The sequence below is a fragment of the Etheostoma spectabile genome, chromosome 5 (genome assembly GCF_008692095.1).
Source record: "Etheostoma spectabile isolate EspeVRDwgs_2016 chromosome 5, UIUC_Espe_1.0, whole genome shotgun sequence".
In the NCBI taxonomy this organism is placed as follows: Eukaryota; Metazoa; Chordata; class Actinopteri; order Perciformes; family Percidae; genus Etheostoma; species Etheostoma spectabile.
In genome coordinates, this window is record NC_045737.1 from 32,961,324 (window position 1) to 33,083,219 (window position 121,896).

A 121,896-nucleotide genomic window follows, 5' to 3' on the forward strand; every position below is an offset into this window, starting at 1 on the left:
TTTATACATGCAGCCCAGTGAGAGCGAGGCTCGCAGCTTGCTAGGGAGGGAACAGTTTGTTACAGGGGGAAAATTGTGCGTAACTCCTGTCACTGGTTCTGCATATAGAAAGGCCTGGGACTGGCCCGGGGCTATCTGTGTTTGCAGATGGGGGAAGGGAGGAAGGAAGTGGGTAGATTTGCATCCCTTTGACTTTATATCTCCAAGCACCAGAGGAAGAGGAAGAGGAGAGGAGAGGAGAGGAGAGGAGAGGAGAGGAGAGGAGAGGAAAGGAGAGAGAGGAGAGGAGAGGAGAGGAGAGCAGAGGAGAGGAGAGGAGAGGGTGTGTGAAAACACCAAATATTGTACTTAAAATTCTTGGTTTCTAGCTGTTGCTGATTGGTGCCGTCGAGCTCTACTCATGCAAGCGTTTAATTCAATCTGATTTACATATTGTAGTGAGCGCCACAGTTGCACTTGACATAAAGTGTTTTTCACTAATACAAGCCCAGCCACACTCATGAGAGGGAGAGAGAAGATGTAGAGCCGAGGCTGCACTGTTCACACAACCATGCACAGGCTCAGAGATTGGCCATTACATTGACTTGAATAGATTTCTTGTGTGCATGAATAGCCTAGTGAGAAGAAAAAAAAGACTATGTTTCCATGGGTTCATATTGATATTCATAGTGTCTCTCCACACCGAGAGCACAAATGTCACTGAAAATGGCCTTGATATATGCTCTCATTCTCTCCTCTTCCTGTCGCTCCATCCCTCTTTCTCTCTTTCTCTCTTCCCCCTTCTTTGTTCCCCTGTACGCCGGACGCTCGTTGCCTGCTGCTGCCGGAAAAGAAAAGAAAAAAAGCAGACTGGATGATGGAGTGAGTGGGGAACATCACGCTGTTACTCATTTAGGCTTTTAATCAACCAGCGATGGAATGTTGAAGCTGTCTCTACCTGTGAAGCCTGCTAACCTTGACTATGGTGTTGTTTATTCCTGTAGGGCAGCCCCAGAACCTCAGTCCATGCTGCACTCACTACTGAATGTCACCTTACCTGGAATCTGAAGCTCTGTTTTGGCTCTGAGGGCTATTTTGTCCACATAAAAAGCATGTGGATGCTGGCATGAAGTCATTTTTTAGCTATAAATTCCATCTCTATGGTGTCCTTAACAAAGTCTGTAACCTTTGTGCCATTGCCATACTACAGAAAATCCAAATGCAATGTAGGCATGATGTCATGTTACTTGTGTTTTTTTGGTCTATGAAACATATTAGGAAAGGAGGAGTCAAGTGGGGTTTTCCTCCATTTCTCAGCATTCATTGTAACATTTTAAACACTGGCTGACAGATTTACAGCCTTTGGACAGGCATCCGACAGAGTGTTGGCAATAACAATGAGAGACGAAGTAAAAGTATTTTTTTGGGTGGGAGCACTCGTGTCGTAGGTGCATAAATCTCACTGTGTATTTGTTAATTGTCCTTGGAAATTATTGGATGACAGCACTTTTGGCTCAGGTTTGTTGCTCAGACAGAGAAGTAGGCACAGTGTGGGTATGAATGCAGAAAAAGTTAGGTTTTTCATAACATTTGTGAGAAAACTGAAGAAAAACCTAACTTACCTATCAAGACATTCAACACCAGTGAACCTTGAAAAAAAGCTGAACACAAACCACTAATACTGAGCTTCTGTGAGGTACGGTGCATTTAAAAAAGAGGGAAAATCTTGTTTTGCAAGAGTCACGGGTGCAATTTAGCAAAAATGATATGCATAAACCAAACACCAGATAAGGCTCTGCAGAGTAGCAGCATATTTCAGGACACAGCTCCCTTGATCTGGTTGGTAGTTCAGATGACATTTGGCTGACTTGTAGCTCAATATCTTCCAATAGCTTATAATGATTACCGTTATTGGAACCAATAAAACATTTGTGGGCCAGAAATTGTGAAAGAATAAAATTAAATGATGTGTGTAACTTTGTTCTAACATTTTATGCCCCTCCAAGGCTCTGCCTGAAAATGGTGAGAATGTCAAAAGAGGTAAAAAAAAAAAAGATGGCACCACGGTGTGTGCTCAGGGTGTAAGTTATGGCCGTAACTTTCTCACTCTGTCAGGCGCTTTAACCGTCTGTCCTGGAGGACACATTAACTTGGTATCCTTAAATAAAGTCCTTTAAATAAAGCTGGGGGAGTTAAATAATGAGATAGCTGCTCCCACTGTCCTTTCTGCTTTTAAATGAACTTCTGCCTTTCTTATTAATGTCCCCTTATCGCTCATCACGGCCACTGACCCGCTGCTGTAACCCTTTTCCACTCAACCACATGAGAAGCTCCGGCAAGTGGTCGCCGCAGAAGTAATTGAGGGCAATTTTCAAATTAAAATTTAAACCCCTCGTCCATCTTCATGTGTTGGGAGGGAGTGGAGGATAGGTTTTGGGGCTGATGACTTGATCAGGTTTTGCGAGCTGGGCAGGTACTCAGGCTGGGCGAGGTGGGATGATGAACGAGGGGCATTAATCTCTGTGACAGAGAGAGAGGAGTTACCAGCGGTGATAGCAGCGCTAACGGCTTTAATTAGCATTTAATCAGACGCCTCGGGGCCGATGGAGGGGGAGAGAGGAGATCAAACTCCGACGGCCTTCTGTAAGAAGAAGAGGAGAGGAAGACAGTCCCCATGGCAGCCGGGCTGATGCTGCAGGCTGTGTTGAAGAACAAATGCCTATGATCATTTTTTGGGCTCCTGTAATGATAGCAAGCACAATGCACCACAAAGGCCCTGGACCTTTTGCAGAAAGAGCCAGTGTTTAAAGAACATATAGACTGCATTCTCACATTTGTTCGACTCTACCAAGTACTGAAAAGATCATCGTGAGGCCTATAATTTTCAGAGAGGGGCAATTCGGTGACATAGGGAACAATTATGGGGCCCAAAGCATATTCATAGTCCCCAGATATGGCACTGATTATAGAGTTGTGATGTGGGAGGAGTTGTTTTTAGGAGCTAAGGTCCTGGAAGTTTTGGTGAATTTTGGCATAGGGGTTGGATAGGACTCTCCCAGTTAAATCTTGATAAAAATATCAAAACATTTATGCGTGACATAAATGTTGTCATCTGCACAGTTTGAGTCTATCTGTGACACGTGCTGAAACCGAGGGGGTAAGCCAACCTCCTATGGCGCCATTTTTTATACAAAAAGCACTCACCCGCCGTTAGCATCCCATTGACTGCCATTCATTTTGGCGCCACTTTGACAGAGAATAACTTTACATCTGAAGTGTTTAAAAACTTTATTCGTCCATTGTATATTTCTATAGAAACACAACAATGTATAAAAGGCTCCGTTACCTTGTACCTCACGTTATGAGATATCAGAAGGCGTTTTTGTAATAATAGGCCAACGATTGTGTCATAACTACGCGACTTACTGCACAATCGAGAAATTACCGTATTGTCAGGAGAAGCTCGCAGACAGTTTGGAGCTGTTTAGGTTTAATTACTAATGTTAACTAGCATGTTAGTTAGCAATAATTAGCCTGTGTCTATGTTATCTCCTAACATATACCTACGCCCTTCGTCTCTGCTGATTGGGAATGACTGAGATTTCTCTTGGCACAGCTACCAGAAGACTTACAACTTTCAGACACGTGGTTCACGTCACATCTACGTCTTCAAGCTCAGTTGGAGGCCGCGCAGTAACGCTCAGCCATCAGCGGAAAAAAGATACTAATAAAGAGCTGTTGGTCGATTTCTTTCACTGTCTATGGCTAATGCAAGTTTGCTGTCTATTGCTAATGCAAGTTTGCTTAATAATAAAGATATTTGATTATGACGGTCGCAGGTTGTCAACAGGATGTAAAAGTTACTTGTAATGTGTGTTATTGCAAAGAAAAGGAGGAAGGGAGTTAGGGCACTTGTGGTGGTTGCAGGAGGAAAGAGTGTGTGCACATCCAGTGGCTAGAATAAGTTTACACACCCATGTTAAAGTTGATTAAAAAGAAGAATAAAAAAACCCTTTTAAGGACACCAAATTTCTTTGTGAATGAATAATGTATTGTAAATTAATTAATATTCTTTCTTAAATTACAGGGGGCATTCCAATGGAGGCAGGTACATTTTTATTTTTAAAGGCCAGTTACTTCATGGATCAGGATACTATGCGTTCTGATAAAGTTCCCTTGGCCTTTGGAATTAAAATATCCCCCCCCCCCCCCCCCACGCACACACACACATCATCACATACCCTTCACCATACCTATAGATAGATAGTGTTATTTCAGTTAGCTTAATAGCTGGTTTGATTTGCATTGAGAGATGATCTTATGGAAAGTTCCCCATGCCTATCTCTAGGTATGGTGAAAGGTATGTGATGATGTGTGTGTGGGGGGGGGGGGGGGGAGAGAGAGATGCATAGTATCCGGGCTCCATGACATAACTGGCCTTTAAAAAAAAAAATGTGCCTGCCTCTATGGGAATTTAACACAGGGGTGTCTGTAATTACGCCCCCTGTATTTCAAGGAAGAACATTTATTTATTTACAATACATTATTCATTCACAAATAAAGTGGAAGCTAAAACTTGTGCCTTATAGTAACCTAAGAAAACATTAAACCATTTAAATGGTGTCACTTTCAGATTCTGGGTGCATTTTGGAGGAATTCTGCAACTACAAAGCAGTGACATGCAGAAATGAAGTGTTTGAAAGTTACTACAGCTCTGATTCACAACTCTTACTGGTTTCTTTTTAAAAGCAATGCCAGCTCGGGCATATGGGTATTGCAGTATTTAGAGCTTTCTACAATACCAACAGGGTTCTCCTGACCGTAGGCTATGCCCGGAAAGTAAAATGTTAATGGTAAATCCAATATTATCACAAATATTTCAGCAAAGAAGAACAGGAAAACAAAGCAACCCAGTCTGTTGAAATTCCCAAAAATAAAAATAGACATTTGTGAGATTACGAAACTGCCTTTAAAGATGCAACATGCTGCTGGAGAACAGGTAAAAGAAAAATCGTTTTCAACAATTTGCATGGGGAGTACTCTGTGAACTAATTACAGAGTAAACTTTGGAGTGCTGATGTCATAATGGGGATAAAAAACACGATTTCTCGGAAACAAAGGTGTAAGACCCAAATATGTTCTTAGGGGGGTCTAGCAGGGAACTAAAATGTAAGATACATTACATTTTTTTCAACATTTGCCTGCCACTATAACCAATGTCTTATACAGCGAACTTAAAATTTAGACCAAACATTTAGCTTTTGGTTTTGGTTTGACATGAAGCATTCTCTTGGTGAAACTATAAAGAATAATAGATCTACAGTTCTACAGGAAAATGTCAAGGTTGATGTGTCCAAAAGAGAGGGATTGAAGGCTCTAGATAGGAGTTTTGATAGTTGTGGTGAGGAAGAGGGCTTTTGGCATGAAAGGGGCCAGTGTGTGATCACGATGTGATTAGAAGTATACAGTGAGACAGACCGGAGGAGGCTGCGGTACCGCGCTACACCCAAGGGACGTCATTACCAACTGGAACTGAGCAGGGACCTGAGCACAGGTCAGACACAGAGGAAGTGGTCGCGTGCGCACGCACACACACACACACACACACACTGACTTGCATTGATACACACATACATGTGTGCTTTTATGCCTCGACACACACACTATTTCTCACTGCCAGGCATCCATCACATGACAAATGGACATTTCTGTCTGGCCTCTGACAGCAGACGGGTGCTTTTGTTGCTAAACCTGACGAATTCCTCAATATCTAAGCTGACACCTCTATGGACAAATGTGCCTCATTAATGAGCGCACACAGATGGACAAGGCGCGCACACACACACACAGAGCTCGTGCTGTGCTAAGTTGCAGTGTGTATACCGGTGTAGCCGTCTGCGCTTCATTACTGTTCACACACAGACAGTTGCAGTGTTTTTGTGTCAATGTTTAATGAGGGGCTTGGAGTCTGGGGACCTTACTGCTGTCAGGAGCTCCTGTAGTCTGGAGTTACCACCTGTTCCCATTCACTCCCTAAAGGCCTTAACACACGCACACACACACACACACTCGCAAGAAGACAGACATACACACAGGCGTGCAAACAAGAAGGATCACGCACAAAAACATGTCTATACAAACACACACACACCTGACAAAGGCCATTACACACATACAGTGATTTAGTCATCCTGTGGCACCACTGTCAGTGTTAGACGCATGTAAACAGGTTATTGTGTTTCGTTGAGCCTGGCTGCCTGACAGAAGCTACAAAGACCATGGGAATATCAATTGATACATTTCATATTCCTCGTCAGCTCGCCTGAGATGACAGCGTGAAAGCTGCTGCCAGGGAGAGTGATCCCGCGTCTGGCTTTTTTCTGACACCGCCGTTTGATGGAGATCTGAAAAGTCCGGACTGATTCGCGCTCCCTGATACGCCGACCCACTCGGGCCTTCAAGCTCACAGGCCGTAACAATCCATGATGCGCTTTCGAAAGACCAAAGGGCAGCTGCACAAAAAAACCATTGTGCAAAACATAAAGCAGAGGTGACGGGAATATACATTTCAGAAAAACTAACTTTTATTAAAACAAAAAAGCAAAAAAAAAAAAAAAAAAAAAGAAAAGAAATCAATTATTGACTCATTAACAAGATTATAAAACAGTGATTTAGTTACATAAATAAATTGATATTGGTGTATCAAATCTTAATTTCATAAGCATGTATACATGGGTCCTTGTAATAAATAAAATGGGAGAGCAGAAGATTCCTACACAAACAAACAAGAAAAAAAAAAAAAAAAAAAAAAGCTAGAAAGACTCAGAGGAAATTGTTTCTGAAGAGAACAAGAGACACTGGACAATGTATTTTTTTCACCAAACACACGTGAGGAATTGCTTTGTTAAAGCATGAGTTACACAGCCATTCACTTACTAATTAAGGACACTAAAGCTGGGACCAAGGTGGGTTGTCTCTCACCTCTTAGAACGCGTTTGGTTGTTAGATAGATCTCCTGTTTGGTTACTTTAAAGCGTTAAGACAAGGCAAGAGAAAAGGCTGCTTTTATCTTTAATCAACACAAGATATAAAAAGATGCACAGAAAAAAGAAAAATCGAGACATATAAAGAAGGTAAAAAGGCAAGTAATGATAGGACAGCTGAACATTGCAGAGGAGACACTGGAAATTCTGCGGTGAATGAAAAGGGAGAACTGAGGAGACTTGTGTTTTTTTTTATTAATCTTAGCTAGATTGAACCTGTGCATAATTATCAATGTGAGTCTTGTTGAGTTGCACAACTCTTAACTTACTCTGACAAGGGTTATAGTAATGCAACATGAGGCTGACTTCAGCCAAGAGACGCCCTAAATGCATGTAAGGCTGGACACATACACGATTTTAACCAGATTCATCTCCAATTAGCTCCTGTATAAAGCACATTAAAGTTTTTTTCCCATAGGATCCTATGGAAAACTAGGCTAGTGCAACAGTTTGCATGCATAATTAAGTCCTGTATTGGGTTATCAAACATTTATCGACCAATGGCCTGAAGTAGTCTACCTCCACCCCCTTTTCAATGCTTTAGTCAGCAGGAATGAACAACGTTTTTCTCCGCACATCACCAATTTGACTCAACCTGCATTTCTGACAGGATCCAGCGTCTCAAGTATGAACACATGAGGCCTTGAGAGTCCAAAAAGCCATCAACAAGGTTAGTCTAGTCCTTCTGATATGTTCCGTTTTCAACAAAAGAGCAAAAAGAGAAGACAAAAGAGAGAAGGAGAGCAAGAGAAAGAGCGCAAACTACAGCGGCTTCAAGTATTTCACATTACATAGAATACTCTGTATAAATTAGTTAACATATACTTTCAGATCCTCCATATTCAGACATATACTATGGCATATATACAGAGTACAATAAATGCTCGCTCACGTTGTGTCATGTTTTTGTCTTTTTCCTGTAGTCAGTCGTTCATTTGTTCCGCCTTTTTTTCCTGTGTAGAGAAATCCCTGAGAACGTTCTGGTTGACAATTACTGAAGGTTCCACACAATGAACTTTAACAGTAGAAAGTCTAATTTCTATGATTCACATGCAGAGAGGGAAATGACACTGGCCTAGTCTGAAAATACCGTACAATGGTGGCTTTTGGAGATGAGATGGGACTGACATACTGACACTTCTGAGAGGCGCGTTCAAGCCAATTCGTTTCGGGGTGTAAGTACCGATGCCGGGGCAGTGACGTACAGCAGAGCCGGGCGCAGAAACCCTCAGCAGTAATCTGACTCCACATCTCCTCGCAACCTTGGTCTCACCAAGGACTAATCAGCTATCATAGATGATACGTATCACGATAGCAACAAAAATAAATGGGAGCAGGTTTAATACCGTATCGTGAGGTAGTCGTCTCCCTCTGGGTATCTACTTTGACCAACAAAAACAAAAAAAAATCCAACTAAAACGGTTATTTAGTCAAACTTGGGCGGTTGAAAATCACACTTCCATTCCATTAATGTAACAATAATACTCATTATCTTTATGTAATGTGCCATCACTGTAGCACCTGCATACTGTCCTCGGTCTAAAACAGGTACGACTCATTATGGAGGCGAGGAGGATTACAACAATAACAACAACACAAGTTAGCTAAGAGCATTGTTGTGTGTAATGAAGCTAATGCCTGGGACCCAGAGAAAACTAATATCTGCTCAAGTGCTGCTGCTGCTACTGCTGTCTAAAGAACTGCTGATGGCGGCTTTCTGTCAGTGCTAACCCAAGCTGTGCCGAGCGAGCCGAGCCGAGCTAAGGTGTGCAGTGCTGCCCAGCACCCACTGGTGAGGGCCTGGACAGAGGGAGGTGCTCTGTGTAATTTAAAGCCTTAGTTTCTCTTTGAGGATGCCGAGACGTAGTTTTTTCTTCTTCTTCTTCTTGTTTTTTTTTTTTATGTTTTTACACGAGCGATATTGAAGAAGGCTCTTCAGCCAATTGACAACATATAACTCAATGGTACACTGAAAAAGGGGGAAAGAAGGATGCTTTAAATCATACAAATACAAAGAACAAAAATTAAAAAAAAAAAAAAAAGCCATTTCACTTTCATTTTCCTCTCGCACACATGTAGAGAAATACACACAACATTCACAACGTGACAAATTTCCTCTCTTCTGAAAAATAAAAACACTTCTGTACACATAGTAGTAATAATATTATTAATAATAATAATAGTAATAATGTTTATAACAATAACAACAGCAAGAACAATAATACCGCGTGTGGCTCTGTTGATTTTTTTGTCATCTTTTCCTTTCTCTTTTTGCTTCATTCTACAAGTCACATCCCTCTTTTTACTTCTCCGTTTTATTAAGTCCAAAAGAAGTTCAAAAGGCAGACTCAAGTTAATAGAAAAGTACTAGAGTGTGGGGGGGGAGTATTTGGCGACCCCCAGCCTCACCCTCAGCCAAACCTCTCCCTCACCAGCATCATTAGTTTCTTTTTGCCCTTGTAGATCTGTTTCAGGTTGTCTATGAACTGGGTGAACTGAATGTGTCCGTCATGGGCCATCATAAAAGTCTCCCGGGCCTTGCCCAGGAACTCGATGAACTCGCTGTAGTGGCGCGGGCTGATGTGTGTGAGCCGCGAGTGCGTGGTGTTGATGTAGGCCCCGATGGTTGCGTCCAGCAGCTGCCTTAGCGGCGCCTTGTCCAGGGACATCAGCTTCCCAGAGTTCCTGCGGCTGTGCAGCGCCGACACCATGCCCGGCGTGGTCAGCGTGCACCTCCGCAAAATGTCCGAGAGAACGGTGGCGCACTTCACGCTCTTGACCACCAGGGGGATGACGGCGGCAAGCTCGTTCTTCCCCAGCGAGTGGCTGAGCGCGCAGGCCCAGAGCACGTCGTTGATGGCTGGGTGCGTGTCCTGGTTGTAACTGAGGTTCAGATGAGCCATGGCTAACGTCGCCAGCTTGTACGCCCTCATCGGGTAACCCCGGTGTTCCATGTAGCGTGCTATTGTGAACAGCTGTGTGTAGCTCATCCCTGTCGCCGCCGCGTCCAGTACAATCTGGTAGGCTGTCTCGAAGGCAATGTGGTCCTTTTCACAGAGTGTAAGAGCAGAGAGGGCACAGTTCTGGGGTCCTTCATGGCACACTGCAGGGCGAGGGTGCGGGCGGATGAGGCCAGGTTCTCCTGCTGGTGGCAGTCCAGGTGGAGGCGGACGATGGTGCTGTTGGACATGACGGTGGTGGCCACGATACTGGTGGCTTCTGTGGGGGTGAAGAGGGTGAACCAGCTCTGCATGATGCTGTCCAGTGCGTACACACCTGGCAGACACATATGGGACGGAATAAAGGGAAAGTTGGAAGATTAAGTAATTAGATCAGGTACATCTGGAAAACAATCAAACGGAAACATGGAAGTGGCACTTACCCACTTCAGTGGCACACGTGACTAACCAGCGCACCATCTCTCTCCTCCTCCAGTTTAATGTGGACAGAGTTATTCTCATCACCTGAGGAACATGGAAAAGAAAGAGGGGATGGCTGGCGAGTTGTAGAGAAACTACTTTAAAACAACAATAAACTTGGAACAAGCTGCACAGGAAAACTAAAATATCTCTACCGTTCTTATAAAGCTGAACAGAGTGTACTGAACTAAAAAAATCCCATTCAGGATTTTTTTTGTCTTAACCATCCCAGATAGAATTACAACGAGCTACAAGAACAATGGTTAATGAAGTCGCAAGTCTGTATGAAATCAACCTTTTTTTAAGAAAAGAAATATATATACAGTACATACTGTACATATATATATATATATATATATATATATATATATATATATATATATACACATATATATATATATATATATATATATATATATACATATATATACACTACGGTCAAAAGTTTGGGGTCACTTAGAAATTTCCATTGCACTCCATTATAGACAGAATACCAGCTGAGATCAGTTGCATTGATTTTTTCAACCAGGGCAGCAGTTTTCAGATTACATTGTGTGTGTGCTATATATATATATATATATATATATATATATGATTTGTGATGTCATAGAAAAGTACAACACTGCCCACAATACTGATGTCTCTGATTGCTGTAGCTCGCTGTTACAGTAGAAATGTTTACCACTTTTGTCAAATAACTATTAAACAATGCCTTCCACCCCTTTTTTCTTTCTTACAATTTCTGTGTAAAATCTAATTACACAATCAGTCTAGCGCACAATCAAAAAAACAATGACTGCAAGGAAAAATGTACTGTATGTTCAAATATTTGTGTCCAACATCAACTCTCCAAGTGTGCCTAAAGTGCACAAATCAAGACGCCAGGAAATATGAATGTTGTCATCTGCAACCCTTGTCCCCACATCCAGACATGTTAGCATTCTCAGAAAGCTAAAGGATACACATAGTTGGAGCTGTAATGGTATGGTAGTCACCTCATGGGAGTCATGAGGCTTGGTGATCACGCTGCATGGTCGTATAATGGCCATGGAACATAGAGCTATTTAACAGGAATGAGTGTGTAGAGCAAATACTATTCCCTCACGATGTTTTCCAATTTTCCAAGACAACATTTTATAAGTTTCACGAACACAAAAATAAAGTCCTTCCATGGACGCAACAAATCTCAATATAAGTGAACGATTGCTGCATGAACAGCAGAGTTCATCCTCAATATCTGTAAGATTTTACTGTACAAAAATGATCAAATGGCAATAATACAAGTTTTCAGTTTTACAGCTGTTTCAAGAGAAAAAGGGACCCTAGAGAAACTAGATAAGGTTAAAATATCATTATCACACCTACATAACAAAGGGATGTATGTTATGTTATTTGTCTTGTTTTGGATATCATTCAACCTTAAAACTGGCCAAACCTGATGTGCACCCACATGAAACTTTACAACCTGACAACCTCCTTAAAAAAAAAAAAAGGTCTCAGTAAATATACAGCAGTACCCATTTTTTTCATACCTGCAGTCCCAGCTCCAGAGAGACTTTGAGAAGTGTGATGTCAGGCAGGCTGTCCATTAGAGTGGCGATCTTGAACGCATCTTGAGCCAGTTTGAAGATGTGAGACGAGGAGTGAATGTTTTTCTGGATGGATTCCAGGACCGTCTCCAGCCTGCGACTGTCACCTAGAGAGGACGTGAACACAGGAATGCTTTAGACTAGGAGTGTGTGGTTGCAGGATCTGTGTGTTAATGCTAATACTATCCGAGAGTCCTCACTCACACTGAGCAGCATAGACCGTTTTCTGTGTAAAATGTGTCTTTGTGTCTGTTCCTGTGTGTGTTTGCAAGCATATCTACGCACCTTTGGCAGCAGTAAGCATGGTGGAGGCCAGCTCACACTGCTGAGACTCTATGTGGCTCAGGGTGAACCAGCGCGGGTAACGGTTGGGCACCACGGACACGATGTGGTGGGGTCGTGACAGGTCACCGGACGAGGCCGTCGACTCCAACACCGGCAACCTGACGGAGAAACGGACAGAAAATGAGATCCGAGTAATGCTATTCTGTAGAAAACAATTTACTGTAATTAAATACATGATATAAAAAAAGTTCTTCAAGTGATTATATTAACCCTCCTGTTGTCTTCGGGTCCAATCTGACCCCTATCCAAAAAGTTCTATATCCGAAATTTTGTGTTTTTTTTCAGACAAATCGTCCAAAAACGTAATGTGGATGGTTCCCAACAACGCTCCTCTCTAGTTAAATAAATAATCAGTTCACTGTTTTAATTCAGTTTGAGTGTTTTAGTTTATATTTTATAGCATTTGGAGAGAGAAAACAATTGGTAAAAGAACTTTTAAAAAAAAGTGTCAATAAATGTGACTAAAATGTGAAAAGATGTCGAAAAAATTAAGAAAAATGTAAAAAATAACTAAATTAATAAATAAAAGTTTTAACCCTCCTGTTGTCCTCAGGTCAAATTAGACCCCTTTAAAAAATGTCTATATGTAAAATATGGGTTTCTTTTTAACCAAATTACCACAAAAAAATAGACTGGATTCCTTACAAGGCTCTTCACAAATACAACTGATCACTTTCATTCCTCTGATCTTAACTATTAGTCAAAATATTCATAATTTCTGGGTTTTTTTAAACTCAAATATTAGTTATAATTCTATATAAATGAGGGTTATTTACCATGTATAGGGTACTGTAAAACTAGTGGTAGTAAGGTGGTGTTAGTGAAAACTTAAAAAAGTCTGAAAAAGGGACAAAAATGTCAAATTGTTGTCCATTTTGACCCGGGAGGACAACACCAGCGTTACATTTTGGGGGAAAAAAAACACGAAAATTTCAAAAGGCTCAGAAAAAGTCGACAAACGTTGGAAAAAATGACAAACTCGTCGGAGGAAAGACACAAAAGGGTGAAAAAAAAGACGACCGTAACGTTGCTAAAACGTTTTTTTTTTACATTTTCAACTTCGACTCAGAAAAACTACAATTTCAGTCGGCGGGGAGACAACGCGAGGTGTTAAATGAGCATTGACCCGAGAACGAAAAAGAATAAGGTCGGGATAAATAAGACAAAGTGCCGGAGAAATGGAGTGAATAAAAATTTAGAGGATGAGATACATAAAAGGTCCACGAATCCTCAAAATCCCAGTGAAATCAGACAGACAGAAATACTGTCCGGACAGAAAAAGTCTTCATTAGGATGTTCTGACAGTGACTTCAAAATGAAAATGTTTTTAGTGATCACAGGGGGATTACAGTTAGCCTATCCCTGTAATTTACTTCCAACCTAGTATTTAATCACCTAGAAACCAAGGTATAATTAGTATTTCCTTCACTCTAATTGGTCATAATGAAGTCGGAACGGTGCAACACCTGCTAGAGGATGAAGGGGCTTCACTAGTCTCTCTCTCATTAGAATGACACTGACAGAACCAAGACTTCACCAGAACCATGAGCACCACCACCATTACCACCGTGGCCGGCTCATCTCCTATTCTGCTTCACTTCTCTTCCCTCCGCTCCCACCTCAGTTTCAAAGGTCTTCTTTCCTTCAGAAGACAGCGCAACCTGGCCTTCTCTCAGCCAATCACAAAGCTAATTGACTCCGTGGGGAAATTAAGGAATTCACCTTTCAGCCCCGTAAGACTGGACACACATCAAACAAATCCCGACACACATGAATGAAAAGGAGCCTGCACCCACAAGCATGGATGCACACACACGGTCACACACGCTCACACACACACCTGCCCTTTTGAAAACACATCAAAGCAGTCCAGTAAAAGCAATGTGATGCTAAATGCCAGTTTCAATTTCAGAGCAAAGTGCATGTGATTCTGTTGCCACCCGAGTGAAGGTATGTACAAAAAACAAACTCTTCCTCTTCACTCAGTTTTTGCCCAAAGGGCACAAGCGTGGCTCGTCCCTGGCAGAGACAGAAAAAAAAGGCGACAAAAAAAACCCCAGTCGAGATGCGTGCGAGTGTGAGCGTCGACACTTGGTGTAAAATGGAGATGTTGGAAGCCTTATTGCAACAGCCGGGTTCATTCCACACACACATCTAAAGAGCTGCTAAAAGCTTCCACCACATTGGGGCCTTATGGAAGATTCCTGGGGTGTAGCAAAGCAAAAAAAAAAAAAAAAAAAAAGAGTTCCCTGGGTAAAGATGGAGGCCTCATCAACATTCCTGTCTTTGTTTGGTTTTCACCAGAGAGCCAGAGGCCTCCATTGGATAGGAGCTTGAGAGGCCTGGGTTGCTGAAAAATAACCTCTTTAAAGTGTTGAGAGGAAACCCATACGGGGCGATTGTTCAATAAGAAACAAGCAACAACAACAACAAAAAATAATGATGAAAAAAATCCTAATGGACTGCTCTGAAACATTCAATCTCAGCACAAGTACGGTATATGCGTTCCCAATCAAGCGCCTGCAGCGCACAACGGTTATCAAAATGATAATAATCCCTGTGCAATAACACTATACAAACTCTCAACTCAATGCCAAGTGTGCTTAAAAAAATCAAATTAAACTCATATTTCTTTACAGCACTGCCATAGCTGGGTATAACTGTGAACTATCAATGTTGTATAACTCAACAGTGAGCTGGGAGAGGCAATTAATTCCTCTGTGTCTGGGCTCCAGTGTCAAACGGATCCTGTGGCACCGTAGCACCGTAGCACCCTGTCACATCTGAAAGCGACACAGCAATACTTATCATAGCAGAAATATGCAAGGGTGACAATGTGGAGGGAGTCTGCAAGGGACCATGGGAGACAGAATCCGTGGACCCAGTTGGGTAATAAGCTGTTTAGGAACAACATTGTTGTTTAATTAGATTTGGATTGTGTGAGTGCTACAAGCCGACTCACTAGCCTAGGACTTCAAAAGTTCTTTTGTACTCAGTAACTTAATAAAAGTCTTGAATCCAAAGTTCTTCGTCTGATCGTTTAAAAAATATCAAAACATAAAATACAAAAACTTAGGATCTTGACCTTTCTTATAAATTAACTGTAATTGCGTGTAGGTCAAAAGACTGTGTTGCTCCAAGGTCCAGTGGCTTCTGGCTGTTTCCCAGGGTACTATTTCTTTTATACTACATCTAGCAGCCAATCAAATTACATTATTCCAGGTCACTGGTAAACTCCAATTTCTACGTTCTATTTTAAACACAGGTTTTGTCAGATATTACAAAAATAAACTCAATAGATTATTTCCATAGAAATGGCTTCAACAGATTGTACGTAGAATAGTAAGTAGAACATAGACACTGAATTGCATCTTAACAGATAAAATTCCAATACACACAAATCAAGTGAAACAAAGAATAACGAACGAGACGTTGATAAAAAGCAGTCTATTCAGGTTTTACCTAAATCCCGAGGCCCTGTGGGAGTTCTGGTCAGCATCACCATGACAACTGACCTCTCTACCTCATGTTCCTTTCCCCCCGCCGACTGTAAACACCCTTTACTTTCATAATCTATCAAGCACACATCTATCCGTTAAGTGTCACATCCGCTGCACGACCTGCACTCTATACACAAACTCCAAGTTGGAAACCCAAATAATGCTTGACAGGAGGGATCAAGTCACACAAGACCCGGAATGTAACCCCTAATTTTAGTCCACTCCTCTCTAAGTGCCTCGGATGCTTGAAATGACATCGGCGTTGGGCGAAGCACGGCAAGTACCTCATCAGAAAGTCCTCGCTGTCTGGTGAAATCTCAAAAATAACAATTTATCGGTAATCTAGCAAAATCAAAATGGCCTCTTTTTTTTCAGTTTGGACCACTTCTTTTGTTTTCCAAGAGGTGTCGAACAAGTTCCATGAGCACCGAGGATTGTAGGATTTCCACTTAATGCTTCTCTTTCGCTATAACTCCACTAAATTTCAGAGGTAGATAATGTGTTTTTCAATCCGCTATATTTATTTGATAGTTACTAGAAACATTTCAGATCTGGGTTCCATATACAAAGCATAGTGGCTATTATGCGTACTTTCACTTTTTACTTTAAGTGCATTTTATGTTGTGCTTTTACTTTTTAGACTCGTGTCTCATAGAGAAATAACAGGCGGCAGGGATTTGTCCCCTAGGCTTCCAAAGGGTTGCGATAAGTACAGTTCCTGGAAAGGCAGCAGGCTTCTTCTTCTGTAGCTGCAGTCAAATTCTGGGCAGCCCATGAGCCAGTAGGCAGCTCATCTGTTTTTGTGTTGGCCGCTCACACCAAGCCATTTCACGGCATATGCTGCTCTCGCACGCTTTAATGAATGTCATACGCAGCACATAAACACACACACACACACACACACACACACACACACACACACACTTTAAAATACTGGACAGGCACTTGTGTACGAAGGCAGACTTCCTTGCATAAAAGGAGAAAAGTTGGTTGAGAGAGCAACTGTGAAGGGAGAAGAGAAATAGAGAAAGAAGGGGAATGTGAATAAGGTGTGTGTGTGTGTGTGTGTGTGTGTGTGTGTGTGTGTGTGTGTGTGTGTGAATGAGCAAGAAAGCTAGACTTTCTCTCTCTCTCCCTGTATCAATGATAGGGTTATAATGGGTCCATTAAAATAGCCTTGGTTCCTTTACCTCCTCCTCTATATTTAACTGTCCGCCGTCCCATGGGAGCAGGGAGGTATATGCTATCATATTACACTACGCTACATTACACACATTCATTATGTGCTGAGTAGACACACCTGGCTCCCAGGAGCACCCATAAGTGGCCATATTATTCTAAATCGCTGGTTTCACACCACAGGAGTGAGGTTGGAGGATGTGAAGGGAGGAAATGGGGAAGGTGAAGGGAAGTAGCGAGGGGAAAGGCTGACTCAGGGAAAACAGGTTTGGGACTTTGGTTTACAAAGAGGGGACACACAGCGGTTGGATGCGCAACCTTGAAACCACACAGCCCCTCAATGAGAAAGCCAACCATGTTGTTTTTGGTGTTGAAAGCACATTATTTCAATTCCTGACACCTCCTAAATGGTTAACGGGAGGCAAGCGTGAATGAAGTGTTGTCCTTTTGTTCTCCGTTTGTCCGACTGTGACACACGATGGTACAAGCCGGGTCAAAAAAAACGCACTTCTCATTCATTCTCTAATCATTTGCCAGTTTCTCAGTGATTGACTCTGAGAAGCTTTGTAGAAACACAACAAACATCTTTCCCACACTGCCCTCTCCCTGTTGGCCCTGCGCATGTGTGTGTGTGTGTGTGTGTGTGTGTGTGCGCTTCCTCCTCATTACAGCCACACTAATTACACTCTCATTAATGTAATTAATATTCACTGATCCAGCTCCCACTAGTCACAACATCAAAACACAGCAGCGCAGACTGATTAACACACATACACATGTACACATTGTCCACAGATGAATACACACAGGAGCTTAATATAGCGAGATCACGTGGACAAACACGCAGTCAGACCCACGGACAAGACAAGACCCCCAAACTACACACAAAGACACATGCTCACATAAAAAAACACGGACAAAATGCTCTATATTTTTACTGTCCTTGCATCCCTTAAATCCTCTGATAATAACCATAATTCAGAGTATGCACTAAAGAGAGAGTATGCACTAATCTGCACAAATAAGGAGAGATACACACATCTTGTAATGTTGAAGTTACTTAAGTTGGCGTCACAATATCAGACATTTGAGTTCCAAAATCTGGACAAATCTGAATGTGTAAGGTGGATAAAAACTAAAAATCTGAGTGAAATCTACAGAAATTACTAAAGAAGCAATGTAGAGTCTGGTTACAGTCAGATGATTATGATTTTGTGAGCAACCAGCCAATGTTGGAGAGTTTAAAAAAATTTTTTTTAAAGGCTCCATTAGCCCAAACTTGGGCGGATTTTCTTAATTAAAAAATAAACAATAAAATGTGATTTACAAGGATTTGACATATAATCGAATAGAAAGTGCAGTACCTGTGCAACGAGATTGAAGTAACCCCTTTACTGTGGTGACACGAAATAATATAAAAAAAAATATATAAAAATATATAAAGTATAGGTAGTGCACAGAAAAATGATTACAGCAACACACCACACACACACACACACACACACACACACACACACACACACACACACACACACACCACACACACACACACACACACACACACACACACACACACACACAACACACACACACACACACACACACACCACACACACACACCACTTGAGACCTACCGCATCGCTCTCAGTGCAATTTTGTACGCCAGTTCAGCGTCGTGAGGTAGGAGAGAGGTAAAGAGATAGCGGGCGAAGGTGTGCATGGGAACACTCTCTCTGTGGACGATCTCTCCAAGACCAGAGTACGGACCAGCTGCTCGAAAGAGAAAGAAAACACACACACTAAAAAAAGGGGAGCCGTTTTAAATGACAGAACAAAGAGGTGGAAGATATTCACCAATAAAACAATTATCTGTCTCATCAGGTCAATCCATGTAAGTATGTAAGTATGATATATACAGTATAAAAAGACAACATATTGTTGTATATTGAGTTGTGCTTGTTGTATAGCACACTGAGGAGTGACTTATCCCCCTCCAGGAAGAGGCAAAGCCATGCGGCATTAAAACAAGCTGTGACGTCAGAAACCATATGGTTGTGTGTGTGTATGTCTTTTCCTCGCACTCTCTCCATTCCCTCCCCCCCTCTCTTCCTGCACTTCCCCTCGTCTCTGGTGGGTTATTTTAAACCCCAACAGGCTCCTAAGCCACAGACCACATCACACAGTGGCGCGACTGCAGCCTCCAGGGGCCCGCAGAGGCCTCGGAGCATGGTGATCTATTAGTAACGGAGCCAGAGGTGGGTGGTCGCGCCGGGGCCGGGGCAGGGGCAGGGGCGGGGCTGGGGTTTTGGGTGGGGACTGGAGTGGAGTTTGACTAGGCTGGGCCCTTCAGAATGTGCCACCTCCCCCGTCCCTCTCCCCCTCCTGCCCACCTCCTCCTCCTCCTCCTCCTCCTCTTTCCCATAGCCAAACCTCATTCTGCTCCAGCCCCAGTCCTGTAAATGTACACACTGCTTTGAGTGCACGCATGTGTGTGCTGACACAATACCCCTGGTGTTACTGTGTAAAGAGCTCATTTCGGTCTGGCCCAGGGCAGCTCAGCCTCTATTTGCACCACAGAATGAAAGGATAATAAATAGTGAGAGTGAGCGCAATGTGTTTTTTCCTGTTTTAGCAAGAATGTGTCGGGCGAGAGAGAAGAAAGAGGGGATGTGTGTCTATATATGTCCATATGTGTGGTGACTGCTGGGAGATGCAGTGAAATAACGGGACCATAAGGGTGGAATATGATCTGTTATGTCCCTCACCCTCTAGCAGAAAGACAGCCTGTTTACGGAAGATTTTGACCAGGGAGTCGTCCAGTTCCACTTCCTGCAGCTTGGCCAATAGCTGCTCTTCGTTGCGACACACCTTCTCTTGAGCGTACAGCCCGTCAGGCATCACCCGCTGCTGGCCTAAGCCAATCAGAGCCGTCTCCACGGCCAGCGCCACATACGATTCGCCGTCTCCTAGCAATCGCTGCACGGGCATTCGCTGGAGCTCCGCTCGGCTTACAACACTGGAGCAGTCTGTGAAGAAGAGAGAGAAAACTTAGATGAGGAGAAAGGGAGCTGAGACAAAGGAACTGGCATGAAGTGGTAGTCAATGTCTGTGTTATTCTCTGAGGTTTCAGACCCTAAATGAGCATGTGTCCTATGGAAAACCACTGTCAGTCACACAGCTGAGGTCTGAACCCAACGACCATCCAAAATAAAGACCAAACGCCTCAGGAGCATTCCCCTGCTCCCTTCTCTACCTCAGAGGAACGGGCTATTTCTGTGAGCAGAGGAGGCAACGAAGGACAGAGGGATCACGGAGCGTAGGAGAGAAGAATTGAAAACACGAGGAGGGCACGATAAGATACAGAAAGACGAGCAACTGAAGGTGAATCGGCACTTTAAGTATGTAACACTTGTGTGCTAATGGTCAATAAATATGAAAGACATCAAAAATATGTCTTATAATGACAAGAAACAAGACAGGGATGTCAATGTAAATAATGTATTGTGTCATCCCATATTAAAAAGCAATCCCTGTGAATTCTATACAACATGATGGAAAAAAAAAAATGTTAAAAACCTCTGTGTATAAGTATATGTTGCGTACATAGTCTTTGATAAGTATAGTAGTCATAGTAGTAATAATATTGTATTGTATGTGGTAGTTACGTTAGAGCTGCTTGATAATAGCTGCTTGATAATAAAAAAAAAGAAAAATCACAATGACAATTATTTTGGTCAATACTGAAATCATAATTATTTAACACAATTGCTGATGGACTTTTGGATTTGGATTTATTGAACTCAAAAAACAGTGAAACAGTTGAACAAAACAATCAAAACCTTGACTTGTGAAATGTCCCTTAATACTTTTCCCTGTGAACCCTTTGAATTCCAAGACAAAATAAGAGTTTACTTGCAAAATGGAATGTGCAATATAATTGTATTTCTTGTTTCTGTGATCGGTAGGAGCCAAAATCAAAATCACAATCAAAAAGCAGTTACCCATGTATACAGTATGTTATTATACAGCATATGCCATATAAATCAAACCATATAGACTTAGACTTAGATGTAGACTTCTCTTTATTGATCCTTTTGGGATGACTCCCACAAGGAAATTGAAAATTCCAGCAGCAGTTTTAGCAAGAGAAAAAGAAATTAAAAAATAGATAAAAAAGACAGTATAAAGACAACAAAATAACAATAATAAGAACATTTGTCAAATAAACAAAGAAAAGACCATAAATTATTATTAAAGTGTCAGTGTTGAGTCCAGTATTGAAGTGATAAAGTGATAAAGTGACTAGGTGTGAATTTAAGTCCAGCTGTGCGTGTATGTATGTCTGTATTTGTACTGTGTGTATGTATGTATGTATGTATGTATGTATGTGTACTATGTGTATGTATGTGTACTGTGTGTATGTATGTACGTGTACTGTGTGTATGTATGTATGTATGTATGTATGTATGTATGTATGTATGTATGTATGTATGTATGTATGTATTGTCCTCTCTGCCCTATTTCCTCCTCCCCCCTAGTGAGGAGTTGTATAGTAGTAGTACAAGTATGTGGTTCAAGAAAGCATAGAAAAAACATACAGTATCATCTTTTTGGATTTGTGTTGGCTCAGAATGTATTTTTTCATATGCCGCCATAAAACCAGAGCTATATAGAGTTTTATGTGTTTTATTCAGGCTGCCAGTTACTGTAAGTCAGGAGTACCTGAGAGGTCTAAGCAGGTGTTGGAGCCCTCCTCTCCTCCTCGTCCCGACTCTGTCAGGGTGCTGAACAGGGTACCGATGGGATCCAGGGGGTGTCCCACCCAGCCCTCCATGTTGGTTATGGAGGTATGGCCTTTATGGAGCAACTCTGAGACAAGACAGAGCAGATAAAGGGACAGTTAGCACAGAGTGCTAATGGCCTTCACCAAATAGAACAGCTGAAAACATACACTATTAAATAGGAAAATGAACAATTAAATATAGTACATATGAACTGAATAGGTCAATGAATAAAACATTTAATAAAGAATTGACAGAATTGAAAGAAAGCAGTTATTTCAACAACTACACAACATTTATTTATACTATTTATGTATAAATAATGTGTTATATGGACCTGAGTCTGCAATAAAAGTCTTATTAATAACTCCAGCTTATATTATGGAGTTTTTACTGTGTGTTTGGGATAGGTGAAGGATTGTAGGGTTTGTATGTATAATAAGTATTTGTTTTGGTCATATTTTATATTCTGACAATAAAGAGCTTGTTTATAAAAAAAGAAAAGCTTCACCTTTTTTGTGTCGGCGGAAGTGCTCCAGTTGCCTCTGCTGTTGCCGTCGTAACGTGTTCACCACGGCGATGGCCAGTCGGAGGGCTTCTCTTGGGTAACCGTGCGAACGCAGGGCGTCCACCCTGGCACAGGCCGTGGGGACATGTTCTGAGGAAAAGACAGAGTTTGGACTCCAACGCATTCTTCGGTATCCTTCCATTGGCTAATCTCAGTCCCAGATGCGTCACATCCACAGTGACACATGCGCTCACATTACACCTACATACACATGGACTCACCATGCCACAAGGGCCAGCCGCGCGTGTCGAAGAGGGAGCCCTCCTGGTTGTCATGGTAACAGTAGTTGGCATAGAGGTCGCTGGCGATAATGTGCTGGAGGTGTCGGTCCTGCCAGTGCAGGTCACAGGCCTCAATGGCCCGTGTGAACACAGTCCTGTGGGGGCGCATCTCTGCAGAAGAAGAAGAAGCAGAAGAAGAAGAGTTGAAGGAGATGTGAGAGGACTTAATGCTTGACTTGAAAAAAGGCAGGCAAGGACTACATGCATGGTCATTTGTCGCTTTATTTTCTTAAATGCATGAGCATTTTAACATCTATTAATAACATTTTTTTGTTTGTACATTTGCATAATTACTATGAACAAACATAACCATCACCTAAAAGATCACCCGCCTGTATCGGCTTCTACAGTTTTTTTCCCCAGATAACTGTATGAAAGCTTTGAAAGTGAGTGAGCTACATGGAAAAATAACTTCCATCCCAATCCCTGTTTACACGTGCATGGTTATTTTATATAACGGAGGTTTCCCTTCGTTTACACGCCAACGGAGAACTGGCCTCTGAAAACGAGTCTTTCTAAAAACAACTCCGGCCAGAGTGGACATTTTGGGAATCTTCCTTTGCACGTTTGCATGTAAAATGAGACAAATGGAGGTTTAGGCAGCCGAGGAAGTGATTCGTTGCTGTTGTTGCTATTTTCGTGATTCTGATTGGCTAGCATCGTTACACTGCCACCTACAGGTTTGGCATGCTCTTGACAGCGTATCGTTTAAATGAACAGCTATGTGCACAATGTTATTTTTGAAAACGGAGATGAACGGAAATGTCCGTTTATGAAAATAGCCGTGCTACGTGGGAAAGTAGCCTTAGAGAAGCAAAATAAAAAGTAAGACATGCAGAATTATGCTTAGAGGCTTCACTCCTGATGTTTACAAATGCTCCATGCGCTGTAGCGCCTCTCACCTTGAGATACATTACTACAAATGAAATATGTCATTGACAGACATATACAACTTGTCAATCTCTGACCTTGGTTGCCATGGGCACCCTGAGGCAGTGAGTGGGTGAGGTTGGGCAGCTCGTTGCCGTGGTTACCGTCCTCCCAGGGGCAGACGTCCACGCTGTTCCATCTGCGCAGCTGGCGCAACCATGAGGACTTCTGCTCTGCTTTGCAGTGGGGGTTCAGTACGATGCACATCCATAGGGCACCTGGACACCAACGCAAACAGAAAACACACACACACACACACACAACACACACACACACACACACACACTTCATTCAGCTTACTTCCCAGCCTTTGATAATGATGTCTGCAACAAGTCATACCATGCATGTGTCTTTTGAGGTTTAAAAAAAAAATCCTAAATACAGTTAGCATGCAAGACTGAAAGCTGGAGGCAGTTTTCAAAGATGTGCAGCATTCATAATATTGTTTCTCTTTCTTTTAGTGCACATTTTGTATTCTGCCGCCATCTTGAACTGGAATACAAAAGTCTGTGAAAACAGAGAACTTAACTAGTCCCGAGGCAACGCCGACTGCACACACATCATTTTGGAGTAAATTGGAACAAACAGAATATGAAAAGTGGCTGTGTCTCTGGGGATGGCGGCCCATTCGGGGATTTTACTCTCAAGACTGCTGGCGATATGTACACTCTACAGTGTGTAAATGCATGTGTGTAAAGGCACAGAGAGTTTGGGAGGAAGGACGCAGACAAGGACAGAGATCGAGAAAAAGGAATATGAAAGGTGCAGAACAGGAGGAGAACAAAAAAAGGGGAAATATAAAATGAAATGGGAGCGGGGATGATTTGGACAAGGAGACATGGGTGAGGACAAATGAATGAGGCTTGTCTTTGTGTCTGGAGGAGAGCACTAGCTGCAGCTCAAAAGAGAGAAAGACAAAAGAGAGGGAGAGAGAGAGAAAGAGAGAGAGAGAGCGGCGCCGAGAGGCAGCATTCACCACACATCAGGGGGAGTGATAAGGACTTGGGAAGAAGGGTTTGAAGTGTGGACTTCAAAGAGACCGTACACACACTTCCAAAAATACGTGGGATTGAAACAGATGAGATCACTGAGCTGTCCTCACAAAGTGCAGAACAAGACCAAAGGGAGAAAACGAACATCATCATCATCAACTACAGCAGCGGCAGCAGGAGCAGCAGAAGCAGAAGAAGCAGCAACATCGACCGAGACATTAGAGGAAAACAACAAAGACAGGAGACAACACGACTGCCGTCCTGGTGATGGGCTTGTTGGTTTTGTAGTTTGTGGTGAAGTGTGTGTTTTGCTGTAGGTGCGGTACATCTGTCAAAAGAACTGCACACCGTATCAAACCAAATGACTGCGTGGCAAGCATCCCTCTGTCACATCAACTAAATATATAATGTGAAGTGTTTCAAAAGATTACAGAGGTCATAATATTTGGGGTTTTAATGAGGCACGGTGTGCTGCATTAAAACGGATTGTAAGTCACAAAAGACACTCTGCCAAACCTGCATTCATAGTGAAAGCTAGGGACTGGGCTGTCAGTGATGAGGGAGAGAGTGTGTGTGTGTGTGTGTGTGTGTGTGTGTGTGTGTGTGTGTGTGTGTGGTGTGTGTGTGGTGTGTGTGTGTGTGTGTGTGTGTGTGTCTGTCTATGTGAGCTGTCTTGGACACAAAAGACAAATAAACAAACAGAGGGAAGAAATGGTGTATTTGTTGTGTGTGTGTGTGTGTGTGTGTGTGCGTGTGTGTGTGTCTGTCTGTCTGTCTGTCTGTCTATGTGAGCTGTCTTGGACACATAAGACAAATAAACAAACAGAGGGAAGAAATGTTCGTATTTGTGTGTGTGTGTGTGTGTGTATGCGTGCGTGTCTTTGTCTCAACGTCTGGGTTTCGATCGCCCCCCTTGCTAAATCTGTCCGTGCCTGTGCATACTGGGGGGAAAAGGTGTGTTTTTTTGTGTGTCTTTGTGCACATTTGCGCGCATCTATGTGTGTGTGTTGTGTTTTTCCCCCTCACCTAGCTCGTCCCACAGCTGTCTGTACTTGTCGGTCATGGTGGTGCCCTGCTGTCTCCACAGAGCCAGCCGAGGGTCGGCCATGAACTGTTCTGTGATCAGTGTTAACATTCTCGCTCCATTGGAGTCACGCATCTTCAGCATCTCCCTCACCTGCAGGGGGAGGGGGAGGGGGAGGGGGGAGGAGGAGGGGACAGGGAGGATGGTCAGCACACCCGCAGACACACACACACACACACACACACACACACACACATCATTTACACAAACAGAGAGCTATAAACACACGGACACACACAGTAATACCAAGGCACAATCATAACTCGGGGACAAGACAGAACTATATTGAACTGAATAAATGACAGAAGCACATTCAAAATGCACATATGGAAATTTATTAATGACCATAATCCAGTGAGCTGCAATCAACTCAAGTTTCAAGTGCTTTTATGCTTTGGTTGGCCTCATTACCTTTTATATCATTTGAAATTGTTTTTAGATATGTAGTTATTTATTAATGTATATATTACCATTCCACATTATTACATTTCTTTAGATTACTGTATGCTTATCTTTTCCTATTTTCCTAGAAGTATGATTTGTGCGGCGAGCTGTGGTTGTTGCTCTTTCAGAAATCAATAAAGTTATATTGAATGAAATTGAAAAAGGTCCATATACACATCAGATGGCACATTCTAACAATTTTTGACTAACATGCATTAAAAAGGACCCATTTCCACTGGCTTGGGTTATATATCTATTTTGCAGTTACTTCAAAGTATGTAGATAAATCTCAGTGTCAGTAGTGGCCTGTTTAACTTTATTCTTTTTGAAACACAAATCCAGAAATGTAAAAATAGGGAAACTCAGATTTCAAAAATAAAATAAAAAAATATGTGTGAAAAATTGATTTAGAAAAAGACTTCCTAGTGAATAAGCAGCATTTGATTTTTTTTCGTTTTCTCTTCACTTTCTCTTACTAATAGATTTTCTGAGCAACAGGGACTGAAAACAACCTTTGGTGCATGGGGATATAAAATATAGGAAAATATGTTTTGGTGAAAAGTTGTAAAAAAAAAAAAAAAAAAAAAAAAAAAAAACTAATTCCTAACTGTTCTTAAATTGATGTGTGCACAAAAAAGCTTTTTTTGTCTCTATGGTAAGAGGAGTAAGTGACAACAAGTTTAATTATTTATTAATGTCTTATTGTAGATAGGTTACTTATAGCTATGTTCTATACACTTATTGATATATTCTTCTCTTACGCTTATTTGACCTTGAATGTGACTGTGAGCAACTGCAACTAAATAATTATTCTGATTCTGATGTTTTCACAAACACACACCGAGAGAAAGCCAAAGACACAGGAGTGCATACATACACAAATGCACATACATTGTGGGTTTATCACTTGAGGGCAGCTCGGTGTACACATGAATGTGTACTCTCAACGTGGGTGTGTGAGTGGACCAGATGTATATATGGCTGTCAGTGGGAGTGTGTGCTGAATAGGATATAACGGGCATCAAAAAGCATGAAGCCGAGAAGCATTCTAAAAGCCGGGCAGGATAGATGATAATGTTCTTAGCTCTTTACATAGCGCACAACATTAATGTTGGCCTAGCTCTGCCAGGCAACAGAGAGAACCTCTCATGTAATCGAGGGCACAGAACAGCACGTAGAGTAAGCTTTTACTCTTTCTATTCCTCATTCTCTCTCTTCATGTTGCACTTCCTTTCTGCAATTAGCTCTATCTTAGAGACAGTCTGCCTTTTAATGTATATGCCAATATATGTAAGTTGTTTGGTCTGGGATTACTTTGAACAGAGAAGGCCTCTTTTCATAAGGGAATAGAAGCGACGTGCACTAAAGAGAAAAGATTTATAAACAGGATGCAGAGGGGAGGATTAGGGTGAGACTGCATTTTTGTGTTCTTGTATAGAGACGAGAACACCTAAAGGCAGGGAGGCACACGGGCAGGATGAACTGCGTGCCTGTGCCTGTGGCGGTCAGGGTTGGTATGTGTGTTGTGATGTTGTGTGTGTGTGTGGATGAATGAATGTTGCTGGTTCCCGACCTTGCTAAAGAGCAGGTTGAGTTGCTTGCCCGAGCCGTGGTATCCTCCCTGCGACAGGAAGAGCTTGACTTGCTCCTGAACCTGCTCCTCGTCCAGATGCCAGCAGTTCTCGTCGTCTACACTGGCTCCTGCCGTGGGGTCCGGGGCCCCTACACACCCACACACAGACACACAAATATGTTATATGTGCGAAGGCCACAGTGTTCCTGGTATAGAATGATTTAGCAACAGTATATGCTCATATGCAGTATATAATACAGATGCATAAATAATGCTCAGATTCACTACACTTAAATAGTAGAGTTTTATTAAGTCCAGCTTCATTTCTTCTTTGTATGTATGCATGCAGATACATTATATATTTATATATGCATAACCTTTTCTTTATCGGTCTAATTTGACCTCATTTCAGGTTTTTTTCCATTGCTTTTAAGCATATTTTGTAAGCCCAAAGCTAAACAAATTTCATAGAAAGTAATATTGCCCATCCCGCACACACACATCGATTTTGTAATCCCAAATTACAAGGACAGCACAACATGCTTTCATAGCATGCAAAAAAGTGAAGAAATTAAATAAGGACTGCATTTCTAAAAAGCATAAACGTAAATAATTCAGCACCTAAAGATGCTCACATAGGTTAGTTTGATAGGAGTAATTCAGTCAGATGCTTTAATCTAAGTGATTTTAGTTTTACAGGATTATTGACGGGCAACAAATCAATAGTCTGTCAAATAATAAATAAGAAAACACTTCACAGCCCTTTTTGTGATGAAGATCTGACGCCCAGTCCCAGAGGTTTCTTGGGATTGTTTTCCTTTTTTTATTAAATTGTGACAGTGGATAGACGGGAAAGGTGGGAGAGAGATGGGGGATGACACGCGGCAAAGGGCCGCAGGTCGGACTCGAACCCGGACCGCTGCAAAGGACTCAGCCTACATCGGGGCCCACGCTCTTACTGGGTGAGCTAGAGGTCGCCCCCCCATTCCCAGAAGTTTCTAGTTTCGCCCCTCTGTCTTTAAATTCCTCACTCTAATTTATTTTCCTGTATTATTTGTTATTTATTCATCATTCTCATTTCCTATTTCAGAACTGTCCATAATGTTCATTCTGTTCATAATGTAATATAATAACATAATACTATTTATCCCAGTATCCTTGCACTATGCTCCATATTTAAATAAGTTTCATTGAACTCTTTGTTCACTCATGCCTCTATATTGTTCTGTTTAGAGTATGTATATATTGTGTATATATTAGTGTGTATATTTTTGTTTTGGTTGTTTTGTATGTGTGTAAGCACAGTGTGAGCAACAATGCTCCAAAGAAAAATTCCTCGTGTGTGTCCTCATACCTGGCAAATAAAGCTGATTCTGATTCTGATTCTGTATGCCTGTATTTTGTACTTCTTTTCCAGTTTCATCCTTCTTCTTCTATCACTACTTCCGACCAGTTTGACAATAACAAATGTGTGCTTTTTCACATCTTCATCAGTTGCCTGTTTTCACTGGTTTCTTTGTCTTGGTGTCGTTTGACATTCAGTTTCTCCCTCTTTTGTTAAAGAAATCGTACAGTATCAATAACAAGAGATATGCACCTTTCTTTATCTCACTGCTAACCTCTTCGTCTCTGTTTCTGTATTGTTCTCTCGCTCTAAGAAGGTAAATAACTGGTCTATAATGTTGATTGGAAGCACACAGCCTCTCCTCTACTGTCTGGATCTCACTAATGAGTAACATTGATCCTGCCACACTTTACCTTCATCGCACAGTCAATACATGCATGGATATAGAGGCAGGAGCACACAAATGCACACACACACACACACACACACACACAACTGCATGATCCTAAACTTGCCCGCAACCCTTCCACACTCACTTACATACACACTTTCCCTCACCATGGACCTGGTTGATCTCGGAGTTCTGCGACAGAATCTCATCAGCCAGTTTCTGCGCGGTAGGCAACACTTCGGTGTGGTGGACTGAAATCAGATACTGGACGAACTTCTGCAGCTGGTCTCTGCTCATCTGGAACAGGGTTTCTGAGATGGGCAGGTGCAGTTTGACCTGCTCGGGCTTCCGTACTCTGTAAAGTGACAGTGCCACTACGTGGGCGCAGTAGAAGATGTCTTTGTTGCCACAGGTGCATGTTACCGCCGTGATCTTGCAGCGGTCGAAGCTGACGCTGACGCTGCAAACGAGCTCTGGGGTCGAGGGCGTGGCCGGGTCCGTCACTGTGCCGCTGAGATGGAAACCTGAAAAAGAGAGAAAAGAGAATTCATTTTCAAGAAGGAGCTCTTTAATTAGAAATCTTTGATTAATCACTGAAATATTTTCTCAAGCAAAAATGCCAAAAATGTACTGCTTTCAGCAAATTTTTCTTAAATGTGCTTTGTCTTAAATGATCGTTAACTGAATATCTGGGCTCTGTGGACTTGTAATGGGCTCACGGGACATATTATACAACAAAGGATTAATTGATATTTGGAGAAAATAATCCTCATACTAATCAATACTGAGAATAATTGTTGGTTGAAGCCCTATACTACTTAATTGCATTGTTGAACATATGTTGCATTGCCAGACTTATCTCCACAGCACAGTGTTGGTGCTGGAGTTTGGTCTGGGTACACCGCTTATCTATTCTGGGATAGGGGAAATTCAACAAATAACAACTATCTTGGGCGGCACCATCCGGATACAGAGAGTTGCCCTTAGGTAGAAGCAATGTACATCCATTGAACCAGACTACTCATTTAGTAATAAACTAATACAGCCATCTTAGTCGTTAACTTTCAAGCCGAGCAACTTTGATCAGAAGTTAAACCAACGGTCATTAAACATGACCGCGATATCAGGCATCTATCGTTCCCATGCAGAGCCAACGACTGGATGTTTGGCCTAAACATCTGTAAAAATGAGAATTGGTTGACTTGATCAACTCATTGAATGTGCCCTTTAGTAAATGACATTAGTGAATGGATCTCTTTGAAACAGACTCAGTGAGACACAGTCACCTGGCGAAGGCCCCCTGTTCTCTTATCATGAGAGCGTGATCAGGACCAGCTGCAGACCACTGTTCCTCAGAGACTCCGAGAGAGAGAGAGAGAGAGAGAGAGAGAGAGTCAATGAGCTTGACAGATATCTAGACGCAGGAAGCCAGTTTGGGGATCCACTGCGAGAGGAACTGAGACAGAGACGAGGAAGTGAGCAGTGTGCACGGCTGTTGCAGTATGAATTATACAGCCCCTTGTTTGAATATAATGTTTGATCTCGTGCTGAGTGGGCTATCCGGAGGCGCGGCTAGTTATTATGCGAGGATGAATATGAATGAGCAGGGCGGGGTCCCCGGCAGTGGCCTAAAACACACACTGATGAGCATATGAAAGAGACACACACATGTACGCACACACTGAGCCGCTGCGTGAGATCATGCATTTATTAATAATGGGAGTGGTTAGGAGAGATGAAGAGTGGCTTATGAATGCATTGATGTACACAGGAGAGCTCTCTGAAATGCATGTGGACCAGGCAAAGACATACATCTCTTAAATACGTTTATCAAAGGGGTGAGCACACGCAACGCTGCGATATCAAGCATGCATTATCGCAGATATCAAAGCAGTTTCTGGAAGGGACAGGGGAGGAATGGTGGGATCATGGGATATAGATGGAAATGGGGTGAGGGGTGCACAAGCGAGATGAATGGAGGTCAAGTCAAAGTAGCTCTACTTCCTCTTTGATGGTTCAGGAGTGCACTGTGAATGCAGGTGAAACGGGGTCACAATCCTTTATGTCTATGGTGTTGATAATGTCCTCGGGATGGGTAGAAAAGTAACCAAACCCACAAGCTCTCAATGGTCTCTGCAGTCTCCCAAAAGCAGTTAAAAAAAAAAAAAAAAAAAAGACAGTTTCCAGTCCGGAAACCCATTTAAACAGCCTTTACACGAGTTGACTGAGGCCTGGTACGATTTTATCAATCCAAAATTAAAAAGCTCCATTAGCACCGAAACACTTCATAACATTTGAAAGAGCATCTAAACTGAAATAGCAATGTTCTTGTATCACTTTGTAAAACTAAGAGGCTGCAAATATCCAACAGTGCAGAACTGCAGAACATTGCCATGGAGATATGCTTTTCCATTCGGAAAGCCAGCTGGCAGAGGAAGCACATGTTTCGTTAACAATATCCACAGAACAGGGGTGTGGATCGACTATGGCAGCCGCTTGTATCTGCAGTATTCAAAGCCTATACGTCTACAGCTGTGAGAGGGAGAGAGAGAGAGAGAGAGAGAGAGAGAGAGAGAGAGAGAGAGAGAGAGAAAGAGAGTGAGCGATAAAGAGAGTGAGAGAAAGATATACTGAGTCACTCTTAAATGAGACAAAAAGGTTAACATGGTGTAGCTGGTTGTAGAATAGAGAGCTAACTTATTTTGCTGTGTAACAACATACAAATGAGCAAAGGCTTTTAAATATGTGTGTTGTGTGTGTGTGTGTGTGTGTGTGTGTGTGTGTGTGTGGTGTGTGTGTGTGTGGTGTGTGTGTGTGTGTGTGTGTGTGTGTGTGTGTGGTGTGTGAGTGTGTGAGAGAGACATAAGCTTGTGTTTCAAGAGTGGCCCCTGGTCCAGAGAGGGGAGAGAGAAGAGACATCAAAAACATGTGAGGCTGACAGAGCTCAAGGAAAAAAAAATCAACCTCTGAGACACACACACACACACACACACACACACACACACACACACACACACACACACACAGTCGTAAAAGCAGCTGCAGTAATTAATTAAGTAATTCATTTGCAAATGTCTTTCTTTTTCCCATAGGGAAAATTAACATGTATATTTTCTTTCAATTCAAAACGCATGGAGTATGAAAAAACTACATAGTCTTAAAAGACTTATCCTCGTTGGAAAAGTATGCAGTGCTGTGCTTTCCCTTTGCTTTAATGGACACTCTCACTCTCTCCCCTTCCAAGTCCCTTTCGTGCGTCCCTCCCTCCCTCCCTCCCTCCCTCCATCCATCCACATTCCCACAGCGCTTTCTCTCTCACTCTCTGACAGATGGGTAAGTAATGAGTTTCGCCTTTCCCCGTCCAATCGTCTGGGCACCGAAAAACTGCCCCCCACGCCAAAAATGCCCTTTTAATTTAGCCAAGCGCAGAATACAGGGCTATTACTGTTCAGGTACACACACACATGCACGCGCACACACCTCCCATGACTCCTGGTTTGGGTGGGTATGAAACCGTCAATGTCTCATGTGCTAGTTATTAAAGAGCCTGGTTTCCCCCTCACCCAGTCCACCCAACTCCCCTCCCCGAGTGGTGCTCAGGGTTCTTTTCTGTGCATGTTCAAGAGGCCAGGGTTGGCTTTCAAAGTAACCATGGCGGCCATTTTTAGAACAAGGCCTCTGTGAGGTTGCCCTAGAAACTCCTTGTGACCGCCCTGGTGAAATCACACTTGGCCCGAGGAGCTGTGTAAGGCATCAAGAACAGTGTGTGAAAGAGTGAGAATTAGCGAATGTATACATATGTTCAAATACCACAAAAGCCTGCAGACCACCCACATTTTTTGGGGGGGGACCCACATCAAAGCATCCCCCCCAAATAGTACTTTGTTCAATCTTTCTGCCTGGTTATGAACTTGTATAAGTGCAGATAAGCCAGCGTGCGTTCTCTTGACCAGCTAGGACCACTTCTGTCTATTCAACAACAAAGGGCTCCAGAATTACCGGACTCCTGCTCTTATTTTAGAGAGGAAAATGCCCAGCCTAAGACCTGCAACTCCTTCTACATACATCTCCAGCGATGGAAGAATGCCGCCTTTATATGCTCCCTATAAAACAGGATTTAGCTTCCCACATGAAGGCAGGCGGCGGGTATCGGGCCAGCCCTGAAAGGTTTGCTTGCCTAAGCACAAAAGTGCTCAGTGTTCCAAAATCACTGGAGTAAATTAGATTGAGCAACATACATATATTTCTGCAATGAAATTAAGATTCCAAGTCAATGGAGAAAATTCAGGCCCAGCAGTGGGGAGGTCATTAAGTTTATTGGCTGAATTGGTCCATGAGTGACTGTCACCTAAATCTAATATGGCATCATGCAGTTCAGACAGCAGTCATCCGTTGTCCTTGTGTGTGTGTGTGTGTGTGTGTGTGTGAGGGTGAGGGTGAGGGTGAGAGAGAGAGAGAGAGAGAGAGAGAGAGAGAGAGAGAGATTCTGAATACATGATTGATTCAAATGTGATAAATAAGATGGAACAAATGGGCGGGTGTGAAAGCATGTCAACAAAAGTAAAGAAACAGGGAAAGCAAATAGATATTTGAGGCCCATTCGCCTGCGCACATTCATTTTAGCCTTGCGCATTAATCAAATTACCTCATGCGCTGCAGACAAACGGAGAGCAACACCTAAATCCAACTCTGCCCTGCTAGAGCTTCTCTGATCCACAAGGGACCCACTCTAGTATTTGGAGCTTTAACGTGGGATCCTACTCTGTGTTGACCAAAGATCGCTAAAAACTTCGCTGAGAAAGTGGAATCCAATCCATTTGGTTGGACTCAACTAGGGGCCCTACTGAAAGTGGATCTGAAGCACAACTGAAGACAAGCAAAGCTCCGCAGCAGGTCGAGGTAGGGTCAAGAAATTGTTGAGCAACCCCCACCTATTACACCACCTCCTTCCCACCCACAGCTAAAAGGACGATTTCCTTCATTGTGGCTCCTTGAACTTCCCAATTAATACGCCTATAAAGACAGAAACAAGGCCTTTCAACATCTTACAGGGTAGTTCTGCATGAGTAACAATGAGTCCATGTGTGTGTGGTCCTATAAGGAAGCACCCATACAGAGACTATAAACAGAGATCAATGCTATCCTGCAGGAGACTTTGCTCCAGGCGTGTGTGTGCATGTGTGTGTGCCCTAGGTGTGGGACGGGCTGGAATAACACAGCTGAGCTCCAGGGGCAGCCATATTTATGCCTTAAACCCTCTGGAAGAGCAAAAAGCCTTTTTCTCCCTGGGTGTGTTTCCATTACCAGCATATCTACACCAGGCACCACCTAAAACACGTACTACCTCACAGTCTGAATGCTTACCCCGACAGACACAAACCAGCATGAATTAATGTTTTGAGATATTCTATGAATTTCAATGCTTTTACTTTTACTTGAGATTCTGACAGCAAAATATGCACACTAATCATAGAGATGGCAGGGAAATAATTTGTGTGTGTGTGTGTGTGTGTGTGTGTGTGTGTGTGTGTGTGTGTGTGTGTGTGTGTGTGTAAGGGCTGTGTGGGTGATTGGAGTTGTCATCAGCTGGCGGTTGAAATGACAGTCGATTACTGGGCTGCTGCCACTTAGTTGCCACGCGGTACATCAGGAATGACTTGCAATTTTACTACGGTACATCAGGAATGACTTGCAACTATCACTTTCAAAAGTGGATTCTAATTTTGCTGGATCGGGCCTGTCGGGCAGAGCTGGTGCCGCCGCTCTGCTGACTGATCCCCAGAGGGTTGGCGTTCAGAGGGCTGACCCGCACAGAAAGACAGGGACGCCTCTGTTCAGGGACGTGATAGACACAAGACAAAAAGAATAAAGTGATGAGAAAATGAGTGCTGTTTGCAACAGATGAAAGACTGAGTCTTGGAAAATAGTTTGACATGGCAAATGCACTTTCTTGTTGAGAGCTGGATGAGAAAATCTAGCTCCGGGATTGCTCAGGTGTCACAGGAATTTCCGCCTGAGGCATGTATTTTTCCATTTCCTTCCGCTTTCTTTGTGTTGGAATTTTAAATTTGGTGGACTAATGAGGACTACCAGTATGTTAACCTGGTCCTCAGATTTCTGCAGGGTAAATTGAGACAGATAGCTAGACTATCTGTCCACTCTGAGTTTTCTCTTGCGTGGATATTTTGCGTCGGCTCTGTGTGAAGCTTGGCGCTGCCCGTGATGATTGTGATTGGTTAAAAGAAATGCCAATAAACCAGAACATGTTTTACCCCCATCCCCGAATGCTACGTGGTGTAGCCACGGTTTGGAGGGTATGGCAAAGCAAGACTATAGTTAGCCTGAATACATCCAATGGTAACAAAATCCTCCTACCATCACCTCTAACACAAACTGTCTCTTTTGTGTAAAGTGCACACAAACGAAAACAGGCGGATTTTGTTTTACAGGACAATATGTCCTATTTCTTGTCCAGGACCAGCGACGTGCTGGTCTCCCTGCTAGAAGGTAAGTTTTCTTTCCTTTGAACGAAGCCAGGCTAGCCGTTTCCCTCTGAATACAGTATTAATGCTAAGCTAAGCTAACTGGCAGTAGCTTAATATTTACTGTGAGTGCGTATAAACCTTCTTATCCAACTATCTGCGAGAAAGCAAATACGCATATTTTCTAAAACGTTAACTATTCTTTTAAATGCAGACAACATCTTTTAACATAGCTATACAGCATTATGTCAATCAAAGCTATGAATAACATTAAAAAGATAACAGTTTCGTCCAATACAGCTAATGCAAGCTGATGGTATCAAATTATATTTCTAACAGAGCAGGCTATGTAGTTAAGTATTTACCACTTTAATTACTATTAGGTGTAATTTCATTGTATTGTGTAATTGTGGTATCGGGTGAACTGTCCCTTTAGCCATTATCCAACAAATCTCTGTCACTGGAGGAGCCAGTAACCTGCTAATTCCGTCTCCTGGCTGTGCATTAACTATACATTATCCCAATCCATGTGCAAGGTTCATTAGTGTGAATGAAATTACAGCTGGCTGGGAATGAATGTGTGTAATTAGCAGAGGTCTGTCCCAGTAGAGCCACGCAAGCTATAGACGGAGGTAATGGGATCCATTGGAAAGCCATTGTCTGCCACTTCAGGGCTTCAGTATCTTTCTAACGACAAACTGATGCAGTCAAGACATTATAGCGCTAGAATCCTTCATGAAGGAGGGGAGTCTGGGTTGAGATGAGCCGGTCTGCGTCGGTGGAGAAGAATACACAAAGAAAAAAGTCGCCAAGAATACTGCAATAAAAACAGCTTCATAGGTTTTGGAACGTGTGTTTGCGAGACGGAAGCTTTGTTTGTTAGATCGTGCGCATAATTTGCACGCAGTAATGACATTCGCTGTGCCTGTCAGGATTGATTACAGATGTGCTCCTCTTGCTTAATTTGAACTTTGCCCTATAAATCCTTTTGAGATTATTCTGTTTGAGAAAACAGCTTTCAAAAAATTAGTCCTGACATCAAAGCTTAAAACACAAAAAGGGTAAGAAGAGGCAGAAGAAAATGTAGCAAAAGGGTTGTGTAAAGCTAGTACAGCACACTGACAAAAATATACTACTGTAAGGGCTAACATGGCTGAATGTGAACTGAATTAATTTGCATATGAAAATAGATGAACACTAATAGCACTGGACTGAAAACTACCACATGACTGTGTGTGCTCATGTGCGAGTATGTGTGTTTTTAGGTTAACTTGTCCACGCCAGGAAATACCCTTACACTCTTTACCCTTCCCATTTCGTTTGGAAAGTCACTCGACACACTTCACCACACACACCAATGTATACAAACGCGCACAAAAACACACACAACCCCACCCTTTGACACACACTCATGATGCCTTCATGCATGCACGCATACTGGCTTGAGTGACTCCCTGCAGTCAACCTCCTTCTGCTCACAAACAGCCCCTCCTCTTTCTTTTTTCTCTTTCCAATAACTGACTCCTCCCCTGTTCCCCCTCCCATCACACACACACACACACACACACCACACACACACACACACACCACGCACGCGCACACACACACACGGAACATTGCCTAGCCCTAGGCTGACCCGTGTGTGTACTGACGTCACACACTAGACAAGGGGAGGCATCATTCCAGACAGACACACACACACACTCACACACGTGCACCCCCCCCCCCCCCCCCCCCCCCCCCCCCCACACACACACACACACACACACACACATATATACAGGCCCCAGCCGAGGGGAAGCTGCATTCCAGCACAGGCACACAGGCACACATCACCACGCCTGGCGGTGGGAAGCATGGGGAGCGCTCAGCTGTAGCGGAGAGGTGGGGAGGAGGGCCAGGGGAGGCGAAAGGGGGGAGTTAGAAGAGGGAGGAGGGAGTGATGGCTCTGAGCCAGTGTTCCTCTGAGCTCAGCACTTCCCCTTTCAGCTCCAGCCAGCCGCCAGTTTGCGTAACGCAGCCCATGCAGCCCTGCCGGCTCGTGCTTAACCCCTTCCTTCCTGGAGTCACTGAGGTCACACCCGCTGTTCTATGTTCGGTGGCGCATGCCACATCCTGGCGTAAACCTGCCCCTGCTCAACATTCCCCAACATCCCCCAGCTCAGGCTGTCCCATTATAGCACCGAGCACACTGGCCCACGACTCATACTTCCACATTATTACCTGACACAGATGGAAGCAGATACACACACGTGTGCAAACACCACAGAGAAATGATACATTCACCAGGAAATAGGCTAACCCTTTCCATGCCATTTTTTTTATTGTTGAGGCTGAGCAAATCTTTGGCTTTGTTCTAAAATACAATGAAAATAAGATTTTTTGATTATCTACTGTAAATATGTAGGTAGCCTTGCTGAGAGTGACCTGGATTTACAGTACCATCTCTCTTTTATAGACAAAGACAACACAAAAGCACTGCAACTACTAAAATCCACCCATTCATGAGCAATTACCAAGCAATTATGATTACAACGGATGAATATGTAGCTTACACACTAACCAGTTTAACACATATTTGCCTGGATTATGAAAATACAAAGAGCAAAGCATGGGAATAGTATGTGAGCACTATATCTATACAGCTGTATATCCATTGACCTTCCAAGAGCTTTTGTAGGCCAAAGTGTCCAGTCTACCCACAGAGATGTGAGGCTCCTATATGGCGCCGTACCCCCTAAAAACCCCACTGAAAAGTGTCATAGCTCACACACTAACCACAGCAGACACAGTCCATGGTGGAGGGATGGGCAGAGCAGAGAGGGGAGCGAATGAGGGAGGAGCGGAGGTTCTCTCACATTTAATATTACTTGACACGCGTCATCCAGCATCTCTCAAACAGCCGCTGAGCCTGCGTCAAAGCCACGGCGCTGTCGAAGATACTGCGCATGCGCATTCCAGGGCCTTGCATGCACACACACAAATACAAAACAAAGACCCAAAGACAAACATGATGATCGGCGGGCTGCTCCAGAGAGTGGAATTACTGGGATGAAGACAAAGAGGAGGTGGGGGGGGGAGCAAGAAAAAAAGGTTGTCTCTGCTGAATCGTGGTGGTCGATTCTCTTGCCTGCGGGCTATTCCTGTAAATATTGACGTTGATGTTAGGACCACTCTCTTAAGGATAAGCTATAAAGCAAGGGGGTTAGATTTACTCTGTGCAAACTGTAAGCATCTGAAATCACACGCTACACTTGGCCTCCTCCAAGAGCGTTGGAGGGGGGGGGGAAACGGTGTGATACTTTCAGGGTGAAAAGCTGCAACCACATACGGGAACTGAGCTCCCTCAGTAGGGTTAAAGCTCGCTCCTCTCCCTCGTTCTCCCTCTCTAGATGGTTTAGGTTTCCACTTTCCAGCTAAAAGCAGGCAGCTGACATCAAAACCTTCAGAGAGACCCCTATTTCCAAGAAACAGCTCTTGTTTCATTTCATGTAAACAGCTGCCTTTCATGGCTTCATTGAGATAAAATGCACTCTGCTGGACAAGAGGGAGACAATGTTCACTCTGGAGCCTCTTATGTTTACATGTGTGTTGCCTTACACACGTCTTGATGCGTGTGTACATGCGTGTTTGCATTCATTTGCGGAGGCACACACCATGCAAACATGTGGGCAAACGGACAAGTACACAGGAAAGCGGGCAGGTCCACACACATAGAAGGAAAAATACAAATACCTTTCATTCCTTCTTTATACACACATAAGCACGACTGCACAAAAGCTTGCAAAGAATAACACATGAGCGTGACCAAAACACTGAATCAGGTTGGACTTGCTTCCAACTACCATGTCCTCGTGGGAGGCTGCAGGCAGAGAAGTTCATTGCTAATCATCTTCACATTAAAAAGGGCAAAACTAATCCAACTATGACAAAGCCTTTTCCAAAACCCTCAAAAGGACCTTATGTGCCCAGTCAACTGGGAATTAATCTGCTAGAGGAACACAATGATGCATGAATGCGTTTTAATACAAGTAAGTTAAAGTGGCCAATCCTCCTAAGGGATCACCATTGCTCCATTGACAGTGGTCTCTATCCATCTAACCATGTAAAGGAATTACTGTGATTGTCTGTACACGCAAAACATCTCCACATTGTTTAATCAAATTTGCTCAAGTTGCCATCTTCATAGATGACAGAAGAGTAATCATATCTGTATGCAATCACGCTGATTATGCCTCTTCAGAGACTCGGGAAGTGAAGGACTATGTCACCGCTGAGACCACATGAAACAAAGGCCAACTGCTTTGTTTATATTTCACCACGTGTCTGTACTTTGAGATCCTCATTACTTTCATTTGCGTGCCAAAGGAGGCTATTGCAGTGGGTTTAATGGGGGGGGGGGGGGGTTAGGAGGGTTGTAGGGCACAACTGAAGGGGGTACATGCCCAGCACCATAGGAACTGTAAATGAGGTTAAGGGTCTGCATATTAATCGCAAGGATTTAACAAAATATGTGTGTGTGTGTGGTGGTGTGTTGTGTGTTGGGTGTGTGTGTGTGTGTGTGTGTGTGTGTGTGTGTGTGTGTTGTGTGTGTGTGTGTGTGTGTGTGAGAGAGAAATCCCCTCCCGTGGGCAGTCAGCATTCACGCATGAAGTAGGTCAGTGAAATTTGCCCAAATTAGGTCAGTGGCAGTCAATGGGTGCCATCCTGACGAGAGAAGGAATAAAATGGAGAAGAGAGACAGAGAGAGAGAGGAGAGAGAGAGAGAGAGAGAGAGAAGAGAGAGAGAGAGAGAGAGAGAGAGAGAGAGAGAGTCTTTAAGGTTAGGAGAGCAGAACCAAGCGGCTTATTTCATCGTAGCTTTTTCACTTAGTTAATTACTGTTATACTGGTCCGTACAAAACAACACACACACACACACACACACTAAAAAAAGGTACCAAAGCTCCCCCCAAAGCAGAGAGAGTTCTTTGCAACTTCAAGCCGTCACTTTTTCTATACTCAAACAGCCCTGGTATCAAAATCAGTGTGCATCAAAAGCCTGTTTTGATTGAAAACGCTTTTGAAAAGCAGTCGGATTTGGTTACATTGCTTAGGTCTGATTATTTAGCGCCCCTCCTCCTCCCTCGTCCCCCTCTAGCTGTTTGGATGGTAGCTTCTTTGTCATCTGCCTCGTGTTTCGTCTAGCTTTTTCCCTCCCTATTTTGAAGAATCCACATCGGGAGAGAGGTTGCTGTGCATTGTCGCCAATAAACGGAGGAACACAGGAACCTTTGAAGTCTGTGGCGCGTTGCGATTTGCTTTCATCGTCCCGTATCTGTCAGTCAACAAGAAAAAAACGTGACTCCAAAGGAAACTTTTGCTGCTTTGCCCAATTTCCCAATTTCCTCTTCACACATACACACAAACAACAACAAAATGACAACAAAGACAGCAAGAATGACAAAGGCTGTATTGGGCATTAGACAGACAGGGAGTGGGATGAATAATAATAATAATAATAATAATCTGCAAGAGTTGCGAGGTGTTCCATGATGTTGCTTCAACTGGCGCAGACCGACTCTGCTTCTTCTTGCCTGGGCTTCCTTGGCCCACTTCCACACAAAGGGAGTGTGTGTGTGTGTGTGTGTGTGTTGGTTTGCATCCCACTTTAGCTGTGGGGTGCTCTCTAAACTTTATTCTGTCAGCCCTGTGTTGCTCTGACAGGTGTCTTCTGTGGGCAACGTCTGTTCAGAAGAGTGATGGCGAAACCTGGGCCTGCACCTAATCACACAAGCCTGCAGTCTTGCTCTGACAGCCACAGAGGTTGAGAAGGGGGGGGGGGGGGGCGACAACACACAAAGGCCCCCTTCCCTGGGCAGCGATCAAACTCGAGCCCCCGGCTCGCCTGGCGATGTGACAAGGCCCACTTCCTCCTTCCGCTGCTTTTCCCCATCCTCCCCCTGCTGCCAATCATGTGTCATATGCTTCACACTCTCGCACGACGCACACTTTGTGTGTTGGGGCTGAGCCTGTCCACACAAGTTAAAGAGACGTACAGAAGCGAGATTCGAGGAGACAAAGATACACACAAGGACATAAACAGATTTGCAGGAAGTGCCAGAAACGACCAAATGTACAAGCTGAACGTGGCTTGGAGTAAAGCGAGCCACAATGAGTTACAGTGACTAACGTTACTAGCCAGAGAGAGAAAGATGCCTGGCTAGAGAGACTGGCTGTAGGAGCCAGAGAACTGAACTGCAGCCAACCTGGATGAGGCCTCAGTCCAGATACATTGGAACAGTACCAGGGGCCCAGCTACAGCCCGTCAGAGCAGGGAGGAGGGGATCAAGTGAATTAGCAAGAAAATACAGAGTGAAAAAAAACGAAAGAGAGGGCAGGCTTACGGGCAAAACAGGCAGAGAGAAAGAAAGAGAGGGTTGAGGCTTTTCAGCTCCGGAGGAGTATGGTTGCAGGGAACCGCTGAGAGTCAGGCAGAGCTGGAGCCTAGGCTTAGAGGCAGGGCCAGGGCTGAGCTGGGGCTGCTGAGAGAGGAGCCAGGGCTAGAGGCCAGAGGAGGGAGGGGAGGTGAGAATGGGAGGAGGCTGTGGAAGAGATGAGGCCGGGCCGAGGCCAGAGCCAGGGGCCCCAGCTTTAGATTTAGTCAGCTGTTCCCCTGGCAGGCAGCTGGAAGGACGTAGGGAGGGGAGGTAGCAGGGGAGGATAGTGCAGAGACTTCGGGAGGGAACTTTTAACAGAGAGAGAGAGCGAGAGAGAGAGAGAGAGAGAGAGAGAGAGAGAGGTGGTGGTGGTGGTGGAGGTTTGGAAAGAGGACAGTGGAAAAGCCATTAGATTCCTATGAGAGAGAAAACAGCGCTGAGAGCAGACAGACTGACAGAAGGTGGTTAAGGCTCACTGGCTTTGCAACCACTCTTCCCTTCCTCCCACACTGGTCCTCCTGGTCCCTCATTCCTCTCTTCCCTCCATCCTCCTCCTCTCCTCCTCCTCTCCTCCCGTCACTGGTGTGCTATTCTCTGGCTACCTCCTTCTCAACCAGTTGTGCTTCAGCCACAGCCCTGCTATTCATTACGCACAACCTGCAGGCATGACCCTAAACACACACCAAGATCCAAACAGGTGCCGCGCACACACACACACACACACACACACACTAACACACACACGCAGCAGCAGCAGCAGCAGCAGAGGGATCACACATGACTGAAAGGGGGAGGTTTACAGGGAGTGTAGACATAAGGGCTGAAGCGAGAAGGGGGAGCTCTCTGTGGCTGCCTGAGAAGCACTGCGGGAGGAACAATAAGAAAAGAGGGATGGAAAGAAGAGAAAAAAAATGAAAAAAGGAGGAAAAAACAATGTAATTAAAGCAGAGCACGTACATGCTTTGTTTCCATAAAAGTGGTGAAATAAGATTTGGAGTAGGGGAGCAAGGGGGCGAGGGTTTGCCATGGGGCAAGCAGCCACTGCTAGCAAAGCACTTTATGGCCTATTATATTCCATTCAGATGGACCAGGCGTCTTCGATAAAAGCATTTAGTCGGTGCGTTAGTGAGTGACTCAGCACTTGGAGCCTTCACAGGTGGACCCCTTCATAACACAATGCATATCAATGAAGTGGCCTGCTCTATGCATATGGATCACTCACACCTCTGCCTCTTCTTTTCTCCTCCTCCTTTCCTTCTCAACCTACCTATCTGTGGTTTATTCTGTTATTAAGATGGATTTGACTAATCCCCAACTCTTCTAAAAGACTTAATTAGGGCAGTGTCCAATAAGACACAATTAGGAGGAGGTGGAAGAGAATGAATGGGAGCAGTGTGCTCCAAAAACTAACAAAAAGCCAGACAAATGCATCCCTTTGGACACTTCTTTTTTCTTTAACATGTCCTCAAAATCTCCCCCTCCCACCTCTTATTTTGAGGGAGTACCCCCCTCTCTCTATTCTTTCCCCCCCCACTCTTTACTCTACACTCTCCCACCCCCCAGCGCCCCTTTTGTATTCTTCTCCTCGCCCTTCTATCCCCTTCTCTCCTCCCCTCGGTGGTGGTTAATCACGGGGTCCCGTGGTATAGTCTGGGAAAGGATGGGCCCTGCTCCGGGCCCTTTCCCCAGGTCCCAGACCAAAAATTTCTAAAAATAGCGACAGGGAAAAGAGGAGAGAGAGGGGGACCAGCGCGCTGCCGGGGCACTTGGCCCCAAAACAACGCAAAAATGTTTTCAACCCTCTTCGCTCTCGGGAGAAGGACAGGCACATGCAATAAACACACAGAAGATGCAAAAATGCACACAACACATTGGGGTACTGCTGTGCAGGCGTAAGCACATGCTATCAGAGGCACCCTGGGAGAAGAAGTCCACTAATCACATTCTGTCCTCCCCCTCTCCCTGCCAAGGCGGATAGTGAGGGGGAAAAAAGGAATACATCTTTATTAGGCGATGTGTCCCTGCTTTATCGATCGCTTCGCTCCTTCCCTCCCCACCTCCTCTCTTTCTCTCCCCTCCTTTTGTTATTTTAGGCGTGTGTCTGCCATCCAGTCCAATTGAGTCGGGCTGTACATCAGAGAGGACCATTACCCGTGTCTCCCTGGGCTGGGCTGGGCTGTCACTGGCTGTGAGGGGGGTGGGAGGTGAGGTGATGTAGCCACCCAGGAGGGACAGCTAGCTGGCTAAAAGCTAGCAAGACAGACAGCCAGTCAGACAGACAGACAGACAAAAGGTTTTGGGCAAGAATGTAGACAGACCGGGAATTAACACACAGTGGCAGACATCCTCAACAATGGCAAGTAGCAACAATGGTAGATCTGTGGGCCTAATTCAGACACAATCTGATTTATGGTGCTAATTCCACTAATGATAGAAAGGAGTCATAGCTAGATAGAAAGGAGTCACAGCTTCTTCTTTTTTCCAGCAAAGGCTTGCGGCAAGGGATGTACCCCAAAATACTCTGATTACAAGGCAGCCGTACAATAAGGCGACCAGATTTCTCAGACAAAATCCGGGGACATTTTCAGCTCAGAAGCAAATATACCTCCAAAACACGTCACGTTTTTATTTTTGTAAACGGGGACACTACACCTAGAGCTGTTTCCCCCAACAGACAACATTATGGAAAGGATCTCTAAGGAGGTCGACCTTTCTGTTAAAGATTAAGATCCTTTTTTAAAACATAAAAGTCCGCAAAATTGATTTCGCTAAACCCACCAGACTCCATATAAATAATCAGTGATTTTAGCATCGTAAAATACGGCTTTCTAAAACCTCTCTGAGCTTGTCTTGAGCGTCTATAGGCTCCGTTTGTTCAGTGTTTTCTTTCTTTCATTCCAACTACGGGTCTGTCAGTCACACTGAAAACCGGGGACATTTCCGGGGACAGATCCAGCCGGGGACAGGTCACCAAAACCGGGGACGTCTGGTCACCATACCGTACAAGGAGATTTAGATTTAAATCAGTAACTATCTGATCAAAGAATAAGTAATTAAGATTAAAATTGGACTAGACATTCAACGCTAGCTTTCCGTGATTGACAATTTTCAATAATCTGTGCTACAAACACATTTCGGTCCCCAACAACAACAAAAAGTATTGAGGTTCAATACCCATGTCACTACCTGATGAGTAAGTAGGTCGAGTACGGGTGTAAGTCACGCATGCTCAGATTTTAACAGTTTACAGCATAACTGTCATACTAAAATTTGTGAAATCCATGAAGTAATAAACTATTCTCATTACAAACAATAACAGAAGATGGAAATCATTTCAAAAACGTTTTAGCTATCTATGATTTATGATATGTTTGATTGCTAACGTTAGCTCAAAACGTCATTCAACTGACAGCCTTTGTTGTGTTTGATGCTAATTTGTAGACAGCAGTGAACAAACCTCATTATGTAGGTCCATTTTTACTGTATTGAGATTAAGATTAAGATTAATGTATCCTTTATTAATCCCACAAGGGGAAGTTACAATTTACACTCTGTTGTTGTTGCGCACAAGCCTGAATTACACACACATGCTCAGTACATACATGCACTAAATGGAGAGAGATGTCTGGAGGCACATGGAAAGGCGCCCCGAGCAGTTGGGGGTTCGGTGCCTTGCCCAAGAGCACCTTGGCAGTGCCCCGGAGGTGAACTGCCCAACTCACATCTGCACTTGACTCACATCAGGTAGTGACAACCCCGCCAGAATAAGAATTTTGATTCTGTGACTTCACCAAAAGTGCAAAAAGTAACGATAACAGACTCATTTCTAAAGGGCAGAGCATGCCAAACCCAAGGTTCCAGGATGGTCCCCTATACTTGGGAAACATCAGGAGGATCATTTAAAAACTTCCGAGAAATACCCCACAGCATACAGGCCAAGTCCTGTTCCTCTGCTAATTGTAGACAGTGGTAAACAGAGAGCTTCTAAATGTAGAAACAGTGATAGCCCCTGAGGTCTGGACACAGACTGCTAGCACTTAGCACAGCACAGAGAGTAGGAACTAGCTAGCCGGCTAGCCTTCCTTTGGGAGCTGTATCTAGATAGGGGAAGTGTAAATAAGATAAGAGTTTCTATTGCCTGGCTTGGGAAATTAAACTGGAAAATTGAGAAGGGAAAAAAAAAGAGATCATGAGAGCTTATAATAAACACAAGGAAGGAATGCCTGAAAGAGAAGAAAGACAGGCACAGGTATGGAGTGGTTAGGAGTAGAAGAGCATAATAAGAAGAAGACAGGAAGACGAAGGGCAGGAATGAGGTAAGAAAAAAAAGCAAGGAATTGAGCAAGAATGAAAAAGAATGAACTCCTTCAAGATAAAACTCTTTAGAAGGGCGAACTTTAGATTGCATTGTCTGTTAAAGGACCCTCCTTGCTTTTGAATCTCTCCGATTCTCTTTGTCTGTCTCTCATGCCTGGACTGGAGAGCCTTTCTAGGTCTACTCAGCCCCACTCTGCCCCAGAGCAGTAAATGCATGTCTCACATGCCACACAGCCACGACATCGTTGGACCAGGCACAGCCAGAGGCACCCTCAGCCTCTCAGGACCTCCTCCTCTGCATAGCTCACATGGCACTTGAGCCTGCCGGGCATGAAGAGAGAAGAGGGTAAACTCCCCCCTCTCTCAAATTCCCGATTGTTCCACAAAAGGACAAAAAAAGAATGCAGGGCATGTACTTTGTCCCCCTCTGACTGATCTCTCAGGTGAGGAATTGCTTATTGGGACATGTACACATCCACACATTCAATCAAGCAATCTTTTCCTTTGGTCAGGTGATGTTTATTGGAAAACAATAATGTGAGCATGGTCCCGTCTTTCAAGCAGAGCAAATAGCCACTGGCAGGATAGTCTGATCAGATTGACCTTTGTATTTAGTAAATCCCTGGGGGTCAAGTAAAGAGGTCAACATTGGGCCAGTTCGATGCTGGGGGAAATGACCGGTCGATGAGTGAACACCTCTGTCTGTGTGTGTCTGTGTGTGTGTGTGTGTGTGTGTGTGTGTGTGTGATAGGGGTCAGAGGCAGGTAAACCCTCATCCTCTGCTGTTGCTTACTCTATGGCGCCTAGTCACCTCCACCACAGCACAATGGAGGCAAGTGTGTGTCTTAAAACACGTGTGCAAGCGTGTGTGTGTGTGTGTGTCTGTGTGTGTGTGTGTGTGTGTGTGTGTGGCGAAGGGGATAGTGGGGGAATGTCATCCACCCTCTTATCATTAACATGCCTCACCTTTATGCAGCCTGACCCACACAGCCATAAACACGCTCACTGAGCCATTAACACACAAAGTCATGTACTGTATGCACATGGCCGTATTCACACACAGATTAAAAAACGGGCCGACAAAATCTAGCTTTACTTAAAGTCCTGTGTAAGTATCTGGTGGGGAATAGTTTAGTCCAGGAAGCAGCTTGAATCCACACTTCATTCTCAATCCAACAATCATTTACAATGTAACAGCAGGAGTCAAAGTTAGTTTGTCACGGCAAAAAAAAAAGACATGCTTGTTGTGGCCTTGGTGGCCTCTTTTTGGTGGTCTACAGTAAACGTACGGAAAAAATGTTTAATGTAGACCAAGAACAACATTGTCAAGATATTCTATGCTATGCACTTCATATTTGTCTGGGATAGATCAACAACTTTGCCCTTAATCTGGGACAGCAGCAGGTAACTTTCAGCAAAGTATACAGTGATTACACACACACACACACACACACACACACACACACACCACACACACACACACACACACACACACACACACCCACACACACACACACACACCACACACACACACACACCACACACACACACACACACACACACACACACACACACACACACACACACACACACACACACACACACACACACACAACACACACACACACACACACACACACACACCACACACACACAAAATGTATATAATGTAGCCTTTGGACTGAACTAAGGCTGTTTGGCTTTTGGGAGACACAGCTGTTGACCGAACTGGACAGAGAGCCTCTGTTCTGAACACACACACACACAGGTTCAATGTATGTCTACCGACATACATTGAACCTTCCACTGCAGTAAGTCTTGCCCTGCTTTGTGCTTATTTCAGCAGCCCATTGGTGCAAAGAAGAATTCATTAAATAGAAAAAAAAAAGGGGAGCATCAGATAGGAGAACGCTGAGTGCTGCATTCCCCTGTTGTTATTATTGCCAAATCGAAGAGAGAAGGGCGGCTGGTAATAGAAGTCATTAAATGAAATAGAAAAAACAGCTTTTAATAGGGCCTTGTCATTGTGGATTTAGTAGCCTTTCTATCGCTTGCTCCCTCTGCTCGGTTTCCTGTGCTCACAGTGAAGAGAGGGGCAGGAGCTCTGTGGAAGGAGCACTGGATTCCTAGACAGAGTCAGCCAGCCGAGGAGCTGTGCTGACGCACACCCAGCAGCCACAGTCTGGGACAGGAGACAAGTCGAGCTGGAACGGGGACTGGGGCAGACGTGAGAGAGCTCATGCTGGAACTTTATTACTTTAGCTGGTTTATTTTAACAGGGGCGATGCACGCTGATCTTTTACATTGAGCGTCTCTGAAAATGAGCCAGTATCAGCGCACAGGGTAATTTTTAAGCGTGGGCTTTGGGCAACTTTGGTAATAGGCCCTGGGAGTGACACAAGGTGGCTAGAGCTGGAACTGGGAATGGTGATTTAAGAGGGGTGGGGAGGAAACGGCTATGTCTGAGAGTAGGAATGGGACTGGGAGGGAGGCCGGTGGGAGGACTGGAAATAAGGCAGACAGAACTGGCTTGAGATGTCAGAAGGACTGTCTAATGGCACATCTTGGTTATAATATTTGGAAACGTGAAGAGCAGGAGACTGTTATGGCTGAGTGTAGAAGATGGAACACGGCTGGCTCGAGGAAGTTATGGTCTGTGGTGGGAATAATCTATCTAGAGGCACATCTGGGTCTGGGAATGGGGTTGGTTAGAGTTTGGATATGGGGCTGTGACAAAATATTGGGACCTTCTGGAAACTTAGAGCAAGCAGAGGAATCAGTGGCCATCTATCTTTCAATAGTTCAACAGGGAACTGAGCTTGTGCTGAAACTCTAATACTGATTAGAATAAAAAGTAATAACACCCATTTCAGATTTATAGTGATGCTTACTCTAACTTCAGTTTCGGAAGATATTCCACACAACTGGCAGTAAACAAGAGACAAGTTATCCGGAGGATTTGTAAATCGAGATATTATGCAACACCAAGCAATGTTACATAGCAAATGATAGGGTCATTAAACTGAAAACAGGGAAACAAAATGTCCAATATTTTGTCTATAGAAACGTGTGAACACACAAACACACTAAGTGAGTAAGAGACGAAGCTAACGAGTTTCCAATAAGCGACAGCTGAAATGTATCCTATCTTTTTTTCCATTCAGCCAACATAACGGGACAAAGGTCTGGAATCTGCTACCCTCAGTCTCTCAGATACACAAAGTCGGTCAGAAAGAGCACTTTCCCTAAAGACTCAATGCCTCTTCACATGGATACAGTTGCCCTCTCTCTCCCTCTCTCTCTCCCTCTCTCTGCCATTTGTTTACACTAGCTCTAGGCTCAGCCATGTTTCCATGACGATACAAGCCAAGCAATAGTCACATGGCTGGGGGGTAGACCCGAGGCACCGGATTCAGGGTCGCTGCTTCTCCAACACTCACCTAGAGCTCGGTCCACACAAGAGATCGGATTAACTGAGACCTCATCCACACTAAAAACCGGCTTCATTTTAAAAGAAAATAATAGTTTGCCTCCAGCCATGTGGCAAAATTTACACCCGCTAGTATAGGCAACAAGGTCAGAAACCACTGTAATTCATAATCCATGTTGACTTAACAACTGGTAGTCAAGACTGCTGTGGTTTGTTTGGTTACGTGATGGGGGCGTGATGAATCAGGGAAGGACACGTCCTGACTGATTAGACCCAATCAGGAAGGGAGCGTGGGTGTCTGCGTCATCATTTTTAAAAGTCTCTGTTTCTGCCCATCCAGACCACAACACAACCCCGGAGTAAAACAGGATCAGCAGCAGTTTCAAAGTCTATTTTACAGGTTTTAAAAGTGGTATGGAAGCCAAGCGTAAATGCAGCAAAGGTTACGTGAAACATGTTAGTGTGGATGTAGGCTGTCAGGGTTTACACACACACACACACACACACAATTCTCTAAAAAAAAAGTGTCCTTAGTTTGTATTTTAGAATAACTTCAAATGTTTTTTGGGGGGGGAATCATTTTCAATAGGCCGAAGTCATGTTGTGTCAGCGTCTATTTAAAGTCCTGAGTCACAAGTTGAGCCTCTTTGCGACATGTTGGTTTAAAACACACACATTCGGAAGCGTCCTGTCTCTCACTCCGTCTCTGGTGGCAGCCATGTGGGCTCATTCTCGACCAGCGTTGTAAAAAGATAAAGGAACTCTCTAACCTAACAGGAAAATAAAAACCAGATCCACCCACATGAAGAGAAACAGCCCACACATAAACAAGGAGAATGAGCCTTTACCCACCGAACATCCAGCTCAGTCTGATAGCGTCTCCCAGTCAACATGCTCATGCAAGATTTACGTTCGGCATCTTAAATTCTGCACCTTCGTGGACAAAATGCTTGAAATGTCGATGTGGGTCCTCAAGAAGCCCTTTGAAAAAGCCTTGTGGATTCTTAGTTCAACAAAAAGTCCAGAGTAGAGCGTGTGTGTGTGCATGCAAGAGTGTGTTCTTCCACAATCATGCTCAGTGTTACTCCACCTTTGTAAGTGGTACGGATGTCTCTTTGGCATTTGGCTTACCACTTTATCAGACAAACAATAAGCTACTAGTGTGTGCAAATATTCTTTGTTGTTTTACCAGGCCCTTTGTTTTGTGGGTGTTGTCGGTGCCCACGTGCTTTATTGTTTTTAAGTATGTCCGATATTGCCACGGTTCTGCCAGAATGCTAGACCCACGTGTGATTTCAAGCCAAGAGGAACTCACACGTGGCCCTACAGCCCCTCTATTCACACACTTGCGTTTTTACGAGTCAAACGTAAGGTTAAGGAGAGTCTGTGTTATGATTTTTCACAATCTGTGTTACAAAAAAAAAAAAAGGAATAGGGTTAAAAACAGGGAACCACCAGCCTGGTTGTTATTTCACCGTTTCATTGACATCATGATAAAAAGAGGGTGAGCGAGAGAGTAGGTGACGCACAAACCTAATTAAGAATCTCCAGAGCGTGAACAAATTAACCTGAGTTATGAGCATGCAGAAGCAGAAGACACACACACACACACCCCACACACACACACACAACACATCTCTGAAATAGGTGGAGCAGAGGAGGATGACATTCACACTCAAACAGGCATGACTGGCAGGAACATTCATTGATATTTTAAGCAAGGGAAAGATAAATAATTTTGGGCTATCTAGTCCAACAACACAACCATGCAAAATACACCAAAATAGGCTACAGGATATGCATATCTGCTTTAATTCTAGTTGAATTGAAAACTGCCTCGAACCCCCTCATCAGTCAGATTTGGGGCAGCAGCATGATAAAATGACATGTAGCTTCATGTGAAAAAAAATTAACAAGGAGAGCTGGATAAATAGGCTCTAGCATGTAGCCTACGCTAATGACATTGCAGAACGCGACATATGCCAGGCATCAGAATGTCACTCCATAGGGACACAAGGCTTACGGTAAGAGGATAGTAAGAGTGAGGTGGTGGTGGTGGTGGTGGTGGTTGTGTGTGTGTGTGTGGTTGTGGGGGTTATGGTTTATTTACCTCCTGGCACAAAGCCCTGAAGGCAGACAGAAGGGGTGGGGGTTAGAAATACAGGGACGAGGGGTAAAAGGGGGGGGGGGGGGGGGGGGGGGGAGGAGCAGGATAGAACATGTCATATATGAATGAGAGACGGGAGGATGAACTTGACCCAGACTGGAGGACTAAAACAGGAAGGAGGGTAATGAAGTGCAAACATGCTTTGTCATGCCATGTTAGAGCCATAGGATTAGAATTCTATAATTAGAGGATGGGGCACCATAATACTAGCCTTCCTTTCAGCATGATGAGCTGCTGAGTCTAAATTACACAAGGGGGCCAGAGAACAGATGCTGTGATCAGAACAGGCAGCTCTGGAGGTTCTCTATACCAGTAAATGATGCACGGTCTGATTGACATGCTAAGGGACAGTTTTAACTTGGCACAGGATTTACTGATATTTCTGTGATCAGCTCATGACAATGTCATTTTCATGACAGGGAACAGTTGTTATGGTACTGTTCTCCGAAGAAACATGCATACTGTATTATATTTATCTGCGGTTTTTAATGTGTTATTACACACACACGACCTTTTCATACAGGTTGGGGTTTAGGTAGGTTGTTACAAAGCGGCTATGTCAGGAGAAGCAGTCAGTGGACTGCTAGATAAGACTTGCATTCATATATGAATATTCATCTCCAAGGCTGGCATTGGACCCGATGAGCTCGCACGAGAGAAAGAACAACCCATCCATCTCACTCTCTTCCATTCTCTGAGCTTCATTCTTTACGTTCAGACATCCCCTTCTTTTGAAATCACCATTTCAATGCCTCGTTCCTCTTTTGCATTTTCCACCCACTTTTTCCCTCTAGGCTTTCCCTCTTTTCCTTGATATCACCCGATCTATTGCTCTTCCCTGTAAACGCCATCCCCCTACCATTCCCTCTGCAGCACTGATATGTATATGGAAAGAGATGGTGGAGAAAAAAAAAGGGAAAAAAACATGTGATTAATGTCTTTGAGAAAAAGATAAATAATCACAGGAGACTGGGGGCTGGTAGTTGGCCTTAGGGGAGTAAATATGGAGAGTTTTATAGCTGCTCACTTGGGAGAGAGAAAGAGAGAGGGGGTGGAGGAGAGGAGAGGGGGAGGAAAGGAATACAGCGACAGCAGATCCATTCAAGTGTATTAGCTTTCCCCCCCCACCCCATACACAATAACCTCCACATCTATTCTATTGCTCTACTGTCTTTCATCAATACTGAATCCCATCCTACTGACAGCACACACACACGCACACACACACTAGAAGACACACAAAGCCATGCACCCTCACAACCACCCTGAACTATTTTTTCCAGGCCAGGCCCACTGTGTTTGATGGGCCAATACATGTGGTGTGTGATGTGGTTGACAGCCCCCTCCCATGCTGCCCTGCTTTTAAGCTCTCATCCTCCAGTGGCTGCCTGTCCCCTGGAGTAGATTGCATCTTTTATTTATCATTTTCTCTTCCTTGGCTTTATTTTCCCCAGCCCCAAAAAAAAAAAAAAGAAAAAAAGAAATTCTGGGGCGAAAATTGCAATCAGCATAACATGCCCTCATCCTGCTGTGTACTCGCCTGTCATCCTCCACTCTCTGTGAGCATGCAGGATGAGACTGACAGCCCGTGCAGACGAAGACACACACATGCACACACAGACGCATGCACAATCGCCCTCTGTGTTTATCAAACCCCCACACATGATCTTCTCTCTCTGTGTGTGTCTCTCTCTCTCTCTCTCTCTCTCTCTCTCTCTCTCACATATACACAAAAACACATGCATGGCCAAAGAAAATGACCCCATTCCCCTCTTTGTCACTATTTTCCAAAGCATACACACACACACAAATCTCCTCACTGACGCCTTACGCTATTTTATTTTACCCTGAGCTGGGTGTTCAGCTTTCTAAAGCCCCAAAAGAGTGAGCACATAAATGAGCCTAATGCTGGGGAATCTGGTCAACAGGCCAGAGAGGGAGGGAGAGCTGCCCGCCCGCCTGCTCCATGGCTACTATTGTGCACTGCACATTCTCTGAGCCCACAAGAGCTGAAGCCATCTCCACACAGATTCTTTGGAGGGATAGTAAGCCAAGAAGTGAAAGGGAGAGCGAGCAAGGGAGAGAGATAGAGAGGGAGAGGGAGGGAGGAAGAAGAAGATCATGCATAAAATCTTGTTTGCAGAATGTATTAAGATTCAGATGAACTGGGGAGGGTAATGGGATTAGAATCCTGAACCGATTCCAAGGGTGGGGAGTCGGATTGACAGCTGAGTCTATTGCACTGACGATTGCAGTAAAATATTGTGGCTCTGGCAAAGGCAGCCAGCCAGCCAGGCAGCCAGTCAAGCAGGCAGGCAGGCAGGCAGGGGGTTACTGAGCCTACAGCATCTCTGTTTACTCTGAGCTTTACCACAAATAATACAGCAGACAAAAAAAAAAAAAATCATCTTTGCCTCTACCAGCTGCGTATAGCCTGGGCTTTAACTGGATATTGGAAAGACAGCAGAAAAGCTTCAGTCTGTCTCACAAAAGGTGTTTGGCAAACAAAATAGAAGCACTGTGGCTTTAAATCACCGTCCCTCCCACCCTTTCTAAATATCGTCTATTTAGCCAGCGGTGAAAAGATATAGGGGGCTTTTGTCTGTGTACCCATTGGTGGGGGCACGGAGAGCTGGAAAGACATAAAAATAGGAACAAAGTGCTAAGCTTCCAATTGGGATGGCTCTGGGCAATTCAACGCGCGCAGCTCAGTGGGCAAAAACATGGAGAAGTGGGCTACTATTACGGGCTTATCTGAAAATAGGCTATTCTCACACAGCTATAGGGTAGACTGGTATGGAAATACCCTGCATTGTTTATAATACACAAGGCTATGGAAGGCAAACCCTTTAAAAAAAAGTCTGGCATGGTTCCATAGAAAAAGGCAAACAGTGCGAGTTAGAGGTTTTGTTTACTGTAGGCTGTTTTCCTGCATTTTTGTAACGTTATAGTCCACTCACCGACTTGCAATACGTTGTCCACCCAGCCACCCTCTAGCAGAGTGACACCCCGTAGGAAAGGCAGCTGGGTCTCGTCATTATTGTCCCCGTTAGTTCCACTTTCCTCTCCTCCGGCGTTGAAAGAGGAATACATACAGATCTCCTTCTCGCTTCTCGGGAATGACCAGTATACGATCCTCCGCTGGACGGGTTCAGGGATCCTCTCGAACCGCTCCTCCACCCTCTGGAACGGCCACTTCTCCGCGACTCTGCGCGCCGCGATGTCGAGCAACGACTCGGGGTTGTGCGTTTTTCCGTTCCCCGACCCTCCCGGAGCGGACCCCGCGCCGCCACACAGGACTCCTCCAGCCCGCTGCCCCTGCCTGCACGCCGGGTTATAGCCGGGCCTGCAGCAGAGCCGCTTGGCTGGGGGCTGCTGGACTCGCTCGGCCATGATCGCACCGCTTCCAACCTGAAGCGCAGTTCCTCTCCGATCATATAAACTGGATAAGGAAGAGAACAGGGCAATCTCGCACCGATTGTTTTCCGTACATGGAGAGACTGCCCTTATTTGGAAAAGGAGGCGGCGCCTGTGAGTTCCGTGAAGTCCTTTGTGTTGTCAAAGTAACCGGGATGGGCGGGATCCTGGAGCGCTGCCAGCGCACGAGTGGCGCTATAAAAGGAACTGGAGGCGGAATTCCCGAACGTCGGCAAATCCTTTGTGAAGCCGTTCAGGAGCGCGAGGGCGGAGCCCCGGTGGCCGACGGCCTTTGAAGTTTCCTTCTTATTTGAGTTTAAAGGCGGGGACTTAATCCAGGGGCGGTCTCGCAGTTTCCCACAGGGGCAAAAGGGGGCAAGAAAACTGACTTTTTTTTTCTTTTTCTTTCTTCCTTTGGAGCCTGCGCTACCACTCCAGGCTCTAGCTTCTTCAATAACAACGAGAAGGTTGTTAGTCCAAAGGACTCTCAGCTGTCAGAGACAGTAAGGGCGTGGGAGGAGGGACAGACAGATATGGAGCTGGACATGCTTGGACTCTGTAACCACTAATCAGTCATTTTGGTCAGCTGTTTGACATTGGTTTAGGCCTACTGTGCTGCATGCAGCTATACTTGAAGATCAGTAGGTTAGCCTATTAATATAGGCCTAAATAAACCTGGCGATGCCATCAGGATCTTCAATAGATAGGCTAGATAGATAGATAGATAGATAGATAGATAGATACTGTATTCATCTCAAAGGAAATTTAACACAACAAACACATATAGGCTATATCACACATAGGCCTACCTAAGAATTAAAATTAAAATTAAAAATCACTTACAGAAATGCAATGGCCATGATAAGGTGAGAAACTATTGTAGACTGTGTGTAATGGGAACATTTCAATTTTAAACAGAAAAGTCAGTCTTTCTACTCACTCCCGTATTGGGTCTATCTAACTTGCAAAAAAAAGTTAAAATCATAGATGTTGAAAGTTTCTCAACTTTTGGCTTGATACTGGGGTTACTTGGAATGACACACACCACTAGTAGTGGGGATGGTTAACTATAAATTGTGGCGTACTCGTATATGGTCCTCCATCCTGTCTGTTGATTACACCAGTTCCATAGCTGCGTCATGAAAAGGGGGCCCACTTCTGTAGAAGTGTAGTCATCAGGGGTTTAGGGTGCGGCTGCATTGCCCACCCCCTGGGCTCCCCCTGCCTGGTGAGACATGTAACAGAAGCTAATAATTATAAGCCTATAAAAAAACCACTAGATTGGGGATGTGTTTTTAAATAAAAAAAACTTGGCCATAAGTATGCTGGCAAACCAGAAAGTGTGTTTGCAATGTGTTAGTCATCTGCAGATGACTGTCTTCATGCTGCCCCTCTCCTTCCTCTGTGAGTGGGTCTAAAAGGCTGGCCTTTGAACTCCTCTGAAAGTGATCCATGCCGTATGGACGAAGCAGATGTGGTCTAACCTGATTTGGTTTCAATACTTCCCCACAGGAACTTCACAAAGCCAGCAGGTCCATCTTTGTTATGTTAGTCATCTTTCCCAGAGGGCCAGTGGAGCCTTTAGCTTCTTCTTTTTTTGACACAGCTTATTGTTTGCTTTATTAGTCTATTCAGACAGAGCAGTTCCACACGACCAGAAGTTTTCAGTCTTCTGATTATAAATCCAGTAACTTGTTGACCACATTGAGGTTTGTATAGTTAATCTATATGCAATATTGTATAATCATTTGTCCAGCAGAGGATTGTTTTACAGCTCATGGCGCACAGCCTATTCATTCTTTCTGTAGGGAACTCTGACGGACAAGAGAATGTCCCAGGTCTGCTCTCTTATTATTAAAACTATAATATATCAAACATCCTCTTACAAAGTCACATTTGATTTAATTTCACTGACAATTGCATTTTTAATTCTGCACCCAAAATTAAAAAAAACAACATAAGCTCACCATTTCATTTCAAAGTTCCTTTAATGTTCCGAAGCCCAAAACTGTACAACTTACACCATTTAGGCAATCTCATACTCAGAGCTCTGCATTTACAACGGGTTTAGTTAGTTCAGTTTTTACACTAAAGGACTACATTTCCCATGTTTTAGGGACCACGTCATATCCAATCACGAGTGAGCAGGGGACCACACTTCCCGTCCATAGACAGTAAAAGAAAGTTCCCATCCCGGGCCAAATTTCTTTCCTAGGATAGCGAAGGCATAAGCCGTCCTACTCTTCCTCTGATTGGTTAGCACTCATTGTCTTCGTTGGTTTGGTTCGTTAGGTGCATGCAAGAGGAATGGGATTGGTTAGGGATAGGGTAGGATTGTCAGGGTAATCCAATCAGAGGCAGAGTAGGGCGGAACATGCCAGCGCCATCCTGTGGACTATGGAAATTACTTGCATCCCGGAACAGGGAGGAGCTGGAAGTCATTACCGTGGATATAAACACAATCTCTGTACCTTGGTAAGTTTATTTTGTGTTTAGTTTGTTTATACCACCACTAACCAATATAAAGATATAGATTCGGGTTTTTTTTGCGTGCACGTGCATTTGTGTTGCGCCGTTTAGCCAAGAGTCAGTGCTCTTGCTCCTTAAAGCTAACGTTAGGCCCTTAGTCGTTAGCTAGCGTTGCTAAGGTTAGCTAGTAGAAATTTAAACGTAGCATCCACAGCCAAACATTAAAATCTTATCCTAGTGGCAGGCACGGCGAATTTGTCACATTGGCCTGTTTGTATGAGGCTGTAGCCAGAGTAAATGGTTTGTAACAGTCTCTCTGGTTGATGCTAGTTAGCTACCGGTGGTCATTAGCAGATTTATGAGGAACTGTTTTGCAGTGGAGCGCTCAACAAGTAGCTAGCAGTAGCCTAGCGTTAGCTACATTACAGGGCTTAATTAAACCAAATCGTAATGATTCATATTTTGCACACCCTCCACAAAACCTTACGGCGCTAAAACATTCATACTGTACGTATTTCTTCTAGTGTCTGTACATATTTGTATTGTAATATTTCTGTTCTTAACTGTTATTGTTTGCTTTATTGTTTATTCAATTTTCACATGTAAATTGTATGCACTGACACCAAGGCAAATTCCATACAAGTGAAAACTTAACGAATCTCGATCTGATAGTGATGTAAAAAATGAAAACAATATCACAAGCACACTAAAAAAAAAAGAAATTCATCCCCTGATATTTTATTGTTTTGTAACACTGAACCAGAGTGCATAAATAGGCTCCCATGTACTGATGGACAGAAAAGACATAAAGAGAAAACATCTCTACAAATATTGAACAGCCAGTTGTCTTCAGAAGTTGCATTTATTCCATGAGCATACCGTTGAGAAGTGAATTTAGGATAAATACTCTTGAATCTGCGAGGTCCCCCATCTGTTTAATCGGTTAAAAAGAAAAATACAGTATATATATATATATATATATATATATATATATATATATATATATATATATATATATGAAGACAAAGGAACATCCAAACAAGTCAGAATAATTTCAAAGGCACTGAATATCCCTGTAGGACAGTGGGGGGGGGGATCAAAGAAAAAAAATAGCTGTAGAAGACTGCAATTTTGTCTTAGCTAGTTTAAGACTGACACAGTTGTCAAATTTATTTAAAAAAAAATATAACGCTTCAAGTTGGGAAAATATCATTACGTATACAGATCTATGTCCTATGTATAAAATCTTATTACATGGTCTAGGTCCTTCTGGATATGATTGACACAGAGTGCAGTGAGAGGCGACTGCAGTGTCCCGTTAAGGAGAAGTGCATTTAGTCAAAAGGCTTTTTCAATTAGGGCTACTCGTGGGTGGAACTCTATCCCAAGTCGCATTAAAAATGTTAAAACTTCTGGCTCTTTTAAAGTGAACTTAAAGAAGTGGTTAACAAGTAGTCAGCACTGTCAACAGTAGTTTAGGCACTAAAATGGCAGCCTCCCTGTCTCTCCTGCTCCGTCTGTGTGTTGCAGTGCTCTGCCTGTGTGTCTGTTTCACTATTGTGTAGTTAGGGAAATAGTATGTTGATTATTGTCCCAGCAATTTTGTTTTTGTGCATGTCCACCATGTAATAATAATAATGCATTTTATTTAACAGCGCCTTTCTGCACACTCAAGGTCGCTTTACAGACCATAAAAGACAGAATACAGGGAACAGAAAACTGTAAGGAGTTATAACAAAACAAATAAAACAAAAAAAACAAAAAAAAACAGGAACAGTGTATTTACAGATAAGCAAGTTGGAACAGATGGGTTTTAAGTTTAGTTTTGAACAGGGGGAGAGAGTTGATATTGCGGAGGTCAGGTGGGAGTGAGTTCCAGAGCTGGGGAGCAGAGCGGCTGAAGGCTCTGCTCCCCACGGTGACAAGTCGGGCTGGGGGGGACAGTGAGGTGGATGGAGGAGGAGGATCTGAGGGAGCGGGAGGGGACGGCAATGTGTTGGAGTTCTGATAGATATTGAGGCGCAAGGTTATGGATGGCTTTGAAAGTATGGAGAAGGATTTTAAATTGTATTCTGAATTGAACTGGAAGCCAATGGAGCTGCTGAAGAACCGGGGTTATATGATGTCTTTGTTGTTAGGCCCTGTTTGTCATCTGGTCGGACTGTGTGTATTTGTTTTGATCACACCCAACTGCTCTTGTTTTTAAGCATTAGTATATAAATATTTTATCCTATAGGGCCAAAACTGTATGTATTACTTATAGCTTAATCATTTTTATCTCTAACCACCAGTCCAGGGACAGCAGATGTAAAATAGCCTCCAGGCTAATCTGGCACAATGAACTTTTATGTATTATTAGTGTGTATTGTCCCTGACAGTTAAACCTGAAATAAAGTAAAAAAATAAGTTCCCCGTCCACCGCCCATGTCGTTTGAATAGCAAATGCACCTGCGCCCCTGGGCATGCTGGTCTTACAGGGAGGTGTTTTCATGTGAATTTTTGGCGTATTGCCATCTTGAGGCAGCAGGAAGTGATCGCGCCATTGACCAACAAAAACCTACTCTAAAGTCAATAGCACATCTACGGAGGAGGATTAGGATTAGATTTCCCAGAATTCTGAGATTAAAGTCCGAATTCTGAGAAAAAAGTCAGACCTCACATAAATGTTTCACCAGTGTCCCTAATCCTCTTCCGTACACATCATTTCATTGTTATTTTATTAGAATAATAATTTATGTTTATTTTAATTAGAAAATTGTGCACAGCGTGCACACTATGCTTGTTAAACACACACACACACACACACGGACGCGCAACAGCACACAAACATGCAAAATATTTAAAATAAAAAATATCACTGTGCAAATCTGCCATCCTAATAGCAATGCGCTAAAGTACAGACGTGCCTGGCTTTTAAAGGGAATGGGAGATCTGATTGGTTTATTGCATTAGGCCCAAAACACACCCATGAATTAATAGAGTACAACCCTTGTGAACCATGCGCACGGACCCTTTTTTCCACAGTTTAACTAGCAAAAGTGGATTGATATATGGCCTGAACGCACTGCCGTGCACTCAGATCATTGAAATAGGTCCCATTGACTTGAACGGGTTACTGAGTCAGGTGTTTTTCCAAAAAGAGTTCTGAAATACTTCGGAGGCTCAGTTCAGAATGATTCCAAAAGACTCCAGTTGCATCTAGTACCATGCTGTATTTTCATTATCCTTGAGTGTTTTGGACATTTTATTTGTCTAATACATTTAATGAGTTCTTGAATGAGTGACAAAAAAAATCCAATACATTACAGGGACTCCAGTTGCCTTTGACTTATTAGTAGTCATTTTATGACCTGAATGACCAGTAGTACTATTACCGCTTATGTTTACCTTCCTATGGTCTGTATCAGTGATGTTCCACTCCCAGGATTGTTCAGGTGTCGTCGGAAATTCCGGCGGATGTCCGTCTTTTTAGGCCGGATGTCCCACACCTTGCGCTTTCTTTGTGTCTGCACTCTAAACTCCGGTTAACTTCTTTTCAGATTTCTGCAGGGTAAATCCAGACCGCTAGCTAGACAATCTGTCGCACGACTAAAACAACTTTTCAACGTACACAACGTAGGTTCGACGAAAACAAGTTCCTTCCCGAGGCTATTTTGCAGCGGACGTTGTTGGTGTATTTGGCGCCTAGCGCGACCAAAAAAGATTGTGATTGGTTTAAAGAAATGCCAATAAACCAGAGCACGTTTTTCTCCCATCCAGGAATACTTGTGCGGACTATGATGAGACAATATGAGACTAACCTGCCTGTGGCCATGCTGCCCAATGTAATGAGCATAAACTGAGCAATTGTAACACATTTTACCCAAGAGAGGAAATCCTGATGAATATCATTGTGGATTAGGCGATATTGCCTATACCCTGAGATAAAATCAAATTTGTCAGCAGTCAGAGATCATGGCATACTGTTAACTGCTGTACTATGCATAGTACTACTAATATAACTATTCATTATATAGGGTTAGGGTTAGGTTAACGGGAGACATCACATTCTTAAGGATTGTAAAAAGTGATTATTTTCCAATTAATTTTTTGAATGCGTTTTGCAGAGAAGGGTGATTGGCGTTAGTCACAGTTTGGAATGAAAGGGAGAAAACAGGACAGGGTAACACGGCGGATATCGCTCACATACATATTAGATCCCGAGCCATAAAGAATTTTTAAGGCTGATACCGATACAAATATTTGGTAATTTCAAAATCCGATATTCCGATATAAAATCCAGAAAGAAACATGTACAGATTTCCCTAACATTAATTAGTTATTTATGAGTTCTCATTAAAATAATGATATAAATGTTTTATTGTCACAACAGAACAGAGGAACATTAAATATATAAGTTCTGATAGAAAAATTTGTATAAAAATACAAACGATATGAAACTTAAAGTCCTTTTGAACAAAATCAGTATTGGTTGAAGGTTCTTTGGTTATTGTTATAGTTATTTTTTCTACGTATCACATATGCCCTATATATATTCACTACTTCCTCTCCCGGTCCCATTTCTCAGGTTTCATTAAGCCTCATTGTTGCTGACCAGGATGATTGACGTCCGGGCATGGGCCGAGTACGTGGTGGAGTGGGCCGCCAAAGACCCCTACGGTTTCCTCACCACTGTCATACTGGCGCTCACACCTCTCTTCATCGCCAGCGCACTGCTGTCCTGGAAACTGGCCAAGATGATTGAGGCACGTGACCGGGAACAGAAGAAAAAGCAGAAACGGCAGGAAAACATAGCCAAGGCCAAGAGGACCAAGAAAGACTGAGCCTGTGGGTAGAATGGGGGCATAAAAAAAAAAAAAAGGAGGAGCCACCACCACGCTCACAGCCCTCCTTATTCCAAATAATAACATAGTGCCCTTCGTTGTTCCAGCCCTACTGTCAGCGCAGGGCCACTACGCCTCATATCCGGGGTAGGAGACTGGCCCCACAGGCCTAACAGTGCAGAGACGGACAGTACTGCCCGGAGGAGGCTTGTCCCAGTGGGACTTTGGTCAGCAAGAGCACAGTGGTCCCCTGTATGATGTTTTTCTACAGAAATCCGCTGATAATATTGTGCAGCTGTTGCAACACCTTGCATTCCATTCTTAGCATCCATGTTCTGCTGAATTGATGATGTAATGAGCATACTGGAACTTTTTCCAAAATATCCCAAATCTTTCTAATCAATAAAGTTTTCATGGTTGATAAGAATCTTATTTCCTCTTGGTGGATTTAACATTAGACCGCATCAAATGTCACAGGTGCTTAGTATTAGTCCCCTCATATTTTATTGTACTTGAACGCTGAACCAGGGTGGATAACTAGACTTCCATGTACTAATCGACAGAAAAACAAATCTCTACAAATGCGGAGCAGCCAGTTGTCTTTACAAGCAAGAACATACCTGTGAAAAGTGAATTTCAAATAAATAAAAGGTCTGACTCTTGTTTTGTTAAAAGAAAAATACAGCATGAAGACAAAGAAACATCCAACAAGTCAGAAGAAGGCACTGAGTATCCCTCACAGCACAGGAAGGTCAAACTGAAAAAATACGTAACAGCTGTAAAAGACCGACTGGCTGCCCAAAGTACCTTTTAGAACAGTGAACCAGTGTTTTGACTGTTTTGAACTGTGAGATCGCAGTTCACCGCTGCATTTGTTTTTATAGCCGTGCTGAACTTTCTTCACCAACTCTGTAGCCAACATGCTCTTTGGCCTCAAGTGAAAGAACGTCTTACTGGGGATCAATGTACTGTAACGTTCATTTATTATTGGGACTTGGTTAACAAGCAGCAGATAATCGATCTTATCTACACGTTGCCACAGGATTAAACATGCTTCCTCAACAAGTAATACTTTATCTTTAAAATGTCAAATGTTGCTCTCTTAGGGATATTTAAAATGATTGCACAACATTTTTGGTCATAGGTCAATACTTTATCTGTTCTTCTGATCAGCTTGGATTTCATACATTTAATATTTATGAGTCATTATACCGGCAAGGAGTCAGTATCTGTGTCATTATTTACAATGCATTAGATTTTATTTCTTTTTTTACAATAGCTCTTAAACATGATAGTATATTTGTAGTTGGTTTAATTTTTCTTTGCTTTATTCACAGACCTTTCAGCTCCATTAAATCACTGCAGCCACTTCTAGCCAGCTTCAAGATGATCGATGCTTATTGTCGTGTTTACAAACATTATCGACTACACAAAACTCGTAATGTAATACAGTCTAATAAAACAGCCTTGAAAGAGGTACTTCCTCTGTGAAATGGAGTTGATTAAACTGGTAATTCTGAGGTCATACTTTGTGGTGTTGTTGACTTGGATTGTATTCTCTGCAAGGTGCTTCTAAAATTAAATTCCAAAGTCTCAACGTAAAGTGAATATCAGGTACTATTCATTGGAGGCCTTTTCTATTGGACTGTATTACTTTGTACAGCGGGCTCAGTACATGTGGATGAGTCTATTTCTTGGGGTTGGGCATCCAGGAGCCAGGCTGGAACGTGTTCGCCGTGCTGGTGGGGTCTTCGCTGATCTCCTGCTTGCCGAAGCTGGTCGTGGCTGCGTGGCCCTTGGCCACGGTCTTTGCAGGGGTCGCCACCAGACCTTCCTCATACTCCTTGGCCTGTAGGGCCAGTTCTTTCTCATCCACTTCCTTGGCCTTCAGTTTAATGTGCTCCCTGTAAGAATCATTCTTTAGCAGCTCCTGTAAAACACACAAGTGGACATACATACATACATACATATAGTACATATAGTACATACTTAGGGTTTCTGCAGTGTTCACAAAATGAAATGTAGGACTTTTAATACATCTCATTTAATCATTTTTTTCAGGACCACACTCAAAGAATGATGTCCAATAGGGATGATGTGGCCTAGAATTATTTAAGTATATTAATTAATTGACATTCATGTCACATTTTGTCAGTAGTTTTCAGCTTTATACAGTATATATTTGGGTGGCAGTAGCTCAGTCCGTAGGGCGTTGGGTTGGGAACCGGAGGGTCACTGGTTCAAGTCCCCATATGTGCTCTTGAGCAAGGCACCATACCCCCCCCAACCGCTCAGGGCACCGCAGCTGGCACCCCACTCACCCTGACATCTCTCCATGAGTGCATGTATAGATCCTGAGCATGTGTGTGTGTTTCAGGCCTGTGTGTTTTTACTAACAAAGTGTGTACACAGAGTGTAAATTGTAATTTCCCCACTGGGGATTAATAAACAAATTAAAATTAAAAAAGATAATTCCTCATAATATAACGCAACCTGGATCCAGACAAGTGGCAGAAGATTGATGGATGGATTAACCGATGAAACATTTATGAATGAAGTTTTTGCTGAAATCAACACTTCCCCATGATGAATCAATGAGCTTCCTTCCTACTGTGGCTAGCAGTGTTTAACTGAAACTCCTCCTCCTGCACGGGCAAGCCACTGTCACAACAAACCCATTTGTAATTTATAAAGTCTCCAAACGGCCTGCTAATTTGTGCAAAAAAGTTATAAATAATGTTACTGTCTATTTCAGGCAAGAAACAATATTCAAGACCCATGTAAACCAAATGTTAGACCTTTTAGTACATTTTTAGGCCCTTTTCTTGATGGATTTTTGACTGTATTCTTACAGATAACATGATATTAAATCTTGTAGTCTATGACACCTTATGCCATATAAATGGTGAAAATCCTCTATTGAGGACATGCAAATTTTACAACATTGCCCACTATGGCTAATAAGGGACAGATACCCTGGTATAAATGGAATATCGCCCACCCCAACCATACATGATCTACCAAGGCCTGTGGTGTTGGAAATGTTAAGGTGGCAGTTTCCTGAAGATTTGAAACAATTGAGTGTGACAACAAGATTACTTTACGGAACCTCCAAACTGTCTCGCAAAGCTGAACCAGTGATCATCATCATCTACCTAGACTAGCCTTTCTTTTCCGTAATAAAGCTTCCTTTACTCATGCTACCAAATGCACCCTTGTTAAGATGACAGTACTGCCAATTTTGGACTATGGTGATATTATTTACAAAATGGCACCAAACACAGCCCTAAAAAAACTTGACACAATCTACCATTCAGCCATTCGTTTTGCTACTAATGCACCCTTTCACACTCATCATTGGGACCTGTACAACCTGGTGGGATGGCCCTCCCTTTACACCCGGCGGCTACATCACTGGTTTCTCTTTATATACAAGACGATCCTGGGCAAGACACCTCCCTATTTGTTATCTCTTCTTCATGCCGTTCATAACACCTACCACACAAGATCGAGTAATTTGATTAAATTTAGTACCCCTCCTACCTCTACTACCTTTGGACGTAATGCCTTCCGCTTTGCAGCAGTACATGACTGGAATACACTACAAAATACCCTGAAACTTACATCTCTGATCCCAATTTCCACCTTTAAGCACAACCTCCAAAATTACATTGTTGACTCTTGTTCCTGCTGACAATCATGAACCATATTTATACACACATATTTAAGCTCTTATTCTTTATCTTTCTTCGTTGACTGTCTTTTTTTTATTCAGTTGCTTGTTCTATGTGTCATGCGTTTGACTATGTAAAGTTGTACAGTATGTTTATTTCCTTTTTATTCAGTTGCTTGTTCTATGTGTCATATGTTTGACTATGTAAAGTTGTACAGTATGTTCATATCTATTTCTGTAGCCTCTTGGCCAGGTCATGTTTGTAAATGAGAATTGGTTCTCAAACAGTTTACCTGGATAAATAAAGGTTAAATAAAATACCTCGGTTTGTCTTAGAGGAAAGGCAAAAAAAGTGAACTTCTCACATATTTCAAATGTAGAAGAGACAGGAAGTTGCGCTGGGCCGCTTCCAGGAACAAATGTGCGTCTGTTCAGCATGAAGTAGGGAATTTACTAGAAAAAGAACAAGCGTGTTCAGTTAACCTACATTGGGCCAATAAACCCTGGTTGAAAATGTAGTGCTTGGAACGGACTGGTAAACCAACATGACAGGAGGCATTTACAATAAAAACAACCATTCCAGCTCATGGAAACAATTATAATCTGAACATAGTCCACCGGTGGAAGAGTTACCCACTTGAGCCACAGCTAGTGTCCAGTGATGTTAGCCTCTCCCTAGCATGAGAAGCCAAAAAGGAAGGGAGGAGCTGGGCATAATGCTGTTGTGTGTTGGCAGAGCTGAAGGACTGGAAAAGAGAGGGGAGAGCCGTGGGGAGGGAGACAAACATACTGAGCTGCTTTTCCAGCCTGTTAATGACAGGATTTAATCCAATCAATTTATGTCGGCTTGGACCGGGAAGAGAGGGAGCGTGACAAGGGGTAGGGTAATGTGCTGGGAGTGAAGCCTTGGCCACATCAACACTGTCCAGCTGTCGATGGCTGCTATTGGACAGACGCAAGGCAGAAAATTGGAAGAGAATGTTCTGGCAATAGAGGCAGGGGATGGCATTGGCCACTGGCAGGGAGAGAGGACTGAGAGATAGAAAGAGTGCCTGGGTACTGGCCTTCCAAGGGATTTCCTATAGACACACATTTTTCCGGCCAAATCATTTCCAGCATTCTCACATTTAAAGAGCAATAAACCCAGTGAGAGGTACACGAGGGGAAAAGCTGCACTACTTCACTATTCCCATCTTGGATATTGCCAGAAATAAAAACACACAAAAAACAACATAGATGCAGGCTTTTGCTGGAAAAAAAAGAAAAGTAAACTAGGACATGGCATCAGTGAGCCCCCTTGTTCAGAGGCTGTCTTTGCTCTCCGCCTCGCCATCAATGCACTTCAGCTGCTGTTTATTTTAACACCTGTCCCCCAAAGTTCCTGGATTCAGTTTGAAACTGTAAGATAAAACAAATCAAAGCCGTTCCTCTCTGTCTTTGCTTCTTTCCCTCCCTTGTAACCAGCCCCCTAGAGTCCAACCATCAGCACAGCGGGGAGGCTCGGGGTAGACGTACCTCGACGGAGGGGGGCTCCTTCCGTCTGCCTCGGATCCAAGCTGGAGGAGGAAAGAGGAGGGGAAAAAAAAGAAGAAGAAGAAGAAGAAGAGTTAGAACACCCACACAAACATACGCTGCACAAACAAAACCTGCAGTCATATTTAAAGGCTGCAGCTATGGTATCACCAAGTTCCAGGGCACTACGGTAGCTTGGTGCAGAAACTAACCAAGCTAGTTGGGGGAATCTATCCGGGGTTTTCACTTTGTTTCCTTTCAACTCAGCGAACTATAGGCAAACATGCAGCATGGTGGTAATACACATGTTCCACTCTTTAGTCTAGGCAGAGCAGGACCACTGAGTGCTGTGTCTCAAAAGAGAGTGGGAATCTGCTCTGATCTTTGAATTTGAAAGCATACACTCTGTCATTCTCCATCAGTTGCTCGGAGCTACTGATGGAGGAAGGACAGAGCTACTAGCTCGGTCCTTCTTTCTCCCCCTGAGTAGAACTGTGTCTGTCTGTCATCTTTTTTTTTTCCTCTCTCTTTTTAAGGAGCTCTATTTTGGCTGAGCTGGCTGCACAGAAGAGCAGGTTAAAGGGAGCCAGAAAGAGAGAGAGAGAGAGAGAGAGAGAGGAGAGAGAGAGATTTTCTAACTCTTCCTCCAGCTAGCACAGGGATTCTGGGCCTCTTTTATCCTTTCTTATTTGCATCCTGATGAAAATGCATGAGGGATGGGGCGAAGCAGGATGAGGGGTTTAAGGTGGATAAAGCCAGCCTGAGACAGAGGGAACAGTTTGTATCCAGTTGTAAGAAATTTGAAACACTATTTTATGATACGGTTGTATAACACCAGCAGAAGGCGTCTTTGATAAACTCATGAATACGCTTTTCCCAACCCCCATCTCGCAGTGTGGAAAAAAAGAAAAAGAGAATCAATGGATTAGCCTGGGCCCCAATAGATGCAGCCATGAATTTGTGATTCCATTTTTATTTATGCAACACTTTGTGTTCTCTGCTAGGTAGCTCTCTTGTTAACGTCATTTATCCATGTCAGTGATAACTAAAGCATGTAACAGCGATGCTGTGGTCCAGACTTACCGTCCCACTCCATCGGTATGCTGCCTTCTATATATTCATATTCGTTAGGATTGGCTGCCACTACCATCCGCTTGGCACGGACGAGCCTTCCTGGGAAACCACAAAGAAAAAAAAAGAAAAAAAAGAGTTGAGAAAAAGATAGCGAGAGGGAGCAAGAGTGAGATAGAGATGCTCAACAATGATGCATACAAAACGCAAAGGAATACAAACACAAAGAGGCGCAGACACAATGCTCTCAGTCTCCTGCATCGCGCAGACACACAGATACGGACAGACGCACAGACACACAAATACACAGAGGGATGACAGCACTGTGACAGGCCATGGATGATTACCTCGTGGCCCTCGGGCCCTTCTCCTCAGATCTCGCTGAGTGGCTCCAAATCTGGGCTAAGCCTTTATGCAAATCAGCCTCCCTTTAACCCAACCAACCACAGCCCCCCTCGCTCACAACCTCTTCCAATCACAGCACTCTGGCTAACAATGCCCTCCAAAATCAACATCAAGCCGAGCAGGAGACAAAAGAGGTCAGATATCACAGAGAACAGGAGAGGCACGAGCTGCGCGGAATATTAAGTGCTCCTTTTCCCTATCTGTATACAGCACGACGCTCGCTAGCAGCAAGGCCACCGCCAATTATTTTGGTTGAATCTGCTGATTAGACAAGTTTGGCTGGCACACAATGACATGGAGACAGAGGTAGAAGGGGGGGGGGGGGGCAAGGGAGAAAGATAGAGACAGAATAAGATGGAGAGATTTTTTTTTTTTTTAAAAGAGCTAATTGTGTCTTTGTATGGTTCTACACAGCTTTATACAGTGTTCACTAATAACAAGTGTTTCCATAGTTTCTCTTCGCAGGTGGCCGGATGTCCATCCATCGCTCCCATCCCTCTGAGATATGATGAGGCGAGGAAGGAGGAGGTAGAAGGAGGGAGAAGGCGAGAGAGAAAGTGAGAGAGAGAGAGAGAGAGAGAGAGAGTGATGATGCATGGTAAACATGGCTAGGAGAAGAGAAATGGACGGGCGAGGAAAAACAACACGCTCCAAAACACAGACAATCTGTCAGGATTCCATCACCGTTTCTCCGCAGCTGACTGGACGTGGACAAATGGAGGCAACACCCTCCATGCACACCGCAGACTGATGGCCTTAATGTTTACTTCAGCCATTACAGATGGCTACGGCACAGGCATAGATGAATGATGGAACTCAAAAGTGGCTAAGTGTGTGTACGGGAGGCTGAATGTCTTCCAACGAAGACAAAAACATTTTTTCGCGCATGTGCTGTCTTGTAATTATGCCTTATGAGGATGATTCCTTTCCATACTTTATCCAACCTATATAGTAATCAGGTCAGCTAATTAGGCTAGTATTGCTTTGGTTCCCACTAGATTGTCACTATAGGGCCTCACAGGCTCCAGCTCTGCAGCTTTAGTTTTCTGATATCCAGCTCTGACGAAAACATTCTCAGACTCTCGCCATATCGGCAAAGCTGGCCCGGCAACGTGTAAAACACATCCTATGATCCTCACGTTTGTTTACATGAATGCCTTCAAATGTCTTCTGAGAAACGGTTTCCTCGAAAATCCCCACGATAGCAGAGCAAAAAACAACTGCCAGCAAACAAAAGGCTGTGTTCTCGAGGTAATACTAACAAATACATTTAAGAGGTATGCTAATTATAAACCGATCCTATCCGTATTTGCACTGGTGTGGGTGGCAGCAGACTGAAATGGTACAATTATGACACAGTCCCCATAAGCAATGTGCTTACCCACAGCTAATGTCTAACTAATAAGCATAAAGAGAGGCACCCACTTTTTTCTCGGTCTCTCTCTCTCTGTCTCCACTAGGTTGCATCTCCCCCTCTCCTCTGTCACATCCCAGCATGCCTCTACTCTTGTCGTGTTGCTTTTGCAGCATGACTAAACCCCTTCCACCACGGCTTTTATCATTGGCTTTGAATAACAAATACAGTATGTACATATATTTATGAAACACGGTTGATCCTCCCACCACACACACATTGGGAGGAAGCTTGTCGGTTGATTGGGGGGGGGGGGGGGGGGGGGGGGGGGGGGGTGACTCTCTTTGGCAATCGCTGAAAAACACACACGCCAAGGCTCTATACTGTACCATTCTACAAATAGTACTACCAAAGTTCAAAAGACATACACCACTTATTCGAAATCGTATAAACTCCCAGGAGCTGAGACAACTATTGGTAAAAACAAATTGGAATTGACCAAAAAATGTCATAAAATGAAGAAGAGCATCATATTTAAAAGCTGTAGCTCTGGTAGATGTTACAGCCAAACTAACACACAGAATGCAATCACAAAAAAACAGAATGACAATCATATATTTATATAATCTTTTTCTTTTCAAACTGTTGTTTAAACTGTTTGAACATTTAGTTTCTGAAACGACAAAAATAATGAGAAATGTCCATCACGAGATACCAGCGTCTAAGGTGTCGTCTTAAAATTCAAGTCCTGTTCATAAAGCTTGAAATCAAAAATATAGTATAGTATAACACAGACGCCTTCTTATTCTATCTCAAAGTTGAATCCACAAGAATTTAATATGATTGATATAATAATAATCTATACAAGTATCTCACCTGAATGGAGGAATGCAATAGGAATCTCCCCATTAAGATTTAACCAGTAAATATTTTTAAAAATATGAATGAAGATCAGTTGAGTATCAATCAGTTATTACTTAATTTTTCTCACCATGATGAATGATGTTAGCTTCATATAGTCTGTACTTTAGGATCCCTGACGCAAACAGTCAGCATTAGGGAGCAAGCTATCTTCTGCTTCCTGTTTCTAACCCCAGAGAGAGAGAGAGAGAGGAGGTATGAAAGTGTTAGGAGCGACTCGATCTCAGCGGTGCCCCGTCTTGTGACAGGTCTGCCTTCTCATCACTCCTAGGGTAAGCCTACTTTACACACACACATCACACACACCCACACACAAGGCACACACACACACATACATGCATAATGTGGTTTTAAGAGACCAATTTGCAGATTCTTGCGTGGGCATTGGTTTCTGAACCACACCTACGCAAGCACTGGAAACTAAAAGACCTAGCCAATTTTGTGTTACATGCGAACACAAATCTGCCTTCAAATCCTATTTTTTCCTTCTAGAAAAATATGTGACCTATCACAGGCTTACGGGTCACACAAATGGATGGTGTTTTTTTAACAACAGTGTTTTATGAGGTCTGTTTACAATATCCGACACACCCACAAACCAGGTAACGGTATAAGAGGACTGCCACCATTACAAGACCTATAATAAGCTACTAGATTTTAATTAAGGGAAAGAGAAAAACAGGAAAAGAGAGGGAAAAGGAAATTTAGTGATCAAGGTGAACTTATGAGACCACCGTTTTACAAACACACACATACGGAAGACCGCAGTTAGACTAGTGCTAAGTGTAATTGTACTTCGTCACAGCATGTGCGGGGTGAAGGTCCTTGGGTCATGAATGTGCTGATGAAATGGTCACTTATTACGCTGGCTAGTTTTTGTTTTATTTATTTTATAAATTTTTATTATTTTTTTTTTTATTTTAAGTTTTTTTTTTTTACTCTTTTATTTTTTTCCTTAGTTTTTTATTTAGCACCCAATCCATTACAACAAACGTTTCTCGCGAGAATGTAGCTTACGGGTAAGTGGGATGACCATTAGCAGTGACGAAAAGTAAGATCAGGGCACAACATAATACAATAATCCTTACCATCATAATATGATCACAGGGTCGCCAAAGGGGGGCGGGAATTGGATTGAGCTGAGTTTCCCTAAATGAGTATGGTTACTGGAGTCAAGTTTGAATATGATGTTGGTAGACAAAGGTCCTGACGCATCTAAGCAAAGTTTTTGTCTATAGACGCCGTATAGTAAATCTGTTATGTAAGATGTTTGGATCTGCCATATGTGGGCATGTCTCAAACTTTTGGCATTATCTGTTTGGTTTCCCCATAGGACACCACTTTAGAATTGAAAGGAGCATCAGAAACTTATGTGTACTGATCATCATTCACTTCTCCTTGATTCAAGTAAATAACATTTTCAACGCAGACAATCCTGGACTTATTCTACTATCTCCACTGATTCATTGGGCTGCATGATTAAAAAGGTGGGGCGGGTGGCTGGAACGGCGGTACAAAAAGTATGAAAGGTAACGTAATCGTGCTTTTTTATGGATGTTTTACATTGTTTTCTAATTGTTTTTAGAAGCTGATAATGCTTTTTTGATTGTTGAGTTTCAACCTGATAGACACTTCGAGTGAATAAAGTCAGAAAAGAAAGAAATGAACTGAGTTTCCTGCACGTATCTTTTTTTTTCTAGGCCTTTCAGTTTGGCATGTTAGAAGAGTTAAGAAACTGACCACACAAGCTTTGGTATGATCACCATGATATAGTCTACAAACACCAAAAACAATGGAGTGCAAATGCACCAGTTGTTGTATTGGAGCCTTACTCACCCATAAAAATGTAGTCGACGTTAGAGGTGATCCTATCAGGATTTTTTGGGCCGATAACCGATACTGATCACGGGCTATTTGAAGCCTTAAATTTTTTGTGTAGCATTGCATATTGATGTAACTATTCTTGAGAACATTAACTTTCACAATTAGGAGATTTCAATTTCAATTCATTTATTTCAAAGGGACAATGTGCAACATTGAACATATTGGAAAAAAAACAACATTATTGCACCCCAATTGCAGCCAGAGGCTGATTTACATTGGCTGTCCCCCCGCCAGATGTTACCGGCAACTTCCCAGAAAAACATTTTAAAAAATTACACTTAATAATATATAATGTATAATATAACGATTATTATTTGAAAATTATTTTTTGTTTATCGTCACAACGCTGGCTGCACACATATTGTTTTTTAGTGTGGGTGGCGGTTTTGGCGCTTAAAAGTCAGCCCCTTGTTTCTCACAAAGTCTCTAATGTTTTGGCATGTTCTATTTTTCAGTGCTGGCTGTTCACATTCTTTGCAAACCACACACTCCTTCTTGATGCTAAATGACCTTTAATTATGTGAGACTTGAAATGTCTCAGCACAGCTTTTTCTTCTGCTTTGGTCCATGGTCTTCGTGTCTTGTCTTTGCGTACTGAAAACAAACAGGATGACATAATTGTTAGTATGGCTGGCTACGACTTTCATCCGGATAGAAACAATTAACCATGACAATTAATAGTGGTTTTGTGAAAGTGACTTTGCCAGCTGTTTACTAATTGTAGTAAATGACGTATTTCCTGTATGCGTGTGTCTGTAATCCGTAAAACTGTTTCCACTGCAAAAGGTTGCATATTTCGTTCATTAAAATGTTGACTTTTCCACTTCCACCGTAAAACATTTCAAGCAATATTTCACGTTTTTTTATAAATTTCCAGCGTTTTCATTAAGATTTTTTTCCTCTGCAAATTGAACATAAAAACCCCACTTCTCTCTTTTTGTTGTTCTCTGTTTGTCTCTCTGTCCCTGCATGTTGATCTGATGATGGTGATGACCTCTTTGTAGGCCCAGAAACTTAACTGAAGGTTAAGCACTGGATATTATAAACTTGATACGTATTATAATGTAACTTGATCATACCATTATGTACAGGAGGGAGTCCATCTGCATCAGGAGTGTCCATGTCTGAAAAATGTGTAACAGAAGAGCATAGTAGATGCCTTTTATTAAAAAGTATTTGTTGTTCAATTTTGTAAAGAAAGGAATTGAATATTATTTACTATATTAGTACTATATAACTGAGGACAAGAACTGAGGTTCAATAAACACTAATATCCAACATCAGTTAGCTCAATAAAAGCAGAAATAGATCATATAGGTTACATTGTATTGAAACTTCATTTCCTGATCCAAGAAAAGTTTCGGGGTTCCAGTGATTTTCAGTCAAATATGTCTTTAGATGGCTGTTTCACATTTATCTGCAACCTGTGAAGACCATAAGTAATATGGCCGTTTCCACTGTTCATTGTTTATGCTTCAGTCAGCAAAAATAGTTTTATATGCTTCCAAAACCATATGGTTTTTATTATAGTTCAAGCACTTTTCAAGCACTTTCAATGCCCATTTTAAAACTTTTTACAGCACCTTATACACAAGTTTTATTTTCAAAATCAAACCTGCCTGAATCAATGTAAATGGGAGGATTTGAGCCAAATGACATTCAGCTGGGTCATTCTGTGTCAAATCCGACTAAATCCAGGAAAACAACTCTCTTAGATTTAGCCTTGGTTTTGGGACACATTCTTAATATATACAAGGTTTGATCAAAATCAGACAGTAACAACAACCCAGAATACTCTAACAGTGCACAGGCACCTGCCTGAAAAATAGCCTATTTTAATTTTTTTTTAATTACTTCATTGCCAAGACATATATGTATCTACTGGAATAGAGCAGTTTAAATATTATATAAGGCCACCCTCAACTTTACAGTGGGCTACTAGCTAGGTGTGGGGGTGGGGAAAATCGATAAACCATCGCAATATTTTCAGTGGCAATACTGTATCGAAACACAGGCGCTAAATAGGGATCTGTTATTGTGTATAGTGGTCAGTTTGTCCCATTTTGCAACAATTAAAGTGACATGAACAAACAGAGACATTTATCTTTTTAAATAAAACAGATCTGGACAAAGTTTCGTTTTAGGGACGTCATTTGAAATTGGGAAAAATTTGAAGTTGGAAAAAAGGTTATGAATTTCCCCCTGCCAGTGGGGCTCTCGGGCTTAGGAGGTTAAGAGGATTCTTAAGTCCTTAAGAATGTTTGAATCCGGGAAACGCGGCCATTGTTGTAAAGTGGCCAGGAGCTACACAAGATTAAAAAAATAAATGATGGAATAGGTAATAACTTAATCAATGGAGAGTGTCTAGAGCTAGTTTCCAGCAGTATGTACTATATGTACCAACATTATAGATCATATTCAAAGTACATACCGTTCAGTTCACGAGGACAATCTACCTCTGCTTTGTTGTGAATGTTTGTTGTGAATGTTTGTTCCTCCTCACTCTCATCATCATCATCTGTGACATCTGGACAAATAATGGGAAAGTACTTTAATTTGGTTAAAAAACAAATTAAAAAGGTTACATTGTGTAATATCTGAATGTTGGAGCGTTATGTCAATGTTACTTTGGTAACTGACTCCGTTTCTGGATCAAGTCAGTTTTCAATGAACACACTTTCTGGAATACCTCCCACTAATAGATCACCGTGATGATTAAATCTAAGTTTCAATGAATAAATAATAAATTCCATCTGTGCCAACATGTCCTATACTGCTTTTTACTGCTATATTTTACATACTGCCTGTCCAACATATAGTCTCATAGATGCTGTGTTGTCCAGGGGATTGTACATCAATGTCACTGCCACATTGGACTACGCAAGACTGGCCTGTAAATAAACACACGGAAACAGAGGCTGGGGCTTTCTGGACAGAAACCACAAAATTACATTTCTCACCTGATCTCAATAAGTCACCTTGTAAAAAAAATCTGACCTGCTGTTTCACCAATTTATGACATAGGCTCATGTTTAAGGGGCAAATGTGAAATACGATCAGGACGTCGGCACAGGGTTATTATTTTGAAAATTTACTGGATGCAGACGCACCGCATTTTATCAGTGTAGGTGACTTTTCCCCCACTGCGTCCTGTGAGCAGACCTCTGTCCTGGTTTTGTTGTTGAAGTTTGTAAATCCGGCTAGTTTGCTGGGGCCACAAATAAAGAAAAAGGAAAAGCTGTAGCTGCGAGGTGGAGTGAATGATCAATGGTGGTGCTACAACTGTGGGTCAGGACACCGGTTTTGTGATGCAAATGTGTTACTCTTTTGAACACATTGTTTTGTCAAGCAAAACACTTTCTTTGTGACCCCAGCAAACTAGCTGGAATTACAGAACTCTACAACACTGAAGCTGAGGATGTCATAAAACTTCATGTCAAAAAATGACCTTAATAAGGCCTTTTCTTCAGCTCTTTTGACTTCATTTTTGTTCTGATATGCACTATGAACTGTAAGGTCTTATTTAAAAAAGTGTGTTCATTGAAAATCCAAATCAAACCAATTCATTCAAGACAGCTGGACTCTGATGAAGGTGTGGAACCATCTCAAAGCTGAACAAAGAAAAATGGACGGCGCCTGAATGACCTACATTAGTGTGAAAGCAAAGTTACGTATTTACTGAAGTATTTACCTGATAGCTTAATTAATTACTTTGAAACCACAAGATTCACAAAAGGCATGGTCTATAAAACTCCAGTAATGAAGCCCTCTAAAGATCCTTTAAAACCAAGATTTCTTTAAATACATACTATAACCCCTTTAGGTCTACATTTTACATAAATAACATAAGAATTTTAATACCTTCAATTTCGTCAAGAGATTTTCCTTTAAGCTCATGCATCTTTCCCTTTTCCAGTGCAAGGAGCAACTTGGAAATTTTGGCACTCTGTATGGTAGGCTCTGACAGACCGTAGAACTGTCTATGTACTGATATATCGTGCCCCATAAAATCAGCAAGCTGATCTAGTTCATTGCTCTTCAAGGTCAGGATTTGTGATGTGGTCGCTATGTCTTTGCGCAGTTGAGTTGATCGTAGATACTCTGGCCTCTTGGCACCACACTCATCTGCGAGCTGTCTGAGACACTGATGTCCTCTGTAGTAAGTCAGACAATTTGGTACAGCAAACAAGTATTCATTTTGGTCTGGGACACCACATTCTTTCCTCTTCTCAATCATAATGTTGAGTCCATTTACCATCTTAGGTGTCAGCAGCACTGCTACCTTTCTATCCCTTTTTCCTTTTAGTTCAACACGCTCAAAATAGTTGCAGAGTTTCTTTTCACACTCTGACAGCCCCAATTCATCAAGGGTGTTTGTTTCTTTGTTTCTTTCCAGAAAGTGTCTCAGTTTCATCTTTGAGACCTCCCCAACACGTCTTCTATTGAAAAGGACAATCTTGGTCAATGCGGCCTTTGCAAGGCTGGAGTAGTTCTGCACTGTTGTCTCCTTCTTTAATGCAGCAGTTGCTGATTCAACAGTTTTGTCAAGATGCTTGTTAAATTTCGTTACATCATCAGTGAGCGGTAATTTGGCTGTTTTGTTATATTTCAGGTCACTAATGGTGCTTAAGGCACAGTGGGATATGTACTCCGACCACTTTGCAGTACAAAGCTTCTGAAACGCCTTTGAGGATTTAATCAAGTTGTCATCTCCAGCCATAAGAGCATGACAATGAATGATGTCACTCACTTTCAACAGTGAGTGTCCAATTTTAAGTGCAAGGCTTGGAGTTTTGTAACAGTTCTTTTCTTTATCAAATCCTGCTGTTTCTTTTACTGCTTCAATTACTTCCATGAAATTACCTGGTTTTATGGCATCCTCTAAGGTTAGGATTAAAGACCTTTTGCGAATGGTTTGCAGGAATCTTCCCAGCTGACGGATTTTTTGGCGGATATAGTCATGTTTTGAAGGGTCATGTCCATGTTTTGCGAAAAGGGTGTCAGCATACCGAAGAAGGCAGAAGTCATTACGATAACCACTATTTTTGCCCAAAAAAATTTGAAAACCCCCCCCCCCATCGTCATGCATATGGCTTAACATTTTAAGCACCCCATCATCAACTGTGCTTGAACATGCTGACTGGATTGCAGATGCTAGGCCGAGCACTCTTTTTCTTCCTTGATGATCCTGTTCCTCTGGTTTGGAGGAGCACCTTTTCATATGTCTCCATAGTTCCGGTCGCAAAAACATACCCTTACAATGGATACAATATTCATATTTTTTGCATTCAACCTTCTTGGCTCTGCGCTTCACTTTGAGCTGACCACTTCCTTTTTTCAGCACATCTCTGTTATACTCAAAGTTTCCCCTGTTGCGAAGATTCTCTAGAAGCTTCTTCCTAGTTGTTGAGCTTGCTGGGAGACTAAGGGCATATGCAACATCAGAATTCTCTTTTATGTGAGTTTTATAATGCCGCGCTATTTTGAAATGAAAATCCTTGCAAATGAAGCAGAAATTTTGTCCTGCTTTTACAACACTGGTTGAAGGTACTGTGTTGGTGCAAGATTGTCCAGTGTTAGGGGTGTCATCTGTGACATTACAGTTCATAGAGGTATCCATTAGTGATTCTTCAGCGACCTGTAATGTTGGGTTTGCCAAGCTGTTTATTGGTTCCTCATCCTCTGTGTCACTTTCTGAGCCTGGAACGTATTCTGGATCAGATACATCATCCGATAGCTCCTCTTCACTGAAGTCACTTTTATTCTGATTAAAATACAAGGAAAATAAAAGAAACCATAAGGCATACATAACACCTGTAATAAACACTACATGACAATCAACAAGCAACAAGCAACTGGACCTCATATGTTTCTCACTGTGCTTTTATAAACCACTACTGAGCGCGCAGACACACACACAAACTAGGACTGTTCAAAATGTTTAAAAAGAAAAATATTTTAATAACAAAAGAGAAAAATTATTTCACATTAGTTGCTCAAAGCGGTCAAAATAATGAATGTGGAAGCAGTCTAGGGACAACAAATGTTGTAGAAATGCCACTGTGTGGACTATAGTTTAACTGCTGAGCACATGGCTAATTAATTATGCTCATACTCTGCTCGTTCACTTTTATTTTTGTTCTGTTTGTTTGCTGGCTTTTATTGTTGAAGTTTTGTTTCCAGTCATTCCATGTCAGAGAGTGTTAAACTCCACACCTCTCTTCTCCTGTTATTTTAGATTAGATAGATAATTGCGGTGGTTAACATACTACAACTATGGGTAGGAGGGGGAAGCGTAATTTAAGCAGATGGAGCAGTGTCGTTCACCTTGTGTTAAAGCCGCAGTACATAAGTAAAAGTACGACGACGCTTAATTTATTAACAGTGAATTGAAGTCAAGTGGTAGATATGTTACCAAAGGTCAGTCGCTGACGTAATTAAGTGGTTGCTCAAGTAGTTGAAAAGAAAATCTTGATTTTAGCAATTTCATTTTATCAACATCATCCTAACTAAAAAAAATTACGATGTATAATCGATTTATTTATCACAAACACACGGAAGTCTTTGTGCTAAAATAGTGCTTCTAACTGCTAAACACACAAGGGTTATTGGACCATATCAAATCATGAGTCATATACAGAAGCAGAAAGCGAGCATCTTTTCAGGTCATGTTAAAGAATTTCTTGCATTTGAAGCTATACCAACAAATGTACAAACAAACCTCTTCAGGGAGCACTGTAGAGGAGAGAAATGGTGTGTTGCCTGCAGATAGAGAGACGACTGGTGAGTGGTCTGCAGATGGAGAGACAACTGGTGTGTGGTCTGTAGATGGAGAGACAGTTGAGTGGTCTGTAGATGGAGAGACGGCTGGTGTGTGGAGAACAGGTTTCTCTACTGTACATGGAGCCTAGGCTGAGGGAGGGGAAAAAAGGAAACAGAGAGAATGAAAGATGTAGACATGGCAGTATTTTCAATTTAGAACATCTGCTGCGAAATACGAATTTGAAATTGAGCCTGATCTACAACTCACCACACATTAATATGATCTGAACATATTAGCTAGAACATTTTACTGCGGCGACTCACCCATATTTACATTTTGCTCATGGTGAATACCTTGTGAATTTGATTCTTATAACTCATAATTGACGGCAATTTTTGGCAAACGTGGTTTAACACATATGACAATTCAGGATGATGCGGCCATTACATCTTGGTATAGTTGCCTGCTAGGGTATTCCTCTTACTGATGTTTTCAAAGTTCATACATTTTCAAATGTCAATTTGTGTTTTTGTTTTAAAATCAATAGAGAGCAGCATCTGTGATAGTCCACAGTCAAAGAATTATTTTGGTGACTCAATTTGAGAATACATTTGGTTTACATTCCCTGTTTAACGCACCATCTATCCCATGAACATAATACCTATGTTGACCAACACTTTAAACCTTTTGTAAAGGCGTTTTCATAAATCTCTTTTTATGCCAGTTTCTTAGTGCTTATGTAGGTGTAGTTGGCAAAACACCTTATGGATACTGCTTCCAGTAGGGTTACCGAAAATAACTACTTACCAAAGTTTTTGTCTTTTTTGTCTTGGAGTGAACGCATTATTATGCCAGACAGTGTGCAAACTGTAAAAACCACAAAAATACTAAGGTTAAGGTCATTAATGTTGTAATGTTTCACAATTAAGCTACAAGAATATGTACGCTCGTCAGTGCTACTGTTGAGGAAAACGGATTAATTTTGGCATTCCACACAGAAGCCTGAGCAGATGGCCAGGCACCTCCACTCAACCCATGGATCCCTTGTTGTGTGCTGCACACAACAGCGTGGGAAAAAGGGCAGGTAGACAGCATCGCTGGATTTAGCTGTGGTGTGGGGGTGGCTGTCCACTTCGCTTTGTCTGGGATTAAACTTGCCAACCCCAGCCTCTACTGTGCTCCTACCGCTACTGCTGGGAAAACATCGTCAAATCTCACCCAGTGTTGCTAGAAGCCACTAGTTATTTTTTCCTCCGTGCTTCGCCACTTTTGACAATGTGTACAGTGCAGCAGCAAGTAGAACCACCATTTTATTTTAATAAACTCCATGGGCCTCATGTATAAAAGCTTTAGCAGTTTTTATCCCAGAAATGGTGTATGGCCAAACATAAAAGAGTACTTACATACGAGGTGGGTAGAACTGAGTTACATTACCCGTTACATTTACTTGAGTAGTTTTTGAAAAACATTGTACTTCTAGGAGTAAGTTTTAAATCACTATACTTTTACTTGTCCTTGAGTAGATTAGTGAATGGAAAAAAACTGTCTCTTACTCCTCTACATCAGGCTACAAGTAGCTCGTACCTTTCTTTTTTACCTCTTTGGTATTCTACGCGTCATTGTTTTTACCCCAGTGTTACGTCTCTTTTATGGTTTTTTGACAGAGGAGAGAAAGTCTTCCGCTTAAGGTGTTACCTTGGAAAAGTGCGAACCGCACTACATGTGCTCGTCTTCTGTGTCACCAAAACAAACGACAGGTGAGCGTTCAACAACTCAGACATCTAACCTGAGGAAACGTAGCGGTGGTTTTTAGTTTCTTCTGTGGATAGGTGTATCTTTGTCTTTTAGGTTAATACGGTATGTTTTACACATGCAGTATCCATTCCAATTTATGTGACAAGTTCTCACTTAAGCTATTTGTAATTAATAAATTAAATTTTAATTTATTTTATCGATTGGATGAACAATAGTTCGCCTAAATATGATTATTTTGTATTTTTGTTGTCGGTGATTGCTCTTGTGTTAAGAAATAAATCAGACGTTACTCACATTTCCTCACTACTTGAGTAGTTTTTTTTTAAAGTACTTTTTTACTCTTACTCAATTAATTATTGGATGACTACTTTTACTTTTACTTGAGTCATAGTATTCTGAAGTAACAGCGTACTTTTACTACTTGAGGTACAATTTTTGGCTACTCTACCCACCTCTGCTACATCAAAACTAATTCACATTATAAAAGCGGGCGTACCCAGGTTCTTCGACATTTCCCTTTCTTATACATCACAATCAACGCGAAGTTGAGCGCACGGGCACGAGCCACCGACTCCGCCTTACCTCCTCCTATAAATTAATATGGAAATGCCTGTAGATGCGCCCCGATGTCATTCTTTGTCCAATTTTCCGTCCTCATGTTTAACAGAGGTTAACATGTGTAACATTCTCCAGATGAATGATCAAACTTTTATGGAATATCAGCGACTGCTCAACAGTTTGCGTGATGGCCAGCACATTCTCCCATCAAGGTAATTTTTTATACATCACAAAGTGTCCGTGAAAACCAGCGTACGCAAACTTTTTGTTTGTACGCAACGTTTATACATGAGGCCCCTGGTGTACTTCAGGGCCTTCATCTCGCAATGTGGGCCACTTGTTTTTTCACAGAGTCAATAGCTTGACTCATTGAACAGCCTAATATCTGATTTCTCGCCTTTTTCACTTTTCTGTATAACACTAACAAAGTTCATGTTTTTTCCTTAATTTTTTGATTTGGAAAACAATGGGTGCAGTTTTCTTAATGCATGTTCACTTGTGAATCTTTAAACATTGGAGGGATTTTAAAAAGCTTCATTCCGCTTTTTAAACCTATTTCAAGAAAAAAAAAATGCTGATGCTTCGCGCCAGACACCTTACATCTACCGCCGTTTTACTGCTTTGAACCTGCCGGCTGCTGATTGGTTGGCAGCATTTTGTATACGCCTGGCTTTCAATGACGCGTGCATCAGCGAACACACGTCATTGGTTCAACTACACATGAGGCAGGTCTTGTTTGGCTATTAAAGCCGATGTGACCACCAAATGTACCGTAGTTTTTGCTGAAAATCATGTCAATCAACGAGACATACAGTGCGGTTTGTTTATGAATTTTATGAGAGACAGCAGAAAATGGTTAACATTGACAGAGGCATGATTTGACAAGCGAGGACGTGACTTGAGTTGTAAATAGGAGGGTTGGGAGGGAGGACGTGTAGATTATGATGATATAAGAAGTGCCTGGATGGCCTTGCCCACGCAGCAGCCGGCAGGAGGTTCAGAGTTGCGCAATGCATAACCAGCGGAATATTTAATGTGTCTGGGGGGCGGCGCGAAGCATCCGCCACTAACTGGTTAAAAACAACTTTAAAAGGTCCGTTGATTGTGAGGGGATTGTCTTTCTACAGGCAACAACATGTACAGGTGTCATGCAACAATGTTGATCTAGCATGTTTTTTTATACAAACCTTTCACATCTTAGCCCCCCACTTCAATGAGACAGATGGCCCACGCAACAAGTGAGCATTTTTACCAAAGTGAGCCCCAGTTCTCTTTCCGAACACGATGTTTCGTGCCCAATCATAGAAAAAACACATTGAAATTTTATCTTGTATACAGATTTGAATTTTTGTACTTTGATTACTTCCTCTAGGGGGCTGAACTCGAGCCTTGGCAATGCCACTCAAATCTTCAGAATGTTTTCTTCTCTGGATGTGGGGTTGTATTGTTTATTTAAATATCTGGTTTAATTTGAATGTAAATTTGAATTGTTATCAATTGAATCCCAGGGGGTTTTGGACTGGTCTGAGACCACACCGCGTGTTAAGCAGCGGACAACTGACCCTGGGTAAAGAATAGTGTCATGGCTGTTCCAGACTCCCCAGACCCTGTATAAGCGAAAAAACAGTGAGGCAGAGCAGACACACTTTCACTAGTGTCCAGAGTCAAATACATAAAATCCACCATAATCCAAAGAAAGTAAGATAAAAGTTCGAGGAGAAAAAGAAAAAGAAGAAACATGGCTATGCCAATTCTTACCGGCTCTCTCTTCCTCATTCCTCCTGAATTATCTTGCTTTCTTCTCTTCCTTCCTCTCTTTCTTCAAATCTTAAATAGATTATAATGAAAATGAAAACAATTGGATTGTGTAAATTATGTATCTCTCCCCCTCAAATGACTTACTACTTGTATAAGGTTTTTGCCTGGTATGTCCTTCCCTATTATGTTTTTTTTTTATAAATTTTCTTACCATCATGTCAACCCCTGGCCTCAAATTGGCTTGCTGCTGTTATCCCCCCAAAAACCAATTTCCATGTGGAAAAATAAGCAAAACCACAGTTAAACCTCAAAGGTCACAATCCAGTTCTGAAAACATCAGTCATAAATAGTAATTACGGAAAAACAAGAGAGAATGACAGAAAACCCCTCATTCCATGGAAGAATTACAATCTCCAGTACCTATTAATCTAATGTACTTTCGGGTTCTAATGCTACTGTTGCAAAGGCCCAACACACCATGAATAAGCACCCAAAACATATAACAATGGGGGGTTGGGGTTATGGAACATAACAACTAAATCCCTATACAGAAGCAGAAAGTGAACATGTTTTTCACAGGTCCATGTTAAAACCTTGAAGCTACACCACAAATGTACCTAACAACCTCTTCAGGGAGCACAGGTGGAGGCAAGGAATGGTATGTCGCCTGTAGATGGAGATACCTGTGTGTGGAGAACCAGGTTTCTCTACTGTACTTGGAGTCCATATGCCTGATGGAGGGAAAAGGCGACGCAGAGGAGACTGAAAGATGGAGACCTGGCAGTTTATTTAATGTAGAACATCTCTGCTGAAATAAGAATTGAAATTGCGTCTTGACATATCAACTGCTGGCTTTCCTTTCATTGTATCCGGCCCAAAGAAAGTATCTATATTAGCCACTATCCAGAAGAGGAACCGAGAGGACGGATAGAAGACAGAAAGGAGACATGAAAACACGTCTTATGCATGCTGCATTCTTCTATTATATACTATTAATTACTATTTTTTAATAGATTCATTGGTCACATGGTACTCTCTACCTGGATTTTGATCCTTTGGGAAGAACGCCATGGCCCGGTTTTCTCCTCCGTCGTCATAGTTATTTCTTGCCCTTCCTCCCCAATGTCAACATGGCAAACAAACAAACAGACTGGGTACACATCCACCTCTATTTTTTTCATTTTTGCATTTGGTTTTTCAGCATCATTCACGAGTCTGCCAAGTGTCCCATCTTCACTTGAAGCATCAATGCTACAGGAGAAGGAGTTAAATATCATAACAAAATTGGGATTAAGAAGCAAGAACATGATTGCCAAGCATTTCTTTTACCCAGAAATGTCTGCATAGGGCCATTTGCACTAGGGGGCCAACAGAGTCATCGTGGTGCCACTATTTGCCCCCATAGTGGAAACAAGGGTCATGAGTGGTTTTGTTATTGATCAAGAATATCACCCTGCAATTCAGCTTACACACCAATGTTCCGTTCCTTTGTGTTTGAAGACGTATGTATACTCATTCCACGCTGTAGTCTTATCAGTCGTCTTCAAAACTCCTCTGTACTCCAAAACGAATGAACCTTTATGAATGGGCTCCAATGCAAACACACCTCTTCCTATCAATAAATTAATGAATAACAGTTAGTGAAATTATTAGATTGAAAATTTTAAATTGTGATAAAAATGACAATGATGCGGAAAAAAAAATTGAATTCATAAGATCTGCTAACTCACTCATCACATATCTCTACATTACTGTACAGATTCACAATATTTTCTGTTTTTCCTTGATGAGAAAAGGCATAACCTGATGAAACTTGTGACATTTGACATATCATTGCTTGTCATATGCCAATATTTAAAATCATGTCAAAACTGTGATGTGCCTCTCACATTTTACTGCATGGCTTGTAATGCTCACCTGTCGTTAAAAACCCTCACTCTGGCCACCAAAAACACACAAGTCTAAAACCAAATGTGGTTCACACACTGTTCTCCTGTAGGCCCTCACATGCCAAACCACCGGTCTCCAAAACCATGACAGGAAACCAAAAACACACAAGTTCAATTACTCAAATATTGGTTCACACTGTCTCACTGTATGCCTAACATGCCAAACAGAACCGGTCTCAAAAACCATGACCAGGTAAACACAAAAACACACAAGTCTAATGATCTCAAAGTATTGGTTCATCACTGTCTCACTGTAGGCCTCCATGCCAACACCGTCTCCAACCATGCCCATGCAAACACACAAACACACAGCCATACTGAATCTTAGTCATATACAAGAGCTGTAAGTTACAGTGTTTTTTCAGTCATTTTAACGCACTTTCCTGTGTTTAAACTACACTACAGTGGACTGACAACCTCTTTGAGCAAGACGCGGAACATGGCTGCTGTGTGCAAAAATCTATCACAATTGACCAAAACAACAAAACTGAGCTACAAAAACACTAGAACTGAAAAAGGGAATTTAAATAAGATCAGCATATTGGGCTTTGGGGGTCCCCTTTATGAATTGGCTTCAATGCAAACACACCTCTCCCTATCATTAATAACGAATAACAGTTAATAAAACCAAGTGTAAAAAAGTGAAATGATTACATAAAAAATTTAAATCGTGATAAAAAAGACAATCCTCCGGAAAAAGGTGACATTCATAAGATCTGCTAACTCCACTCATCACATATCTCTACTTATGTACAGATCACAAATTTCTGTTTTTTCTTTTATCCTTGATGAGAAAACAGGCATACCTGAAGAAACATTTGTAAAATTTGCCCCTCATACTGCTTTTGTCATAAGCCAATATTTAAAATCATGCCCAACTGTGATGTGCCATACTTATTTTACTGCATGGGCCTTGTATGCTTCACGCTGTCGTTATAAACATCACTGGCCCACGAAAAACACACTACCAGCTAATATCTTAAAGTAATTGGGTCACACTGATCTCACTGTAGTGCCCTCACATGCCAAACACGGTCTCAAAACCATGACCATGCAACACAAAAACACACAAGTCTAATATCCTTAAAGTATTGGTTCACACTAGTCCTCCTGTAGGCCTCACATGCCAAAGCAAACCAACACCCCGGTCTCAAGAAAAAAACCAATGACCAATTGCAAACACAAAAAACACACCATCATTAGCTTAAAGTATTGGTTCACAACTGTCTTCACTGTAGCCTCACATGCCAAACCCGTCTCAAAAACCATTAACCATGCAAAACCCAAAAAACCACACGTCTAATTCCTTCAAGTAATTTGGTTCACACTGTCTCACTGAGGACTCACTGCCAACCCCCTGTCTCAAAAACCATTACCTGCTTATTCGAAATCGTATAAACTCCCAGGAGCTGAGACACTTGGTAAAACAATTGGAATTGACCAAAAATGCATAAATAAGAGAGCATCATATAAAAGATGTATCTTCTGGTAGATTTACAGCCAAACTAACACACAGAACTGCAATCATCACAAAAAAACAGATGACAATCATATATTTATATATCTTTTTCTTTCAAACTGTGTTTAAACTGTTTTTTGAACAAGTTAGTTTTTTCTGAACGACAAAATAATGAGTAAATGTCCATCACGAGATCCAGCGTCTAAGGTGTCCGTCTTAAAATTCACGTCTGTTCATAAAGCTTGAAATCAAATATAGTATGTATAACACATACGCCTTCTTATTCTATCTCACAATTTGAATCCCAGAATTTATATGATTGATATAAATAATAATCTATACAAGTATCTCACCTGATGGAGGATTGCAAATAGGAATCTCCCCATTAAGTTTAACCCAGTAAATATTTTTAAATAGGAATGAAGATCATTGAGGATCACTCAGTTATTACTTAATTTTTCTCACCATAGAATGATGTTAGCTTCATATATTCTGTACTTAGGACCCTGACGCAAACAGTCAGCATTAGGGAGCAAGCTATCTTCTGCTTCCTGTTTCTAACCCCAGAGAGAGAGAGAGAGAGGAGGTATGAAAGTGTTAGGAGCGACTCGATCTCAGCGGTGCCCCGTCTTGTGACAGGTCTGCCTTCTCATCACTCCTAGGGTAAGCCTACTTTACACACACACATCACACACACCCACACACAAGGCACACACACACACATACATGCATAATGTGGTTTTAAGAGACCAATTTGCAGATTCTTGCGTGGGCATTGGTTTCTGAACCACACCTACGCAAGCACTGGAAACTAAAAGACCTAGCCAATTTTGTGTTACATGCGAACACAAATCTGCCTTCAAATCCTATTTTTTCCTTCTAGAAAAATATGTGACCTATCACAGGCTTACGGGTCACACAAATGGATGGTGTTTTTTTAACAACAGTGTTTTATGAGGTCTGTTTACAATATCCGACACACCCACAAACCAGGTAACGGTATAAGAGGACTGCCACCATTACAAGACCTATAATAAGCTACTAGATTTTAATTAAGGGAAAGAGAAAAACAGGAAAAGAGAGGGAAAAGGAAATTTAGTGATCAAGGTGAACTTATGAGACCACCGTTTTACAAACACACACATACGGAAGACCGCAGTTAGACTAGTGCTAAGTGTAATTGTACTTCGTCACAGCATGTGCGGGGTGAAGGTCCTTGGGTCATGAATGTGCTGATGAAATGGTCACTTATTACGCTGGCTAGTTTTTGTTTTATTTATTTTATAAATTTTTATTATTTTTTTTTTTATTTTAAGTTTTTTTTTTTTACTCTTTTATTTTTTTCCTTAGTTTTTTATTTAGCACCCAATCCATTACAACAAACGTTTCTCGCGAGAATGTAGCTTACGGGTAAGTGGGATGACCATTAGCAGTGACGAAAAGTAAGATCAGGGCACAACATAATACAATAATCCTTACCATCATAATATGATCACAGGGTCGCCAAAGGGGGGCGGGAATTGGATTGAGCTGAGTTTCCCTAAATGAGTATGGTTACTGGAGTCAAGTTTGAATATGATGTTGGTAGACAAAGGTCCTGACGCATCTAAGCAAAGTTTTTGTCTATAGACGCCGTATAGTAAATCTGTTATGTAAGATGTTTGGATCTGCCATATGTGGGCATGTCTCAAACTTTTGGCATTATCTGTTTGGTTTCCCCATAGGACACCACTTTAGAATTGAAAGGAGCATCAGAAACTTATGTGTACTGATCATCATTCACTTCTCCTTGATTCAAGTAAATAACATTTTCAACGCAGACAATCCTGGACTTATTCTACTATCTCCACTGATTCATTGGGCTGCATGATTAAAAAGGTGGGGCGGGTGGCTGGAACGGCGGTACAAAAAGTATGAAAGGTAACGTAATCGTGCTTTTTTATGGATGTTTTACATTGTTTTCTAATTGTTTTTAGAAGCTGATAATGCTTTTTTGATTGTTGAGTTTCAACCTGATAGACACTTCGAGTGAATAAAGTCAGAAAAGAAAGAAATGAACTGAGTTTCCTGCACGTATCTTTTTTTTTCTAGGCCTTTCAGTTTGGCATGTTAGAAGAGTTAAGAAACTGACCACACAAGCTTTGGTATGATCACCATGATATAGTCTACAAACACCAAAAACAATGGAGTGCAAATGCACCAGTTGTTGTATTGGAGCCTTACTCACCCATAAAAATGTAGTCGACGTTAGAGGTGATCCTATCAGGATTTTTTGGGCCGATAACCGATACTGATCACGGGCTATTTGAAGCCTTAAATTTTTTGTGTAGCATTGCATATTGATGTAACTATTCTTGAGAACATTAACTTTCACAATTAGGAGATTTCAATTTCAATTCATTTATTTCAAAGGGACAATGTGCAACATTGAACATATTGGAAAAAAAACAACATTATTGCACCCCAATTGCAGCCAGAGGCTGATTTACATTGGCTGTCCCCCCGCCAGATGTTACCGGCAACTTCCCAGAAAAACATTTTAAAAAATTACACTTAATAATATATAATGTATAATATAACGATTATTATTTGAAAATTATTTTTTGTTTATCGTCACAACGCTGGCTGCACACATATTGTTTTTTAGTGTGGGTGGCGGTTTTGGCGCTTAAAAGTCAGCCCCTTGTTTCTCACAAAGTCTCTAATGTTTTGGCATGTTCTATTTTTCAGTGCTGGCTGTTCACATTCTTTGCAAACCACACACTCCTTCTTGATGCTAAATGACCTTTAATTATGTGAGACTTGAAATGTCTCAGCACAGCTTTTTCTTCTGCTTTGGTCCATGGTCTTCGTGTCTTGTCTTTGCGTACTGAAAACAAACAGGATGACATAATTGTTAGTATGGCTGGCTACGACTTTCATCCGGATAGAAACAATTAACCATGACAATTAATAGTGGTTTTGTGAAAGTGACTTTGCCAGCTGTTTACTAATTGTAGTAAATGACGTATTTCCTGTATGCGTGTGTCTGTAATCCGTAAAACTGTTTCCACTGCAAAAGGTTGCATATTTCGTTCATTAAAATGTTGACTTTTCCACTTCCACCGTAAAACATTTCAAGCAATATTTCACGTTTTTTTATAAATTTCCAGCGTTTTCATTAAGATTTTTTTCCTCTGCAAATTGAACATAAAAACCCCACTTCTCTCTTTTTGTTGTTCTCTGTTTGTCTCTCTGTCCCTGCATGTTGATCTGATGATGGTGATGACCTCTTTGTAGGCCCAGAAACTTAACTGAAGGTTAAGCACTGGATATTATAAACTTGATACGTATTATAATGTAACTTGATCATACCATTATGTACAGGAGGGAGTCCATCTGCATCAGGAGTGTCCATGTCTGAAAAATGTGTAACAGAAGAGCATAGTAGATGCCTTTTATTAAAAAGTATTTGTTGTTCAATTTTGTAAAGAAAGGAATTGAATATTATTTACTATATTAGTACTATATAACTGAGGACAAGAACTGAGGTTCAATAAACACTAATATCCAACATCAGTTAGCTCAATAAAAGCAGAAATAGATCATATAGGTTTACATTGTATTGAAACTTCATTTCCTGATCCAAGAAAAGTTTCGGGGTTCCAGTGATTTTCAGTCAAATATGTCTTTAGATGGCTGTTTCACATTTATCTGCAACCTGTGAAGACCATAAGTAATATGGCCGTTTCCACTGTTCATTGTTTATGCTTCAGTCAGCAAAAATAGTTTTATATGCTTCCAAAACCATATGGTTTTTATTATAGTTCAAGCACTTTTCAAGCACTTTCAATGCCCATTTTAAAACTTTTTACAGCACCTTATACACAAGTTTTATTTTCAAAATCAAACCTGCCTGAATCAATGTAAATGGGAGGATTTGAGCCAAATGACATTCAGCTGGGTCATTCTGTGTCAAATCCGACTAAATCCAGGAAAACAACTCTCTTAGATTTAGCCTTGGTTTTGGGACACATTCTTAATATATATGTAGGGCAAGGTTTGATCAAAATCAGACAGTAACAACAACCCAGAATACTCTAACAGTGCACAGGCACCTGCCTGAAAAATAGCCTATTTTAATTTTTTTTTAATTACTTCATTGCCAAGACATATATGTATCTACTGGAATAGAGCAGTTTAAATATTATATAAGGCCACCCTCAACTTTACAGTGGGCTACTAGCTAGGTGTGGGGGTGGGGAAAATCGATAAACCATCGCAATATTTTCAGTGGCAATACTGTATCGAAACACAGGCGCTAAATAGGGATCTGTTATTGTGTATAGTGGTCAGTTTGTCCCATTTTGCAACAATTAAAGTGACATGAACAAACAGAGACATTTATCTTTTTAAATAAAACAGATCTGGACAAAGTTTCGTTTTAGGGACGTCATTTGAAATTGGGAAAAATTTGAAGTTGGAAAAAAGGTTATGAATTTCCCCCTGCCAGTGGGGCTCTCGGGCTTAGGAGGTTAAGAGGATTCTTAAGTCCTTAAGAATGTTTGAATCCGGGAAACGCGGCCATTGTTGTAAAGTGGCCAGGAGCTACACAAGATTAAAAAAATAAATGATGGAATAGGTAATAACTTAATCAATGGAGAGTGTCTAGAGCTAGTTTCCAGCAGTATGTACTATATGTACCAACATTATAGATCATATTCAAAGTACATACCGTTCAGTTCACGAGGACAATCTACCTCTGCTTTGTTGTGAATGTTTGTTGTGAATGTTTGTTCCTCCTCACTCTCATCATCATCATCTGTGACATCTGGACAAATAATGGGAAAGTACTTTAATTTGGTTAAAAAACAAATTAAAAAGGTTACATTGTGTAATATCTGAATGTTGGAGCGTTATGTCAATGTTACTTTGGTAACTGACTCCGTTTCTGGATCAAGTCAGTTTTCAATGAACACACTTTCTGGAATACCTCCCACTAATAGATCACCGTGATGATTAAATCTAAGTTTCAATGAATAAATAATAAATTCCATCTGTGCCAACATGTCCTATACTGCTTTTTACTGCTATATTTTACATACTGCCTGTCCAACATATAGTCTCATAGATGCTGTGTTGTCCAGGGGATTGTACATCAATGTCACTGCCACATTGGACTACGCAAGACTGGCCTGTAAATAAACACACGGAAACAGAGGCTGGGGCTTTCTGGACAGAAACCACAAAATTACATTTCTCACCTGATCTCAATAAGTCACCTTGTAAAAAAAATCTGACCTGTTTCACCAATTTATGACATAGGCTCATGTTTAAGGGGCAAATGTGAAATACGATCAGGACGTCGGCACAGGGTTATTATTTTGAAAATTTACTGGATGCAGACGCACCGCATTTTATCAGTGTAGGTGACTTTTCCCCCACTGCGTCCTGTGAGCAGACCTCTGTCCTGGTTTTGTTGTTGAAGTTTGTAAATCCGGCTAGTTTGCTGGGGCCACAAATAAAGAAAAAGGAAAAGCTGTAGCTGCGAGGTGGAGTGAATGATCAATGGTGGTGCTACAACTGTGGGTCAGGACACCGGTTTTGTGATGCAAATGTGTTACTCTTTTGAACACATTGTTTTGTCAAGCAAAACACTTTCTTTGTGACCCCAGCAAACTAGCTGGAATTACAGAACTCTACAACACTGAAGCTGAGGATGTCATAAAACTTCATGTCAAAAAATGACCTTAATAAGGCCTTTTCTTCAGCTCTTTTGACTTCATTTTTGTTCTGATATGCACTATGAACTGTAAGGTCTTATTTAAAAAAGTGTGTTCATTGAAAATCCAAATCAAACCAATTCATTCAAGACAGCTGGACTCTGATGAAGGTGTGGAACCATCTCAAAGCTGAACAAAGAAAAATGGACGGCGCCTGAATGACCTACATTAGTGTGAAAGCAAAGTTACGTATTTACTGAAGTATTTACCTGATAGCTTAATTAATTACTTTGAAACCACAAGATTCACAAAAGGCATGGTCTATAAAACTCCAGTAATGAAGCCCTCTAAAGATCCTTTAAAACCAAGATTTCTTTAAATACATACTATAACCCCTTTAGGTCTACATTTTACATAAATAACATAAGAATTTTAATACCTTCAATTTCGTCAAGAGATTTTCCTTTAAGCTCATGCATCTTTCCCTTTTCCAGTGCAAGGAGCAACTTGGAAATTTTGGCACTCTGTATGGTAGGCTCTGACAGACCGTAGAACTGTCTATGTACTGATATATCGTGCCCCATAAAATCAGCAAGCTGATCTAGTTCATTGCTCTTCAAGGTCAGGATTTGTGATGTGGTCGCTATGTCTTTGCGCAGTTGAGTTGATCGTAGATACTCTGGCCTCTTGGCACCACACTCATCTGCGAGCTGTCTGAGACACTGATGTCCTCTGTAGTAAGTCAGACAATTTGGTACAGCAAACAAGTATTCATTTTGGTCTGGGACACCACATTCTTTCCTCTTCTCAATCATAATGTTGAGTCCATTTACCATCTTAGGTGTCAGCAGCACTGCTACCTTTCTATCCCTTTTTCCTTTTAGTTCAACACGCTCAAAATAGTTGCAGAGTTTCTTTTCACACTCTGACAGCCCCAATTCATCAAGGGTGTTTGTTTCTTTGTTTCTTTCCAGAAAGTGTCTCAGTTTCATCTTTGAGACCTCCCCAACACGTCTTCTATTGAAAAGGACAATCTTGGTCAATGCGGCCTTTGCAAGGCTGGAGTAGTTCTGCACTGTTGTCTCCTTCTTTAATGCAGCAGTTGCTGATTCAACAGTTTTGTCAAGATGCTTGTTAAATTTCGTTACATCATCAGTGAGCGGTAATTTGGCTGTTTTGTTATATTTCAGGTCACTAATGGTGCTTAAGGCACAGTGGGATATGTACTCCGACCACTTTGCAGTACAAAGCTTCTGAAACGCCTTTGAGGATTTAATCAAGTTGTCATCTCCAGCCATAAGAGCATGACAATGAATGATGTCACTCACTTTCAACAGTGAGTGTCCAATTTTAAGTGCAAGGCTTGGAGTTTTGTAACAGTTCTTTTCTTTATCAAATCCTGCTGTTTCTTTTACTGCTTCAATTACTTCCATGAAATTACCTGGTTTTATGGCATCCTCTAAGGTTAGGATTAAAGACCTTTTGCGAATGGTTTGCAGGAATCTTCCCAGCTGACGGATTTTTTGGCGGATATAGTCATGTTTTGAAGGGTCATGTCCATGTTTTGCGAAAAGGGTGTCAGCATACCGAAGAAGGCAGAAGTCATTACGATAACCACTATTTTTGCCCAAAAAAATTTGAAAACCCCCCCCCCCATCGGCATGCATATGGCTTAACATTTTAAGGCACCCATCATCAACTGTGCTTGACATGCGCCTGGATTGCCGATTCTAGCGAGGCAACTCTTTTTCTTCCTTGAGATCCTGTTCCTCTGGTTTGAGGAGCACCTTTTCATATGTCGCCCATAGTCGGTCGCAAAACATACCCTTACAATGGATACCATCTTCATATTTTTTGCATCAACCTTCTTGGCTCTGCGCTTCCGCTTTGCGGTCTGACACTTCCTTTTTTCAGCACATCTCTTTTATACTCAAAGTTTCCCCTGTTGCGAAGTTCTCTAAAGCTTCTTCTAGTTGTTGAGCTTGCTGGGAGTCATTGTGTTTTTCCGGGGGGAAACTATAATTTCAATTCTTTTGAGCCTCTGGGGCGCTTTTGGGACAAAACCGTCTTGGTCTCAAAAACCCTCCCCCTTTGTGAGACCATAGTATGACCTCAGAAAGGCAGGGGGTTGGCCATTACTGTAAACAACTATATTACTGTTAGCACTAGAATCTATGTAATCACACATGTATTCATAATGCCTTATATAATTAATATTCAATAGTTAGCATCAAAAAGATTTATGTTTACGAGACCATCAAATCGTTCCGTAACCCGATTGGTCTCGTAATGCTGGTGAGTAAAACTGAAAATTGGTCTTGTAAACCATGTATGCCTACACACACACACACACCCACACACACACACACACACACACACACACACACACACACACACACACACACACACACACACCACCACACACACACACACCACACACACACACACACACAGAGAGAGAGAGAGAGATTAACCTGAGGACAGGAGCGAGGACACTGCCTCTTACCGTGAAGGACAAACGCAGCACTGCGTTGGAGAGGGGAGGGCCAGCGGCGGGAGGAATGAAATCCCACTACATAAATTTCATGAGCCATCTCACCTGTCTGAGCGCGACTCATCTGTGAGCCTAGCTGTGGAACCAGGGGGAGGAGGGGAGAGGGAAGGAAGGAAGGGAGGAGACAGGGAGGCAGGATGGGTGAGGGGTTGCCTTGGCAGCCAGATCGGGAGCCAATCAAACGTCAGCTAGGCCTATCCTTCCCATTCGTTAGAATAAGACGTGATGCGCTCCGAGGGTTGCTCTTTGAACCCTGAACACATCCCGCTAAACTCCATCCCCTGCTTCAACACACACACACACACACTCTCACTCACACACACACAAACCCCCCCCAACTTCACACATCAGCTCCCAGGTGAGTGCTGCTGGGGGCGACCTGAGAGGTTTTTCACCTCCACAATGTCATTCCGGGGCGTCTTGAGCTGTCTCCTTCGCTGTGTGCCTTTCTCCTGCACTCCTGTCTTTCATTACAGAAGCAGATGCCAGGGGAACACACTCCTGCTGGAGAGCCCTAAATCTCAGATAAGAACAAAACAGAACGAGCTCCAACTGAAGGACCTGCGTCTCATGCTCCTCATCATAAACACCACCAACGTCGTATCCTGCAAAACACCACGTTCACTTGTCTCGGAACAGGATTGCAATGCACCCAAAAGCTCCCAGTTGCAACAGCACAAAGAGCCGCTTCCTCAGTCTTCATGACTGCGCGACGTAAATGTAGTGAGTTTTAGATCTGACACTGTGGTGGAACAAAAAGCAGTCTTGAAGCAGGGAGGCTGGTTTGAGCCTAGTTTATTCCTCTCCAGCTGGGCTGTGTGCCAGAGAGAGGGATGGGGGACCAATACCTGCATGGTAATGGACAGCTTTATGAGGATGGAGTGATCCGATAAGCATCGGTGATACTAGGGCAACCAGGTACCAATAGCGACACCCTTTGCTGTCTCGCTCTCTCTCTCTTCCTCCAATTTCTTTCCCTGAAAAAAAAGAAGAAAAAAAAAAAAAAAATGGAGGAGATGTGTGAGGCCTGTAACCATGGTTACACATTAGCCCTGAGCCTAGTGATGCGGGATGAGGTTTAGAGGGAAAAGGCCAGCCGTTGTTTTGCATCAGTTCTGGTGAAAGGAGAAGCTTATAGGCGTAAAGTAGGCCTGCTGCTGTTCCATTGTTTTTATATATTTTTTTATATTCAGCCCTCATTCTGTTTGTCCCTGTTGCTGTCGATCCCGCTGAGGCTTGAGCAACTCCAGCAGAACAGAAGAGAATAATTCATATAAAAAGTAATAACATGCTGAAAAGAATACTCTGATTTCCCCCGTGTGTTACTTTTAACTAAATGCAGGCGTACTTGAGGGTGGAAGGGATACTTCCACTTAAGACCACCCATCCTCTTGAAGTCTCTTCCCTGCCCGATGGCTTACAGAAAAGACCGTGGCAAGCCAAGAAGTCAGCGTCCTTTGTGAAGCGGTGTGGACCCCCCCCCCTTTTCCTCCACCGCTCCTCTGAGGCCCATACGTGTGATGTCCTTACACCAAGCTGTCCACCCCTTTCTATTCACCTCCATCACTCTCATCCAACCCCCTTCCTTTTCCTTCCATTGCACCTTCATTCCCCTAGTCCACTCTCTTGCTCCATTAACCTACCTCCACCTTCCCTCTCTCCCCCTCTATCTATCTGCCTGTTCCACCCACTCATTTCACCATCTTTCTGTCAGAAACCCTCCTTTCACTTTAACTCTCTCCATTCTTCCCCCACTCTATAATTTCACCCCATATGTCAGCATCCCCCTTGTTCTTTGTCACTCACTTTCTATACCCCACTTTCTTTTCCACCCTCTGTGAATCTCCCTCGGCCTTATCTTTCCTCCCTTACGCCTAGCCTTATTTCTCTCTGCCTGTCTGCTTTATTAAAATATTCTGAATTGAATGAGCAGCTCCAGGAGATGGCTGCTTTGTATCGGTCTGTCTGTCAGTCTTTCTGGCTGAGTTTCTGACAGACAAGGAGCACCGAGGTGTCAAAACATCTCGCTGGCCATCTGACCAGAGAGAGACATGAATGCACTGGACAGCGAATCCCATCCACGCCAAATGGAAAAAAATTAATCTGATTAATATGTTGTCCTCCTTCTGTTGGCATCATCGACTGCCTAGGATTGCTCACCACAACACATTTACATAACATTTGTAGGTTGCTTAAACTACTGATATTGGAGCTAGGCCCGTTTGTAATGCTCTACCATAAGAAATAAATGTGCCCCTTTCTCATTGTCAGCAGCTACGTTTTCAAATGTCTTTTTAATGAAGTAGTTAAGCCACTCTATGATGTTCCACCACAAACACATACAAATACACACTTGGCAAACAGTATAAAGCAAGATGAGCTAAACGCACTCGGTTTCTCTATAATGATTAAATAACCTTCATTTAAACCCCGCGCATTGCAAAGCTGTTGATCAATTACCATGATTTAACGTATCGACTCTGGACATAGCCATTCCACCGACTTGGTGTCCTACTGTAGGATAGACGTTCCTTCATCACACCCTGGGGATGACTTGTGGCAGAATAAACAGCCATTTGGACCCTCGTCTCTCTCCGCTGTGACTCTTTCCATGGAAATATGCGGCTTGAATCAACGCTCTGATGACACAAAGCCATCTGTTGTTGTGTTAAGTGTGCTTGGGCATGAAGTGGAGAGAAAACACACTATCGCAGAATTTCTTTTTTTTTTTTTTTTTTTTAAACACAAAGCAGACACAAAAGCCCATGCACACACGGTGTGTAGTTGTTGTGCCACACAAACACACGGACACAACCACAGATGTACACACTAATACAACAACACACACACGCACCTCCTCCCTCAGTCCCCAGAGTCACCCATCCTGAAATAGCAGAACTGAGGCCTTTTCAGTTTTTCACTTCATAGAACAGAGCTGGGGAATCAAATAAATAATAGACAAAGAGAGAGGGATAGTGATAGGATGACAAGTCAATGCATCTTTTCTCTGCAACAGCGTGGCGCACCTCTGAAGAACCTCTGAATCCTTTCCATTATCCACATAGTGGTGAGGACCAATAGATTAAAACTGCATGGCACACACTGCTAAAATGAATAGCGCTAAAAATACATCCTTTTCACAGTGACATGAAAGAAAACTGCCTTTCCCCTGTCCAGTATTGAGCAGCCATTGATTCCAAGACAAAGGCTACACCTCCTCAAAGAGGTAAGAAAAATAGCAATCATACAGGCAATTATTTTCAAATGTGTCTGCAGCGGCCGATAATGTCAGTGCGCCTCTCTTCCCAAATAAAAGGGAGGGAAGGCAGGCGTCAAAGCTGCAGGCCCACTGCTGAAGACGAATGAGCCCATCCACAGAATGCTTTGCTTTCATCTGGGCAGCATGACATGACGCCCCATGCAGTGTGAGGCAGAGCCGGGCCTGGGGGACAGACGCACACACAGAAAGAGAGAAGAATATAGATTCTCTATTCAGCTCTATGGAGCCAACACCAAGGCAAATACCTTCTAAAGACCAGTGGCCAGATTGCCAGTGGCTCTCTCTTGTAGTCCTGCCACAGACAACAATCATTGGGGCTCCACAGCCTATAGCATAGTTTTCTCTATGGGGCAGCAGCACACAGTAGGCCTCTTTAGCTGGACCTTTTCTAAAGACAGACAGACATTCTCCCTCTTTAGGCGTCTACTTCAGACTCAGGCCTTTTCATTTTGATGTCCAGCAGCATTTAAGAAGAGGGGGATAGAAAGCTCTCTGCTGGGTCTAGCCTTCCACAGCGCTGAACTACTCTAATGTTGTGAATAGAAATCTTCACTGGACCGGCTTCAAAGAAGGAGAATCAAGAGGCAGCAATGAATGGGAATGGGCAAGGGAAGGAAGGACTGACTACCTAAGGAGAAATCTGGGCAGCTGATGAGATCAGATAGGGCAGAGACACATAAAACAAGCAATTGCTTCCTTTTATTATTATTTTTTCTCAGCAGCCATTAATGTCCTCATACGTGGCCTACCACATCCGGAAATGCTTATGCCCCAGTTTTCTAAAGTAAACAGATCGAGAGAGGTAGAAATGGGAGTAGCAAAGCATGGATAAAAGGTAGGGGAGGGATGGACTGAACACTAGGGATGGACAAATGAATAGGCTAAGTAGGCAGAGTTGAGAGAGAAAAAGAGAGGAAGAGGAGAGAGACTCCTCACCTACTTCAACCACTACTTATGTGCTGCAGTAGAAAGCCCTGCGGTCCATGCCTTAAGGCCCTGAGCCCACGCTTGGCCTATCAGTTTAAGATCAAAAAGAGCCCGCTTTAGCAAGACATACGGACTGAATAATGCATCTGCTTTATTTCCACAAGGCTGGACGGGGTGAGTGGCAGAGAAAAAGAGAAAAAGATGACACACACATTTTCCTATTTGTTTATTATGAACATATATAGAGAGAGTATGTGCCAGTCTGGAGTTTATGAGTGTTTGTTCTTAAACAAGTTTTTCTATAGGACAACAAGGCTCTCCACAGTGTCACTCACTGTGATTGGGCAGTCAGTACAGTAGCCTGTAGCGTGCTAGAAAATGGGCTTCTGTGATGTCTCATTTGAATAGTCTGACAGCCAGGGGTGGAGGAGCAGCCCTGTAATGAATTATAAATACGAGGTGGGTGCAAGTTTCCCCTTCTGCAAACTGCTGAGAAAAGGTGAAGCACAAAGTCAAGTTCAGACAGAAAGATACCAGGCTTGCAACCTGCCAGAGGTTGGCCCCTCTACAACTAAACAAAAAAACAGCTTGGTTTTACCCTCTGAAAAAAAAGTACCACTGAATGTATGCACTGTATGATATACTATATATTCAGGCTACGCCAGTTGAAGAAAGACTATCTATATTGTTAAGTGTGGCACCAAGAGAGGGAGACAAACACTAGCATGTGTAGGTGGGATATGATTATTCCCTGATTATTACTGTGTAAATCCCATATAGTGTCTGGAATGGGAGTGAACTCTCCTCAGGCATAATAATTCTGGCAAATATCATTAGGCATTACCCTTTGTTATAAATACGCCAAAGGTTCATGGCTGGTCAACCAGGGCCACGTTCAGCCCCAACAAAATGTAGCAACATGTTTTTTTAAACTGAAACAGGGGTGTGTTGATCCTTTTGTCTGCGCTCTGCCTTTTTATTACCATGAGTTTACATGCACGTCTCTGCTGATTGGTTATCCCTTGTGACACAGCCAATAAACAAGAGAATACACCCACCAAACAACAGAAAACATATCTCAAGGAGTTGCACACTGTTTCACACCATTCAGAGAAAACGTGTCATTCAACACGGAAACTGTAGCAACACAGTGCACACCGTTTTGAGATTGAACCTGCCCCAGCAGTATCATGTTTGGAGCGGGCAAAGGGTTTGCTCTTTGACCTGTGACCCCTGACCTCTGGTCAATAGTCTGGGAAGGACCCCTGCTAATGATAATTTAAAGTGGTAAAGAGAGGGGAAAGTGAGATTAGCCTGGACTTTGTTTTGGAGTTAAACAATGGAAGACTTAATTTACGGACATTTAGTGCATCGCTGTGTTCAAACAAGTTCACGTACAGGAGTGGATATGACACACACAGTCACTGGAGATGTGTGTTAATCGTCTCCTGCATACTTTGCACTCTTCATTGCCCTAGTGTCTCAACCTGTCTATATTGTTTCTTTTTATAGTGTGTATATATTGTTTGTTTTGTATGTGTAAAGGCATTGTGAGCAATGATGATGATCCAATGTAAAATTCCTCGTATGTGTCTTCATACCTGGCAAATAAAGCTGATTCTGAATCTCCTTTTTGTAACACACCTTGTAAAAATAAGTGTGCTGTGTTTTTCAAATTAAAAAAGGCCATGGATCGGCCACAAAGATCTCCTTTGCATGTGCTGAGGTGAGTCATTACTATGGCCTACAACTCTCCATGAATCCTATTCTAGACACACTACTTAAAGACAGTCTGTTAGAAAGACAGGACAACTCAAGGAGGACTTACAGTAATCCTGGGCATTTAGTTGGTTGGCAAACAAGCGTGTCCTTGGCCTTCTCACAGTCAGAGACGGTTTGAAGGACACCATTGGCATCCCGGTATGGATTAGCCTAATGATGACACCGTTCTACTGCTTGGCATGAGCATTACAAACTACGGCATTGCCCCCATGTCTCAGGGATTTGAACTCCTCCTAAATCCTCATCATCACAGACAAGTAATCATTTGATCTGTAACAGTGGAGGACTCTGTCCACTTTGAGGGCCAGTGGCAGTGGAGCTGCCATAAATTAGCCCCCCAAAATGAGGGAAATCTTACCTGCAGTGAGCTGCATTCAGTCCTAAATAATCTTATTAAAAACACTAAAATGATAACGTTCTTAGTGAGGCGGTTGCCCCATCTAGTGGCGAGCTCTTTATGCTACAAAGGTGAAAAGGGTAAATGTAAAGTCATATCCACAGCGACACATTTTAGCAAGAGAGCAAAAGGTACATGCAAAATACACAATACACAGCTGGAAAATCTATATTTTTAACCAGAATACAGTATCCGTAGCAAGCTATGACGCACTGGGTAAGAAAAGTTAGTTTGTTGTCATCATAGTGAACACAACCAGGGTCAGGGACAGAAACTGGCTACATTAAGTTCAGTCGCTGCATTTCATAAAGCTATCTTCATGTGTCTACAGGGACCGAGATTGTATATAAAGTCACGACTGGCTAATGTTAGCACAACAGGGCTTAATTTACCTGTCCATGTCTTCTGTTCTGGGATTAAGTAATATTTATTCCCCAAAGTATCTGTCCCGACGTGGTCGCGTACTATTCCAAACGTACGACGTAGAAGTCCAGCAATTCTGCTCATCTTCACAGGGCAACCCAAATGATTTAGGCTGTATTTCGTTTCCCTAGTTAGCTGTCCTGTTTGCCTTCTCAATGGGTTGTTGTTTATGAAGAGTTGATGGGTTGGGAAAAGAATGTGTAAACTGCTTAGTGATTGGACGGCTTCGCTTGACCAGCCAATCATCGCATTTGTCATAGAATGTACATTACGTTCCAACATGGCGGCCAATTGTGTTGAGCTACTGCGAAGCTAGTCGAAATTAATGTAAAATAAACGTCCAACTGTCAAAGCAAAGCCTACTTATGATATTTGGATATTGTACTAAGTATTACGGAGCTTTGGGTTCAATACAATGCCTTGTTGGACGCGTGACATTTCAGTTTGTATAAAGAAACGTACTTCAGTGTAATGCTAACGTCAGTTACCATGATAGCCTTTGAGCTAGGTTAGCTAACGGTAGCTTAGGTTGAACAATAGCTCTCAAATTAAGATCCTTGAAGCAATGTTGGGGTTTCTGACAGCAAGGCAGGCTGGTCTGGATGACCCTCTGCGACTGAGACGTGCTGAGTCAACGAGAAGGTGAGAGAGAAAATACCAGTAAAGTTATCTTAACCAGAAAGGAAAATAAATACAAAAATCCACGGGCATAGGCTATGCATACGCATAGTTAACTAGCTAGCTAGCTACTCACAGAGCTTGGTAAGCTAAAATCTCAATATATGGCGTCTCATTTTTGAATATAAAAGTTTCTTCATTGTCTTGTAAATAAAAAATTGGCATGTGCTAAGCTTTGAGAAGCTTTAGCTAATGTTTGTAAGTCACTCAATTGAATTTGTATTAGTGCCAATTTTAACAGTTAACTATATCAGGACACTTTACCACACTATAATTTACAGAGACCCAACATTTAGGAAGTTATATGAAGTTTTAATATATTGAATGAAAGTCTGAATACATTGAATGAACCTTGAATATAATGAATGATCCTTGAATATATTGAATGGAAGTCTGACTATATTGAATCAATGTCCGAATATATTGAATGAAAACATGAATATATTGAGTCAATGTCTGAATATATTGAATGAAAGCCTGGATATATTGAATCAGTGTCTGAATACATTGAATTAAAGTCTGAATATATTGAATGAAAGTTGTAATGGAATCTGACTTCATGTTTGTCGCCTTCTTGTGTTTTTGTTGTGATTAATCCTCACCAAAGTGTGACACTAGGAGCAAATCAGCGAGAAATCCAAGGTCAGCAATTCTGAGCGATGAAGACATTATTAACACACTGGCAAAGGCATGTATGGGCCACAACGCTGGTAACGGCAACCATATCCAGTACCGTTCTCCCAGTGAAGAAGTTCATTCAGTTTTTTGTCATGGAAGACCAAATGAAAGGAACTTCTCTGGTCAGGCAGGTTCATCAGGACCTCAGGGTAACATCAACACGCCTTTCAGTCAATATATTCAGACTTTCATTCAATATATTCAAGGTTCATTCAATATATTTATTCAATTTTGTCTCATTTGCAACATACTGTATGTGTTTGTTGTCTATGTCTTATCTTATTTTGATAATCTACTTGGGCTTTTGAAGTCTGATATGAACTAATGGAGTATTCAGTGCTGCTTAACTCCTCTCCTTTCTGTTTTTGCAAAGGGTCCTGAGTCTAAATTTAAATCCTGACAGAGACGTGGATAGAATCCATGGAAATGGCATCAACACCATTGACATTGATGCAATAGAGGGAAGATAGTAAGTCCACTTAATCGTAATTCATTATTACGGATGTATGACTTATTACATTACAATCCTCCCCTGAAACTTTTATAATTTTAACAACAACATTTGTGAAACAGCAGCTTTTTATCCTGGACAAAAAAGATATGTGATAAGAGCCAAGTAGGCAGTTTTTGGCTACAAAAAGCATGGGGAAATAGCTTTTGAAAAACTCAAGAAGGTAATCCGCAAACCTTTACATACGTTTTTAATAGTAGAGAACTACTGGCAGTCATACTTTTGTAGAAATACATTTGGAAGCCGTGTTGGAGGAAGTAATATTATCTCTGAAGTCAGCCCTCTCTGTTGTTTAGCATGTTGTCTGGCGGAGCAGATGGAGTGATCGTCATCTATGACCTGGAGAACTACAGCGGGAAACTACAGTACACCTGCAAGGCAGTTTGCACGGTAGGCAGGTGAGTGTTACTCCATCCACTTGGCCACTAGAGGGTAGCAGTGCATTTTTCACTGTACCATGTCTTGCCGTGTCCTTTATGCCACACACCATGAAGTGAAATGGCTTAAGTCAGAATGTTCCTCCCCTTTTTGTTAATCATGTTGGTTTTAAATGATAATGTGAACAGAAAATAAAACTACTAAATCTTATTTTGTACACTTCACTACATGGCTCTGATTCAGATTCAGATCTCATTTGTGGCAATGTGACCTCAGTCTGAACGACATCCGAATTTTATTCCTGTTGCTCCATGAAACATCTGTCATGAAAGCATGTACCTACATGGCTAAACAGGGCTGCAGGAGGATGTAGCATTAGGGTGTGCAATGTGAATATATCTTTATTGTCTGCACAGGGCAGATTAGTTAACCCTATTTAATTTGCTGCAACACTATTTAAAAATTTTTTTTTCAAGTTGTGTATTGATCTGGTCAAATTTTATTTTTTTGTTTTTTAATCTAGGTCGAGTAAGTATGTCCACAAATTCAGCGTAGAGACAGTCCAGTGGTATCCCTATGACACGGGCATGTTTGTCTCCAGTTCCTTTGACAAGACCATGAAAGTGTGGGACACTGAGACGCTGAAGGTAAGGATTGTCACACACAGACTAGGTCACTCCTTGTTAAATGTGATATATATTGAGTTACTAGTTAATATGATACACTTGTACAAGTAGAACCCTGTGTGCAGTATGTAAATTAGGATGGGTAAAATAAGAAATACATTTAAAAATATGCTGTATATGAGTAGTTACAGTAGATCTGAAACACCATGTAAACTTAAATGGATGTCGTCAACAAACAGGTAACTCTGCATTTCAGAGGATGGTTTATTAAGTAACTTACTCGCATTTGTTTTGTTAAAACGACACCACATTTTCTCTCTTTTTGCTCTTTTCACTTTCTCCTCCCCTCTCTTTTCTTATTTTCTGCTTCATGCTTGCTACTTTTCTATGCCACGTAGTCCCATATGGCAGGCCTTGAGCTGTGCTAGAGTTACACTGGCACCATGGTTACCTCAAAAGGTCAGGGAAGGGACAGAAAAGAACCACCGACCTTTCATTTTCTTTGCTCTGTGTTTCTGTCTCTGTGTCATACACAAACTAAAATGGCTTTTGAATTATTTATTGTGGTTGTGCATTTGCACATTAGTGTGTGCTTTGCATTAGTGTGTGCGTAGTCTATGTGTATGTGTGGTATTTTTTTATGCAAACAGAGCCTCCTCTGTGTGTCTATGTGTGTGTGTGCCCATTGGTTGGTGCTGGCACTCAGTGACAGATGGGGCACAGAGAGCCTTTTTATATTTGCTGAAGAATTTGCATTGTAGCCACCACTGCTGCTCTGGTGAGCTCTGAGCTGTCCTTCTGTACTCTTTTATTTTTACCTAATTGAACTAAACTGTGGTGAATTTATGTAACAGTTAAACTTTAAAAGTCCAGTGTGTAACTTTTGTAGTTGTTTATTATCCAAATCTGTATTGCCCCTTCACAAACTTGTCCTTTTTTATGACTATTGACCACCACCATTGATTTCAAGTATTCCTATTGGCTTGAAAGTGAAGGCTACCGTAGCTGTAATACGTAATTTGAAATGCGTGGTGCGAAAGAATTGATTGCAATGTCGGTCTCTATGCTAGATGGGAGAAATTCCTACACATTGGACCTTTTTAAGGCCAAAACCATGTTTTAGGTCATGGTTGAATATTTTGTTATCATAGATATTGTAGAAGATTTTCATTCAGCATACATATGCATTACAAAAATACATAGCACTTAACACACAGAAAGCTTACTGACCCTATCTGTCTGTCCATCTTCCTCTATTTCTCTGACTTTTGTTGTTCTTTAGCCTGCTGAAGTCTTTCAGTTTGAGGACAATGTCTACAGCCACCACCTGTCCCCCATCGCCAGGAAACACAGTCTTATCGCAGGTGTGTGTGACAATTCAGCCACAGTTTTTGCAAATCTCAATGGCAAAAACAAGCCAGCTGTTTTACCATTTTTTACCAAAGTGTCTCCCCTGTGCTTTTTGACCACGGTGGGAAATCTTTAGCAGGAAAAAGTTTACCCTCTCCTTGATTTCATGTTGTTTATGGAGAAGGAAAAGAGACATGCGTCGCTGTGACATGTAGTTACATTTTTCAAAAGGTGCCCGTCAAGCTACCGTGTGGGGTCTGTGTCTCCATGTACCTACGTACTACGTAGCCATGACGTAGATTTAATGCATAAGCATAAATCATGCTTAAGACAGTCCAAAATATTAGTAAACATTAACAACTCCCTTCCAAATCCAAAAACCAGAGTGCAAAAACTCAAATGTGGGATGTCATCAAGTATAACATTTGAAATTGCTCCACAGAAAAGGAATTGGTAAAGATGTTATAATGTAGATGACACTGTGAGCACCCAGGGCCATGTTCTGTGTATGTGGGTACATTTTCTGTTCCTCAACCAAAAAACTACAATAGTATAAAGCTCCTTTGGGTATAACAAGAAAACAGAAATCAGTTTTACCCTGTCTTTCATCAGTTCCTCCGAGCAGTGGACTATGTGCTTCACTGTACAACACACCACACACACTGCCCATACCTTGTATCCCAGTTTACCAGGTTATGAAGCAACATGTACCTGAAGGGGACAGAAGTGGATCAGAAGCTGGTTACAGATGCATTAAGGTTCAGAGATAGATTTCTGGGCAGAAAAATCATAAGAATTTAGGTCCCACATCACCACGTCGCCCAGCAGGACCAACAGGTTTCTCATGCCTTTTTGAGGATGTGCTCATAAATGTAATGCACATAAAGCATTTCCTTTGACACGCCTCATTCTAAACAGCCTTTTTTTTCTTTTTTCTTTAGCTTTCAGGGGTGTTGACAGATGCTTGTCAAACAAGTTGTAAACATCTGTAAAGTCTTCTATTAATCTAAGAAGACATTTTAAAGGGAATCGGGTACTAAAAGCACCATTAGCTACTTCATAAATTCTGCCTACTTTTGGCTCTTTAGATTTTAATGACATCCCAATTATCTTCTGTTATTTTCACCAACTACTTTGCCCTCCCATGTATAGATGGGTGTGTTATCTCATGTTTATCAGAAGTTTGTATCAGTGACTTTTCACCTCTTCCTTATATACACACATATTAGATAGTAGTCACACAGTTATCACAATCTGTATTTTGTACTTTGACAATATTGATAAGTAGGAATGTAATATTGAAACTATCTCTTCCATCAGCTCTTTGATATTTTGTCTCTGCGTTTTCAGTTGGCACCAAAGAACCTAAAATCCAGCTGTGTGACCTGAAGTCTGGTTCACGGATTCATGTTCTTCAGGGTTAGTGAATCACACCACATACACACATAAGGATTAATGTCCAACAAGGTGTCCATTGTCAGGTATTAATGGACGACGTCAATGCGTGAACTGTCCGCCAAAGTTCATTAATACCTGACAATGGACACCTCAAAGGGCATTAACCCGCTTATACCATTGTCACTTCCAAAATAACATATTTTTAAAACTTAAGTTTATATATTTGTTTTACAATCAAAATCTAAAGTTTTTCCAAACAATAACTCTGTTTCCCTGGCTATGCCTGAGGGTTTGACTAATACCTGGAACAGTCATTCCTATCCTATAAGGTTCTTATGCAATGCAAACGTTGTTCACTGCTCCAGGGAATAAAACGGACCTTAGATACGACTTGCCTCCCTTAGCAACGGGAGATATTTTTATGGGCCGCTCAGCTTGTAGAAACCTTCAGCTCAGCTACAAGCAAGAAAGTTAACGCTATGCTAGCAAGATCCAAAATCAGTCACATTGTGTACAGTTGGCAATCAGTAAATATACTTTGACCGTATGTTTAAAAACAAGACAAGCTAGCTATCTCGCCATATCATTGTCCCCAAAACAATATAACGACTTTTACGAACAGTTTTATCCACGGTAACGGTACTGTCAGCTACAGCCTGAAGTAACGACTTGAACAGTGGACGGGATGTGAGATAACGTTGTTCTCTGTGAAACAAAGTCAGTTCAGATGGGCAGCGCAATGTACTTCCTGCAGCTTGTGTGTTTGCGCCATCCTGTGGTGTTCAGAGGACGAGGCACTCAAGCACCACACAGTGTTGGAAATTACAGATCAACATTTCCTTTTTGTTTTAATATAGCACATTATAGCACATTAATTTAGAACAGTAAACTTTATTTGGTGTCCAACACCCTGCTGCCAATCAGAATCAAGTATTCATACGACTATGGTGTAAATACTGATGTTTCCTGCTGTTTTTCCCTCATACACACAATCAGTCATTTTTTTCCCTCCAGGTCACAGAGCGGAGGTCCTGTCTGTGCGGTGGTCACCCAGATACGAGCACATCTTAGCCACTGCCAGGTAGGCACTGTCATTCTGTGGAGATTTAGCCTCTAAAATAGGGCCGGGCAATATATCAATATTATATCGATCTCTTGATCGGAGTCTGGATATTGTCTTATTCCTCCGTATTTTGGATATGGTAATATGACATAAGTGTTATCTTTGACTGGTTTTAAAGGCTGCATTACGGTTAAGTGATGTACTTTTCAGACTGTTTTAGCTGTTCTACTATGTGCCTTTTCCCAACTTAGACATTATGTTCACCTTACTGATTATTATTCATCTAAAATCTAAGTGGGAAGATACTTTGTTAAAGAACCAATTGTAAACCCTAAAATATCGCCGCAATATCGATATTGAGGTATTTGGTCAAGACTATCGTGATTCTGATTTTCTCCCAATCGCCCAGCCCTACTCAAAAACCTTCAACTACTTTGCCTTCAGAGCACGGGTCTTCAACGTATTTTAAGCCAAGGACCCATTAACTGAGAGACACGGATCAGGGACCCTCTACTACATATATGGTATAAGATTAAAATAAATATTAAACTGGACCTACAATAACGTGTGTGCGGCCTAAATCCTAAATACATACTGTACCTTTTTAGTGCATAGAATACTAAGCTATTTAAATAATTGTTGGCTTGATTTTTATAAATCCTTAATTAAATGTTAAACATACATGTGGCAGAGTGAGTCCTTTAACTGGATTAACTGTATACGTAAATGTATGCCTTAGTGACTACCTTGCCTATAGGCCACTAAGCCTATCAATGTGTTTTTTTTCTTCACAAATTGGCTGATTTAATTTGCTTATAATATGTTTGATTCATGTTAAGACATACTAGTTATTGAAAAAAGTTAACAATATTTTTGTCCTACAGTAACTCTGAGGACCCCCTAGGGGTCCCGGGGTCCCTGTTGAAGATCTCTGCTTTAGAGCAACATCAAAGACTAATATGAGGTACAGGACAGGACAATCAATCCCACCATGCTATGTCCTAGCAGTTCTTCTCATCTCAGTTCCTCAGTCCATCTGGCTCAGTGCAACCCAACCAAGTATAATGCCACCACATCGCTTGCAGATAGGCACTGTGGAACTCTAGTAGCCCTGTCAGTGTAGCATATGGTAAATACAGTCCCCACCTGTTTAATGCTACTTAAGACTTGCAAATTAACCTATTGGGATTAGTGTGCTACTTGTCCCTGTGGATTGTAAGTGATTTTGAAAACAACTGGCACACAGACAAGTGTATGATATTCTATTATGGTGAAGCATGTTCATTCCTGACAGAAACTAAAGTTTCAATAATTTACCAGGAAACCAACAAAGTGTCAAACAAAAATAATTCCCTCATTTCGTTTCAGTGCAGACAGCAAAGTGAAAGTATGGGATGTGCGTCGGGCTTCTGGTAGTCTCTTTACTCTGGATCAGCACAATGGAGACAAGTCAAAAGCTTCCTCTGAGGCAGGTACTGTTATCTTTCTTTCCCCTATTCATCTTGGCAAATGTTGCAGTCTTTGAAGGTCTCAGGACAAAGAATTTTGTCAGACAGACTCCTGGGGTGTCATTTTTGATGTAAACATTTTGGGTTTTGGTTGTATTCTGTTGTGATGCATCATGCTGTCATACATCCCCCCTCCCCCAACCATATCAGTCTGTCAATTAATGTCTAAGATGTCCTTTTTTTAGGGCTGCACACAAATTTTAATCACGATCACGATTTTGGCTTCCTACGATCCAATTTGCGTAATCAAGCGATATTTTAAATTTGTCATTCCGTTCAGTCTACCGCTTCGTAAACTACTGTCTGATCATGTGCCAGTCAGAGTTGTTGCCCTGCACCGTGCAGCTTAGTTTCTATATGTAGACAGTCACAGAGGACAGAGTAACGTGAGGAAAATTCCACAACAGATAGCAGTCGGTCACAAGGTTTACCAGTTTACTAGTAAACGCAGGATTTTGTCCTGTATGTGTTGTTTTTCAGACAACAGCAGTGACCAGTGCTAGTTCACAGGGCTCTAGGGTGCTAGTTAGTGTCTGTTAGCTCTCAGGGCTCTAGGGTGCTAGTTAGTGTCTGTTAGCTCACAGGGCTTTAGAGTGCTAGTTAGTGTCTGTTAGCTCACAGGGCTTTAGAGTGCTAGTCAGTGTCTGTTAGCTCACAGGGCTCTAGGGTGCTAGTTGGAGTCTGTTAGCTCACAGGGTTCTAGGGTGCGACTACAATTTTTCCTAGGTCGCACCGGTGCACCTAATGTCCTCGCATCCGCTGCCTCTCCACAAACAAAGCAATGTTGTCGATATGTTTTAATGTTGCGTTACATGACCCATTTCTTCTGTAAAGCCTTGCCTGTGTTTGGATCTCTCCTCTTACTCTCCGCACAGCCCCGCCCCCTTTCACTCCCACGGTTCCCCAGCAACACGGAGAGACACAGCGGCGGACCACACTTCTGACATTTGTCCACAGTTTTAATTATGATTACCACAGTTGTATGTTAAGCATGACAGGCAAACGTGTATTTGTGCCAGTGTTTCAGCTGGTAACTCCGCTATTGCGGCCGCCACAGCGAAAAACATAGAAGAAGTTATTGAATGCAACTAACTTCAGTTGGTAGAGTAATAGCGTGTGAGACAGAGTCTGCAGGACCTGGGCGAGAGATGGCCCATGGCCAGAATATCATAGTTCATAAAAATGCAGCGCAGTGACAATACAGACATTTCATACACGACGTGTGCAACTCTGCTGACCCGCCGTTCAACGTGTGCTGGACCCATTCATTACGAGTCAGCCGTCAGTCTGTGAGCAGCCTAGCATACGCCCATCGCACTCCTCTCTCCCTAGCTCTTTTAATCAGTTATTGTTGAAAACAAGTGAAGGCGCTTTCTCAGAGATACTTTTTTTTTTTTTTTTATCTTCAGGATAAGAGGAATGCAGCACAATACAGATGTGAAAGCAGTTATAAATAGACTATGTGACAATAACATTTGCTTTAGTTAAAACCAACAAATAATCGTAATTAATCGTGATCTCAATTTTTATCAAAATAATGTGATTATCATTTTGGCCATAATTGTGCACCCCTACTTTTTTCAACCCCATGATACGGCCAATACCATACAAAAGGAGCTAACGTGCATATTACCCCAAAAAATATCTTGAAGTACAAGCTGAAGATCTGTGGGGGCACACATTGATCTAGAGTCACAGAATTACCCTTCCTGCTGTCTGATGCTTCTAATGATACATGTAAAAGCTAGTATTGGTAGCAAATTGAGTCAGTTTTACAGCGACTGTTTCTGATAACTTTCAGGTTATTCCAGTTAACGCAACTGAGTATGTCTCTCTGGAGGACAGGTTTTCCTGCCTGAGGCCCTGTTCACGTTTGTGTCAAAAGGGTTAATCAGTTTATCTAAGCTACTCTGTGTAACAATACGAGACAAGGATTTTCAATTGCACAAAGAACGTACCATTGATTGATAAGTGATTATGTGGAATAAATATGCACTGTAGGTTCTTGATCAAAATGGAGGGAGAAAGAGATGACAAATGCATGTTTCTTTGTCTCACCGGTGTTGAAACAGTGAACACAGCTCATGATGGCAGAGTGAATGGCCTGTGCTTTACTGGCGACGGCCTCTACCTCCTCACCACTGGAACTGATGACCGAATGCGACTGTGGAATAGTGCCACTGGGGAAAACACACTGGTAAATTACCATATTTATGCAGAGGACATGCAACTCCACATTTCTGTTTCTTGTGCTGACATGGATTCTCTCGGGTTATTAACTTACAGCTGCATTACTTGATTTATAACCTCCAGGGAGCAGATACATGGCTCTCACTACATCACTGGCTTTAAACATTTGATGGCTAGTGACTTTACAAAGATTAAAAAAAAATATGAGACAAAAAGTTCCATAGAGCTGAAGAGTTGGTGTTGTTGGTTGTCAGTGCTTTTGGCACTATGAGTAACCCCTTCACATTAGTGTCATTTTACTACATTTTTATACCAAAATATTAATACATATTTAATGTGTTGAAGGGCACATGGGAATTCTTATTATTGGTAGTAAACTGTTATTATATTTCATATTTATATTACTGGTATAAGCATAGTGAACCATTAATTATTGTTTGTTAACAATCACAAACTGCTAACTAACAATTAATTAACTGGACTAAATTGGACAGCCTTGTTTACATCATGACTCAATATTTATTTAGAGTGAGCCAACACAATGTCTTTTAGGAAACTGCTTTATAGCCTTGGGTCTTCATAAAATAATGGATACTTGGTTTATCTTGCCCCCCAACACAGAAACACTCCTTTTCTCCTGTTTTTCTGCCCGACTGCCTAATGCTGCAGTTGTCATGCTGGACATTTTTCCATATTCAGGCCAGTAGCACAAGACAGAGAGTGACTTAAAGGGTAGATGACCTTCTCTTCCAGGCAAAGATCAGAGTTGGACACACACAAGGCAGTGGTTATGTCTGGCGCACATTAGGGGGTGTAAAAGAAAGGCATTAAACAACTCAAACCGGTTTCACAGGCATAAGGGAAACCTAGTAATTCAACAACAGCAAGGTGAAGTAGTTTGCCTTTTCGTTTCTATTGTTCTTTGTTTTTTAGGGAGTCGGCAAGTCCTGGACACATTTTCAAAGATGTAAAATAAAGGCCTTATATGTGTTGAATACCCTGAAAAGTATCAGTTTCAGAAGCCTTAAAATGATGGTTTCTTGCTATGCTGTTTGTCCAGTGGAAATCTGTGGAGTTGTTTACCTCTGTTAGTGGAGCTGTTTTTCTATGAGTCCCTGTTTTGTTTATCTCATGAATGCACCCAGTGGACTCACATGCATCTGTGCATGCATGTCCTGCCAGTTTCACACTATTCCACTGATTTACAGATGGCAATAACATGGCATTAAATGCAACAGTGTGCCAGCAAAGGCAGGGTTGAAGAAGACTGCACGCTAGTAACATGGATGTAAACAATACAGTATAAATAAATAATAAAGTGCCCATATTATGAAAAAATCACCTTTTCAGGGATTTGGGGTGTTATTTTGTGTCTCTGGTCCTTCCACACAAATCCATACTTGGAAAAAAACTATACATGCTATTTTGAGTGAGATATGGTTTCTGAATGTGACCTGCCTTCAGTCTCCGGGTGAGCTGTTCAAAATCTGCACGTCTTTCTACGTCACTAGCCGAGACGAGGTGGCTAACTGTACTATGCTAACGCTAGCATAATAGCTTGTTCTCAATGGCAAAACACTGCTGCAACACACACTTGTTCACCATAATCTCCAAATGAACTACTGCGACTCCCAACAAAGATAGTATAGACGTGAGATGTCTCACTCTGTAGCTAAAACAAGATGTCTCACGAGCTAAAACAGACACACACAGGGTGAAAACAGGATCTGGAGCAATAAAAATATGGTCTTTTTTGAAAATGAAATCATGTAAACCTATTCTGGTACAACTTCAAAACACAATTATGATGAGCATAATATGGGCGCTTTAAAAGACTTTAAAAAATGGTCTTTGAAAAATGTTTTTTAAGGAGTGAAATGCACATTTAGTTTGTTTACAGGGGATCTTCACAGGGCACCTTTAAAGCTTGCTTAAAATATTCTTGTGGTTCTACAGTTCCTTTCAGTTTCTTTTTGACTATTAACACTATGATGGAACTAGGTCTGGGCAATTTATGGATGTTGTACCGATATCGCGAAATGAGACTAGATATCGTCTTAGATTTTGGATATATGGTAATATCGTAATAATTGTGTAAATAGCATTTCGTTAAAACGCCAATGGTCAACCGTACAATATTGTCGCAATATCAACATTGAGGTATTTGGTCAAGAATATTGTGATATTTGATTTTCTCTGTCGCCCAGCCGTAGATGGAACTAAACCTAACACTTTATGAGTCATAGTTATACTGACCAATTTGACACAATGTTCTAACATTCAGCAATTTTAGTTGCTTACATTTCAATTTGGGTTCTAATCTGTGCCATGAAATTACCAACTTCTCCTCTTGGGACTACCAATGTTAAACTTCACAACCGCACTCCCGGTCTCCCTCTGACAGATTAGATAGAGCCCCCCCTTGAAGGCTGGAATCTGGCACAACCACCTCAGATTGGCCAAAACTACGTTTCTGTTGACCCTTTCCTTGACTTGGTTACAGGTGCATAGTGTTGGCGAAAGCGACACGGGATATTAAACCTGTTTCAAGCCCTTTGTTTGTCCTCTGTCCCTAAAAGACAAGTTTGAGAACTCTCATTTGGAAGAACCAAAGTTGACGAAAGAAATTGTATTTTGAAAAAACAAATTGGGGCAGCTGAGATGAATTTTAGGGGAGCTTGAGCCCCCTTAAAAAGGGTCTAAAATCACCCATGCTCAACATATTGTTGGAAAATGCTTCATATTCATTAAGGAACCCATCTCACATTGTTTTGTATATAAACAGAAGTTTAAAATATATATATAAACCTTGTGTGCCTTCACTGTTTGCCCTCAGGTAAATTACGGGAAGGTCTGCAACGAGAGTCGTAAAAGACTACAGTTCACAGTGTCACGTGGCTGCAGCCCAGAGTTTGTTTTTGTGCCATGCGGCAGCTCAGTCGCTGTGTATGGCCTCCACACGGGAGAGTTGGTCACAATGCTCAGGGGTCACTACAACAACGTCGACTGCTGCGAGTTCCACCCAGACTACCAGGTGAGACACCAAAGCCCCAGATGCTGACTACTCCCTGCTTCTGTCCAATATACCCATCTATCTGCAGTGGTGCCTTTGTTCAACTTCTTCAACTGGTGTGATGTCACTGCAGTTATAAGAGTTATGAGACATTTGCAATCACAATTGCATTATAACTAACCCACTTCCCTCAGATAGATAACATTGTTACATTCAGAGCTATACTGAGCTAGTATAAATGCAAATACTTGGATCTCGTTTGTGTGACACTCAGCCTAAATGTCGACCGTGTTATTTTCAGAAGTTACATTGAACAACACAGGTGTTACTTTACTTTCACCATTATCAGTAATGTACAATACTCTGCTTGTCCTTGTTGCTATTTCAGGGAGAAAGGTGGAACAGGGTTGTGATGTTGCCAAAAGTTAACTATTTCATAAATGTATGTAATATAAAGTAAATGCTTTTTCCTTGCTACACAACAGATTACCTGATCGGGGCTATTATTAAAGCTTTTTGTTTAAATATTCCAATGTTTTTTTATTGCAAAACAGCATTATCTATTCAGCAACAGATAAAGGGCAACGAGAGGTTCAGCACTGCGAGGCTTTGCATATGTGAAGTACGTCTGCCTGTATTAACATCGGTGTCTGAACTTCTGTTATCTATCTCTTGGCTGACCAGCCCAGCGGTCCATTTGCAAATACATAACTTAATATTGCAAGAAAACTATTTCTCTAAAAGGACAAGCTCGTTCTTTGTGAATTCACTTTAAACTGCCACCACATACGTTTTAAGATGTTTAAAAAAATATATATGTACAGTATGCTATTATATATATATATATATATATATAAGTGTATATATTTATTCTGTTGATGATTGTACAATAATTGTACAATACTAATTACACACTTTACCACATATTGACATAACTGTAATATCTGACTATAACCAATATTTGTTTTCATTCACGTTGTTGGCTGAAATGAGGAGTCTCCACATACATGTGTATATCATCTGTGCCTGCATCTTTAACATATAATTCTTCAGTATATGCCAAACTGACAACATAAAGCTGTTAAGTTTATCAATATGCTTTTTCAGTTCAAGTGTCCTTTTAATAATAACATAACAATGTCTTATTGTTTCTGTTTCTACTTAGGTGTCTGTAGTAATTGTTTTAATTATTAAGTACATTATGTAGGGATGTCCAACCCATGCCCTCCTTATTAACTAATGTCAACATCCGGTGTACCACACTGGTTTTGTATGTGTAAAATAGGAATGCAGTTCGGCTGCTTGTCACTCTAGCAAGTTCCAGAACGAGGGGATCATTCATCTAGTAGTAAAAAGGTTTCTTCTGTTGTCCGATGTAATGATACGCAGCTCCATGGCACAGAGAATGTTTCCAATGTATTCACTTGCGTTGAGTTGAGACAGCTTCGAGCTTTTTCGTCATTTATTACTCTCATGCTTGTTAAGTTCTGGTTTTCCCTTGTTGCAATCATTGTTTGGAAGTGCTTTTACTTAAAGATTGTGCAACAGCAGCTCTTCTTTTACTTCCTGTAGGTGTGTGAATCAATGTGTCAGAACTGAAGTGTCTTTGTTCTTCATTATGTGTAGGACCTGTATAGTGGAGGTAAAGACTGTAATATCCTGGCGTGGGTTCCTGTCATTCGTGCCTCAGATGTGGAAGAAGAGACAAAAAGTGCAAACCAGGTACAAGTCCCAATAACCGGAAACAAGATATGGAAAAGCCTTATTAGGAAAAATTGTGGAATCAATTAACTCTAAAATGTAACATAATATAAAATGATACACACACAGTCACCACTACTCCTCTCTGTCAAGCTATTTCTTTACCTTCTAGTAGTGCTTATCAAATTAACACCTGTTTTTTTTCCTTTTTAAATAGTTGTTACATTTACCAGATAAACAGTAGTTGTCATTAGTCATGTGCACATTTTTGTCAGTGTATTCCCATTATATCCATCCATCTGGGGTCGGGTCACAGGGGAAGCAGCTCCAGCAGTGGACCCCAAACTTCCCTTTCCCAAGCCACATTTACCAGCTCCGACTGGGGGATCCCGAGGATAAAATCCTTCCACTTAGTCCTGGGTCTTCCCTGAGGCCTCCCCCCAGCTGGACGTGCCTCCTTACCAGATGTCCAAACCACCTCAACTGGCTCCTTTTGATACAAAGGAGAAGCGTCTCTACTTTGAGATTCCTCACGGATCACTGAGCTTCTCACCCTGTCCCTAAGGGAGACCCCAGCCACCCTCCTAAGGAAACCCATTTTGACCGCTTGTACCCTGGATCTCATTCTTTTGGTCATGACCCAGCCTTCATGACCATAGGTGAGGGTAGGAATGAAAACTGACCGGTAGATTGAGCGCTTTGCCTTCTGGCTCAGCTCTCTTTTCGTCACAACAGTGCGATAAATTGAAGGTCATACGGCACCAGCTGCTCCAATTCTCAGCCCAGTCTCCCACTCCACTGTCCCCTCACTCGTGAACAAGACCCCAAGGTACTTGAACTCCTTCACTTGGGGTAAGGACTCTCTCCCTACTTGAATTGGGTTTCCGGCTGAGAACAATGGCCTCAGATTTAGAGGTGCTGATCCTCAATCCAGCCGCTTCACACTCTGCTGTGAACCGATCCAGTGAGTGCTGAAGGTCACAGGCCCATGATCCCATCAAGACCCCATCATCTGCAAAAAGCAACGATGAGATCCTGAGCCCACCGAACTGCAACCCCTCCCCACCCCGACTGCACCTTGATATCCTCTCCATGCATATCACAAAACAGGATTGGTGACATCCCTCCAGCCCTGGCGGAGGCCAACCCTCACTTGAAACAAGTCCGACTTACTGCCAAGAACCTGGACACAGCTCTCGCTTTTGCTCATACAGAGATTTGATGGCCCTGAGAAGTGACCCCCTCACCCCATACTCCCGCAGCACCTGCTACAGGATCTCCCAGGGGACCCGGTTACACGCCTTCTCCAGATCCACAAAACACATGTAGACCGAAGATCCCTTTAGGGTCTTTGCGAGAGTGAAGAGCTATACCCATTATATATCCTTGTGATTTGTGTGTATATATTATGTTTTTGTAGTGGATCTATTTAAAGACAAGTATTTTAATTCAGACATGGTATTGAGCTGAATGTCTTGATTCCTTACAGGCTGCTGCTGACCAGTCTTCAGTGAACTCTGCCTTTCAGGATGCATGGAGCAGCGATGAAGATTAATGCTGGTGTTTTGGATGTGTGGACACAGTAGACATGCCTAGTGTTTGACCATGCAAATAAGCAAACCTTTTATTAACTTGTCAAATAAATGACAGGTCCAGGGACACCTGGGAAGATGTTCATTCATTTTTTCTCAAACAATCAACAATGTTGCAAGACAAAACAAAATTTTAAAACCAAAAAATAAAACTCAACCAATCAGAAATTATTAAATGTATAAAAATTACACAATTAAATTATTTGGTTTGAGAAGGAGCAGGCGGAAGCAAATGGCTTATTAGCTTATTTGGTCCTGCCCCTATTTAACAAAATCCTACCATCACAAAGTAAATAGATATGCAAATACAGCATACAATCGTTCAGGTCATACAACAAACAATAACTAACAACAATAACATTACCGTAAAATTAAAATTCCATTCCTGTGTTTAGGTTTATTTTCTTAATTGGTCCAGTAATGATTTCTTCGATCTATTTTTGAACGGAATGATATTACAGCTCTGTTTGATGTCATTGTTCAGTGCATTCCATAAGGTCAGCCCACAAACTGAAACACGCGTGCTTTGAACAGCAGTTCGCACAAGAGCTTGCTTAAACATGTAATGTCCTCTTAGATGATATCCCCACTCTCTTTCCTTAAACATTGCACGTATGTTCCAAGGCAAATGATTTTCTTTAACTTTAAACATAAATTGTGCAGTTTTGACTGTTACAATGTCCATAAATTTTGCAAAGAGCAAATCCTTTGCAAGTTGCTTTTGAAGGTATTTCCCCAAACGTCCACACAATATAACATATTTGGTGAAATTAGTGTGAAGTACAGAGAATGTAAAGTGTTTTGGTTCAAGATGTATCTAGTTTTGCTCAATATACCAATACTCCTGGCCATCTTCATGCACAGATACTTAACGTGTGGCTTCCAGCAATTTATGATGCACCTAGAAATGTATTTTCATAAACTCTGTTTCATTATCAGTTACTAATTTAACATCTGTATTAATAGTTTGATTTCCAAATATCATGCATTTAGTTTAAAGATAACTTATTTGAATCAAACCAGAGTTTACATTTATTAATTTCATTAGTGACCATATCCAGTGTCTGCTGCAAGTTATCCCTACAACCAAAAATATTTGTGTCATCTGCAAAAACAGTCAATTTTAGTACATTTAATAATTCACAAATGTCATTTAAGTAAAGATTAAACAATTTCGGGCCTAAAACTGACCCCTGTGGAACGCCTCAGGAAATACTAAGAGTCACTGACCGGTGATTACCCATTTGGACAAACTGATTTCTGTTCTCAATATATTTTTTTATCCATTTAAAGGCCACACCTCTTATTCCATACCTTTCCAATTTTTTTAACAGGATTTTGTGATCTACAGTATCTAAAGCTTTTTTGTCAGAATAATGAATGTCCTTACTGCATAGTTTTTATTTTCAATACAATTTGCTAATCTAACTAACTCATAAGTGCCAGAGATGTTGACCTACAGCATCTGAATCCTGACTGACTGTCCATTAGTAAATCTAGTCTTTGTCTAGTGACAAATAGTTTTTCTAGTATTTTTGAGAATTGAGAAAGCAGAGGTATTGGTCTAGTAGAAATATTGTATAGTAAAAAAATATGTGAATCACCAGATTTATACAATGGGATGACTTCAGCTACTTTAATTTTATCAGGAAATACTCTAGTTTAAATGATATATTATATGATAGTGGGTCAAGTAGATGACAAGATGATCAGAGGTTTAAGGACGTTTCTTCCTTTTATTATTGTTACAGATAAAGATGAAGGCCTCAAAATTGAAATGAAATGTGTAAATAATTGTACAACCATGTGAATTTGCACATTGTTATAAATAATGTTTGTTTTTGTATATTTGATATTGCATTGTTTTTTATGTAAAGTCAACCTTGGTTTGCATAGCAAGCTTTGTGTTGCTTAAGTCCTCTTAACCTGTTCCAAACCAAATTTGTATTTTCAATAATTCACTGTAGTCTTGGGGGATATCTACTGTCTGCAAATTATATCATGTGGATTATTTAAAGATTTGGAGGTTTTGAAATGAGCAGAACCCATCTTTACTGGGCTTTCACAGCATGCATGTTTTGGGACTTATACTATCTTAGGATGAGACATTTTGTAA

At 42.0% G+C, this 121,896-nt stretch overlaps 4 protein-coding genes and 2 long non-coding RNA genes across 9 annotated transcripts; 2 read left to right on the forward strand and 4 right to left on the reverse strand.

Annotated features, from left to right (window-relative positions):
- Positions 1-7,034: 7,034 nt before the first annotated feature.
- On the reverse strand, positions 7,035-55,651 carry LOC116689595 (zinc finger SWIM domain-containing protein 6). Its single transcript, XM_032516143.1, is given in 15 exon segments — positions 7,035-10,107; positions 10,110-10,298; positions 10,405-10,486; positions 11,974-12,137; positions 12,316-12,473; positions 18,689-18,824; positions 19,820-20,080; positions 21,777-21,923; positions 22,347-22,493; positions 22,625-22,795; positions 23,653-23,832; positions 25,633-25,783; positions 27,708-27,856; positions 29,611-29,967; positions 55,219-55,651. Coding segments are annotated over 15 exon segments (3,399 nt in total). The 3' UTR covers positions 7,035-9,433.
- A 2,230-nt stretch (positions 55,652-57,881) lies between these two features.
- On the forward strand, positions 57,882-63,394 carry smim15 (small integral membrane protein 15). Its single transcript, XM_032516151.1, has 2 exons — positions 57,882-58,150; positions 62,712-63,394. Exon 2 carries the CDS (start codon positions 62,743-62,745, stop codon positions 62,965-62,967), a length of 225 nt encoding a protein of 74 aa, XP_032372042.1. The 5' UTR covers positions 57,882-58,150; positions 62,712-62,742; the 3' UTR covers positions 62,968-63,394.
- A 533-nt stretch (positions 63,395-63,927) lies between these two features.
- On the reverse strand, positions 63,928-103,318 carry ndufaf2 (NADH:ubiquinone oxidoreductase complex assembly factor 2). Of its 2 annotated transcripts, none has more exons than XM_032516149.1 (4): positions 103,064-103,318; positions 69,236-69,325; positions 68,156-68,196; positions 63,928-64,897 (listed from the first exon to the last, which is right to left on the reverse strand). In XM_032516149.1, the coding sequence occupies exons 1-4, from the start codon at positions 103,176-103,178 to the stop codon at positions 64,655-64,657; spliced, it is 489 nt and encodes a 162-aa protein (XP_032372040.1). In that variant the 5' UTR covers positions 103,179-103,318; the 3' UTR covers positions 63,928-64,654. The 2 variants fall into 2 exon arrangements, with proteins under 2 accessions (XP_032372040.1, XP_032372041.1); XM_032516150.1 differs by lacking the exon at positions 103,064-103,318 and adding an exon at positions 102,633-102,663.
- LOC116689602 (uncharacterized) lies at positions 74,283-80,694 on the reverse strand. The gene is made up of 5 exons (XR_004332053.1): positions 80,509-80,694; positions 79,426-79,551; positions 76,219-76,314; positions 74,867-74,911; positions 74,283-74,381 (listed from the first exon to the last, which is right to left on the reverse strand). It is a non-coding gene; the product is annotated as an uncharacterized LOC116689602 (long non-coding RNA).
- On the reverse strand, positions 90,800-93,027 carry LOC116689603 (uncharacterized). Its single transcript, XR_004332054.1, has 3 exons — positions 92,744-93,027; positions 91,384-91,428; positions 90,800-90,898 (listed from the first exon to the last, which is right to left on the reverse strand). It is a non-coding gene; the product is annotated as an uncharacterized LOC116689603 (long non-coding RNA).
- A 54-nt stretch (positions 103,319-103,372) lies between the features above and the next one.
- Positions 103,373-121,544, forward strand: ercc8 (excision repair cross-complementation group 8). Of its 3 annotated transcripts, XR_004332052.1 has the most exons (15): positions 103,373-103,736; positions 104,824-104,919; positions 105,258-105,359; positions 105,863-105,986; positions 107,248-107,329; positions 108,666-108,734; positions 109,728-109,794; positions 111,145-111,248; positions 113,357-113,481; positions 116,311-116,508; positions 118,114-118,210; positions 119,135-119,139; positions 119,678-119,860; positions 121,115-121,120; positions 121,494-121,544. XR_004332052.1 is itself a non-coding variant. In XM_032516144.1 (13 exons), the coding sequence occupies exons 1-13, from the start codon at positions 103,660-103,662 to the stop codon at positions 119,741-119,743; spliced, it is 1,212 nt and encodes a 403-aa protein (XP_032372035.1). In that variant the 5' UTR covers positions 103,373-103,659; the 3' UTR covers positions 119,744-121,336. The 3 variants fall into 3 exon arrangements, 2 of the variants coding, with proteins under 2 accessions (XP_032372035.1, XP_032372036.1); XM_032516144.1 differs by lacking the exon at positions 121,494-121,544 and having other exon boundaries at positions 119,678-121,336; XM_032516145.1 differs by lacking the exons at positions 119,135-119,139; positions 121,494-121,544 and having other exon boundaries at positions 118,114-118,209; positions 119,678-121,336.
- Positions 121,545-121,896: the final 352 nt, after the last annotated feature.

Coding starts and splice junctions, on each gene's coding strand:
- ercc8 (XM_032516144.1), top strand. CDS start 103,660: ATGTTGGGGTTTCTGACAGCAAGGCAGGCTGGTCTGGATGACCCTCTG. Junction 104,920..105,257: donor GATGCAATAGAGGGAAGATA/GTAAGTCCACTT, acceptor TCTGTTGTTTAG/CATGTTGTCTGGCGGAGCAG. Junction 111,249..113,356: donor AAAAGCTTCCTCTGAGGCAG/GTACTGTTATCT, acceptor GTGTTGAAACAG/TGAACACAGCTCATGATGGC.
- ndufaf2 (XM_032516149.1), bottom strand. CDS start 103,178: ATGAGCAGAATTGCTGGACTTCTACGTCGTACGTTTGGAATAGTACGC. Junction 69,326..103,063: donor AGAACAGAAGACATGGACAG/GTAAATTAAGCC, acceptor GTGGTTTCCCAG/GAAGGCTCGTCCGTGCCAAG. Junction 64,898..68,155: donor AGGAGCCCCCCTCCGTCGAG/GTACGTCTACCC, acceptor TGTGTTTTACAG/GAGCTGCTAAAGAATGATTC.
- smim15 (XM_032516151.1), top strand. CDS start 62,743: ATGATTGACGTCCGGGCATGGGCCGAGTACGTGGTGGAGTGGGCCGCC.